The 142,472-nt window shown below is 45.2% G+C and overlaps 3 protein-coding genes and 1 long non-coding RNA gene across 13 annotated transcripts; 1 reads left to right on the plus strand and 3 right to left on the minus strand.

Moving 5' to 3' along the window:
- Positions 1–784: 784 nt before the first annotated feature.
- On the minus strand, positions 785–3,497 carry CNFN (cornifelin). 3 transcript variants are annotated; one of them, XM_072607928.1, is made up of 5 exons: positions 3,388–3,494; positions 2,413–2,519; positions 1,655–1,765; positions 1,076–1,212; positions 785–965 (listed from the first exon to the last, which is right to left on the minus strand). In XM_072607928.1, the coding sequence occupies exons 2-5, from the start codon at positions 2,447–2,449 to the stop codon at positions 876–878; spliced, it is 375 nt and encodes a 124-aa protein (XP_072464029.1). In that variant the 5' UTR covers positions 2,450–2,519; positions 3,388–3,494; the 3' UTR covers positions 785–875. The 3 variants fall into 3 exon arrangements, with proteins under 3 accessions (XP_072464029.1, XP_072464031.1, XP_072464032.1); XM_072607930.1 differs by having other exon boundaries at positions 2,413–2,594; positions 3,388–3,490; XM_072607931.1 differs by lacking the exon at positions 2,413–2,519 and having other exon boundaries at positions 3,388–3,497.
- Positions 3,498–9,436: 5,939 nt separating this feature from the next.
- On the minus strand, positions 9,437–27,829 carry LIPE (lipase E, hormone sensitive type). 7 transcript variants are annotated; one of them, XM_072607921.1, is made up of 10 exons: positions 24,893–27,829; positions 19,513–20,048; positions 15,962–16,052; positions 15,615–15,760; positions 14,681–14,866; positions 14,078–14,372; positions 12,809–13,111; positions 12,524–12,700; positions 10,952–11,355; positions 9,437–10,632 (listed from the first exon to the last, which is right to left on the minus strand). In XM_072607921.1, the coding sequence occupies exons 1-10, from the start codon at positions 26,841–26,843 to the stop codon at positions 10,261–10,263; spliced, it is 4,461 nt and encodes a 1,486-aa protein (XP_072464022.1). In that variant the 5' UTR covers positions 26,844–27,829; the 3' UTR covers positions 9,437–10,260. The 7 variants fall into 7 exon arrangements, with proteins under 7 accessions (XP_072464022.1, XP_072464023.1, XP_072464028.1 ...); XM_072607922.1 differs by having other exon boundaries at positions 12,884–13,111; positions 24,893–27,825; XM_072607927.1 differs by lacking the exon at positions 24,893–27,829 and adding an exon at positions 23,843–24,014.
- Positions 27,830–29,173: 1,344 nt separating this feature from the next.
- Positions 29,174–38,794, minus strand: CXCL17 (C-X-C motif chemokine ligand 17). The gene is made up of 5 exons (XM_072607932.1): positions 38,605–38,794; positions 34,226–34,306; positions 31,207–31,308; positions 29,444–29,552; positions 29,174–29,330 (listed from the first exon to the last, which is right to left on the minus strand). Exons 1-4 carry the CDS (start codon positions 38,678–38,680, stop codon positions 29,473–29,475), a joined length of 339 nt encoding a protein of 112 aa, XP_072464033.1. The 5' UTR covers positions 38,681–38,794; the 3' UTR covers positions 29,174–29,330; positions 29,444–29,472.
- Positions 38,795–50,234: 11,440 nt separating this feature from the next.
- Positions 50,235–101,987, plus strand: LOC140503716 (uncharacterized). Of its 2 annotated transcripts, XR_011966852.1 has the most exons (4): positions 78,570–84,076; positions 84,177–84,275; positions 95,170–95,224; positions 100,823–101,987. It is a non-coding gene; the product is annotated as an uncharacterized lncRNA (long non-coding RNA). The 2 variants fall into 2 exon arrangements; XR_011966853.1 differs by lacking the exons at positions 78,570–84,076; positions 84,177–84,275 and adding an exon at positions 50,235–56,040.
- Positions 101,988–142,472: the final 40,485 nt, after the last annotated feature.

A 142,472-nucleotide genomic window follows, 5' to 3' on the forward strand; every position in this document is an offset into this window, starting at 1 on the left:
CCCCTGATGTCCCCCTTGTATCTCAGCTTTTAGTACAGTGCTGTGTACATAGCAGGTGTTTAATGCTTTTTTGATTCATTCAGTTGGGTCTCAGCATCACAGCAATCCTGTGAGCTAATTACCCCTGAGAAAATGGCAGCTTACAGAGATTGTGGCTACCCATAAGTCTAACTTCTAAGTGTCAGAATCAGGACTTGGAACCCAGATCTCCCTGACATTTATGAACACCCTCTGAGTGTTAATTGGAAAGCAACCAGGATGGTGGAAGGGCCTTTGTCCCTGTCATACTAGCACTGGTACTGGGCACAGGAGGAGAGAGCTCAGGAGGGGCATGTTAGGTGTCTCCCAGTATTTGAAGGGCTGTGCTATGCAGGAGGGGTCAAGCATGTTCTTTTTGGTCACAAAGGGCAGAAAAAAAGCGAGTAACAAGGACTGTTCCACAGTGGAACTGGCAGCCTCAAGGGCTGAGGTGCTGAGCCCTCTCCAGAGGTTTTCAAGCCAAAGCAGACATCACCTGCTGGGCACGGAGTAGAGAGAATTCGAATTCAGGCAAAGGTTGGGCTGCCCCCAGGCTGAGGGCTCTCCCAACTCTTCAGTTCGGAGCTTTGTTCTAAAAGCCCATACCCTCTCAGGAGCTCCTGATCGGGGGAGAAGGGCAGAAATTCACCCAAGGTCACACGGCTAAGCCTTGGTGCCCTGGCTCCCTTCCAGGCTTAGCCTAGCCGTGCCGCCGCGCTTCCAAGTTCTAGCCCCCTCAGATTTCCCAGAACACTCGGACACAACATTGGGTTTCTGATTTTATTGGGGGTGGGGGTGGTGAGGGCGAAGGGAGGGGAGGGTCAGAAGGAACAAGTGGGCGGGGCTGGGGCGGGTCCTCACTGTCTGATCTTCAGCTCCCGAGCCATCTGGCAGAGCGTGCAAGGAAGGCAGAAGGTAAGCGCTGCCCAGTCGTTTCCAACAGAGCCCTGTCGGGGGAAAGGCAGAGAGGTTAGAGCGGTATTGAAGATCTGGGGACCCCAGTTATCCTGGTCTTAGGGTCCCAGCTCCCTCCCCTGGAACCTCCAAGTTTCCTCACCAAAATGTGGTAGCGCTCTCTCATGCCAGTACGGAGGGAGTGGAGACCACCAGGCAGATAGGGCGTACAGCAGCACTCCCCGAAATCATCAGCGATGCGGCAGGCCAGGCACAGGGGGGCGAAGGTGCCGCATAGACCTTCAGGGTAGGAGAGAGAGAGGTCAGGAAGACCCACAAGCCGAAGGAAGCCAAGCCTCCCCTCCCCTCCCCTCCCTTCCCCTCTCTCCTCTCCTCTCCTCCCCTCTCCTCTCCTTTCCTCTCCTCTTCCTCCTTTCTTTGTCTCTGTATCTGTGTCTCTCTCCTACCCCCCTCCTCTGGATGGGGTTAGATCTGATCATTTCTATCTGACATTCTGTTCTAGGGCTCTTTCTAGTTCTGAAATTCTGTGGTCTAGGTTCGAAGATCACACCCATCTTTGATATTCTAAGTTGTAAAGTTCTCAGTTCTAACAGCGTTCTCCGTTCTGAGATCCTTCCCAGCGTGGACACTCCCTGGTCTAGGGGCCCTCCTGGCTCTGAGTTCTAGGTGACAGAGCCTGTAGACAGAGGACGGATGCTGGGGCAGGTCGGGGCACACTCACACACGGGCATATCATTGCAGCAGTCCGTGAGTTCTGTGTGCCAGTCACTTTGCTGGGTCTGGTAGCAGGTGCTCTGGCTTTGGGGTTGACTAGTCACGGGGTAAGACATAGCTGGGGAGATCAAGGAAAGAGAAAAGGTTAAATAAGGGTGCTTCAGGTGTCTGCACTTCTTTTCTCCTCTCCCTAACCCTCTCCCTGCCTGGCACATCGGGGCAGCTCGAGAAGGTGGAGGGGGAAAGAAGGGGGAAGGTCTCTCAGGAATTTCACAGCAGCCACCGCCCTCATCTGGGAGGGGGCTCCTCATCTGCCTTTGGAGTCACATCTGGGTGGGACCTGGGGTTTCTTTGACCCATTGGGGGTTTCCCTCCCCCTCCCAGGCTCTGCCTTTCTGTAGCTGGGGAGCGTGGGTCCTCCTGCACATCTGGATATCCGGTGCCTCTTGCACATCTTGGGGAAGGGTGTCTGATGCCATTCCCTGCAGGCGTGTTCCAGGGGAACGCTCCCTCCCAGTAGACAGGATGAGAGCTCAGGGAAATGGGGGCCTCCTCTTGCACTTCTGGGGTCAAGGGGCGTCTTGCGCATCTGGGCTGAGGGCCACATCTGGGAGGAGGGAAGGAGCAGGTGGTCCTCCACATCTGGGGGTGGGGTGTTTCTGCACTTCTGGGGGCCTGGGCAGCTTCTTGGCGGTGTCCGAACGACCCCGAGGAGAAGTAGGGGAGGGGAAGCAGGCAGGGTAGGGGTCTCTCAGTCGAGCGCACCTTTGCCCTTCACGTTGTCATGCATCTCGAACTGCATCCTTGCAGAGATGGTGCGGACCGAGGTGGAGAGGAGGTGCTGAGTAGCTGGCTCCGGGGACACCTACAGACTAGGTGGGGTGGGGGGTGGGGTGGGGGCAAGAGCACTGGAGTAAGGGGAGGGACTGAGGCAGGCGAAGGGGGAGCTGGGGAGGGAGAAAGAGGCCGGGTCAGAGCCCCCCTCAGCCTTTCCCGCTTCCTTCAGTGAAGCTCTTGGTACCAAAATTCATCCATTAGGATTCTGAGGATCTCCAACCCCCAACCCCACGCCTCAGGATTGAGGTGTCATTGAGGGGAGATAGATAAGGAGGGACTGAGGCACCCACAAATGGTCAGTGCGATTCCTGTGAACACTCAGCAATAAAAAATCGGGAAAAAAAGTCCCAATGCAATCAGAGGCCGAGAAATCTGACCGAAACACAGCCTAACCAAGAGGCAAAGTTGCTCATAAGCTGCAGAATGGAGAAAGCTGCAGATATCCTCAAGTGGAGTCCAACCTTCCGAGACTCAGATATAGCCAGAGACCGAGAACTTTACCACACCCAAGGGCCCTGTGGCCCCCGCAAAGACATCGAGGCAGAGTAGCAGAAACACCCACTGAGAGAGAAAAGAGAAACAGAGATACCCAAAGATAAGGGAGAGATAGTCACCTAGAAATATAGGAGAGATAGAGTTGGAATGTAAATGAGACAGAGATGCTACGAGAAATTCAGGAAAAGAGACGATAGAAAAGTCAAGGAGGAGCCTGAGAGATCTGTGTAGAGACAGCCAAGGAGAGAAGAAAGCTGGGGGCAGAACCCCAGAATGATAAGACAGCCAGGGGTAAGCGAGAGACCCTGAGAAAGCGTCTAAAGAAATACCGAAGAAGAGACCGCTCCAGCAGACGCCGGTGGGGGGCTGTCCGGGCTGGGGGGGGAGGGGGGTAGGACGCCTTCCTACCTGGGGAGCAGTGGGCAGGGGCGCTCTGGCTGTTGGGCTGGGTAGCGCTGAAGTTGGCTCCGGCCTCGTCACTTCGTGCCTCGCTCTCTCTGGTTGTGCGTTCTCATCCCGAGCTGGTCTTATATGGGGCAGCTGGGCAGCAGGGGCGGGGCAGTACGGTGACACAAGGTGGAGGAAACACTGGGAGCCAGGCTTAGATGGGGAGTCCCCTCCCCCATCCCCTCTAGGAAATCCCTGCTGACCAGCTCATCTGGGGGAGCCCCAGGACAGATATGGGGATCACTGAGATGAGGGACAGAGACCTGGCATTGGAAGCAAGCCAAAACAGATGCAAGGAGAAGTGGGGAGACCAGGTACATTGGGACAGAGATGAGGAGACGGGGAGATAGAGGTAGAGAGGATCAGAGACACAGAGAAGCAATAGCTTCTGTATTTTACAGTCTTTTTAAGGTGTACAAAGCGTTTCCCCTACCACAACCCAGCAAAGTACATGGTGGATATAATACAAGCCCCATTTTCTAAATGAGGCCAATGGAGGTTTTTAGAACTCATAAATAGCTGCCCAGGGACTTGAATACCTGGTCTTCTGAGGTTCAGTACTCTTCCCATTGACTCTCAAGAGATAAACAAGGACAAATGCAAGGAAAGAGTGAAGACAGGCTTGAAACTGAACCCGAAATTTACTCCCTGTGTGATTGACAGCATGGCCCTTTCTCTCCTTGGTCCTCAATTTCTCCATATGAAAATGAGGGGATTGAACACAGTGATCCCCCAGGTCCCTCTAGAGCAGTATCTTATGGCCTTAAGATGCAATGAAATGTGCAGAGACTGAGATGAAGGCAGATACAGAGGAGAGAGAGAAAAGGGAGAGACAGACAGACAGACAGAAAGAGAGAAACAGAGACAGAGAAAAAAGAAAGGAAAAGTATGTAAAAAGAGAGAGAAAAAGGAGGAGGAGCAAGAAAAATAAGAAGGAGAAGAAGAAAGAGGAGGAGGAGAAGAAAGAGGAGGAGAAGAAGTAAGAGAAAGAAAAGGAGGAGAAGAAGAAAAAGGAGGACAAGAAGAAAGAGGAGAAGGAGGAGAAGGAAAAAAAGAAGAGGTACAGGAGGGGTAAGGAGAAACAGAACTGATAAAGGAATGGATGGAATAAGTATTTATTAAACCAGGCACTGTGCTAAGCACTTTTACAAACATCTCATTTGATCTTCCACAATTCTGGAAGGTAGATGGTATTATTATTCTTATTTGACAATTGAGGAAACCGAGGCAGACAGTGGTTAAATGATATGCCCAGGGTCACACAACTTGTACACGTCTGAGCTTGCATATGGCCTTGTCTTCTTGATTCAGGCCCAGAGCTCTATCCACTGCTGCACTGGAGTTGAGGCTGCCTCTGAATTTCTCTGACTATAGTCAGTAAGAGGGAGGCAGGGAGAGAGAGCAGGGTTGTGTAGGTGTGTGTGTGTGTGGGGGCATTAGGGAGCCCCTAAACTGCCTCCTGCTTCCCTTCACTCTTCCTGCTCTCCTGATCCTATCCACGATAGCAAGTCCAGTTGAGGAGTGGGGAACAGCGTGAGGCCAGAGGGGATCTGCTGTTATGGAGACCTCTCCCTGTAGTCTGTGGGGGTGATATGTCCTTCAACCCCTCAGAACCAAACCCAGAAGCTTGGTAGCTGAGGGAGCAGACACCAAGGAGCACTCTTTCTGGTGGAAAGATTGAGGGTACAGAAACCTAGGTGCTTTCATGGACCCTCCTTGAGGATTAGCCACTGACCCTAACAAGCTCTGCAGGACTTGGGGGGGGTGTGACTCAGTAAGGGAAGCAGCATCAAGGACTGGGTGAGGTCCCTAGGGTGGGTGTCACCCCCAGAAATGCTGGAGCCACCGGAAAAGTGGGGAGTCACCCATCAGGGAGAAGGTGCTGTCACTTGGCAGGGCAGGGTTGGGTAGGGATGGGGTGATGTTGCTGGCCTAGGTGGGGCAGCCACTTCCCAGAGACCCAGGCATCCAGGGCCTCCGTCCCCACCCCTTCAGGGACCCAGCATCCTGATCTCCAGATCTTTTCATAACTTTTAGCCTCCCATTTACTTCCAGGGTTGTTGTGAGCACCAAATGAGATAATTGTAAATGGCTTAGCAAAGTGCTTGGCATACAGTAGGTGCTTAATAAATACTTGCTTCATTCCTGTATTTGTCTCTTAAATCTTAGTCTAAATCTCTCTGAATCTCTGTCTCTTAGGAACAGAAAATTTAATTCAGCTTCCTCATTGTACAGAAAGGGAGGCAGGTCCAAGGAGGGGAAGCCTCTTCATTACATAGTTCTGCTCTCTGCCCCCTATTCTCAGCCTCACTGTGTGTCTGGACTCTGAATTAGGGGTCTTTGCTCCCTCACTTCCTAATGCCCTCCAAGCCCCAGCCCTGCCTTGCTGACTTCATCTTCTGGGCAGCCTGGATGGGGAAAGCAAAGGGAATGAGCTAACAGAAGCCTGGTGTATTCACATCTTCCCCCACCTCTACCCTTCACCCTGGCGGCACCAATTAGCCACAACTGGCTCAGACTAGGTGAGGAAACTGAGACTGACCAAGTGGTGAGGTGGCCAGGGGCAAGAAGGTATGAAAACTGAGGGCTAGGTGGGGTTGGGGCTCAGGCATCTGATGCCCCCTCCCAGCCCTTTTCCCTCAGTGACCCCAAACCACATTCTTCTAAGACCTAGAGGGCAATCAGTAGAGGCCAGAGGCTAGGGCCCTAGACTCCCTGGGTCCCTGATTGGGCTGGGGATGGGAGGCTGGATATCTGGAGTTACCCAATGGAGGTTACTTCAGGCTGGCTCTCCTTGGGAAACCGGTCGAGCCAAGCAGACAGGACAGGGGATAGGTGGGGTGGCTCAGTACCCCCTTCCCAAACCGGCTGCTTCTTCCTGGCTCCACCCAGGACAGGGAATGGGAGGCACCTGGGTGTGCCTACTCAAGCTGGTCCTGTGAGGCCGACTGTGTTTGGGTGTGGGATCTGTGTGTGTCGTCTGTGTGTGTCATTGTGTGTCTTTGTATCAGTATGAGTGCAAGCATGTGTGACCCACAGTGTGAGTATGGGGAAAGGTCTCCCTTCTATTCTGCTTTGTGGAGGTCTCTCCTTAGAGAACGGAAGTGCCTGAGGGCTTCTCCTGTCTCTGCCTCTCCTGTGACTGGCACACAGTAGGCGCTGGATAATTGCTTGTCCATGAATTGATTATTAAGAGCCCATCAAAGGTGATGTCCTTGAGCTGTGGGAACATCTCCCGTGAGGACCAGCGGCTTGTGTATGTCATGTAGTAGTAGAAAGAGCTTTGCTTTGCGAATCCACCATCTCAGATCCTGGCTCAACAACATATTACTGAGTGCCCTTGAACCAGTCACTTCCCTTGGGTCTTAGAGGTTGCACTAGACGGTGTCCCAGGTCCTTTCTAGCTCTGACAGTCCATGAGGCTGTGAGCATGCCTCAGGGGAGGGTGTCAGGGGGACGGGGCTGTTTGGTACACTTCATTGTGCCTTCGGGGCTGGCATTCCCAACGTTGACCCTCGTGTGTCTCTGGACAGGGGTTTCTGATCTCTGCGTATGTTGGTTTCTCTGTCTCTGGGGTGAAAGGGGCAGGGTGGTACAACTCTGAGCATGAAGTCAAAGGACCTGAAGTTGAATTCAGACTTTACTACTTACCTCAAGACCTCTTAAAGACCCTTTTAATTTGATAAAATAAGCATTTGTTAAGTGTGACATGTTCTGTGCTGACGTTCTTGCCAAGTCATTTCAGTCATGCCCGACTCCTGACCCCATTTGGGATTTTCTTGGCAAAGATATTAGAGTGGATGCCATTTTCTTCTCCAGCTCATTTTACAGATGAGGAAACTGAGGCAAACAGGGTGAAATGACTTGCCCAGGGATACATAGTTCGTAAAAAAACATCTGAAGCTGGATTTGAACTCAGGTCCTCCTGAAGGATGCTCTATCCACTAGCTTTAGCCAGGGCAGGAGCTCTATCCACTAGGTTAAGGAGCCATACAAACAAATAAAACAAAAACAAGCATCTCCCTGCCCTCAGGAAGCTAATCTTCTCTTGGTGGGGAGCTGGACTGAGGAATAGAAGGTACACAGCACTGATAACTTGTGGGGAGGGGCTAGTTAGGGAAAGCTTCTTGCAGAAGATGGTACCTGAACTGAGTCTTGAAGAAAGGCACAAGTTATGAGAGGTGGAAGTGAGAAGGAAATAGAACATTTTGGCTGTGTGGGACAGCCTCTGTTCATACTGGTGTGTGTGTGTGTGTGTGTGTGTGTGTGTGTGTGCGTGTGTGTGCGTGTGTGTGCATGTGTGTAGGGGCCAGAGGGGATCTGTGTGTGTGTGTGTGTGTGTGTGTGTGTGTGTGTGTGTGTGTGTAGGGGCCAGAAAGTCAATCCTGAAGGACTCCTCCCTTGCCCTCCAGGTGGCCCTGGCAGTCGTTCCATTCTAGCCTCAGTTTCTCCCTAATGGGGATGACTGGATGGGTGGAGCTGTGAAAGAGGGAGGCGACCAGAGAACTGAAGATGGAGTTGAAAGGGAGGACACCTGTAGGGAAGAGCGAATGGTGTGTGTGTGTGTGTGTGTCTCTTTCACACACACGGATCATATGATTTGGCAGGTGGAAGGGCCAGCTCCTCAGGCACTATCTAATCCCAACACCTTCCTTTACAGACAGGGGACCTCAAGGTCCCACAGCTAGCAAGTGGATGCTGCACTGGGTCTTCTGACTTCAGACTCAGCCCTCCCTCAACTCAGACATGATCTCTTCCCTCCTCTCCCCTACCCCCAAAACACAATTGCACACACATGGAGATGAATACACAGAATTACAATCTCTGTCTCAGGCCCAGAGAGGGAGAGAGAGATCCCAAGGTATGATGGGAAAGGGCCCAGGGTTGGCATTCAGACCACCTGCATCTGCCCCATGATGTGATGTGTGATCTCAGGCAAGTACCTCCCTCTCGTGACCTTAATTTCCCACCTGTAAAATGGGAGAGCTGAACTAGGTGACCTCGAATTCTATGACAACATAGAGATGGAGGCTGAGACAGCTACAGGAAGGGATAGGGAGGCCCCTCTTTCCCCCCTCACAACCCGTCCAGTCAGACCTCAAGCTGGGACCAGGGCAGGTGAGGTAGGGAAGATTCACTCCCAAGGTCCCATCACCCCTGTGACTCACTCCCTTATCGACTCCTCATGGGTTAATGACCTATTTCCTTCCCCCCATTTACACCCCCACAGGCCCAAATGACTATTTTCAGCTTCAGCAGGGCGAACACCTGCCCTCTGGCTCCTAGATTAACTGGAGGCAGGCTCATATTGTCCGGGTCCCAGGACCTGTCCCTCAGTGACATACACGTCCTAATCCCCTAGCTCCCACTGGTGGTGGTGACGGTGGTGGATCTATGCTGAGCGCCGCACCCAGGGCAGCCAGTTGAGGAATGAGGTGAGACCGGTCACCCTTAGTGCTTTATCTGCCCCAAGGAGGGCTAGTCTGCTCCCAACTGTGGGCCCGGCCCCTCTCAGGCTCACCTGGGCCCTACTGCTGTACATTGGGGGTCCCTCTCTGCCCTCTCCTCTAGGCCGGCACCAGCCCTGGGTGCCTTCCTCAGTTTCCCCTCAGCTCTTGTCCCTGGATCCCTTATGGTAGGGGCTGCTTTCTGGTGGCAGTTTGGCTCCTGGGGGTGGCTCTAGCCACTCAAGCTGTTGTCTCCCCTTCTCTACTCTGGACACACATGGACCCAGTTCCTCCCCTGAGGCTTTCCTGTGGTTTGGCGCCAGCTGCCCCCGCCCTATAAACAACTTCATAAAGCCTGGGGCCTGATTCCTGTGCCCTCCAGCTTGGGCATGTCTGCAGGACCCAGGAGGGCAGGCTTCTGGTCCCAGCCTCTGCCCCCGCTCAGAGCCCCACACCGGCAGCCAGCTATCTCAGGCATTAGCACCCCCTGGTGGAAAGCCTGGTTACTGAGCCTCCCTGGGGAACCCTCTCTCCCTGGGTCCAGTCACTGAGAGCCGCTGGGGTGAATTCAACACATTTATTTTAAAAAAGGGAGCAGAGCAGCAGCAGCAGCAGCAGAAGGCAGTGGCTAGGGCTGGGGGAGAGCAGCTTGGGGGCTGCCCCCACTGAGAGCAAACAGTGAATGGGAAAGCATTGAGGGGCACAGGAAATCAGAGCTCCCTCCCTCCCACCCTTCCCAATGGGCCTAAGGCACTCGGGGAAACAGAGGCCCAGAGGGGATGCAGGTGGCCAACGCCTCAGCCAGGCCCCACTTTACTCATCTGTAAAAGGGGCTCTCACAATCTGCGATTCCAGGGCCAGCCCAAGGTCCCCTGGTAAGGCTGGGGCAGAGCTGGCCCTAGAATCCTGAACTTCATGATGCCCAGAATGGGGTTGCACAGTTCTGGGACAAGGAGGCACCAGATATGGGGACTTCTGGCCCCAGACTTACCTCTTCAGTAGGACTCAGAGCTGGGAGGGCTCCCAGAGGTCATCTGACCCAACTCTCATTTTACTAAGGGGGAAAGTGAGGCCCAGCAGGGAAGGGACTTGTGTCAGGCCACATGGGTGGCCAGAATTCATTGTCCCTTCTATTGTGGAGGGTTTCCCACCTATGCAAAATGGTGATGTTGGATCTCAAAGCACCTTCTGGTGCTAACATTTTGCCTTTGACTCAACCAGGGTTTCACAGGGTGCTGGCCCAGGGGGGTTCCCCAGGGGAGTGTTAGCCCCACAGAGGGGAGGAGTGCGAGGTGGAGAAGGGGTAGAGGGGTCCCCCACCCCACTCGATCACCACGAGTCTATAGTGCAAAACAAAATCGACCAAGAGAGAGCGCAAGGCCTTTAGTCAGGAGCGGGCAGGGCCAAGGCCCGAGTGGCGGGAGGGTTGGGCCTGAGCCAGGCCTGGGCTCCGCAGGCCAGGGGTTGTGCTGGTGGCTGAGGTGGGGGTCTGAGGGGAATGTTTGTTCCGGGAACATTCAGAGCACCGAGGCTTGGTGGACGTCGGGGGTGTCTGTATCTCTGTCCCTGGTGTGAGGATGAGGCGGATGCGTTCCACGCACAGGGCAGTGGCCTGGCGAGTCTCACGGCACAGGGATGCTAAGCTCAGGAAGCCATGGGGCAGGTCGTCCACCACCCGCAGGGTAACAGGACGCCCAAGGCCCCGAAGGCGGCGGGCGAACATCACCGAGTCATCCAGCATGGGATCCAGGGCACAGGCCTGATGTGAGCACACACAGGGCCATGGGGTGCATGAGGATGGACAGGCCAGACCAGGGCCAGGATCAACAGCCAGAGGGTTGTCCATGAAAGAGAGGGAGATAGAGACAGACAGACAGACAGATATGGAGAGAGGGAGGAAGGAAGGGAGAGAGAGTCGGTGGTTAGGAGGGGCTCTGCCCCATTCCCTCTCTGGCTCTTTTACTTCCCCATAAATGATTCTCCAAGCTAGACCTCAGCCCCTCAACTCCTCCCCTATCCCCTCCCCCTATCTAAGGCCCCTTTCGCTCTGGACCTTGCCCCCCACCCCATCAGCTCACCACGATGTGCACAGGGGGCAGAGACTGGAGCATGGAGTCATGGGCCAGCAGTGGGGACATGAAGGGATTCTTGACGATGGGGGATGTCTGGAGGGACAGGTTGGCCCTGCCTTGGCTGGAGCGACGGGGCTGGAAGCCGTCAGGGAAGGTGGAGCCCAGGTGGTCGACATTCTCCTGGCTCTCCTCTTGCTCTTCCAGGACTTCGTCCTCTGTCCCCGATGGGGGCAAGAAAAAGTTCACATCCTGAGGGGCTGAGGACAGGGTCTCTTCTGATGAGGAGAGGACCGGGGGGGTGGAGCCCCCCACCAGGCTCAGGTCTTGTAAGGTCAAACTTTTAGGGGAGTCCTTGGGGAGGCTGGAGGACTCCTGCAGGGCAGCCTCAGACACGCTCCGGCGCATGGTATCTGGAAGGAGAGGGAGGTAGTGAGCTCTCCTGCCCTGCATTCTCCCCTGACCTCGGGCCCCAGGTCCCGCTGGGATGTCCAGTTCCCTGCTCCAGGGCACAGGCCTTGAGCAGGCCCCAGTTTGGCCCCTCCCCACCCTGGGCCTCACCTCCAAAGGAGGTGGTGGGAGTGGGTGACCTGTGGGCAGTTCTGGACTCTCTGAGCACTAGGACCAGCCCCTGTGTCCCACCCGATCTGCTCATTCTCTCCCCGCCACCAATCTGAGTCCCCTTCTCCTCTTGTCTCTCCCACCTTCCCAGGCTGCTAGGTCCCTATCTCCACTCCACCCTAGCTGGCTCGGGAGACCTGAGTTCAGATTCAGACTCTGATGACTTTCTCATTCTAAGTGCCTGTGCCCTTCACTTAACCTCCATATGAACCTTGCTCTCTTCACCCAAAAACCGTGAAATATTAGAAACAGGAACTTTGGGCATCACCCCCTTGCCCTGACGCCAGGGTTTCCTGTCACCATCTTGTGGGAGGAGCCATCTCCAGGTGACTCTTCCCAGGCCATGGGGAACCCCATGATCTAAGATTCACTGGGAAAGGACTTACCCTCAAGTGCCACCCCCTTCCCACCCCCACACTTGGGGCCAGCTGCTGGGCTTTTTCCTCACATCAAACCTATCTGTCCCGCTCCACCCCACTCCTCTCTTCTTGTCATCTGGAGCCAAAAACAAATCTTACTCCATGTCCACAGGGCAGGACATAGCATCTCCCTGGGGGCTGTGTCCCCCAATCCCATTTCCCAGGCTGGTCTGTACTCCCCCCTCATATTCTTGCTGGGAGGGGCCCAGCCCAGGTCTAAGAATCACAAAATGTCGGAAGCAGTGGCACCCCAGACCAGAAATATCCTCGCAGGGTAGGAGGCCAACCTACTCATGAAATGGGGGCAAAGTAAAGGCCAGGAGGGGGCGCTGTGTTCCTGAGGCCTCAAAGAACCCTGAGGCTTTCTCCAGTTCTACCCCCCCCCCCCAGTAGGAGGCTGTGGGGGTATTGGAGGCTGTTCCCTTTTGTCCATGGTGCCCCCCACCCCCAGGCAAGCCCCTTGCTTGGCACATGGGAGGATAAGGACAAACACCCGCAAAACTGAATGGTGCCCCCCTCCCCAGTCCAGCCATGGCCTCACCTGTCGTTGGCGGGGAGCGGTCAACAGGTCGCCGGCCTCCGAGCTCCAGGAAGGTGTTGAGCCAGGAGGAGGCCCCCAGCCGCAGGTCACGCAGCAGCAGGGCCGTGTCCCTCTTCACCAGCCCCATCACACCCAAGGCCTGCTGCTCTTGGTCTTCCTGGATCTCAGGCTCTACGCCTGTGATTGGTAGAGAGGAAGGAGAAGGGACCCCTTAGCATCTCCTCCTTCCCCTCCAGGTGGCCCCATCCTCAGTCCCCGGCAGTCTCAGCCTCTAGCTTCCCACACCTGTGCACTCCTTGGGGGTCTTGGCCACCAGCTCCCGCCCTTCTGGTGCCCCTGGCACCTGGACCCCAGCCTCACCAGCGTAGGCACTGAGGCACTTGGAGAGGACGCTGAGGGGGAGCAGGGGGTCCATGAGGCTCATGAGGCGTGAAGGCGAGGCTGAGGCCTGCAGCATCGTGGCTGGGTAGGCAGCCATGATGCCATCAGGAATCCTCACGCCGTAGGCTGCTGCCCGCAGGGATACAGTGAAGCAGAGGTTGCCGCCAGCGCTGTCCCCAGCCAGGCACACCCGCTCCCCTGTTGAGCCTGGGTGGAGGCAAGAAAGGAGGGGTCACTGCCCTGTCCAGGGAGCTGGGCCTGAGAGAGGAGAGCTGGGACTCAGCTGTTGGGACAAGGGGGACGAGAGGCCAAGGGGTCAGCACATCCCAGAGTAGCCGGGAAACCTGGACTCACATTCAGCCTTGTCACTAACTTGTTGGCCAAATGGCCCAGGAAAGGTCCTCCCTGAACCTCAGTTTCTTTCTCTGTAAAATGTGGGGATTTGATCTGATGTCCTCCTCTTGAGCTCCTTCCACCTTATAAGTGTCCCAGGTACCTGACCTGTCCCTTCCCCACTCAGCCAGGGCTAGCAGCAGCCAGGGTTTCTTCCCAAACTAACAGTTTGAATTTCTGCACCCAGGAGACCCTGGTGTTGGTGGCCAGGGCTCAGAGGCTAAATTCTGAGGGGTGTCAGAGTTTGGGAAGTCTGGGGAATTCAGGGCAGGCTAAGAATTCAAGAAGAAGGCTTGTGGCTCAAGAAGTTACCAAAGAACTTGGAAGGATGGAGGTCGGAGGTTGGGGAAGTGCTAGGCAGGGACACAGATTTGGAAAGTGGGGTGCTGTGCAGGCGAGGAGGCAGGGAGGCTGAGGTAAGACATTCCTAGATTCAGGATTGAGGGGACTCCAGGGGCCATTGGGCCCAGCCCTCTCATTTTAGAGAGGGGGACCCTTGCCCAGGGTCATGCCTATGGGTCATGAGTGCCTGAGGAGGGGTCTTCCTGCCCTCATGAGCAAGGCCCTATTCACACTATCATACTTGGAAGTGAGGATTCAGCTGCTGGAACCCCAACAATGTTCCATGGTGAGGGGGGAGAGAAGCAAATGGCTAAGATCAGAGGTCAGAAAAGCTGGAGCTGATGAGAGCAAGTGGGGAGGTGAGTGGCTGGGTCATGAGGGGGACTAGTGGGGGGAGGGTGGCTGGGCAGGGGCTCCCTGGGGTTGGGGAAGGCTCACCCAGGAGGCGGCAGTTTTTGAGGGCCCAACAGTAAGCGAAGAAGCACTCCTCCAGGGCCCGGGGGAAGGGAGCCTCGGGAGCCAGGGAGTAGTCAATGGAGAGGATGGGGACCCCCAGCTCCTGCGCCCAGCTCTTGAGGTAAGGCTCGTGGGACTTGGAGGTCTGTGCCACGAAGCCGCCGCCGTGAATGTGAATGACCAGGGACTTGGAACGCGGGGCGTGGTGGCTGCGAGGCCGCAGCTCCAGGCTCCGAGGGCCCTCGCACCGGGCCAGGATGTTCAGTTCCTCGCTGTCCTTGAGGGAGGGCAGACAAAAAGAAGATGTGTGTTCCTGCTCCCCATCACTGGGAGGGAGGGGAGACAGAAGATCTGCCCATTAAGGAGGTGAGGAACATGGAAATCCAGGGTTTGCTGGGAAGAGGCCAAAAGGAGACCGATGGGAAGGGGATGGGTCCTGGGGATGGAAAAGGATCCTTGGGAAAGGGGGATAATGAGGAAGGAGCAGGAGGTAGAGGGATGAGATGGGAGACCAAGGCTGGCTAGGGATGAGGGGGGCTGGGTAGGGATAAAGGGGGCAGGACAGGAAGGTGCCCTGCCCCGCACCTGGCCCTCGCGAAGGTCGTATGAGATGAGTCGAACCAGCACAGGGCCCGGGCCCGTGTGTGCCACCGGAGGCGAGATGGTGACGTTGACCTGGGGATTGTTGGCCAGGGGGATCTCGAAGGCTTGAGGGGGCAAGCTGAGGGCCCGGCACACCCGAACTGTGGCTGATACCATGTTGGCCAGAGACTGCCAGAGAGAAGGGGGAGGGCAGGTGGGGAGGGATGGTTGAGTCAGAGCTGGCCTCGAGGGTCTAGCATGTGCCCCCCAGCCCCTGCCCCCCTTAAGTCACACCTTCTGAGGCCTCTCTGAACATCTCACAGAATGAGGCGTAGGCCAGCACTACGAAGACCTGGGTTGGAACCTTCGCTCTCTAAATCACTGTCAAAGCCCCTTTGATTCTCTCAATGTTGTTTCCTCCTCAATAAGAGAGGAATAACCCCACCCACCCAAGGGATGGACAGAGGGACATGGAGCTGGGGGAGGGGAGGCCTAAGGCTTTGAGGCAACAAATAACCTCAGGACACTCCGAGGTACATCCTAATGTAGGTGGAGCTGCCACGGGGAGGCTTCTCAACACTGATGGTCTGGACAAAAAAACCCTCTTGGAAAGGTATTCAGAGATCAAAGGATATAATGGAGAGGAAAGTTCTAGACCCAGGGGGTTGTAGAACGTGAGAGTTGGGAGGGCCCCTAGAACAAGGAATGTCAGAGGTGAGAAGGACCTTAGAATAGGGGAAAACAGGACCGGGAGAGGCCTGAGAACTGAGACCTTAAAAGTCATGCAATTCAAGCCTCTCATGTTTTCATATTACAGATGGGGAAATAGAGGCTGAGAAGGGATAAATGTCTCTGCCCACAGAGTTGGTCGGGGAGAAGTGTTCTCCTTCCTCCTCCTGCTGAATTCTGAATTCTTTCACCACCCTGCTGTACTCACTGATAGGACCTCGATCTCTGTTATGTTCCAGAAGGCCTTCCAAAAATGCACATCCAAATTCTGAGTGATCCGTTCGAACTCAGCCCCTCGAAGCTCTGGGTCAATAGCAAAGCGGCCGCCGGTGAAGAGGGAGCTGGCAGCCACACCTGGGTAAGGCAGAGGGTGGGGTGCTCAAGGTGGGCCCGGGGGCTTAGGCCCCTGCCCTCCACTGCCCATGACTTACCCTGGGTAGGGACTGCTCCTCTCTGCAGCTTAGGTTGGGGGGAAGGGGAGGGGACAAGAGGGGAGAGAGTAGTGAGAGGCAGGGAGATGAGGGGGAGCCTGGGGAGTAGGGGAGGGGCACTCACCAATCCCCGACTCGTTGCGTTTGTAATGCTCCCCAAAGGAGACCAGGCCGATGGAGATGGTCTGCAGGAAAGGCCGGATGGCTGGAGTGAACTGGGGGGAGGGAGATAAAGGGAGTCACCAACAGTCCAGGGGGAGGCGCAGAGACAGGCTGATGGGGGGTGGGAGGGTGTGCAGTGAGGCAAAGGACAAGGCAGCGTGGCCCAGAGGAGACACAGCTGAGATCCAGCCCCCTAGAAATGGTGAGCCTATTAAGTGTCCCAGGCTCTCCCAGTCCTCAAGGTGCTTCCCTTTATACAAACCAGATGTGAAGTCACCTTGGTTGGGGGGGTGGGAGAATGCAGAGCCCAGGAACCACTGGGCTCAATCAGCAAACACGACTCTTTATCTGGGAACCAGGAGGAAGCAGAGGCGGGCCCACAATGGGGAGCCATGGCCATGCCAGGGAGGCTTTCCATGCCAAACAGAGGAGCTCCTATTTGGTCCTGGGGGGAATCAGGAGCCACAGAATTTATGGAGGAGAGGAGTGATGGTGGGAGTGGTGTAGAAAATGACTGAGCCAGGAGGCTGCTGAGAAAGAGGGAAGGAAAGAGACCTTCTCCCAGGGTGGGGCTGTATGATGAGAACAGGAAGAGACAGCAAGGTCTGGTGGTGTTGTGGGGGGTTGAGGATGACAGGAGGGAGCTAGCCCCAGGACACCCTGACAGAGGGGAGGAAGACTCAAATTCAGATCCTGAGTGTGACCAAAGGTCACCTAGCTTTGGGGCATCCCGGCCTTGTGTCCTCTGAGGTCTGTTGACTCAGGGCTGCTCCCCAGGCTTGCCTGAAGCTGGTGTGACAGCGGACTGGCCCATGAGAACCATCCTTAGGGGCAGGCACTGCGCCATGGCCTGCCTGATGAATTCCCCTTTATGCACACGCTGGATAGAGTGAGGGCCAGGAGCCAGGAAGCCCTGAGGTCAAGTCTGCCCTCAGACACCTCCTAGTTGTGTGACCCTGGGCAAGTCACTTCATCCTGCTTGCCTCAGTTTCTTCATATGGAAAAGGATGCACCTGCCTCCCAGGGTTGTTGTGAGCAGCAAATGAGATCCTGTTTGTAGAAAGCAGCTAGCCTGGTGCCTGGCACACAGGTGACGCTATACAAATGTCGGCTACTCCTCTTACTGTTATGACAAGACCAAAGAAGGCCCTCTTTGACTGGCCAGAACCCCCACGAAGTGACGGGGTCCATGCTGGGAACTCTGGCCCAGTCCCCAGGAAGCCCCTGGGTCACTTCTTTTCTTTCTGGCTCTTGGGTGACAGAGGACTCATGAGCCTGTGAGCTCTGGAGGGTGGGGAGAGCCAGGGATCCAGAAGTGGTGCTCATGCTGGAGAGAGTGGGGGATGCTGGGGAAGTCGGGGGCAGGTGGCTGTTGGCAGGGCTAGGTTCAGATACTGGAGTGACTTGCCATTTCCTTCTCTGGATCATTTTACAGGTAAGGAAACTGAGGCAAACAAGGTGAAGTGACAACCAGGGTCATCCAGCTACAAAGTATCTGAGGCCGTATCTGAACTGATCCATCAGGAGGGTCCTCCTGACTCCAGGATTGGCTTGCGACCCACTGAGCCACCTCGTTGTCCATCATTAGGGCTATCCAGGGACCAGGCCTTCCTCTCTGTTCAGTTTCTGGCTTCTGCTCATTTCCTGGTGGCCCAAAGTGGGTACCAAGTGCAGGTGTGACAAGCCCTCACTGGCTCCTGGAGACCGCCCTTCTTTCGGGTTGCCTGGGATGCCTAGACCTTGCTTGGTCTCCCTGGTCTTCATGCCATGGGCAGGCTCTGGTGGGTAATTAGGGATCCCATCAGCCTGCAGGGAGCATGTGTGTTGCTTGGGCACCTCTGACCTGCCTCCCTGTGCCAGAGTCTGCTTGGGGGTGGCTTCAATCCCACCAGTGTCCGGTAGGCCTGCTCCTTGCTCAAGTGTTCACAGCCCTCCTCACCTGCAAAGCTTTCCCCCTGCCTCTTGAAATCCTCCACTTCCCTGCAGGCTCAAGCACCAGGCCCTCTTCCTCCAGGCAGCCCTGCCTGGGCCCCTGACCCTCCAGTCCCCTGCTCCAAACTCCCTAGTACTTGTTTCACATAGTTTGTTTTGCCATCTGGGAACATGTTGTCTCCTGACTGAATGCCAATCTCCTGGGGCCAGGAAGCACATCTGCAACTAGAAGACGCAGCCCCCAAGCCTGCAGGAGAAGCTACACGGGTGGCTGTGGACGTGACCCACTCAGAGACCATGGCCATGGGGACAGAGCTGGGGACAAGAAGAGGAAGCCGCAGGGAGGCCCAAGGGAAGCCGGATGTCAGCGGTGAGTGTGGGGGCAGGGACGGACCCTTGGTGAGGGCCAGATCAGGCCAGGTGGCCACCGTCCCTGCCAACGCTGAAATTCCAGCTCTGGGAAGCTGAGATGGGGGTGATGGAAAGACACAGGGAAGTGAGAGATGATGAGATAGGGAGCCGAGGAGACAAAGATGAAGAGTCCTGGGAGAAGGAAGGGGAGGAGCATGGGCAGGGCCTCAGTTTACTTGCCTATAAAAGGAGAGGGGCTAGATTCGATGGGTTCTAAGGTCCAGATCTGGCACCTAGCCCTGCCATAGGGACTCCTGCAGGAGGGAACTCCTGCTACCAGTGTAGGTCTGCACCAACTCTGAATACAAAAGCTAGGGAGAGCCTCCGGGGCTGATGTGGGACAGAGTCAGATCTGAATCAGGGTCTCTTGGCTCCCCAGACATGCTACAGGCTGATGGCTCTGCCTCACCCGGTGGTCTGCATGACAGGGGCAGGGCTGCCTCTCAAGAGAGATGGAGAGACATATAGCCAAAGAGGAGGGGGGAGACGGAAGTTGAGGGCACAGGAGTGACTTGGGGGCAGAGAGATGGGGAGACGCCGAGTGGCTGCAGGCAAAGGGCCAGTGGACCACCAGGGGCCTTTCTTCTGATTGCCAAGGGGTGTGGCCCCCTGTACTGGCTGGGGTGGGTCCAACTGAGCTGCTCACTGTGAGCTTCCTGGCCCAGTGGGACAGAGGTCAGTGGGCCTGCCAGGGGATTCCTGGGGGGGGGTGTGCTGGCACTCTGAAGAAAGCCCCAGGACCCCAAGGTCAGAGCCGAGTATTTATGAGAACAGGGCACTATCCTGTACATGTGCGAGCACTTGGTAAACATCTGCTGACTTCTTTTTGGTAGAGGACAAGGACGAGCCCTAGATCCCAGGCATTTCCACCCCCACTCCGCCCCAGGCAGGTCAGATTGTGGTCATGGGTACTGGCCCCTCTGCTGGAGATTACGGTGGGGGGTGGAAGAAGGTGGTGTGAGAAATCACTTCAAGGTTCTGCCCTCTGCTTTCCTGTGTGCCCTTGGGGAGCTGGCCCCTCGCAGGCCTCCACTTCCTTTCCAGTTGTGGGCTCTAGAACCTTTCTAGGGACCCTCCCAGCTGTGGCTGTCTCTATGCTGGGCCCACAGTCCCTACTCTGCCTTGAGGGGGTACAGTGCCCACTCCCCACCCGTCCCCGTGGCACCTTACCTGGAAGCCCAAGCAGCGGCCGTAGAAGCAGCCCTTGTGCAAGGTGCCATACTCTTTGAGGAAGTCGGCACTAAGTCCCCCATCACCCTCAAAGAAGAGGCCACCTGGCCTGTTGACGGCCAGCAGGCGCTGGGCATAGTAGGCCAGGGCTCGCAGCTGGGTCAGGGCCGCCAGGTAGGCTTCCAGCTCGGCCAGGTTGTGGCCTGCTCGGAAGAAGATGCTCTTGCGGCTGGTGGTCACATAGCGGGCCTTGTGCAGCAGGTGGGCAAGGCAGCAGCGCGCTGTGTGCACCAGGCTGCGGTAGCCGTTGGCGGGGGTCTCGGCATCCAGGTCAAAGAGGTGGGCCACGCCCAGCAGCTGGCCCAGGGCTGGCTCTAGCCCCAGTGCCTGCTCCCGTATCCCTGAAAAGGCTCCTGCCAGGCGGCGGGCCGTGTCTCCGGGGCCCTGGCTGGCAAAGTAGGCGGCGTTGTCCTCTGAGAGAGCCACCAGGGACTGTGTCATGGCTCTGAGGTCCATGCCATGGGTCAGGCGGGAGGCTGTGGAGGGAGACAGGAATGGTGGCTGGGGGATGGGCATGGGTCCCCAACCTGCCCTTCCAGCCCTTGTGCCAAGACCTCTGTCTCCCTTCACCATCCTGAGGTATCCTAGGGATCCCTGAGCCAGGGGTCACTCCCTGTCTCTCCCTCCCTCATCACCATGCCGTGAGGGTCCAGGCTTCTGGTGCCCTGCTCTCCCCAGAGACCCAGGGTCCAGGAGACCCAGTTTCTGGGTCTCCCTCCAAGAGCCCAGGCATCCAGTTTCTAGGTCCTTTCCCACTTCTCCCTCTGCATGGACTCAGGCATCTGGCCCCAAGTCTTCTTCCTCCAGCGCCCCCTCTCCCCAAGACCCTTGCCCCTTCTCAGGGCATGTCTCTCCCTGTCTGTCCTCTCCCGGCAGGGTGCAGAGCCCACTCTCACCCATTTTCCTTTCCCTGTTTATGCCCAGCATCTTGCAGCCCAAGTCCTACCCGGGCTGGCTCTTACTGCAGGCCAGAAAGGAGATCTCTGGCCTATAAAAGCTGGGAGGGGAGGGGCAGACCCCACCCACTGGGGCAGGGGCACGCCCCCAGGCCCCCCTCTGCTGCAGCTTCTGGCACAAGGGGGGAAGCACGTGATGTCAACAGTTCCAAGGCTCCCAGGGCCTCCAGGGCCCCCCTGGTGAGCTCGGGCTTCTCCATCTCCAGTCAGCTAGAATTCCAGCCCCTCCCTGTCCCCCATTCTAGTGCTGCTGGCCTCCAGGGCATCTTGCTTCTGCCTAGGCACTCCCTGGGAGCAGGGGCTCAATTCTGATCCTTTTTGTAACCCCAGAGTTTAGCACATAGCAAGTTTGTTTATCTATCCCAGGGGCAGGGATCCTGCTGCCTCAAGGCCACGTGTGGCCTTCTACATCCTGAAGTGCAGCCTGTAGTTGTGGATCTGTAGGCCACATGTGGCCCCATGTATAACCCTGCCCCAGCCTTCCCTACCCTACACCCTAGGAACTCACTATGGAGAGATCAGTACCCAGCTCCAGCCCCTGGCTGCTCAGTGGTCTAGCCATAATCCTGTGAGTCCCTTGCCCCTACCCTCCAGGCACAGCCGGGGGTCATCCTTAGCCTCCTAGGAGCACCCTTATAGATCTCCTCCAAGCTCTTCTTTACTTTAACAGAAAGGGAAAGTGAGGTACCAGTGATGGCTAAGAAGTAGATGTTTGCTGGGAGACTTAGCACCATGAGCCAGAAAGATTGGTCATGTTGGGGGGGGCTGGAATGATCACCCCAACTTTCCAGAGGGACCGCTGCAGCCTGAGGGGTGACTAACAGACTGCCATTCAGGCCGAGAGTTGGGGCCTGCCCCTCACTGCCTGGCACTGGGTGATCCTGCTGGGGGTGTGTCCCATCTCTCCCCCCATCCAGCTTCAAGAACAAAAGCTGATTAGCAGCAGGCCCTTGAGAACCAGAGAAGGGGGCAGGGGAGGGAGGCACAAGGTCTGGGGGCAGGCCTGGAGGATGGACAGGGGGCAGGCTGGGCCACACGGGCTGCCGGGGACAGACAGACTGGGCTAGAGGGGAGTGAGGGCAGAGGCTGCCTGGGGTACATGCTCACTGAGAAGTGGAGCAGAGGCTGCCCAGCACAGGACAAGGGGCTGAGGCCCAGCTGGGCCAGGGGGCATGGGGAGAAGTCAGAGAACTCAATGTGTGCTGGACTGGCAGTGGGAGGGCCTGGCCCACCAGCCCTGGGCACTTAACTTGGCCTGTTTCAGGGGGCTGAACTAGATGTCCTCTCATACTCCTTCCAACTCTAAGCAGAAGCTCAGAAACTTGGGAGGGTTTGAGGGCTAACGGTGAAATCGAGGCACAGGAAGGAATGAGCCAAGGTCCAGGGAAGGACCCTTTGCCCTGGAAAGGAGTGGATGTGATCTAACCCAACGTCTCAGACTTTGTCCTTAGGAGAGCCCAGGGAGTGCATGAGTGTGGGCACAGAACCTTGATTCAGTCAGTCCCAGAGGTGGTAGAAAGGAGGACTAAAGGGGAGGCCAGCAGCCAAGAGAGTCTCCTGGGGTGTCAAGTGTGCAAGAAGTTAAAAACAAGGATTTCCTGGGAATAAATAAGGAGGGAAAAGTGAACGTGGGTCAGTGAGCTGGGGGAGGGAGCTGGCTAGGGCTTGGCTCAGGGCCTGGGCCCAGGGGGAGTCAGGCTGGGTGGGGGGCTGGAGAGCGTGACTGTGTGGTAGCCCAGGGGCTCCCGATGGGGGATGTGGGTGAGTGCAACCGTGTGGCCCTGGTGCCCACTGTCTAAGCCCCGGAGGGTGCGTGGGGGGGGCATGCAGTCTCCCCGGGGCTCAGAGCAGAGGCTCTGTGTCCCCATCCAGCCTGGATCGAGCTCAGTGTGGGTGTGGCCCTGGTGCCCCGAGTCTGGGAAGCCCTTGCTTAATAATTTCGGTGGAAAGGCAGGATGTAAGCTTGGGGGGCAGGCGGGGCTGGCTGCCTCCTACAGTCCCCACAAGGGTGGCTTCCCGGGGCTCACCCCTGCAGATGCTGCGCTCCGGGACGCCCACGGGCAGCACCCGCTCCCAGTGTCACCCCAACTTTGCCCCCAGTGAATCCAGCAGACGAGGGGAAGGGGCGCTGCGGCGGGGGCGGGGGGAGTCATCCCCTTCCTCCTCCCCATAGGTGAGCCGCCCGACCTCCCAAGGTAATGCAGGGACAAGCAGCCTCCCTAGAGTGGGGATCGCCCCATAACATCTCCCATTTACAATGCGGGGTTTCAGAAAGGTGAGTTAATAAGTGAATTGGGACAACAGGTTGAACAGAGAGCTGGATTTGGAGTCAGAGGTCCTGGGTTCAAATCCCAGCTGAGGCTCGCTCCAGCTTCCCTGGACCTCAGTTTCCCCTTCTGTAAAATGAGGTTGGACTAGAATGGTCTCTGGGGCTTCTCCCAACTCCAGGGAGTCCCTCGTTTCCTCTCTCCCATTCCCCACCGGACGCCCCACTCCTTATCCCCCGCCATGGGGCATTTCACTTTCTAGCCCCCCTCTCCCATGGTACATCCCACTCTACCATTCCCCCTCTTCCCCATCCCCCCTACGTCGCACTCTATATGGTACATCCCATCCTATCCCTATCTCCCCGCCCACATGGTACATTCCATCGCCCCCCTCCTCACATCCCGCTAGTCCACTGGGGACCGCTGGCTCTTTCCCCACCAGGGATTGAGGAACCCCGCAGGGGGTCGGGCAGGCCAGATTACAGCCCTGCTCTCCCTCCGCACTCGGACCCAGCGCCTGCTCGGCTCCCTCTCACCTTTGGCCAGGCCTCGCCGCCATCGCCGGCGGCTCCGGCTACCCGTTCCCTCCTTGGTCCTGGAGACCCCGTCTCCCCCCGCCGGCTCCATGTCCTTGGCCGTTCCCCGCCGCCAGACCAATCCCCTCCCCGCGCCCCAACCCGGCCCCTGCCGCTCGGACCAATCGGCGTTGACTCTGGGCGAATAAGGCCCCGCCCCCCAGGGCCCTTAAAGAGCCGCGGGGGCGGAAGCCAATGGGACGGCCTTCCCGCGACCCCTCCTCGCCTTTCCCACCCTCTGCGCCCTCTCCTGTCCCTGGAGGAGGGGCGGGGCCCGGACGGAGAGGCCGCTAGTCTCGCTCTCACCCCCATCCTTCCTGCCTGCTGCTGCTTCCTCAAGCCGGAGGGAGGCTGAGGACTCAGGCTGCTGCGCAGGCGCGCTTCCCTAGAGCGAGGCAGAAGGCGGGGGCGGGACAACCTCGGCTTCCTCGAGAGCCGACGGCGGGGCACGTGCCATTCTCCTCCTCCTCACCTTTCCTGCCATCCCTGGGGGTGGCGCATGCGTGGCCTATGTCTAGTGCGTACAAATGAGGGGGACCGGTATGGCGCCTGCGCGTGGGTGGCACGTAATCTCTGCTTCACAAGGGCCAGCAAAAAGTGGGAAGGGAGACGAGAGCGCGAGGCCTCTCCACCAGTCCTGAGGCCTGGGGCTCAGAACGGGGCGTGGCCTAACTGAAGGCGTGGCCTAACTGAAGGCGTGGCCTCGGGGGATATTTGTGTGCAGCCTATAGGGAGGCTGGGCCTAGACCCGCGAAGGTGGGAATGGTCGGGGGGGGGGGGGGGGGGGGGGGATGGGTGTGGCCTAGGTGTGTGGGCGTGGCTTGGGCTGTGGGGTTGGGGAGGGGAATGAGGGTCTGGAGGGTCTGTGGGGTCTGAGCACTGGGCAGGTCCCATGCCCCCCCAGCACCCCCATCCAGGGGGGCTTCATGTTCCAGAGAGGGGGTCGAGTCCTGGGCCCGCGAGAGCAGACCCCACGGGGGTCTTGGGTGGATTTTGTACGGTGTTGGCAGGAGGGCTCCCAGAGCCAATACCTTCCTGGCACCCAGTGGGGCCTTGATATAGGCTTGCTGGATTGGGGTGGGCATCCCCTAAGGGGGCCTCTGGACCCCTCACCCCAAGAAAGGGACGAGAGGAACTGAGCCCTGCATCCCAGGGTCCGAGGGCCACCAGACCTATGCAAGAGCCCACGCGTGTCTGAGAGGCAGCAGCTTTGGGAGAGCCAGGTTCAGGTCCAGCCTCTTTTAAAATGTGGTTTCCCTCTCCTCCCTCCTCCCCTTTTCCCCACAGATACAGGGTCATAGTAGAGTTAGAGGGGACAGGGGTCGCCAGCTACTGTAGCCAGGCCAGCACCTCCCAGGCCCAGTGAAATAAGTGACAGAAGTGGAAACTGAGTCCAGGCCCTCAGACTGCCGACCCAGAGCTTGTGGAGTCTGAATTTAGGATCTGGGGAGTCCACTGAGACTCCTTTCCCCTACTGCCCCATTCCAACTAAGCAGGGTCCTTTCCCCTCTTCCTCCGTTACCTGCATCCCTGTGAACACCCTGGTTGATGTGCATCTTTCCATCATGGCCCAGGGTTCCGTCTGCTGCTGACACCACCTTATGGGGGGCATAGTTCAGGTTGGAAGGAGGTTCCTGGAGGATCAGAGAGTCCTCCTTGGCTCCGCTGTCCAGGTCATTGTTTTCCTTCTCTATGATGTGCGGCTGCCCTGGTGAAGGCTGGGGTGTGGGTGGCTGCTGTGATACAGACCCCTTCTCGAAGCCAGCTTCTTGCTCGGCTATGGGCTGCTGCTGCTCCTGCTGCAGGGTAGCTTCTTGTGATGCAGATCCTTGCTGTAAGGGAGAGGCTTGCTCTGATATGAGTCCTTGCTCCAAGGTAGATTCCTGTATTGATTTGGGTTCGAAGTGTCTAGTGGGTTCCTGCTGTAATATGGGTTCTGGTCTTGGCTGTGCTGGAGGTTCACTCTCGGAGGCAGCTCCAGGCTGGGATGCTGTTATTTCTACTGCTGTAGCTCTGAGTTGGGATATGGGTCCATCCTCAAATGCTGAGCCCTGATGAAACCCCAGCTCTGAGGCTGAGTCCTTCAGGGATTTAAGTTCTAGATGCATCACTGATCTGTGTTGGGAGGTGTGGCTGTATTGTGATGTGAGAGATATGCCTCTCTCTGAGTCAGATTCTGCCTGGGATGGAGATCCTGGCAGGAATGTTGGCTTTTGTTCAGAGGCAGGTCCCAGGTGTGCTGTGGGAGTCTGCTCAGGAGCACATGGTCCCAGTTCTGGTACAGGGGTCTGCTCAGGGGCATGTGGTCCCAGCTGTGCTGTGGGGGTCTGCTCAGGAGCACATGATCCCAGCTGTGGTGCAGGGCTCTGCTCAGGGGCATGTGGTCCCAGCTGTGCTGTGGGGGTCTGCTCAGGAGCACATGGTCCCAGCTGTGGTGCAGGGCTCTGCTCAGGGGCATGTGGTCCCAGCTCTGCTGTGGGAGTCTGCTCAGGAGCACATGGTCCCAGCTGTGGTGCAGGGCTCTGCTCAGGGGCACACGGTCCCAGCTGTGCTGTGGGGGTCTGCTCAGGAGTACATGGTCCCAGTTGTGGTATAGGGGTTTGCTCAGGGGCACACGGTCCCAGCTGTGGTACAGGAGTCTGCTCAGGAGCACATGGTCCCAGCTGTGGTACAGGGATCTGCTCAGGGGCACATGGTCCCAGCTGCGGTACAGGGGTCTGCTCAGGAGCACATGATCCCAGCTGTGGTACCGGGGTCTGCTCGGGAGCACATGGTCCCAGCTGTGGTACAGGTGTCTGCTCGGGAGCACATGGTCCCAGCTGTGGTACAGGGGTCTGCTCAGGAGCACATGATCCCAGCTGTGGTACCGGGGTCTGCTCAGGAGCATATGGTCCCAGCTGTGGTATAGGGGTCTGCTCGGGAGCACATGGTCCCAGCTGTGGTACAGGTGTCTGCTCGGGAGCACATGGTCCCAGCTGTGGTGCAGGGATCTGCTCAGGAGCATATGGTCCCAGCTGTGGTACAGGGGTCTGCTCGGGAGCACACGGTCCCAGCTGTGGTACAGGGGTCTGCTCGGGAGCACACAATCCCAGCTGTGGTACAGGGGTCTGCTCAGGGGCACATGGTCCCAGCTGTGGTGCAGGGATCTGCTCAGGAGCATATGGTCCCAGCGGTGGTACAGGGGTCTGCTCAGGAGCACATGGTCCCAGCTGTGGTACAGGGGTCTGCTCAGGAGCACATGGTCCCAGGTGTGCTATAGGGATCTGCTCAGGGGCAGTTCCCAGCTGTGCTATTGGTGTCTGCTCAGATGCTGAGCTCTGCTGGTATACAGATTCATTTTCAGTGACAGTTTCCTCCTGCTCTAATGAAGTTTCCTGCCATGATACAGGTCCCTGCTTGGAGATAGGTTCCTGCTGTGATCTAGGCCCCTGCTCCTCTGTTGTTATGGGAGACATTGTCAACCCAGCCTCCATCCCTCTGACCCCCCAGGTCACCCCCTTTATAGATTTCTCACTGGCTCCTCACATATGTGCATCTCTTTGATTTCCATGCATTCCTTCATCCTGGCATTTCCGATTCCCTACACTTGATCCTGGTTGGTGTGTGTTCAATACTTGGCCCCTTCTGCTGTGCCCAGTGATGCCACTTCTGTCCTTTCCACTGGGGTGAGGAAAGGAGGAGCCTCTGCCCCTGGCCCTCCTGTGGTAGGGGAGGGGCTTAGCCTCTTGTGTCATAGACAGGGCCCCGCCCCCTCATCCATTCAGGGGACCCTATTTTTCTCCCCTGAGGTGGGTGTCCCAACTTGGTCACCTGCTTTTTATGGTCTTGCAGAAACAGAGTCCTGGACCTTGGAACAAAGGCCTTTGTTCTGGAAAAGTGTCTTCGTGTTTGAGGAAAGGGCACCTGTCACAGAGAGAGATACTCTTTCCTGCTACAGGATACTCTCTTTTGGCTTTAGAGCTTCAATTTTCTCCTGGTTCTCACCCTTCCTCTCTAGCTGCTTTTTCAGCATCTTCATCACAAACCCCTAGGAGCACAGGATTTAGAGCCAGAAGAGTCCCACTTGCTCATTGAACAAATGAGGAAACTGAGGCACAGAGAAGGTGAAGGGACTTTGCCAAGGTCCCACAGGTAAGTGGCTGAACTGGGATTTGAACAATCTTCTAACATCACACCAAGGGTCTGTCCTACCCATTTTTCACTTGCTCTCCAACCCTTGGGCAGCTTTAACCCTTTGGGGATGTCTCTAGAGGGAGGGGTGCCCTCCCTGAAGAATCCAGGGATGCCTAGACTCAATTTGGGAGCATGGCTGCTTATAACGTGGTTGGAGAGCCAGGAATTGAGAAGTGAACTCCTGGTGACTGAGCACCAGCCTTACCATCAGTCCTAAGGCTCTCTGAGCCTTGCTGTGTGCCCTGCAGCTTGGCCCTCTTTCCTAACTTCCTCTAGGCCTTATCACATGCCCCCCTGCTAGGCCCTCCTTCCTGAGGTGCTCTGGGCCTCTTCTTCCACCCTGCTGCTTGGCCCTCCAGTCCCCATCCCCCCACCACAATCCTCCGACTGGTTGATGTTCCCCAAAGACCCCTGAGTCTTGTCTTGTGTCCTTTTACTGCCCCTGTAGGACTTGGGGCCTTTCCATTTATCTCTCTATCCTGCACCTCCATGTTGTCACCCTCAAATGGAGCAAGAGCTCCTTTGGTGGGGGTGGAGGAGGGCTGTTCTTTTTTTTTTCTTTCTGTTCTCAGCCCTTAGCCTCATTCTTGGCATGTAGTTAGCATTTAATAAATCCTTCATTCATTCATTCTCTTGGCAATCTTGTGCCTGACCTCTCTGCTAGAAGGTTCTCAAATCTGGATCATCAGTCATTTCTTTCTCCTGATCTCTAGCTGCCCATGGAACTCTCTATCTGGTGCCACCAATGCCACCAACTTACCTGCCCAACGCTGATCAGGCTCATGACCTGTCCCTTTAAGCCAGCTGGTTTTCCCATTTTGGTGTGGGGCAGCTTACTTTCCCTGGTATTGCCTTGATTGGGGTTGCCTTTGAATTGCCTCTTACCTCTCACAGCTAAACCATTAGTACAGATGATCTCACCTCCACAACATCTTTGACTTCTGGGCCCGCCTCTCTGTGCCCTTGGCCATGTCCCTGATACTGCAACCTTCCTGCTTCTAGCCTTTTCCTGCCCTTTACAGTAGTGCCCCATATCAAGGCTATGCGGTCCTGAAGGTGTCATAAAAAATAGATAGTTTATTACTGGGATTTTTGGAGCAGGCCTGTGATTTTACTGGTGTCAGGAAGTCCTGATGAATAAACTCCCTGTACTAATTCAGATCAGCTCCAACTCAGTCATTTGTAGCCCTGAAGAGTTGTCTGGGACCTAAGAAAAGTAAGTGCTTTACTCCAGAGCACACAAAACCTAGGCCTGCCAGAAGAGGAACCGGGACCCAAGTCTCCTTGACTTTGAGGCAGATGGTGTCATCTCGCCTCACTGCCCATCCTTTAAATCCCATCCAGATGCCAGAGAATCAGTGACTGCTCATTGATTCTATTGTAACCTTCTCTGAAGGGGTCCGACCTCCAGAGGGTTGTGGCTTGGAGAAAACTCAGGCTACTCACTTCTCCTCTCTGGGCATAAGCTACTTTCTCTTTAAATGATAAGGTAGGGCTCCACTATTGCAGGGTCCCTCCCAGATGCCCCTGGTTTTTTCTAACATCTCCCCAGGGTCTGGAGAATTGAGCTGGCGTCTTTGGGCTAAGTGGGAGCTGCCTGGGTTTTAGGAACTGAATCCAACCGCTTCGGTGGGTGAAATGTTCTTGTATTTATTGAAGACCCCAGGGTGCTCCATATTGCTGGTGTAGTGATGAGCAGTCAGGCTGAAGGCTGGGGGAGGCGAGTTTCCGCAGTGATTAGAGACTGCAGGGACTGATGTTTCTTTTCTCTCAGCCACAGCTTGGACCTGTGAAAGCAAGGGCAGAGATAGGGAACGGATCAAGCTGAAGAGTGCCTGAAGTCCACATGACCCTGGGAATATTTTCTGAATTGTAGCAATCTGGGGAAAATGGGGATTACCTTGCTGCCCTTCAGAAGGGACTAAGCTCTTACAAAGGTCCAGCCATTTTCTGCAGCTGACATTGCTTCAGAAACCTGAGGCAGCTTTGTCTCCAGCGTTTCTGATGCCCTAAGCCCAGAAAGGTGAGAGACATGAGGTTAGTTGGGCCCAAGAACTGAATCTGAGGTTTAGAAAGAACGGGATTGGAAGCCAAGAAAGCTGGGCTGGGTTTTACAAAGAAGAAAACCAAGGCCTCTAGTGGTAAGTGACCTGCCCTAGATCACAGGGGCGCTAAGTACCAGAGCCAGCATTTGAACTCAGTGCCCTAAGTTAGGCCATGCTCTGACAATGGTCACAGACCATCACTGGGCTCTTACTCCAAGCTTTCCAGCTGGGAATGTAGGATGGGCTTGTCACAGCTTTCCACCATGACCAGTTGAGGGTCCAGGGTCACCTGATGTGTAGGGACAGGGCTTCAGTGGGGGTCCAGCATTCCTTCATTCTCTAAGTGCCTTTCAGGGCTGCCTAGAGTATCCTGTGGTGAGGTTTGGTGGGAGCAGCCCTCAGGAGAGCTGTCTTCAAAGCTTGCAGGACAATGTGGGAGAGTCTGGGAAGACCTGGGTTTGAATTCTGTCCCTCACACTTCTTGTGTCACCTGGGGTCAGGGCACCATCCTTTCTGAGCCTTGGTTTCTCCAGCTGACCAATACAGCAGTACCCCACACTTCACAGGGCTTTTATGAGGAGAAAAGCGAATTACTACAGAGATGTGTTCTGGCAGGCATCCCTGAGTCCCCCTACTCTCTCATTTAGCCCAGAGATTCTGCATAGGGGGTCCAGGAACTTGGTTGTTTTGTTTTATCTTGATATTTTGATAACTTTTAATAGAATGGGTTTCCACTGTAATCTTGTGTCTTTTATTTTATGCATTTCGTAGCATTGTTCTGAGAAGGGCCCCACCAACTTTGCCAGACTGTCGTCTGTCTGTCAGGACACACGAGATATTTAGAAGCAGCTAAATTTTAGTGACCCTCAGCATTGTGAGTGCTCAAGGTTGTCCTGTTGCTGGTTTTGAACCAGAATGCCTCAGGATCCTCGAAGCCCTGTGAAGGAGGCTAGGGCTGCTGCTTTTACGCTTCCCATTTTATGAGGAGGAAGCAGCCTCTGGGAGGTGGCCACCCAACATGGTCACACTCCTTAGGAGACCAGAGCTGGGACTTGAGCCCAGGGCATGTTGTTTCTTTGGCTCTGTAGTGCCCCTCTGACCACATCATTGTGCTCTAAAGAAGACTGCTTGCTTCCCCGGGCTCAGGGTGATTATTATCCTCACTGGCAGAGAGAAACCGAGGCTCAGAACAGTCAGATGGGAAGTCTATCCTCCTACGGTTGGGGAGTCAGAAGCTTTTGACAGAGTGATTGACATTCAGGGTGTCTCCACCTCCCCTACATGGGGAGGATACAGAGTTAGTCCAAGTGGGTGTCTTCCTTCCTTTCTGTCTTCCCTACCCTTCACCTCTTGCTTGGAGGGGTGGATGGGGCCTGGACGGTATTGGAGGAGGAAGCCTTTGGGAGTCAAAGCACCTGAGTTCCCAACACAGCCACTGTATTGACTGCAGTGTGATCTCCAACAAATTACCTCACCTTGCTGAGCCTCAGTCCTCTTGAGCTCTAAGCTCTTTGAGTCTGTGACTAAGCAGAAATACTCCGTCTTGGGCTCAGTCTTAACTTTGCTGTGTTTATTCTCCTTCCCTCCCAAATGACCCTGTTTTATTTAGACAACTTACGTGATTTTTTCCGTTTGTGTTTAAGGCGGTCACATGGGCAGTGTCTTGTAGGTGACTTGGATACCCGTACCCTCTTTCCTCCATGAGTGTTCTGGAAGATATCTGAAATATCCCCATTTCCCACCCAGGACCCTCAAATTCAGGGTAGGGATAATGGAGAAAAGGATCCTGAGAGTTACAGCTGGAAGGGACCCTCAGGGATTATCTATCCACTCCTCATATAAGGAAACTGAGGCCTGCAGAGAGAAAACTGTTTGGCTAAATTTACACTGGTAATAATTCACAGTGCACATTTGTGTGGGATCAGGGATTTTGATTAGAAGGGACATTAGCAATCATCTAGTTCTTTCCTCACAGCGATCTCCTGGCTGTTCTTCACACAAGACAATTCATCCAGACTCTGGACATCTTCACTGGCTGCCTCCCTTGCCCGGAATGCTCTCTCCTTATCTCTCTCTGCATCCCGGCTTCCCTGGCTTCTTTCAAGGTCCAACCCAAATCTCACAGACTACAAGAAGCCTCTTCAAATCCCCCTTACTTCTAAGGGTCTTCTCTCTGTTGATTCTTTCCAATTTACCCGTTTGGAGCTTGTTTGTGTGTAGCTGTTTATGTGCAGCCTCCCCACTTAGACCAGGAGCTCCTGGAGAGCCTTTCTTTGTAGCCTGAGTGCTCAGCATAATGCCCAGCACGTAGTAGCTGCTCACTACATGCTTGTTGACCTAGCGTCATCGTTTTACAGCTGAGGCACCCGAGAAGGGAAGGAAGAGCCTTACCCAGGGCTGGGCTCCTTGGACCTCTGCTAGTTCTTAAAGCATTTCAACATGGTTTAGAAGGATGTGTTGAAAGAACAAGGGGGGTATTTCCCCTGGTGCAGATACCACTGTGGGGGGGGCATGAACACTGTCTTCAGTGGCTTAAAGGATCACTAGGCAAAGACCACATTTTAGCATTAGGTTCTTTAAAATTCTTGAGTGGATTTCGTTGGTTCCTTGTGTTTCATCCAAAATGCATTGATCTAACTACAGAGAATACTAAATAAAGAATGATGTCTTGAAGAACCTGTGATAGTAGGGGAGAGAGACACATGCAGACAGATCAGATGGTGGTGGCCAGGAGAAGCTGAGATGAACTGCTCCCAGAGATGGATGAAAGAAGCCACTGGCACTGGGGTGGGGCTGGGCCCTGGAGGAAACGCAGTATTCCAGTGGACAGAGGTGGCAGGGAATGCTTTCCAGACCTCTTGAAGGAATGGGCCGCCCAGAGCCAGGGAAGCATAGGATCTGATGGAGTTAGAGCTGGTAGTCTGCTCTGGTCTAGTCTGGTCTGGTTAGAATGCAGTGTGGGAAAGAGGATAGGGGAAAGTGAGGCTGCAAGGACCAAAATACTTGGCAGTGGGCTATTGGGGGACCCTGGAAAGCTTTGGAGAAGGGGAGTAAGACATGGAGTAGGAAAATGTGGGGAGCTGTGTGAAGGCTGGGGAGCAGAGGCTGCGAGGACCTTCAGGGACTGGTCCCTGAGGAGCTGCCTCCGCCCAGCTGTGCCCTGGGCCACCCCCCCCCCCCCTTCCATGGCCTCCCTGGTCACAATAATCAAACCAACTGTCTCCTTTCTGGAAATTCTGTGTCACTGTGTTGTCCCACTGATTGCTCACTGTGCCTGGGGCTTTCCAGACCAAAACAGCCTTCCTGGCCACCACTCTCCAACAAGGACTGTATTTTCCTACTGGGGTGGGGGTGGGGGGAAGAAAGAAACTTCTCTAAAGCACCTGTTGTGCTCCAGGCCCTGTGCTAGCACTTTACAAGTATGACCTCATTTGATCCTCACAGCCCCCCCAGAGGTAGATGTTGTTATTCTCCTTACAGATGGGTTAGGTGAGGCAGACAGAGGTTAAGTCACTTGCCCACGGTCACACAAGTAAAGATCTGAGGCTGACTGACTCCAGACTCTGAGGCACTGAGCTGCCTCTTTTAGAATATAAGCTTCTCCAGGGCCTGGTCTTTGGAGAGCCTGGTAACTAACTGCTTTGTAATTGGTCTCCAGCCCTTTACTTTCTGACTTTCTGGATGCAGCCTTCACACAGCTCCCCGGTTTTCCTGAGTCTTTGGTCTCACCTTATTATCCCCTACTCAGAAGCTGGTCAGGATTCCCCGATGTGTGTGGAAGAAAGTGGAGACTCCTCAACCAAGCACTTGAGGCCACCAACCTACCTTTCCAGCCTCTGTACTTGTGTCCCCAGTGCCAAACAGGGAACCTGGCCTAGAATAAACACTTAACACGCTTTCTCACTCATTCCTTCATCCATTCACGATGTAGCCAAGAACTGGGCTCCTTCAGCCCCTAGGACAAACCTAGAAGTAATGGGGGAAGCTGCAGAGAGGACCTTTCTCCCTCCTTACTATATTAAGCTCAGAATCTGCCTGACAACCATGGCCCTCCCAAAGTGGGAGGGGAGTGTAAGGTTTAGCTGGTACTTCAGCGCTGGAGGTTCTCAAATAAAGACTGAGTGGTCACATACTGTTAGGGGCTGTTGTTAAGGGGATTCCTGTGCAGGTATTTGTGGGCCATACATTAGCCTGAGCTTTCCAGCTGAGATTCTGTGATTCTTGTACTGACAGAGATACATGGAAGAGTGGACAAGTCCCATGGATAAGTCCCTTCCTCTCTCTGGGCATCAGTTTTACCATCCATCATTTGAAGGGGTGACATTGGATTCCTTCTAGCTCTAACAGCTAGAATTTAGAATTGGGAGGATTAGTATATTAGATTGAGAATTGGAAGGAGCTTTAGAGTTCATCTAGTCTTTTGATTCTGTGATGCTCTGGGTCTTGCTCAAGTGGACCCCCAGCACTGTCTGGGACTCTGCTCCTTGGGAAACTGAAATGGTAGCACCCCAACTGTACTAGTAGGACAAAGGGGAAAGGGTGGCAATGAGATAGCTTCTTCCCCTCCCCTCCAGTGCCAAGATGGGCCCAAGGGGGTGAGCCAGGATGATGGCAGGGCTAGAAGTGACATCACTGACCTTTACACAGACACTCCTGCGTTGTGCCCTTAGGATGCCTCTCTGCAGGCAGTTTGTCATCCTTCTGGCTTTCAGCAGCCTCTGTGGGAAGGAAATAGAGGTCACTTTTCAGTGTATTTGGTGGGGAGATTACCAGAACCCTGGAAAATACACTTGATTTGGACTGTGGAGACTTGGGTTCAATAATCATGGGTAAGCTAATCCACAGTTAACAGTTTCTCTGTCCATAAAGTGGAAAAATAAAACTTGCATCCCCTATGTCGGAGCTCAAGTGTGAGGGTCAAAGAAGATAAGTAAAAGCCATCTTGTAGCTCCTAAGCTACTCTTATCAATGTCTGTTCTTATTTCACCTCCTGTCCTATTGCAGGCAGGTTGGGCTGCTCAGTTTTGGAGATGAGAAATGGAACTTTACAGTCTGAATCGAGGAGGAGATGGGGGTTATCTTTTTCTCCAGATTGGTAGACTTTAAAGATTCCAAATCTCTTCCTCTGACCATAAGTGTCTCATAGGAGATTGGTAAACCAGATCTTCCCTTTAATCTCAAGTTGAGCCACCTGGAAGCTGAGTTCAAATTGTAATACAGAGAAATAACCTTTGCATCATATCTGGAGCATTCTCTCCTTTCCACTTTGGCCTTTCTCTGATGCCTTCCTCTTACCCAGGGCTGTTCTGTTCTCTTCTTTGTGATGCCACAACTCACTCACTCTCTCTCTCTCTCTCTCTCTCTCACTCTCTCTCTCTCTCTGTGTCTCTGACAACTGGGGGTGTAAGAAGATCCTAGCTTGAAGCTGGTCCTACAGACGAGGGCTGATGTTGGGCCAAATCCCTCAACAAACCAGCAGGAAGAAAGAGAGGGCAAGAAAACCTGCCTTTCTGCCTAGCACCACAATCTCTTCAACTGCTCACTTGAAGCCCTGGGGATCCTTTTCACTGGAGCCATGACAGCAAAGGCTGGGTGACCACTTCTTGGAGGTGTAGCAGGGCTGTTCTGTCAGATGGCCTTGGGGAGAATAAGCCTTGGAGGGTCTTATCAGCTCTCTTGGCTATAAGCCCAGTTCTTTTGCTGGTACCTTTCAGATGGATAGACTACCTGATTTGATGCCTTCAGGCAAACCTGTTCCCTCTTCTGGTTCCTCTTTTGCCAGTCATATGAGAAGGTGAGGCTCAACGTCTTATCTCACATAATCTCACTGAATCTTTACTTTGGCACTATGATCCCTTTACACCTCACTGATTGCTTCATGATCCCATCCACCACAGCGGGTCTTGTAAATCTTTTCAGCCTTCTTTAAATCTTCCACAGGGGGCCTTCCCTAACCCTTTCAGATGAGAAGCTCATCTCATACTTCACTTAAAAAATAGACAAAAGTCAATTGTGAAATACTTGACTACTCTGTTCAAGACAATTCCAAAGGACCCATGATGAAAAAATGCTCTCCACCTCCCCAGCAAAAACTGATGAACTCTGAATGCATACTGAAGCATACACTTACAATTTTTCATTTTTCTTTTTATCTATATTTTCATTTGGAATATGGCTAATATGGAAATATGTTTTGTGTGATTTCACACGTGTCATTAATATCATATTGCTTGCCATCTCAAGAGGTGGAAGGGGGTAAGTGAGAGGGAGATGATTTGGAACTCGAAATTTTAAAAAGTGAATGTTAAAATTTTTAAAAATATAATTTGGAAAAATTTAATAAAATAAATATAAAATATATCAGAATTAAAAAAAAAGAAAATTGAGATCATTCTGTTACTAGCTCCTGGAAACCAAGAGCTTCCCTTACATCACTCAGATGCCTTGTACCTCTCCTACTTCACCCTTCTTTCACATGAAGACATGACCTGTCTTCTGGCCAAAGCAAACCCCTTTCCATGCTCAAGTGAGACCATTGAGTTCTGTCTTCTGCAGCAGATTGTCCACTGATCTTCAATCTCTCCCTGTCTATTGGCTTCTTCTCTGCTGCTTCCAGACATTGCCCATGTCTCCTTCATCTTCAGAAAAGCCCTTACTTGATCTGTTTATCTCCTCTATAGATCACCCTTTCTCTCCTCCCTTTTGTGGCTTAGCTTCTTGGGAAGGTTGTCCCCAGTTGGTATCTTCTTCCCTTTCACTTTCTTCTTGTGGCTTCCAATTTCATCATTCCACTGAAAGTGCTGTCTCCAGTCATCAGTTAATGTTCACCCTCACCTTTGCTGATCTCCCTGCAGCCTTTGACATTGTCAGTCACTGTTTTTGGATATTCTCTTTCCCTAGGTTTTCATAACACTTGCTTCCTCCTGGTTCTGCTCTTCCCTCTATGATTTCTCCTTTCCTTTGCTAGATCTTCATACATGTCCCAGAGGTCTGGCCCAGGACTCTGAACTGGAATCTCTTCTTTCTGTACTTCTTTGCTTGGTGATCTCATCAGTTTCCATGGATTCAATTCTCATCTCTATGCAGATGATTCAGATCTGCTTGTCCAACCCTAACATCTCCTGATCGCCAGTCTTATAACTCTGACTGCCTATTGGACATCTCAAATTGGATGCCCAATAGATGTCTTTTTCAAAAAATTAGTTTATGTAAAGGATTTTTCTTTGCATCACCATAGCTTACCTCCTCTCAGAGTAATTTTTAAATAACAAATAGTATTTTAAGACAAAAAAAGAAAATGAGGGAAAAATTAACATAACTGATTATTTAAAAAGTCTAAAAATATGTGCAATGTGCGATACTCCCATTGATGTCTTAAACTCAGCATGTCTAAAACTGATGTCATCTCTCTCTTCTCCATGTGCCTCTTCCTGACTTCCTTGTTACTATCTAGGATGCCATTATCTTCCCAGTCCTTCAGGCTGGCAATGCAGGAGTCATCCTGAACTCCTCACTATTTCTAGCCCCAGTTCTAATCACTGTCCTGTCCTGTCAGTTCTACCATTGCAACATTTCAAATATGCCCCCTTCTCTCCTGCCTACCTTGGAAACCCTCATCACCTCACACCTGGATTATTGCAATAACCTGCTGGTTGTCTCCCTGCCTCCAGTCTCCCTGCTCCAGCCCATCCTCCATTTTAGCTGCCAAAATGATTTTCCATGTCACTCCCACCCCACTCACTAATCTCCAGGATCAAATAAAAGATCCTTTGTTTGCTGTTCAAAGCCCTCACAACCTAGCCTCCTCCTTACTTTTTGGTCTCCTCATAGCTTACTCCTTTTCCACATGCTCTGTGATCCAACAACACTGGCCTCCTGGCTGTTCCTCATGCCTCTGGATTCTAGTCTCTTTACGACAACTTCTATGTGACGTTGGACAAGACATCTTGACTCTTAAGATGTGAGAGGTGGGAGAAAACTTAGACCATAGAACATGGTGTGTCTGAACTGGGAGACACCTTGAAACAGTAATATCCGAGCTGGAAGGGAGCAGAGCACACAGAATATGGGATGTCAGGTCTGGCCCTTCCATCCTTGATTTGGTAGGGCACAAGTATTTTTCCGAATGGAGTAGATCTGCTTGAAAGAGGCTCACGTTCTCTCCAATTGCTCATAAGAAGCTTCTGAGGCAGTGTGGTCAAGTTGGCAGTGCAGCCCAATCCTTGCTGACTCTCCAAAACTGGGTTATTGTACATTTAAGCCTTAGGCAGATCTGCTTAGGAGTGGAAAAGAGGGGTCCTCCTTGCCTTCTCACCCCACAGAGAGGCCATAATCAAGGGATGGGTTGCCTCCTTCTTTGAACCAAAGTAGAGGCCTTCATAGGTTTCAGATAAAGAAAGAGGCTCGGAAGAGAGATAACAAATGACTTGTCTAAGGTAACAGAGTTGAAATATAAAACGTAGATTTTAAAGCTAAAAGGGATATTAGCAATCACATCAGCACCCCACCCCCAACCATTCTCCCATGCTCATTTTGCAGGTAAGGAAAAGTAACTGGGGTGGAGGACAATTTTACACAAGATCACAGTCCTAGTTAGTGGATAAAGCATCAGGACTAGGGGCCTCTGCTGTCTTCTGCTAAATAAATACATTCCTTCTTCATGAAACATGGAGTGGCAGAGCCTCCTGGGCTGTAGAGAGTGCCTAGTCTCATACTTTAGTTTTACTTTGTTAACAGGTCCAGAAAGAGAGGAATGAAAATGACCAATTTTAAGGGGAGACTCAGGATGAAAACCTGGATCTTCTGAGTCCCAATCTAGTTCTGTCCCTGAATCAAGCTTGGACCGGGAAGGCTGGGTAGTGTACTCCGGGAAGCCGGAGCCTTTGAGAGGGGCTCAGAACCTGGCATGTGGGCACCCTGAGAAATTTAGAGCCCCCCAATCTTGACTTTGCCTTCTCTTCTAATGGGGCACCCAGAAACTTCTTTCTCTGTCACCTGGAAAACTGGTTTCATTTACCTGCTTTGCTGCTGAAGAAGGTAATGGACAGTGGCAGCAGCAGCAGCAACAGGACAGAGAAGACGGGGGCTCTCATTTTGCTGGTGGTCCTACTGGTCCTTGAATCCAGGGTGTGGGAGTTGGGTTCCAGATGAAGAGGAAGCTGGCTCAGGTGTGGGTTAATAGGTGTGGTGGCCTGCTCTTTAATCCTAGGCAAGTCTTCTCATTGGAGGAGCAGAGTGGCTTGGAGGGTGGTATGAAGCTGATATTCAGGTTACAGGTGAGACTAAGTGATTTCCTGGAATCTAGGAAGCAAAAGTGATTAAACAAAGGAAAGAAAACAATGTTAAGAGCTCAAGTAAGCAAGTGACAACTTGGCCTCAAACCCAAGTCTCCCAGAGGGTTCTCACTCCTCGACTCTTGTGAACTAGACTTTCTCCCTCCAGTCTCCATTTCCTTGTTATAGTGATAGATGCCCTTTCCCCAGTTGAATGGCCAACAGAGGAGAAATGGCAGAAGTGGAAGGCATGGCACCTCTTCTCTGCCTGTGCCTTCCTTGGGTGCCCCTTCAAATGGAAAGAATCCTTGGTTGAGAACTGGGGTTGGGGGTAATGGCCTAATGTGCTTTGCTGTTCTGTTGGTACTTCAGACCTGACATATTCAAATAGGGCACATCTTCCCCAAACCACCCTGTTTCGGCTGCGGACTCTACTATCCTCCAAGTTGCCACAACACCCTAATCATTAGAGAGAGACAGGGGCCTGGACTTGGAGGCAGGAAAATCCTGCCCCACATACTAGCCTGCTGTGTGAACTTGGGCAATCACTTAACCTCTCTGGTCCTCAGTTTCCCCATCTGTAAAAGTAAGGGGTTGAACTTATGATTTTCAAGGTCCTAAATCTATGGTCCTGAACATTCTCTCTCCCAGACTTCACTTATTCAGTCAGTTACCAAATCTTGCTGTCCCTTCCTTCATAGTATTTCTTAAAACACTCCCTTCTTTCTACACACAAGCTAATTGCCCTTGTTGGGGCCCTTATCATCTCTTGCCTTGACTGTTATAGCTATTACAGCTTCCTGCTTGGTGTCATTGCTTCAAGTTTCTTCTTCCAATCTATCTTCACAGAGGTGCCACAATCACTACTTTCAGACACAGGCTAGTCAACCTGTGCCATGTGCCACATTATTCCCTTACTGAAGAACCTTCAGTGGCTTTCTATTGTTTCTGAGATAAAATCTGAACTCTGTGGCTTGTCATTTAGAGCCATTCTCAGGCTTTCTCTAACCTGTCCCTTAGACCTTATGTCATGGAACTCTTCCTTTTCATAGACTTGATGGTGCAATTGGACTAGCTTACTAAACTGTTCTTCAGAGGTGCCATTCTATCTTCTGACGCCTTGTGTTGGCTTCTCACAATGTTGTCCCTCCACATTTCTGCTTCTCCAAGTCTTGATCTTCCTCTGGGGCTCAGCTCACCAGACATCTCTTCTAGTTTTTAGTGTTCCTGCTCCTTTCAAATTACACATCTCTGATTTAGACTTCTGGGAGCCAAGATGGTGAAGTAAACAGTAAGTACTCTCATTCTCCCTTTTTGACCTTGAAAAGCCAGAGAATATTTTTCCCAGGAAGAATCCTGGAATAGTGGAGCCAACAGAAAGGGTACAGCAGTCTTTTAGCTCAGGAGGTGAGGGAGAGAGTCCCTCTTGCTGTGGCTGATGAGAATCAGTACAGGATGGAAGGCTTCCCAGTAAGCCAGCAGCAAGCTGACCACCAGGAGATCCTGAGCCCCAGGGTCATGGAACTGGCAAGTGTTAACGTCAGGACCCTAGACATGTCTTTGCGCAGCCAGGAGAATCAGCAGATATCAGCATGGACAGGAATCCACCAGGAGCTGAGCCTGCCTGTGCTCTAGCTCAGCTCTAGGGGAGAAGGAGACCTCCAGTGGCCAGACCACCCCTTGCCTACATCTCATGCCGTGAGCTTCAGTGTAACCCTGGGGAAACACAGAAAAACTGCACCTGGCCTTGGCACACATCAGCCAGCTCCAGCTCAGCACCAGATAAGCTACAGCATTATGTAGCTTCCAGCTGCCAGAACCAGAGGCCATAGCACACAAAGCTAGTAACTAGGCCCCTAGCCCCTGGCACAAGAAGCATGGAACAGAGTCCCCTCTACCCCAGAAGCAGAGATACACTTTAAAAGCCAGGAAAAAGGCAATTACAATGAGCAAAAAGCCAATTAGAAAAGCAAAGACCACAGATTTTTTTTATTATGGGGACAGGGAAGATCAAAATATGAATTCAGAAGAGGACAGGGTTGACACTATATCTGCATCTGAAGCCTCAAAAAGGAATATGAACTGATCTCAAGTCCAAAAAGCATTATTGGAAGAACTCAAGAAGAATTTTAAAAGTCAAATTAGAGATGTAGAAGAAAATTTGATCAATTCTTTTAAAAATACAATTGACAAAATGGAAAAAAAAAATCCACTGAAGAAAGCAACTCATTAAAAAGTAAAAGTGGCCAAATGGATAGAGAAGTACAAAACCTACCTGGAGAAAATAACTCCTTAAAAAGTAAAATTGGCCAAATGGAAAAGGAGGTACAAAAAACTAACTGAAGAGAACAATTTGTTAAAAATTAGAATTGGACAAGTAGAAGCTAATAACTCTGTGAGGCATCAAGAAGCAACTAAAATCTAAAGAATGAAAAAATAGAAGAAAATGTAAAATGCCTCATTGGAAAAACAACTGACCCAGAAAATAGATCCAGGAGAGATAATCTAAAAATTATTGGTCTACCAGAAAGTCATGATGAAAAAAAAGTCTGGACAGTATCTTCTAAGAAATCACCAAGAAAAACTGTCCTGAGGTCCTAGAACCAGAGGGTAAAATAGTCATTGAAAGAATCCACCAATAACTTCCTGAAAGAAACCACAAATTGAAAGTGCCAAGGAATATTGTAGCCAAATTCCAGAATTGTCAGGTCAAGGAGAAAATACAAGGAGCTAGAAAGAAACAATTCAAATATCATGGAACTACAGTCAGGATCACATAGGACCTTGCAGCTTCTACATTAAAAGATCAGAGGCATTGAAATATGATATTCTGTAAGGTGAAGGAGGTTGGACTACAACCAAGGATTGATTACCCTGAAAAACTGAGCATAATCTTTCAGGCAAGGAGGACATTCAATGAAATAATGGACTTCCAGACCTTCCTGATGAAAAAGCTCAATGGAAAATTTGATCTTCAAATACAAGAGTCAAGAGAAGCATGAAAAGGTAAACAGGAAAAAAACCCCATGTTATTTAATAAGGGCAAACTGTTTACATCCCAATATGAGAGGATGGTACTTAAAAATCTTGAGAATTGTATCTTTATAAGACGTTTAAAAGAGATATACATAGACAAAGGGTGTGGGTATAAATTGACTGAAGTGATGATAAAAAAACCTAATTTAAGGGGTACAAAGGGATTGTAAGGGGAGAAGAGGAAAGGAGGAGGCAGAAAAGGGTAAATTACATTACATGAAAAGACACAAAAACATTATAGTAGAGGGAAAGAAGGGAGGGAGATGAGCAGTATTTGAACTTTACTGTCATTGGATTTGGTTCAAGGAGGTAATAACATACTCAGTTAAGTATAGAAATATAGCTTACTCTACAGTCAGTAGGAGGGGGAAGGGGAAAGAAAAGGGAGAGGAGCTGATAGAAGAGAGAAAAGATTAAGGAGGTGGTATTCGAAAGCAAAACTTTTGTTTTTATTGCCTTCTTTTCCCCCAATTTATTTATTTTTAGTTTTCACCATTCGTTTCCATAAATTTTAAATTTTCTCCCATTTCTTCCCCAAGACGGGGAGGGCATGCAATCTGATATGAGCTCTACACTTACATTCCTATTAAACACATTTTCACATTAGTCATGTTGCACAGAAGAATTATAACAAAGTAGAAAAACCATGAAAAAGAAAACAAAACATAAAAGAAAAGAAAATAGTCTGCTTCGCTCTGCATTTCAACTCCATAGTTCTTTCTCTGGATGTGGATGGCATTTTCCATCATGAGTCCTTTGGAATTGTTTTAGGCTCTTGCATTGCTGAGAAGGGCTAAGTTTATCAAATACCAGTCATCAGACACTGTGGCTATTTCTGTGAATAATGTTCTCCTGGTTCTACTCACTTCACTCAGCATCAGTTCGTAGAAGTCTTTCCAGGATAAGTCTTTCCACTTGTTCATCATTTCTTATAGCACAATAGTATCCCATTACATTCATATACCACCACTTGTTCAGTCATTCCCCTGTTGATGGACATCCTCTCAATTTCCAGTTCTTGGCCACCACAAAAAGAGCTGCTATAAATATTTTTGTACATGTGGGTCCTTTTCCATTTTTACGATCTCTTTGGGATACAGCCTTAGAAGCAAGTCAAAGGGTATGGACATTTTTATAGCCCTTTGGGCATAGCTTCAAATTGCTCTCCAGAATGGCTGGATCAGCTCACAGCTCCACCAACAATGAATTAGTATACCAACTCTCCCACATCCTCTCCAGCATTTATCATTTTCCTGTTGTGTCATGTTAGCCAATTTGATAGGTGTGATGTGGCGCCTCAGAGTTGTTTTGATTTGCATCTCTCTAATCAATAGTGATTTAGAGCATTTTTTCATATAACTATAGATAGCTTTAATTTCTTCCTCTGAAAATTGCCTGTTCGTATCTTTTGACCATTTATTAATTGGGGAATAATTTGTATTCTTGTAAATTTCACTCAATTCTGTATATATTTTAGAAATGAGGCCTTTTTCAGGACACTAGGTATAAAAGTTCTTTCCCAATGTTCTGCTTCCCTCCTAATCTTGGTTGCATTGGCTTTGTTTGGGCAAAAACTTTTAAATTTAATGTAATCAAAATTATCCATTTCACATTTCATGATGTTCTATATTTTTGTTTGGCCATAAATACCTCCATTCTCCATAAATCTGACAGATAAACTTCCTTGCTCCCCTAATTTGTTTATAGTATCAACCTTTATACCTAAATTGTGTACCCACTTGGACTTTATTTTGGTATACAGTGTCAGATGCAGGTCTATGCCCTGTTTCTGCCATACTATTTTCCAGTTTTCCCAGCAGTTTTTGTAAATCAAAGCAAAATTCTTTTAAGGAGGAGTAATGTTAATGCAGGGTTAATGGTGGGTTAAAGATCTTTCCCACCCATTAATTGGCCTTGATACCTTTTGTTAATTTCTATTGAGGCACTGGGTCAGAGGGTCATACTCTTCGGCTCTGGAAAGCGTATATATACTGTGAGGTGAGGTTTTACTTTGGAGCTTATTCATTAAAAGTGGTCCTTTGGCCAGATGAGACTCTGCGAAGCCACTAAGGAGCCCCCCGGCTTTGAAAAGCCAGATGTTGGTGCTTCTCTCTGTCTGATAATTATGTATGTATGTAATGATCAGGGAGTTGGATCTCTCTGTTGATCTGTGATGTATGTATCACTTACTGCCAGACAGTTGGAAGCCCTATTGGTTGGTTGATCTTTGTTTCCTTGTCTGTTTTCTTTGAAGTTCAGGGTACTGCCTTTCCCCCTGAACTAAGTAAATGATTAAAGTAGATTGTTGACCCCTTGAAAGTTTCCTTTTAGAAAAGCACATCTAAGAACCTGTACAGCAGGCCCTCCTGTGTGTGCTGGGGTTCTTACTGTTACAGGAGGGTAAAGGAGAAGGGAGAAATAAAAGCAAAAATGGGAGGGGGGGATTGGATGGAGAGAAAGATGCAAATAGTAATCATAACTGTGAATGTGAATGGGATGAACTCTCCCATAAAATGGAAGTGGATAGCATAATGGATTAAAAACCATAATCCTACAATATGTTGTTTACAAGAAACACATTTGAAGCAGGGACACACACAGGGTAAAGGTAAAAAGGCTGGAGTAGAATATATTATGCTTCAGCTGAATTAAAAAAGCAGGTGTAGCAATCTGAATCTCATACAAAACAAAAGCAAAAACAGATCCAATCAAAAGAGATAAGGAAGGAAGCTATATCCTGCTAAACGGCACCATAGTTAATGACATAATATCATTACTAAACTTATATGCACCAAGTGGTATAGTATCCAAATTTTTAGAGGAGAAGTTAAGGGAGTTACAGGAAGACAGCAAAACTATACTAGTGGGGGACCTCAGCCTCCCTCTCTCCAAACTTGATAAATGTAACCGCAAAATAAGGAAGAAAGAAGTTAAGGAGGTGAATAGAATTTTAGAAAAGGTAGATATGATAGACCTCAGGAGAAAATTGAATAGAAAGGAATATACCTTTTTCTCAGTGGTACATTGCACCTACACAAAAATTGACCATGTATTAGGGCATAAAAACCTCACAATCAGAAAGGCAGAAATATTAAATGCATCCTTTTCAGATCATGATGCAACAAAAGTTATATGTAACAAAATTACTCATCTCTGTGTAAGAGTTTGGTCGGGGGTCATCAATGGAGGATGAAGTGATTGGCCTGGGCTGCTGTGGATCAATTGGAAATGAGTTGGTTGCCTGGACTGTGGGTACCACCTCTTTGCTCTGGTTTATAAAAATTAAGATCACCTTAAGAGCTAGCCTTTTCCCCTTTCCTCCTTTTTGGGAAAACACCATAGAGCAACAGGGATGAAGATGACTGTTTACAGCCTGTGCCTGTAAACAGTCTCTGATCATCACCCTGGGTGCAGGTAATGGTTTACTTGGGGCTGTGACAAATGGCAGTTTCCAAAGCCTTTACCCTCAGCCCAAGAGGGGAGATCTTGAATTTTGGTTAGTGGTGGGGCTGGGGGGAGATTTTCTAGAGAATTTCTAATTCCTGGGCAGTACTAGTTTCCTGGCATTGTCCAAGAGAATCCAGGAATCCAGTCTCCGGGACAGAAGGGGGAGTTCTCAGGAAAGATCAGCCTATTGGGATCATACATACCCTTCTCCACCCATTGGAGGTCAATGGGGGTCATTTCCCCTGCCCAGGAATCTTCAGGGGCTCTCTCATTCCTGTTTGCCATTTAAAACTGTTCATGGTTTGCCTCCAGCCAGTCTCTTAGGCTACCTTACTTCTCATGTACTCTGGCCCAGGGGTTTGTCACCTTTTTGGGTCCTGGACCCCTCTGGCATTCAGTCTGGTGAAGTCTATGAATCCTCTCTCAGAATCATGTCTTTAAATGCAAAATAGAAAAATGCATAGAGTTCCTAAGGAAACTTAGTTCATGGAAAATACAAAACAAGTTCTCAGATCCAGACAAGATTCCTTGCTCTGCACAATCTCCAAATAAACCTGCTTGAGGCTCTCTCCATTGGACTCCACCCCATTCTGCACAAACTGTTCCATCTACTTCACAAATGCCTCTTGGAATCTCAGCTGCCCTAAACACCACACCCTTCAAGAGGCCTCTCCTGGTCCCCTTCCCTGTCCCCCAAACTGCATTTTCTAGTATATATTCTCATTCACTTCCCTGTGAATGCCCCCCTAGGAGGTATTGCACACTCCTAGGCAAGACTGGATCACTTTTGTATTTGTGTCCTGGGTCCCTGACGTGTAGAAAGCATTTAGAAATACTTGTTGACTGATTGAAGAGCTGTAAGAGATTAGGTTGCAGTCTTTGAGAATCTGGCCCCTGCTCTTACGTGAGTCATTTGGACGGTGCAGGTTTCATGGGAAGGGAGGTGCCTCTTTGGGAGCTTAGAGTAGTACTTCCTCTAAATCTGAAAGTCTTTGCCAGGTTCCTGGGGGGTAAAGTGGGGCTCACAAGCATTTGGGGAGGGTGCCTCCTTAGCAGTCTTTCAGAAGGGAGTTTGAGCAGTAGTGTGTTGCCCTGAATCTAGCAGCTTGTGATGGGCCTGGGTAGAAGACAGGACTTACTGGAGAGGGAAGAGGATTGATTTGATTGTCTATAAGCTGTGGTAGTCTTTTAGGGGTTTTTCTACATTGTTTGCGTAGGTGGGATGAAATCAAGGATAATCTTGTATCTGTCCAGAAGTGTAAGACTATTCTCTTAGCCATGTCTGTGGGGACTTAAAAGGTGTATGTCACTGTTCTAAGTTTTGGGGTTCCATATTCCATCTCTCAGTCCCACTAGCAAATCAGGTTCCCCAAGGGCACAACTGGTTGTAGACTCTGGCATCCTTATTCCATTTCCCACTGTCCTTGGTATGCCAGGTTCCCAGAACAAAGTCACATTTGAGCAAAGTTATACTCTGAGGGGTTGAAGTATCCTTCTAAGACTTTTGGCTCAGTTCCTTCTTCTGTTACATTTTCTCCCCAAATAATTGCCAATGATCAGAGATGAATTGTTTGTCCTTTAGTCTTGAAGAGGACCATGACATCAGGAAGATGGTGCCATGAAAGTTTATTCATAAACTTTGAGTGAGGGAGGGCTATGCAAAGTCATAACCTCACATTCTCCTCTGGAGCCATGTGGGTCCAGTGGCCGGATATGGATCAGGGCCACTAATCCATGGCCCAGGATGAGGTGGGAGACCTTGGCCTTTTAATGCCAAGTGATGAATTATTTAGCCAATTCCTGCCAATCAGCTTTTACAAAAGGAAACACATTCCTGTAACCCATATGAACTCTAGGAGCCTTTATTCTAAGTACAGTTTTTCTGGCAAGTTGGGTTCTTAGAACAAGGCACAATCTTGCGGGGTCCTAGAGGTTTTAGGACTTCTGAGAGATTCAGCTCTGATGCCAACTCTTTCAGTTCAGGTTCCATTTGGGGATGAAATGAGGCCCTTGTAAGTCATTGAATATTTACAAGAGGAGGTTGACTTTGCCCTAACTCAGCAGGGACCTATGCAACAAGAATATATTGGCACTGAGGTTCTTTGGATGTAGACCCTAACTTCCACCCCCTTGTCTCCTTATGGAAACATATCTGGTCAATAGATCATCAGGGAATAGAGACTCACATGATCTTACGCAGTGGCATCAAACTGAAATGGGAATGGAGGCCACTGAAACATATAGAAGGATCCCTGTGAGCCTCATATTGTCTTAGAAAACCATGTATTAATATTATCTGTTTTTTTATTTTTATTTTTAAAAAACATTTTTCAATTACATCTTTAATTTTAATGTTCAGTTCCAAATTCTTTCCCTCCCTTCATCCCCTGACCCACCCATTGAGAAGGCAAGAGACGTGATTCCCATTACACATGTGAAGTCATGCCAAACATATTTCCACATTAGCCATATGGGAAAACAGCAAGAAAAATTAAGAAAATGAAAATTACATGCTTCATTCTGCACTTGGAGTTTATTTTTCTCTCTGGAGGCAGAAAGCATTTTTCCTCAGGAGACATTTGGAACTGTCTTGGATCACTGTATCCATCAGAGTGCTAAATCTTTCACAGTTGGTCATCGTTTCAATATCGCTTTTACTGTGTACAGTGTTCTCCTGGTTCTGCTCACTTAACTTTGTGTTAGCTTAGACAATTCCCTAGTTACATTTTAATCTGGTTCAGGCTGACCCCTCTGATCTTATGCCCCCCTGCTATGACTGAAAGGTCCATGTGACTGGGATTTTCTCATGCTGCTCCCCCCCTTGATGATCAGGAGGCTATGTCAGGGAAGCTTGGGTCACCCAGGTCCCAGGCCCAGGGGCAACCTTTTCTTGTTTTAGGTGAACCCCCTTTATGTTGGGAGGGGAGAAAGGAGGTATATAAGGAAGATGCTGGACCTATCATACCAGAGGAGTTGGGGATCTCTCTAATGCTATTGACTTGGTCTCCTTTCTAGAGCATTCTCAATCATCAATGATTAGGATTATTTAACCAATGAGCCAACGAACATCAATTAGCTTATACCAAGAAATATTTGCTTAGAAGTTATAGCAAGAAGAGGTACACAAAGTTGCCACCCTTCCTACCCCCACCCTCACCCCACCACCAAGCTAGGGGCATATTCTTGGTGGTACCACCTTGGTCCCTGGACCCCACTAAGCTCATCTCTGAATGTGCTGATGGAGTAAGTTGCTCCCTTGCTGACAAAAACCAGCATTTCAGTGTTGAGCCACTGCTAGAATGGGTCCTACATATTGTTCAGGTTTTCATTTCTCCCTGGGCTCAGTTGCCTGCTGTTAGTTCCTGGACTCCCAGTCCTCTCCTGACTTTTCTAAGCTCACATGGTCACAGCTAGTCTATTACATCCTTTGCGTAAGGCAGGAAAGAATGGCCATAATATGGGATAGAGACAACAACAGGACCATGTGCTCATGGCTGTGGTCCAGGTGTGAGAGTGCTGAAGTTTCTTCCCAGCCTGGAGGCCTACAGCAGCTAGCTTCCTCGATTGATGGATGCCACCAGGCAGGAAATAAAGCAAAATCGAGTCTTTGAGGCCTTTTGTATGTATTCCTGCTTGAAAACAATCCAAAAGCCTTTCCTTACCACAGTGTAAGTAGACCACAGACAGCTATAGATTTCCAGGACCCTCTATCACATAGACCTGGAAGCAACTTCACCAGAAAGTCACCTCATTAAATCACCCTTCCCCACCTGGTGAAAGGAGGGGCATCACTGTGAGGATCCCACTGGCAATGGCCCTAATGGCCCTAATGACCCTGTGCCCTGGGTGCCCTGAAGCCTGCTCTTCTAGGTAAAGCCTGGGAGTATCACCCAGGTTCAATACATTCTGTCCACCCTGCCCCAGCAGCTGCAAACTACCCCAGCCTCAGCATGTTTGGCCGCTGTGGGGAGGGGAAAGGTAAATGGATCAGGCCATTCTCTGAGCCTTGTCACCAAGAATTATCACTACTGGGAAGGCCCTGGCATCAGCTACTTCAACCCCTATGCAAGCACTCCCAGCACCCAGCTGCTGCCTGGGAGAATCCACATGCCTTTGGAAGGCCTGAAGTGACACTATGAGGTGGGAAGCCAGACAGCCTCTACTCTTGGTAAGTACTTGGTAAGAACTTCTGTTCTGGTTGCAGAAATGTACCAGCGTTTATAATTTATGGCAAGCTATTTTATCTCTATTTGACCCATTTCCTAATTTGTAAAAGGAAAAATAATAATGGTTGTTGTCGTGGATCAAAATGATATAATGATTGTAAAGGGCTTAACCCAATGACTGGTATATGCTAGACACAACATTATTATGATCTTCTAATTTAATGTAATCACTCCATATCTGATAACTTGGAGTGGTTTTGAAACATACCAAAAGTCATAAAATCAATAATTTCCATGTGTGATCATTTGGAAATGCAATTTATGTCACCTGAAGTTTATTGTTCATGGTATTATACTATATTTCTAAATTGCATTTCTAAAATTGTCTTAAATTGTAAAATTTGAGAGATTATTGTGAGGTAGAAATGGTGTTAGACAAAGCAATTTTTAATCTGAATTTTGTTGCACATGAATTTGGTCCTTAAATAGATGTGAAATTTTTTTTGGATATTTTGAGATTGTTAACATTTAATAAGATATATTTGATTGTAAACAGGTAATAATAATGATAATAATATTATATATTACATATAATAATATAATATATAATAATATTTAACATGTTATAATATAATTATATACTATATAATTATGTAATATATAATACATATTATATAATTATATGATATAGTATATACATATATATAATATAGAATGATTATGTAATGATAATAATATTTACTATTACTATTTTCCATTTGAAAGTCTTGGCTATTATGAAAATCTACAAGGTGGTTTAGGGTTGTAGTTTCAACATATTAATGATGAAATAAATTATTTTCTGCACAAAGTGATTTAGAAATTCATTTATCTAAATTGATAGTGATTTGTTTCAAGTTTTAAATGCGTAATATTGTTTAGGGTATTGTTATGTGTAATTTGGTAAACAATTGTATCAGCTGTTGTTGAAAAAGCAATTTCTCTCATAATCTAGGAGTTAGATTAAGAACTATAAGAATAAATAGTTAGGATAAACTTCCAAGTTTTGTCTATATTTAAGAGGAACTTTCACCTTAAAGTCTTTTCAACTCTGTGCAAGAGTTTTCGGTATTATGGAATTCCTACCAAGTGAGTGGAAATCTTTGCGCAAAATAGGATTATGACTTTTAAGCCTGTTTCTTCTAAGGATGTGTGTGTGTGTGTGTATCTCTATCCATCTATCTATCTATCCATCCATCTATCTATCTATCTATCTATCTATCTATCTATCTATCTATCTATCTATCTACCTATCTGTATGTTAATTTGAAGGTTTGTGTACTACCACATTCACTGTCTGTGTGAGATTCAAGAATGTGCTTATTGTCTTAATTTCTAGTGATATATTAAAGGACAAAGAAAAGACAAGACACTGAGTAAATTTTTAAAGGTCTGATAAACTTTGTTATTGCGATAAAGCTAATTTAAATTGGGTATGTTCTTCTTGGCTTATAAAAGCTGAATATCCTCCCCATTATAAACACCTTTTTGATGAAGGAATTTTGAGATATCTAGGAATTCTTTAATAACCAGACATTTAGTTTGTTATAATACTTTGGGAATTTATTTATGTTTCTTAAGGATATTTTACACCAACTTAGTTTTAATGAATTCCAGTTTAAAGGTTTATTTTTGTTTTAAGGTAGAAAAGAGATATTTATCATTTTGGAAGTTTCCAACTAATTTTCTTCATAAAAGTTTAGTGATTATTCCTCTTAAATCAGTCTAAAAAATTTTTTTAGGAATGCTTTTATAGGAATGTTTTATAAAAAATCTCTTGCGTGATCTTTAGGTCTACTAAAATTTCATTTGCAAGATAATTTATTGCTAAGTTACTACAATGAGCTGTTAAAGCAGAAGAGATCTTGCTGTTTTGATCTTAATTTGTAGTTATCCCCAAGGAAGAGTTAAGTTAGTGTTTGAACTTGTCCCATGTATAAGATTCAATTCCTGTAACGTCCCATTCTTCCAGGGTGAAAATAATTAGAGAAGGATAAACAAGTTTGTGAAACAAGGATGTAAATCTATCAATTTGTGAGGTCAAAATCAGGAACCTCTTTGTTTCTGTTAAGGCATGGGATTCCAGTACAGAGAGTTATATTAGTGAAGAGTAGTAATTTATAAGCAGTCTTGTGTTAACTTAGTGGGAAATCTAATATTATTAGATTTAATTGGAATTAGAACATGTGCAGAAATTTATGCAAACTGCTTAAGACTCACCTTAAGATGTTCCCATTGTTTAATGGTATTCTAAGAACTGCAGTATTTTTCTGTGATCAATCTCTTGCTGTTCCCAATGTGAGATTAAATACTTAGTATCTATGATGTGTGATTCTTGAGAGCTGAACTCACCTGAAGCTCTGATTGCGGCAGCTTGCTATTCAAGACTTTACGAGGCTGCAATTTACTATTGTTTTGAGTTTTAATTACAGGGATAGTTGTCTGAATTGTCATGAAGCCAATAGTAGAATGGCACGTGCTGCAGGCTGAGAACTGCTAAAGATGGATTTCTGTGCTTGGGAAGAGATTTTAGGGCAACCTCGGACATGGGCTAGGTAAGATCCTCCTGACTCCATTTCCTAACTGTGTTATTTCTGTTCTGAAAAGGAAAATTACCCACCTGATTAATCCTGAGCTTTGCTTTTAACATCTTGTAGCTGCATGAGCGATTGTCACATATGACTTATCCCTGGAATCAAACAGAGCTAAGGAAGATTTTTCCCTTCTGTTTTGCTATATGACATTGTTGTAACTATGTCTCTCTTTTTCCTTTTATAGCAAATTTCTGTAGAAATATATAATCAAGAAGTTCTGTAAGTATAATACTAAATTTGTTAAATAATAGATGGAAATTGGAACATCCCTGAGTCACTACAATAGGGTGCAAGAATGAATAGTGTACAATTTTAACTTACATTTGTGGTCAAATTGGTTGGTTGGTTGTTGTCCTTCATTCTTGAAGAGGACCAAAATGATATCACCATGATAAACTCAAGTTTCAATATGTCTGACTGTGACTGATCAGGCCAAATGAGCTCGGAATGCTCTACCACAGATTGGGCACAGATAGTCCATGTGAACATCTGAGCATGGATACTCCAAATTTGCACATCCTACCTTTACTTTGTGCTATCTCAAATCTGCTTTGCTCATAGAGCACAGCACCCTTTCTGATGTGGGCATGCCATGCTGAGCAGTCTTGGGCCATTGTCTCCCATGTTGCACAGTCAAATACACAGTTCTTGAGAGAGACCTTGAGAGTGTTCTTGTATCGTTTCTTCTGATCACCATGTGATCGCCTGCCCCATGTGAGTTCTCCATCTTTTTGGCAAGTGTACATTTTACATTCAAACAACATGGCCAATGTCCATCAGAGTTGTGCTCTTTGAAACATAGTTTGAATGCATGGCAGTTTAGTTCGAGTAAGGACCTCAGTGTCTGGTACCTTATCCTTCCAGGTGATCTTTAAAATCTTCCTAAGACAGTTCAAATGGAAGTGATTCAGTTTCCTGGCATGGCACTGGTAGACTGTCCAGGTTTCACAGGCATACAACAATGAGGTCAGCACAATGGCTCTATAGACCTTTAGTTTGGTAGTCAGTCTAATATCTCTTCTCTCCCATACTTTTCTTTGGAGCTTCCCAAACACTGAGCTAAGTCTGGCAATGCGTGCATCATCCTCATTGTCAATGTGTACATCCCTGAAAAGTACACTACCAGGGTAAATGAACTTATCCACAGCATTCAAAACTTCTCCATTTATTGTAACCAATGGTTGCACATATGGATGGTGTGGTGGTGGCTGATGAAGCACTTGTATTTCTTGGTGTTAATTATTAGGCCAAAATTAGCACAGGCAGCAGAGAATTGATCCATACTTTGTTGTATCTCAGCTTCAGAGGCTGCATTGAGTCCACAGTCATCTGCAAACAGAAAATCATGCACCAACACTCCATCCACTTTGGTCTTGACTTGTAGCCTTTTCAAACTAAAGAATTTACCATCAGTATGGTAGTTGACCTTGATGCCTTGTTCATTCTCATTGAAAGCATTTGACAACATGGCTGAAAACATCATGCTCAAAAGCATGGGAGCAAGAACACAGCCCTGTTTCACTCCATTGGTGACTGGGAAGGCACAAGAGCTTTGTCCATTATCCAGAACTCAGACAAACATGCCGTCATAAAATTGATGTACAATATTGATGAACTTCTCTGGGCAGCCAAATAATAATGGTCAAGTGCCAATATAGGGATAACATCCTCCTAAGGAGGATGTGATTAGACCAAGTAGTAAGACAAAGATGTAATGTGATAGATTTCTAATTAAATGGAAGAGTAAATTTTGAGGGAAAGCAACAGGATTAGACTGTTTCCTCTAAGAATTATATACACGTATATATGATTGGGTTCCAAAATTTATCTATCATAGATATTCAAACTTCAACCATGTTTTGGTAATGTTTTCAAAATTGGATTTTTACACATATTATATGGATAATGGTAAAGTGGTCATGTTCCTATTATTAAAGCATATGTCTGATAATTTTAAAAGGCAGAAGAGCTCATTTTATGGTTGGACCCACAAATTTTAAAAGGTTTTTCTACCAGGTATAGAATTTAGGTAAGGACAGAAATAGCACATGATATATAAACTGAAATTCCCTGAAGTTTCAAAACTGGAGAACCACATTTAAATGATTTTACTAATTTATTCTAAGCCAGAATTATCTAGGAACTTCTAGATCTGAACCAGAGAAGCAGAACTCCATTTTAGAAATGTCCTGAGAATAAAACCTATTGTTCAAGAAAGGCTGTCTAGGGACCAGGTAGCTACATGAGACATTGAGGACTCAAAAGTTGCCGCTTAAAAAGATCTTGAGAATAGGTTATTGGGATATAAGGGGATGATTGTATTGATTTGTATGGTTCATGTTTAAGTTTTCTTGGTTATCTTGGTGATATGTAAATCTTCCTTCTCAAAACTAGTCTATAGTGAGCCCTCTAATCTATACCTGACTTAATGTAATTATGCAGTTATTGGGAACTGTGAAAAAACTTTGTTGTATTGTTTGAACCTGCATGACTGGGAAACTGAACCATTTCTATGTGCCTTCAGCCAATGAGCTATATTATGCTGTTTTCTCTCAATTGTCAACTCCTATGTCTTCTAAGGGTCCCTAGCAGGTCTTTCTGACTACTCCCACAGCTGCCAACTTGTGAATGTAGACTCCTGGATCATCTGAAGATGCCCACTTCAAGTCTCTTCCCACTCTCTGAGGAAGAGTGAAGTTTTCCCATGCCTTCCTTGGTCTGGAGGTGGCGCCTTTTGGTGCACCCTTGACCGAAAGGAGGAGAATATGAACCCTTCCCCAAACCATTTTGAACCCCTAAGACCTGAGAAAGGCCTGAAAACCTGGATTGGCCAATCAGGAGAAAGACATTTTGTCCCACTCTGAGTTTAACTTACTATAATGCCTTGCATGCACCTGCATAACAGACATGCTTGGCTTTGCTCTCTGGGTGAACCCCAAATGCCCCTTCCTGTGTCATCAGTCTGGATGAAGCCAATCAGGAGCATTCTTCTGTTTATGAATGCCCAGGGCAGGATGCCTTGAATAGGACACTATCTTGAATAATGGGACTTTTTCCTGTCTTAGTATTTTATGGGTGTGTGTTAAGCTATGCTATGTTATGCTATATACATATACACACCCATATTCATGTTGATGATAAAAGAAACACAGACATCCTGAATCTATCCATCATTTCAATCTACACCTTGACATTCTCTTATTGTATTTACAATCCATCCAATTAAGATATTCCTTTCTCATATTATGGTTAACCCATATAGAGACTATAATTTTGGCTGACACAGGCATCCTGAGCAAGGAGGAGAGGGAAATTGAGTTAAGAGGGAATTACTCTGAAAATACAAGGTCCCCTTTGTCTGTCTGTTCTTGGGCCCATTTCTACAATGAGCCCCAATGTGTATCTTTATATGCTCAATCTACCAGCTTTGACAGAAATAAACATGCACGTGCAGCCTAATCTTGTTAATCTTTCTTAGAATGAACTCAGTAATGGTTAACACATGCTGTCCCACAAAATGCTTGTTGACTGGTGTTTAAAATGTTGGTTGATATCGAAAATGTTAAATAAATGTTAATGGAATTGAAATCTGATTTTCAGAAAAGTCCATGAACTGGATTTCTTTGCTTAGATGATGAATCTGGGGGCAAAGGGGAAAAATGCACCAAGGCTTCCCAATCAGATGGAGAAAGCAGGTCTCTAGGGGCTGATAGGATTGGGAAAGAATAGAGCTGGGAGGGAAATGAAGGCCTCAGAGGTTCGAACTGAAGGGATTTTAGAACACAAAAGAGAATATGTCGCAGCTGGAAGAAGCCCTTGAAATGGAAACTTTCAGAGCTTGGGATGTCCTTAGGACTTGGAACATCGAAAGTCAGAGCTGGAAGTGACCCTCGGACAGGTATTATTGGAGCTGGGAGAGGCCCTGCAAATGTGTTGTCTGACTTGTGCACTTGATAGATTAGGAAACTGAAGCTCAGAGAGGTGGGAACTGGCCCAGGAGCTGCATTGTTGTTGAATTGTTCAGTCATCGTCTGGCTCTTTGTGACCCATGGACCCTGGCACACCATGTCCTTCTATCCTCCACTATCTCTCCAAATCTGTTGAAAAGGTTCACTTCTCCCCACAGGACTTATAAGGAATTATAGGAGAGTTAGCTAACTTTGCCCCAGGGGCTCAGGGAGAGGCTTTTAGAGAACAGAAACTGCAGGGGCAAAGGCTATTGAGAGTAGCCTTTTTCTGTAGAACGAATTGAGACGTGCAGGAGTAATCCTGCGTGTTCGAGAGCAGGAGGGAAATGGCAGAAGATGCCCTGATGGTAATATTTTATAATCATATCATTTTACAAAAGTTAAATATCAACCATTCCTCAACGTTGGGTAAGAAAGGGAGGGTCTACCCTCAGGGAATCAGAGGGATTGGCTGAGAAGGTTCTGGCTGCATTGGTGAAACTCCCCAAGTTGATCTTTCCTGGAATTAGTTCTGGGCAGAGGGGGAAAGAAGAATGTGCTCTGTTTTCTGCAGATGAAAAGACAAGGAATGAGTCACACACTTAAAAAATGTCCTTGCAGTCTTAGTTTCTAAGTAGTTCCTTCCTTGTAGAAACTTTACAATGAATTAACAAATATTTATCGAGTACTTATGAATGTGCAGACCTCTGTGCCAGATACTGTTGGAAAGAGAAAGTGCAGGTATGTCCCAGATCAAAAAGCAAAAAACCACTCCCACAAGGCTGAGGGTCAGGACACCCGCCTCTAACTTAGAACCTTCTCCTTCAGCCTCAGTTGCCTCATCTGTGTGGAAGAAATGAATACTGGTTAATACTAAAAATAAATACTAATAATGTGCTCTGTGATTAGGCTCAGTTCTCTCAGAAATAATTTTATTAATATGTATCGAAGACATTTCTAGTTTGGAGGGAGCTGTCTAAAATGTTATAGTCTCTGTTTTCCAATATGAGTGTCCCCAAGACATTTCGAAGTGACATTTATAGGAATAGTGAACAAGGCAAACATTTCAGAATAATCACCGTTCAGTTCCTTCCTGGACCATTGCCTCTTAAGAGTCCCTTCCAGGGATCAAGAGCTTAACCTTGAATTTTGAGAAAGAAGCTGATGTCCCCAACAGATGATGGAGCCACTCTCTCCAGGTTGGTGGGAAGGCAGTGATCCCATCTAGTCAAGAGTTGGGTTTGATTATCAACCTTAATTTTAGATGAGGAAGGTCTCAACTTTTGTTCTTCTTACTTTCCTAAAAGGAAAAGTCTGAGAAGTCTTAGGCTAGAAAATAGTATTTCTTTATCATTTTAGAAAAATTGAAAAGGCTTTAAACATATTTCCACACCTGTAAAATCCAAGGAGGTTTGGATTAAATGGTCTTCAAGATCCCTTCTCGTCTTACCAGTCTGTGATCTAAACAATTGCAGACAGTCTTGACAGCTGGGAAGGGGGGGGTCAGTGATGTATACTCAGTGGTATTCTGGTAAGTTTTTAGCAACTGGCTTGCTGAAAAAGGTGTATGCACTGTGCATTTTTAGTTTAACTTACAGTATTACCATTTTCTCCATCGCTTAAGTCTAGACAAATCAAAAACCATAAATCAAGCTCTGATCATCATTGTTGTTATCAGCTTATACTAATTTCTGAAGTATAAATGTTTACACTGAAAACTTAATAGTTGGTTCTCCTGAGCCAGGATATCTCCAGTACACCACTGTACATCCACATTAAAAACCAAAAGTGAACAAGAGAAGACAGTGTTTGGTAAATGTCAGGGCAGCTAGGTGGTGCAGTGGATAGAACTCTGTGCCTGGATTCAGGAAGACCTGAGTTCAAATCTGGACTAAGACACTACTGTGTGATCCATGACAAGTCACTTAACTGCATTTGCCTCAGTTTCCTCATCTGTAAAATGAGCTGGAGAAGGAAATGGCAAACCACTCTAGTATCTCTGCTAAATAAACCCCAAATGGGGTCATGAAGAGTCAGACACAACTGAAAAACAACATATGGTAAACGTCGGTTGAATGCTTTAAGTAAGAACTCATTTCTCCAGCATCATTCACCAGTACCCCCACATTTTTATTACCCTTTTATTTTATTATCCTTCATTTTACAGATGAGGAAATGGAAGATCAGAGATTTAGATGTTGGTTCTCCGTTAGATTGTTGGTTCCTTGAGAGTAGAGATTGTTTCATTCTTGTATTTGTAAATGTTTAAATTCTTATACAGTAAATGTTCAAAAGCTGCTTACTGATTGTTGATGAGGCAGAGGTAGGTGTCAGAGCTAGGAGGTGGACTCTGGTCTCCTGATTCCAAGTCCAGCACTCTGTCCATTATACTACAAACTATGTGGTATCAGGCAAGGGACTGATTGCTATGGGCTAGACTGAGAAGGGAAGGCAGTCTGAGGGAGGTAGGGATTGTCCTGGGCCTTGAAGGATGGGTATGATTCAGAGAGGACCATCTAGTAAATCTGGGGGAATTTACAGGATCGAAGGACCTCAGAGAAACCTGGGGGCAAGGGGTTATCCAGCCATGCTTGGCAAATCCTAGTAAGGAAAACCCAGTACCACTGGGATAGTTGGTTCTGCTATAATGTGTGTTTTGAATTTGTCCCAATTCTATTGATACTGTCAACCTTTAGAGAGTTCTAAGAAAGACAAAATTAGGCTGTATGCACGTTTGTTTCTCCCAAAGCGGGCAATGTGTATGAGTCAATACACGGGAGCTCATTAGAAATGAACTGAAAAAAAGGACAGTTGAAGGGGACCTTATATCCTCAGAGCAATCCCCCTTTCCCTCCCAACTCACAATGCCTGTGTCAGTCAAAATTGTAGTCTCTATATGTGTCAGCCATGAACATGGGCGTAAAATATGAATGTCATAGCAGGACATAACATAATAGTATAACTAGATAAGAGAAATGCCGTTATTCAAGATAGTGTTCAAATTCAAGGTGCGTGGTCTTTATCAGTCATTAACAGAAGAATGTTCCTGATCAACCCTGTAGTTGCTGACACAGAAAGGGGCATTTTGGGTTCACTCAGAGAGTGTGTAAAGCACTATGGTAGGTTAAGTTCAGAGCAGGCCAAAATGTCCTTTTCCTGATTGACCAATCCAGGTTTTAGGCCTTTATCTCAGGTGAGGAGGGGACTCAAGCTGGATTGTGGGGGGCGGGGGGGGTATAATGCCTTAGGGAACATTTTGAGCATAACTAGATTCTGCAAGATTTCTTCCTTGAGAGACATTGAGAATGCAGAAAATGGTTTTGTTTCAAAATAACTCATAAGCTGTAACCCTCTGGTGCCCTTGTCTACATGCAAGCTTCAGATCCTTGTTAAGGCTGTATTTACTAGATATCTTTTGGTAGTGTAGGAGCTGGAGTGAAGAAGGGTTTTTGTGCACCATCTCCACCACCTTAGAGCAATCCAAAAGCTGGCCAAGCCAAACAAGTCTAATCTCTTTTCCACATGCCACCCTATGAGCATGGGAAGGTATATATTTGTAGATAATTAAAATGGGACCTTGCCACTTTTTACCTCTGTTGTTTAATCATTTTTTAGTTGTGATCCCATTTGGGGTTTTCTTGGTGGAGTGGTTTGTCATTTCCTTCTCCAGCTCATTTGACAGATGAGGAAACTAAGGCAAACAGAATTAAGTGACCTGTCCAAGGTCACATAGCTAGTAAGTATCTGAGGCCAGATTTGAGCTTAGGAAGATGAGTCTTCCTGACTCAGGGCCAGTGCTTTATCCACTGCGCTGCCACCTAGCTGCCTCTGTAACACTGGACAAATCCTCTGTACCTTTTTCATCATCTATCAAATGAAGGGGTTGACCCAGGCAGTCCCTGAGATCCCTTTAACTCTATGATCCTATTTTTCTGTCCTATGGCTAGAAAACTTCCAACTTCTCTTGAAAACTATGATAGAATGCTCATGAGCCTGAGAGAAGCCCCCTTCCCCATCTGCTGCTTTTGATCTTCCTGTTGTCTTCTTCTCTCTCCAATCACTCAGAGAGGCGGCATCAGACCAACCCTCCATTCTTCCCTCTTCCCCATTCCTCATATTCAGTTGTTTCTACATCTGCTATGTTTATCAGCCTCATCCTGACCTCCATGTTAATTAGCCTCATCCTGTCTTCCATGTTGATCAGTCTCATCCTGGCTTCCATGTTCATTAGTCTCCTTAACTCCCATGACTTTCACCTTTCACCTCAGACATGTGTTGTTATTTCACCATCCCTCATAAACACAATTCCCTCATGACCAGAACTCTTGGATCACAGTTGCCTATATTTCAATCAATCCCCATGCCTCCCTCCTCCTAAACCTGTTCTCCATCCTCATCACAACCTTCAGACGTTCAAACCTTCTCTGTTCTTCCAGTCTTTACTTCTTTCCAAAAGCAGCAGACAGGGTATGGATGACCTTGTTAACCAAGAGGCTGAAATTTGGAAATTTTTCTCTCCTTGCCACTCCTCTTCTCTCTCCAGTATGGCATGCAATCTGATATAGGCTCTACTTATACATTCACATTCAACATATTTTCACATTAATCATGATGTGAAGAAGAATTAGAACTAATGGGAGGAACCAAGAGAAGGAAGAAATAAAACAACCAAAAAGAGAGCAAATAGTATGCTTCCATCTACATTCAGCCTCCAAAGTTCTTTCTCTGCTTGTGGACAGCATCTATCATCATGAATGTTTTGGAGTTGTCTTAGATCTTTGCACTGCTGAGAAGAGATAGGTCTATCAAAGTTAGTCATTGCACAATGTGGCTGTTACTGTGTAAAATGTTCTGGTTCTGCTCATTTCACTCAGCATCAGTTCATGTAAGTCTTTCCAGGTTTTCCCGAATTCTGCCTGCTCATCATTTCACACACACACACACACACATACACACATGCACACATACACATGTATATATATTTCTTATAGTATTCCATTACATCTACATACCATAACTTATTCAACCATTCCTCAATTGAGGGGCATCCCCTCGATTTCCAATTCTTTGCCACCACAAAAAGGGCTGCAATAAATATTTTTGTATATGTGGGTCTTTTTCCAATTTTTATGATCTTTTTGGGATATAGACCTAGAAGTGATATTTCTGGGTCAAAGGGTATGCCCAATTTTATAGCCCTTTGGGCAAAATTCCAATTGCTCTCCAGTATGGTTGGATCAGTTCACAATGTCACCAACAATACATTAGTGTTCCAATTTTCCCACATCTTTTCCAACATTGATCATTTTCCTGTTTTGTCATGTTGGCCAATGTGATAGGTGTGATGTGGTACCTCAGAGTCATTTTGATTTGCATTTCTCTAATCAATAGTGACTTAGAATATTTTTTCATTTGCCTATAGATAACTTTAATTTCTTCATCTGAAGACTTCCTGTTCATATCCTTTGAGTGTTTATCAATTGAGGAGTGACTTATATTCTTATAAATTCAATTCAGTTCTTTCTATATTTTAGAAATGAGGCCTTTATCAGAGACACTGGTTGTAAGATTTGCTTCCCAGTTTTCTGTTTCACTTCTAATCTTGGTTGCATTGACTTTGTTTGTGCAAAACCTTTATAATTTAATGTAATAGGAATCATCCATTTTGCATTTTGTAACATCCTTTATCTCTTGTTTGGTCATAAATTCTTCACTTCTCTATAGATCTGACAGGCACACTATTCCTTGCTCTTCTAGTTTGCTTATGGTGTCAGACTTTACATCTAAATCATGTGCCCATTTTGACTTTATCTTGGTATAGGGTGTAAGATATTGATCTATGCTTAGTTTCTTCCATGCTATTTTGCAGTTTTCTCAGCAGTTTTTGTTAAATAGTTAATTCTGATTCCAGAAGCTGAAGTCTTTGGATTTATCAAATTGTAGATTATTATAGTCATTGTTTTGTCTTGCATACCTAAGCTATTCCATTGATCCACCACTCTATTTCTTATCCAGTGCCAAGTAGTTTTGATGATTGTTCCTTTATAATACAATTTAAGACCTGGTACAGCTAGGCCACCTTCTCTTACATTTCTTTTCATTAATTTCCTTGATATTCTGGACCTTCTCTTCTTCCAGATGAATTTTGTTATTGTTTTTCTAGCTTTATAAGATTTTTTTTTGGTAGTTTGATTGGTATGGCATTGAATAAGTAGTTTAATTTAGGTAGAATTGTCATTTTTATTATATTAGCTCAGCCTACCCATGAGCAACTAATACTTTTTCTATTACTTAGATCTGACTCATGTGAAAAGTGTTTTGTAATTGTGTTTCATATATACTTCGTTCATTTGTTTTGCCAGGTAGATTCCAAAATATTTTGTAATGTCTGTAGTAACTTTAAATGGAATTTCTCTTTCTATCTTTTTCTGTTGGGCTTTGTTAGCTATATATAGAAATGCTGATAATTTGTGTGGGTTTATTTTATATACTTCAACTTCACTAAAGTTGCTTATTATTATTTTTTTCAAGAATTATTTTTTATTATTATTATTTGTTTTCAGTGTTCTGCAATCACTTCTGTATTAACTTAGATTTTTGTTCCCCCTCTCTCCCCCTCCTTCCCCAAGTTGGCATACAATTTTAAGTCCTTGCATTGCAGTGAAGTTCTAAGTCTACCAGAAAAAATCCTCACACACTGTGGTTGTTGCTATGTATAAAGTTCTCCTGCTTCTGCTCCTTTCACTCAGCATCCATTCATATAAGTCTTTCCAAGCCTCTCTGAAGTCATCCTGTTCATCATTTCTTACAGCGCAATAGTATTCCATTACATTCATCTACCACAATTTATTCAGCCATTCCCCAGTTGATGGGTATCCCCTTGATTTCCAGTTTTTGGCCACCACAGAATGCTACTATAAATATTTTTGTACATGTGGGACCCTTTCCCATTTTTGTCATCTCTTGGGGAGATACAGTCCTAGAAGTGGTATTGCTGGGTTGCTTATTATTTCAAGTAATTTTTTTTACTTGATTTTCTAGAATTCTCTAAATATACCATCATATCATCTGCAAACGAGTGATAGCTTTGTTTCTTCTTTGCCTACTGTAATTCCCCTAATTTCTTTTTATTCTCATTTCTAAAGCTAACATTTCTAATAACAGGTGATAATGGACATCCTTATTTCACCCCTTGATCTTATTGAAAATACCTCTAGCTTATCCTCATTACATAAAATGCTCGCTGATGGTATTAGATAGAGACTACCTATCATTTTAAGGAAGAGTCCACTTATTCCTCTGTTCTCTAGTGTTTTTAAGAGTAATGGGTGTTATATTTTCTCAAGTGCTTTTTCTGCATGTATTGAGATAATCATATGATTTCTGTTGGTTTTGTTGTTGATATGGTCAGTTATGATGATAGTTTTTCTAATATTGAACCAGCTGCATTCCTGGTATAAATCCTTCCTCGTCATAGTGTATTATCCTTAAGATAAGTTGCTGTGATCTTTTAGCTAATATTTTATTTAAAATTTTTACATCTATATTTATTAGGGAAATTGGCCTATGATTTTTTTCTCTGTTTTGGTTCTTCCTGGTTTAGGTATCAGCACCATATTTGTGTCATAAAAAGAATTTGGTAGGACTCTGCCTATTTTCCCAAATAGTTTATGTAGTATTGGAATTAGTTGTTCTATAAATGTTTGATGAAATTCACGTATAAATCCATCTGGCCCTAGAAATTTTTTTTAACGGAGTTCATTGATGACTTGTTCAGTTTCTTTTTCTGAAATGGGGTTATTTATGTGTTTTATTTTCCTTCAGTTAATCTGGGCAATTTATATTTTTGTAAATATTGATCTGTTTCACTAAGATTGTTAAATTTATTGACATACAGTTGGGCAAAATAACTCCTAATTATTGTTTTAATTTCCTCTTTATTGGTGGTGAATTCACCCTTTTTATTTTTGATGCTGGTAATGTGATTTTCTTCTTCTTTAAATCAAATTAATCAAAGATTTATCTACTTTATTGTTTTTTTTTCATAAAACCAGCTCTTAGTTTTATTTATTAGTTCAATAGTTTTCTTAATTTCAATTTTCGTAATTTCTTTTCTGGTTTTCAGAATTTCTAATTTGGTATTTAATTGGGGATTTTTAATTTGTTCTTTTTCTAGCTGTTTTAGTTGCATGCCCAATTCATTGATCTCCTCTTTCTCTATTTTATCCATGTAAGCATTTAGAGATATGAAACTTCCCCTAAGAACTGCTTTCACTGCATCCCATAAGTTTTGATATGTTATGTCATTATATTCATTCTCTTGGATAAAGTTATTGATTGTTTCTATGATTTGTTGTTGGACCTATTCATTCTTTAGGATTAGATCATTTAGTTTCCAATTAGTTTTTAGTCTATATTTCCATGACCCTTTATTGCATGTAAATTTTATTACATCAGGATCTGAAAAGGATGCATTTAATATTTCTGTCTTTCTGCATTGGATTGTGAGGTTTTTGTGCTCTAATACATGGTCAATTTTTGTGTAGGTGACATGTACCACCAAGAAAAAGGTATATTTCCTTTCTTTCCCCATTCAGTTTTCTCTGTATGTCTACCATACCTGTGATTAGATTTATCTAGTTCTGAGAGGGGGAGGTTGAGGTCCCCCACTAGTATAGTTTTGTTATCTATTTCTTCCTGTAATTCCCTTAACTTCTCCTCTGAGAATTTGGATGCTACACCATTTGGTACATATCTGTTTAGTAATGATATTACTTCATTGTCTATGGTACCTTTTACCAGGATATAGTTTCCTTCCTTATCTCTTTTAATTAGATCTATTTTTGCATTTATCTGAGATCAAGATTGCTACCCCTGCTTTTTAAAATTCAGCTGAAGCATAATACATTCTGCTCCATCCCTTTACCTTTACTCTGTGTGTATCCCTCTGCTTCAAATGTGTTTCTTATAGACAATACATTGTATTATTATAGTTCTTAATCTATTCTGCTATCCGCTTCCATTTTATGGGGAAGTTCATCCCATTTATATTCACAGTTTATGATTACTGTCTGTTTTTCTCTCCATCCTATATTCCTCTCTGTTTATGCTTTTATCTCTTCTTTTTCCCTTTCCCTTCTCACTAGAGTTTTGCTTTGGATCATCACCTCCCTCAGTCTGTCCTCTCTTCCATCATCCTCCTCTGTTTTCTTTTTCTTTATTTTTACTGCATTTTCCCTCCCTTCTCTGTACCCTTTTTCTTTTCTTTCCCTTTTTCCATCCTTCTTCCTATAGGGTAAGTTAGATTTCTATACCTAACTGATTTATGCTATTCTCTCTGAGCCAAATCTGATGAGAGTAAGGTTCAAACAATGATCATCTCCCACCCTTTTCCCCCTCTACTCTAATAGGTATTTGTGCCTTTTCATGTGATGTAATTGTTTGCCTCCTCCTTTACTCTTCTTTCAGTACAATCTCTTTTCACCACTAAGTTAAATTTTTTATCATTATATCAAAGTCAACCTATTCCCACACCCTCTGCTAGGTATATATGCCCTTTTAAATGTCATAATAACAATACAGATCTCAAGAGTTACAAATGTCATTTTCCCTTTTAGGGATATGAACAGTTTGCCCTTATTAATAACATTTTTTCTTTCCTTTTTACCTTTTTATGCCTCTCTTGTGGCTTTTATTTGAAGATCAAATTTTCTGTTGAGCTCTGGTATTTTCATCAGGAAGGTTTGAAGTTCCCTATTTTATTGAATGTCCATCTCCTTGCTTGAAAGATTATGCTCAGTTTCTCTAGGTAGTTGATTCTTGGTTGTAATCCAGACTCCTTTGCCTTACAGAATATCATATTCCACACCTTCTGATCTTTTAACGTAGAAGCTTCCAAGTTCTGTGATTTCATGATATTTAAATTGTTTCCTTCTATTTCTTTCTGCTTGCAGTATTTTCTCTTCCTTGGCATTTTCAATTTGGAATCTCTTTCAGGAAGTGATTGGTGGAGTCTTTCAACGACTATCTTACTTCCTGCTTCTAGAACCTCAGGACATTTTTCCTTGATGATATCCTGAAAGATGCTGTCCAGTCTCTTTTTTTACCATGGTTTTCAAGTATACCAATAATTTTTAAATTGTCTCTCATGAATCTATTTTCCAGGTCAGTTGTTTTACCAATGAGATATTTTACATTTTCCTCTACTTTTTCATTCTTTTGTTTCTGTTTGACTGATTCTTTATATCTCATAGAATCATTAGCTTCCACCTACCCAATTCTAACTTTTAACAAATTTATTTCTTCTGTTGGATTTTGCACCTCCTTTCCATTTGATTCATTTTACTTGTTGAGGAGTTCTCTTCAGCGAGTTCTTGTGCCTCCTTTTCCATTTGGCCAATTCTACTTTTCAAGGAGTTGTTTTCTTCAGTGTACTTTTCCCCATTTGGCCAATTGTATTTTTTAAGGACTTGTTTACTACAGTCAATTTTTGTCCTTCCTTTTCCAAGCTATTGACTCTTACATACCTCTCATTTCTTTTCCCAATTTTTCTTCTACCTTTCTTATTTGACTTTTTTTTTTTAAACATTCTTCTTGAGCTCTTCGAAGAAGGCTTTTTGGATTTGAGACCAGTTCATATTCCCCTTTGAGGTTTCAGATGTGGATATATTGATGACGTTGTCCTCTTCTGGTTTGTACCTTGATTTTCCCCGTCCCCATCATAAGAATCTATGGTCATTGTCCATTTCTGCTTTTTGCTTATGGTGTTTGCCTGCTTCCTGACTTTTAGAATTAAGCTCTTCTGTTGGAGTGCAGGGACCACTGACCCAAGCTTTTTGTGCTAGGAACCCGGGATCAGGTTACTGGCTTTATGTGCTGGTGCCTCAGGTGTGAGCATCTGGAAGCTGTAGGGGTCTGTAGCTCACCTGATGCTGAGCTGGGGTCAGCAACACTGGAACTCTCGAGGTGGGAGTAGGGAGTCTGGCCCTGGAGAACTCCTGCTTACCTGGGCCTTGCACTCATATGTTTGGCTACTGGAGGATGTCTGCCAGCCTGGAGTTGTGCCTTCTGCAATTGTGCTAAAGTACTGGTACATTTGGCTACTGGAGAATGCTGACGCATGTGGTGGTTTTCTGAGCTGATGTTTACCAGTTCCCTTGTCTGTGCTGAGGCACTTGGGGGTTCTGGTGTGGGCACTTGCCTGCTTCACTACCATGGGGCTCAGGATCTCCCCGGTTGGGATTGTCTCTGGCCTGTTGGGGTATCTCTTGTCCTGTACTGCTCCACTTCCTCCAGAGGGAGAGAGGTCTTTTCTGTTAATCCCCCAACATTCCTGGGCTACAAGACTACTATGTCCTGTTTTTCTGTTGGATCAGCTGTTCAAGGGTTTTTCTTGAGGTGATATTTTCTGAGTTTTCAGAGGTCAGTAAGGGAGAGTGAGAGGGACTTACTTCTTCCTCTGCCATCTTGGCTCTTGGAAGCAGAAATCTCATAATCTTCCTAAGGCACAAGGCTGACCATATCACTCCCTTGTTCATGAATCTTCAGTAACTCCCAGTTCAAATCAAGTCAACCAGCACTTACAACAGCTAGGTGGGACTGCAGGACCAACCCTAGAATCAGGAAGAATCATCTTCCTGAGTTCAAATCTGGCCTCAGACACTTCTTACCTGTGTGATTCCAGACAAGTCACTTCATTCATTTTATCTCAGTTTCCTCATCTGTAAAATGAGCTGGAGAAGGAAATGGCAAACCACTTTGGTTTCTTTGCCAAGAAACCTCCCCAAATGAGGTCACAGAGAGTCAGACGCAACTGAAATAACTGAACAACAAACAAGAACCATTTACTGAGATCCTATACAATGTTAGGCATTGTGCTAAACACTGGAGGCATGAGGAAAAGTTAAAAAAAACCCAATAACACAACAACCCTAAAACCAAACAAAAACTCTTGAGGAGTTTACAGTCTAATGAGGGAAATTACATGAAAATAATCATGTAGATATAAGATCTATGCAGGATAAACTGGAAATAATCAATGGAGGGAAGTTACTAGTATCAAAGAGGGTTGGGAAAGACTTCTTGATGAAGGAGGGATTTTAACTGTGACCTACAGGAAAGCCAAGGAAACCAGGAGACAGAGGAGAGGGAATTCCAGGCACTGTCTTGGAGTGTCCTGGAATGGCAAAGAAGCCAATGTCACTGCATCTCAGGGTATGTGGAGAAGAGGAGGGTGTGAGAAGACTGGAAAGGTAGGAAGGGGCCAAGTTATGCAGGTCTTTAAAAACCAAACAGAGAATTTTGATCCTGGAAATGCTTGAGAACCAGTTGAGTTCATTGAGTAGATGAATGGCATGGATAGACTTATGGAAGATCCCTTTGATGACTGAGTGGAGGATGGATGGGAATAGGGAGAGATGAGGCAGGCAGACTGCCCAGCTGCTATTGCAATAGTCCAGGCATAAGGTGATGAGGGCTTGCACCAGGGTGGGTGCAGTGACAGAGGAGAGAAGGGAGTGTATATATGAGAGATGTTACAAAGGGAGAATAATTGATAGGACTTGAAAACTGATTGGATTTGAAAGGTGAGAGAGACTGAGGAGTCGAGGATGACCCCTAGATTGGGAGTCTGAGTGCCCAGGAGATTGGCAGTACCCTTGGTAGTAAAAGCAAAGTCAGGAAGAAGGGAAGCTTTGGAGTTCAAAGATAATGAATTCAACTATGACCATGTGGAGGGTCAGGTATATATGGGACATGAAACTCATGTAGTTGGAGATGAGAGAATGGAAGTCAGCAGAGCTGTCAGATCTTGATAAATTGGTCTGAGAATGGTCTGCCCAGAGATGATCACTGAATCCATGGGAGCTGATGAGATCCCTAAGTAAAATCTAGAAAGAGAAGAAAAGAGGCCCCAGGACAAAACCTCGAGGGACAATCATGATTTGTGGCCATGATCTGGAAGAATATCTAGCAAAAAAAGACTGAGAAGGAGGGGTCAGACAGGTAAGAGATGCAGGAGAGAGGTGAAGAGAAAGGAGAAGAGGGTGCTGGACAGTATTGAAGACTCCGCAGAAGTCAAGAAGGGTGAGCATTTGAGAAAAGACTGCTGAACTTGGTGATTAAAAAGTGACTGATAGGTTTGGAGAGAGAGGTTGAGGTAGACATTACCTATGTCATATGAGGTCAGAGGACAGACTGCTGAGAGGTTAGAAAAGTCTGAGGAAAGGAAGGGGAGGCACCTCTCAGGTGTTTTTTAGCCTCGAAAGGGGATAAATGGAAACTCTTCTGTTTATCATTTAAAGTGCTTGCTGACCCTGCTCCAGCTGACCTTACCACACTTACTATATCATACTTCCCCTTCATACTCTCTCGGTTTCAGCAAAACGTACCTCCTTTCTGTTCCCATAGTCTCCCTCCTCTCTGCCTTGGCACACCCTGCTTCCCATTCATGGAATGTTATTCATTCTCACCTTGGCCTCTTGGCATCTTTGGCCTCCTTCAAGGCTCAACCCAGATACCACCCCAATTAGTCAGTCATAATAGCATTGAATTGAAGCTAGCAAAAGATCTCTGGTGTCACCTAGCACGAACTTCACAGTTTATAGATGAGGAAACAGGCCCAGAGAGGGGGAGTAACATGCCCAAGGCCATTCAGTTGTAAATGGCAGAGCCAGGAAGAGCATTTAATAAGTGCCCACCACCATCCTCAGTGCTTGGGAGACAAAGATATGAGACAGCCCCTCTCTTCATTGAACTCATGTTCTTCTGGGGAGATGCAGGATGATCTCAGATAAATATATAATAATATTTAATACTTATATAGTGCCTACCATAATACAGGCATTTACAAGAGTTGTCTCCTTTGATCCTCACAACAACCCTTTGAGGTTGATGCTATTATTATCCTTATTTTACAAATGAGGAAACTGAGGCAAATAGAGGTTTAGTGCCACAGCTACTGAGTGAGTGTCTGAGACCAGATTTGAAGTCAGGTCTTCCTGACTCCAGACTCAGCACTCTTATGACCTACGAAATGATTTGAGGAGGGGAGTAGGGAGGCATAGGGACTAACAATTGGGGAAATCATAAAAGATCAACTGAGGCAGGTAACAGCTGAACTCTGGCTTGAAATGAATTATGAGTTTCAAGAGGTAAAGGTAAAGTGGGAGCATTCCAGGCATGGGGGACAGTCTATGTAATGTTATGGAATTGGGAGCTAGAATTTCATGTACATTGAATGTAAAATAGACCAATTTGAAACACTGTGAGCAGATTTTTTAACCTTTGATGCAAATATATTCTTACCAGCCTTTGTTAGGTGCTCTCCCTCCCTTCCCAAGAATCTGGTATGCCTATATTTAAGTCATGGTTTAGGACAGTGGTGTCAAACTCCCTGTGGGTCATATTCTGTCCTAGAAAACCACAAATTAACATTACCTATGTCGTATTGTACTTTTACTTTGTAAAGCATTTCCCAATTGGATTTTAATCTAGGTCTGTTTCTGTGTGCTTGATGCCTCTAGGATTCCAAGATCCTGTCTTCTGATACCATCTTCTCAACCCCAGCTATTAATTTCTCAAATCTGCCTTTCTGTTTGGAATCCCTTGACTTTGATGGGCAGCAGTGATCATCACCTGCTTAAGATGTTAAGCCCTTAAGGTGTTGTTCCCGATTTCATAATCTTTCACAATGCTTTCTCAACCCCTTCTGGCAGTATCATTTTTGCCCATATATGTTACCAGGAATAGGTATTAGTCATAATTTGACCAGACTTAGAAGGTTGCATGCTTTAGGACCTCCCTTTTGTTATTGTAAGGTTGACAAACAGCTGCCTTGGTATCCTTGAGTTGACAGTCACCAACCATCTCCACACAACTCTTCTTCCTCTGATCCTACATGGGTGATGTGATACCTGAAAACATCTTTGGACCCACACCTTAATTCTTTGGAAGACAAAGAGCTGCTTATGCCTCAGAGGGCCCTGCTCATTCCTCTTATTGCGGTAACCTACCTTTAAGGGCTCAGTGGTCTTTTTTCCTTCTTTCCTTTCTGTTCCATTTTTCCATCATCTAGCTTTCAATTGCAGAGGACTGGACAAAGGGTTTCAACTGAGAAGAGATACTAGAAAGCATCATTATTTTACAGAGGAAGGAACTGAGACCAGGGAGGACTTGTCCAAGGTCACACAGGTTGTTAGGAACAGAGTCAGAATATAAACTCGGTAGCACTGAGTGTAAATTGAACGTCTTTTGTGTGGCATTGTGGACCTCTGACTCAGCCACTTATGCTAAAAAGCATTTATTTAAAATCCTTATCTAAAAACCTAGTTGATATTAGGTGGTTTAATGGACCTGGGGTACTGGTCACTGCCCCCCCTTAAAATGTGTGTAGGGGAAACAGAGTTTGGGGGAGCAATTTGAGCATATGGCAAAGAAAACCCTCAGGGATGATGTAGAAAACCTGGATGAGACATTGGGATAGAGTCAATCTAATGACATTTATGAAACAGGATTCTAGTAAGGAAGGTACTTTGTAATTTTTTTTTAAAGATCAGAAGAATTTTTGTTCAGTCCTTTTCCAGTTGTGTCTTACTCTTCATGACCTCATTTGGGGTTTTCTTGGCAAAGATACTAGAGTGGTTTGTCATTTCCTTCTCCAGCTCATTTTATAGATGAGGAAACCGAGGCAAACAGGGTGAAGTGACTTGTCCAGGGTCATATAGCTAGGAAGTGTTTGAGGCCAGATTTGAACTCAGGAAGATGAGTCTTCCTGATTATGAGTCTAAAGAACACTTCTAATACAATGGTATTTCCACCATATCAGGAGCCCCTAAAAAATAGACATTTTTATTTCATTGCATATATTACTTTTTTTGTAATTATCACATTTTTACAAACTTTTAAAATGTATTACATTACCTGTAAACTTTTTTTAACAACCATTTACAAATTTTTGAATTCTAAATTCTCTCATTCTCTCTTGCCCCTCCTCCCACTTTGAGAAGGCAAGCAATTTGATTTCAAGTATGCGTGAGAGATCATGCTAAATTTATTTCTGTATTAGCCATGTTGCAAAAGAAAACTAAAATAAAACAATAAAAACGAATATAGTTAAAAAAAGCATACTTCCATCTGCAATCAGAGTTCATCATTTCTCTTTCCACAAGAAGACAGCGTTTTTCATCATGGCTCCTTTGGAATTGTCTTGGACAAGTTTTTACAATTTTACAATTTGTCTTGATCAGAGTAGCTAAGTCTTCACACTTGATCATCATTGTTAAAATACTGCTATTACTGTATACAATGTTCCCTTAGCTCTATTCACTTCATTTTGCATGAGTTCATATAATTGTATCCAGGTTTTTTTTTTCTAAGAGCATCCTGTTCGTCATTTCTTATACCACAATCATATGCCACAATTTGTTTAGCCATTTTCCAGCTGATATTGTCATAATGAAGATATAGTCCCTCAGTTTCCATTTTTTTTGCCTTCCCAATAAGAGCTGCTACAAACATTTTTGTAAATACAGGTCCTTTGCCTTTTTTCTTTGATCTCTTAGGGATACAGACCTAGTTAGTGGTATTGATGGGTAAAAGGACAGGCACAGTTTTATAGTCCATTGGGCATAGTTCTAAACTGGGGTTTTCTTGGCAAAGATACTAGAGTGGTTTGTCATTTCCTTCTCCAGCTCATTTTACAGATGAGGAAACTGAGGCAAACAGGGGGAAGTGACTTGTCCAGGGTCACATAGTTAGGAAGTGTCTGAGGTCAGATTTGAACTCAGGAAGAGGAGTCTTCCTGATTATAAGTCTCTCCAGAAGGATTGGACCTGCTAACATATTCACCAACAATGCATCCGTGTCCTTATTTCTCCACATTCCCTCCAACATTGATCATTTTTCTTTTCTGTCATCTTAGCCAATCTGATGTGTGAGGGACCAGGAGTTCTTAACCTTTTTTTTTTTTATGTCATAAACCCCTTTGGCAGTCAGTCTGGTGAAACCAGTGAGCTCCTCAGAATACTGCTTTTAAATGCATAAAATTAACACACAGTGTTACAAAGGAAATCAATTATCTTGAAATAAAGATGCATATAAAATGTATATAAGGATGTAAATAAAAATGGAGGTTTTTTCTTACCCCAATTCAGACCCCTTGCAATCTCTTGCCCACCTGACCCCAAGCTTCCAGCTGCTCTATGTCTGTGTTGTCAGGTCTGTAACAAAGACCTTCCAACCTCAGCGATTTCTCTCTGCCAGGAGTGGGTGCAGCTTTGAACTTGACAGTCTTCTGGTTGGTGTGATCTAGAGAACAAAGTAGAAGCATATCCCATGTACTGCCACAAGGGGGAAGACTTGCCTCACAAGTATTTTGTGTGGCTGCCATCAGTACCAGAATCAGAAGCTTTCTTGAGATAGGAAAGTTTGCTGCTGAGACTGGTGAAGTCAAGTCAGTAAACGCCTCCCATTCTCTTCTTTGTGTTTGATTCCTACAGTGAAAAGGAGCTATTCTAGCTGATTCTGAAGCGTGTGTGTGTGTGTGTGTGTGTGTGTGTGTGTGTGTGTGTGTGTGTGTGTGTGTGTGTGGTAAGGAGTAAAGATTATAGACCAGGAAATGCCAGAGATGGATGGCTCTTAAAGCATGAAATGGCAGAACTGGGAGATACCATGGAATGAGAAATATCGGGATATCAGACCTAGAAGGAGCCATGGAAAATGGCATGCTGGAACTGGAAAGACCTTGGAATAGACAGTGTTAGAATTGAAAAGGACCTTGATTTTGTCTACCTTAAGAAACTATATAGTCTAAATAATCGGCTCCATTTTTCAAGTGGGGCATAAGACCGAAGAATGGGGGTTGGGGGGGGGGGAGGGGAGAGAAGGGACTCTCCCAAAGTCATACAGTCAGTAATAGTCTCCTGATTTTTTAGTATAAAACCAGGACTTGAACCTTGTTCTCTAAATTCATTATCGAATGTCCTTTCCATTCTTTTTATACTATCTTCTTGCAATTAGGGGCATATTTAAATTCTGAGTCCTCCAAGAACTTGGTAAGAGTTTTGCCCCCATGCATAAAAATGCCTTTGTCACCCTCCTGACATATCTGTCACATTACCTCTTTACTCAGCAAGTTGGGTCCTTTTCCTCTTTCTGTCACAAACTAGCTGAGTGACTTTGGAGGATGTGGGTTGTATTTGAGTTCTCTTTTTCCTAATTTATGAAATAAGGAGGTGGGACCAACTGAGCCCAAGGACTCTTTCTTTCTTGATATTCTTGCATCAGAAAGCAATGTAGCATTTCCCTAAGGAATATTGAGGTGAAAAAAACCTTTAAATAAAATATTAGCAAGAAGACTACAGCAATCCATCACAAAGCCCATGATTAAGTCACAAAGCCTATGATCACCAAGTCACTGGATTTATACCAGGAATATAGGACTGGTTCAGTATTGGAACAATTGTAAGCATAATGGACCATATTAATGGCAAAACCAACAAAAATAATTTTAATAAATGCAGGAAAAGCTTTTGATAAAATACACCATCCATTCCTATTAAAAACAGTAGAAAGCATAGGAATAAATGGAGTTTTCTTTAAAATGACAGATGATAAAAAATAACTAAAACTAAAAACAAGCATTACCTTTAATGGGAATGCTGTAGAAGTCTTTTCACTCAGATCAAGAGTGGAGCAAGGATGTTCATTATCACTATTACTAGTCAATATTTTTTGCCATAAATAATAGTGATAAGATGAGAAAAAGAAATGGAAAGAATAAGCTTAGGCAAAGAGGAAACAAAACTATCCCTTTTTGCCGATGTAATAGTTTGCTAGAGTCAACCAAAAAGTAATTGAAACAATGAACAAGTTCAGCAAAGTTAGCAGAATATAAAATGAATCCACACAATTCATCTGCATTTCTGTATTTAACCAAAATCTAGCAAGAAAAAGTAGAGAAATTTCATTTGAAATAACTGTGCACAGTGTAAAATATTAGGGAGCCTACCTGTCAAGAAACACACAGGAACTATATGAACACAATTACAAAATATTCTTCACACAAATAAAGAGCTTAACAATTGGAGAAATAATAATTGCTCATGGGTAGACTGAGCCAATTTAATTAAAAATGAGGATAATACTTGAATTAATTTACTTATTCAGCACCATACCAATCAAACCACCAAAGAACTACTTTATAGAGCTAGAAAAAAATAATTCATCTGGAGGAAAAAAGGTCAAGAATATCAAGGAAGTAAAAATAAAAAGGGAACGAATGGAGCTATCAACTATATTACAAAGCTCTAATGATCAATACAATTTGATGGGGATGCTCAGTTCTGTCTGACTCTGTGTGATTCCATTTGGGTTTTTTTGGCAAAGATTCTGGAGCAGTTTTTCATTTCCTTCTCTAGCTCATTTTATAGATGAGGAAACTGAGGCAAACAGGGTCACACAGCTAGTAAGTGTTGGAGGCCAGATTTGAACTCAGTCAGATGAGTCATCTTGACTTCAGGCCCAGTGTTCTATCCACTGTGCTACCTAGCTGGTCCTAAGCAGTTTAATACTGCATAAGAAAGAGAAGTTGATTGGTGGAACTTATTAAGCACATAGTAAATCCAGACATTTTAATGGGGCAAGAACTTAGCATTCAACAAAAACTGTTGGGAAAACTGCAAATTTTTGGCAGAAAGCTAGGTGTAGACTAACATCTCAAACAATATACCAAAACAAGCTCAAAATGGTTACATGATTTAGACATAAATTTGACATCATGGGCAAATAGGGGGAAGATGGAAGAAATTACCTATTAGATCTATGGATAAAGGAGGAGTTCATGACCAAACAAGAGACAGAGAGGCTCACAGGAAGTAAAATTGATAATTCTAATTACATAAAATTAAAGAGATTTTCTACAATAATAATAGCTAATATTTATACAAGTATCCTTTCCACATTGTGGGAGGTTAGGGGCATGGTGCTCCTGAGATCTGGAAAATTAGCATAAGACTTTTTGGCCCTCCCTTTGTACCAGAGAAGAAGTCTGAATTTTTCTTTTTTTAATGGGGTGTTTACAGTACCTTATTGTAAAATTTGGGTTAAGTATTTGGGCATAAGCTTTGTCTGTATCTTCTGTTGGCCGTTGTGTGTTGTTTTTGGCTTCCACAAAACTCCCCCAAAATTCCCAATTAATTTCCTGTGCCAACCCATGACATTGAAATCTTGATGGTGACAGTTGTGATATGGAAGGGATAACTGTATAGCACTGACTATGAGCCAGGCACTGTGCCAAGCCTTCTGATTATTATCTCACTTGATCACAACAACCCTGGGAAGTATGTGCTATTATTATCCTGGTTTTACCCAGGTTAAGTGACTTCCCAGGTCACATAGCTAGTAAGTGTCTGAGGTCATATTTGAACTCAGGCCTTCCTAACTGCAGGCTCAGCAGTCTACCCACTGTACCATAAAACCAATGTAGCTAAAATTAGAAGAAAAGCAGGAAAATGGGGAAAAAAGATCTTTGCAACAAGTTTCTCTTTACAAAGATCTCATTTTTAAAAGGTTTACAAGGATATGAGACAAATTTAAAAGAATAAGAGCCATCCTCCAATTTATAGTCAAGGCATATGAATAGGTGGTTTTTAGAGGAAGAAATCCAAGCTATCAATAGACATGAAAAAAATTACTCTAAATCCTTAATAAGAAAAAAAATGCTCTAAATCGCTAATAATTGTTGTTTAAGTCACATCTAACTCTTCAAGACCCCATTTGGGGTTTTCTTGGCAAAGATACTGGAGTGGTTTGTCATTTCCTTCTCCAGCTTACTTTACAGAGGGGGAACTGAGGCAAACAGGGTGAAGTGACTTGCCCAGGGTCACTCAGGTAATAAGTGTCTGAGGCTAGATTTGAACTCATTTCTTCTTGACTTTAAGCCTATATTCTACTCAGTCTGCCACCTAGCTTCCCTCACTAATAATTAGAGAAATACAAATTAAATCAACTTGCACCCATCAGATGGGCCAAGATGATTAAAAAAAGGAAAATGATAAATGCTGCAAGGGATGTGGGGAAACGAGTGCTTCAATGCACTGTTGATGGATCTGTGAACTATTTCAACCATTATGAAAAGCAATTTGGAGCAATACCCCCAAGTCAATTAAAACTTTTGACCTTTTAACCCAAAGAAAGCGGAAAAGGACCCATATGTGCAAAAATATTTATAGCAGCTCTTTTTGTGGTGGCAAGGAGTTAGAAGCTATGCAGGGAGGATGGCCATTGGTTGGAAAATGACCAGACAAGTTATGATGGATCAGTGCAATTATTGAAATTTGAGCTAATTCCATGTGAGAGATCCCATTATTTCCAGTCTTTCTCGCCTTCCTGGTACAAGTCAATTTATCTTTTGGGAGAGGCATCATGTACTTTGATCCCATCTCTTTGTCCTTTGTATTGAATGCTGCTAGTCAGCACATAGTCACATGTGCTTTCAACCCATCCCTTTATATTTAAACATTTCCCTATGATACTGCATTGGGGGATGAACTGAGATGCAATGACCTATTCCCTCTGGAAGAGTCGACTTATCAGAATTTTCTTGCTCTTACTGGGAAAAGTTGACTTCTAAATGCAGTGGATTGTTTTGAAATTGTCACCTGGCTGGATATGTTGCATTTGCCTTGTGGACTAGAATAAACTTGTCTCATTTTCCTGAGTTTGCCTGATTCTTTAAAGTAAAACCCTAACTGAGATTTTCATTCAACACAATCGTGCTGTGAGAAATGATGACGAGGATGGTTTCAGGAAAACGTAGGAAAACGTATATTATATATGTATATAAAGTATAGATAAAATATACATTTAGATAATTCATAAATATATAAAATATCTATAAAATATCTATCTATATAAAAGTAAGGAGAACCTAGAGAACAATTTATACATGAACACCAATATCGTACAGATAAGCAACTTTGAAAGACTTGGTAACTGATCAGTACAAAGACCCACCCCAATGCCAGAGGACTCATGATGAAACATGCTATCTACCTCCACATACAGAACTGATGTACGTGAGTACAGACTGAGGCATCTTTTGTTTTTTCTTTTCTTTTCCTTTCTTTTCTCCTCTTTTCTTCTCTCCTCTCCTCCCTTCCTTCCTTCCTTCCTTCCTTCCTTCCTTCCTTCCTTCCTTCCTTTCTTTCTTTCTTTCTTTCTTTCTTTCTTTCTTTCTTTCTTTTTCTTTCTTTCTTTCCTTTCCTTCCTTCCTTCCTTCCTTCCTTCCTTCCTTCCTTCCTTCCTTCCTTCCTTCCTTCCTTCCTTCCTTCCTTCCTTCCTTCCTTCTTCTTCCTTTCTTTCTTTCTTTCTTTCTTTCTTTCTTTCTTTCTTTCTTTCTTTCTTTCTTTCTTTCTTCCTTTCTTTCTTTCTTCCTTCCTTCCTTTCTTCCTTTCTCTCTCTCTCCTTCTTTCATTTTCTTTATTTTTGTTGTTGTTTAGTCATGACCCAGCTGGGGTTTTATTGACAAAGATGCTGGAGTGGTTTGCTATTTCCTTCTCCAGCTCATTTTACAGATGATGAAACTGAGGCAGACAGGGGAAAGTGACTTGCCCAGGGTCTGAGGTCAGATTTGAATTCAGGTCCTCCTGACTAAAGGGTTGGCACTCTATCTACTTTGCCACCGAGCTGCCCTGTTTGCCTCTCTTTCCTCATCTGTAAAATGAGCTGAAGCAGGAAATGGCAAACTGTTGTGGTTTCTTGGTTGGCTGTTGTCCTTTGTTCTTGGAGAGGACCAAAATGACATCACTGTGCCAGAGTCAAGTTTCAATGTATCCGACTGTGGCTGATCAGACCAATATGAGCTCAGAATGCTCTACCATAGGTTGGGCACAGATAGTCTGTGTGAACATTTGGGATGGATTCTCTAAATTTGCATATCCTTCATTTCCTTTGAGCTGTTTCAATTCTGCTTTACTAATAGAGCATAGCACCTTTTCTCATGTGGGCATGCCATGCTGGGTGGTCCTGTGCCAGTCTCTCCCATGTTGCACAATCTATTCCAAAGTTCTTTAGTGAGACCTTGAGAGTGTCCCTGTATTGCTTCTTCTGACCACCATGTGAACTCTTGCCTTGTGTGAGTTCTCCATAAAATAGTCTTTTTGGTAAGCATATGTTTTGCATTCAAACAACGTGACCAGCACATTGGAGTTGCGCTCTCTGAAGCATAGTTTGAATGCTTGACAGTTTGGTTCATGTAAGGACCTCAGTGTCTGGTACCTTATCCTGCCAGGTGATCCTTAAAAATCTTCCAAAGACAGTTCAAATGGAAGCGATTCAGTTTCTTGGCATGACCCTGGTAGACTGTCCATGTTTCCCAGGCATACGACAATAAGGTCAGCACAATGGCTCTGTAGACCTTCAGTCTGGTAGTCAGTCAGTCACACCTCTTCTCTCCCACACTTTCCTTCTTAGGTGTGTTCAGAGAAGACTAGTGCCTCTGGTATTATGGCTGCTGAGCCCTTTTTAGGGCTCTTTCCATTTCTGTTGTCCACCTGTTCCGCCCAACTCTCACCTGTAGCTCCAAGAAGCTGTAGCATGCTCAATGGCCACACCTCAGTAAACCATTTCGGCATATGGGCTAAACCAGGTTGGGGGTAACCAAGGGGTCTCAAACTCACTAGTGAGTTAGGGTGATGTCTACCCAAGACCGTGAAGATTTCTCCTGATATGGTCTAGGGTGCGTTGGGAATCCTGAAATTCAAGGGCAAATGGCAGGTCCTGCCTTGAAAGAATTTGACTGAAGCCTTTTTTCTGTCTGAGACAAGGTTTATTAAAACACTAGTTGGGGTGGGTAAGATTTTAAGAATCCACACTACTGCCCAGATTTTAAGAACCTGAGCTATTGTAATGCTTGTACTGACAAGTGGGCCAGACTCTTAAAGAATCTGAGCACCTACTAAAACCCTTTAAGACTGTGAAAGAAAACTCAAGGACCTGACGAGTTCAGAGAAGTCATCCCCCAGTATTCTATTACTAAAGCAGAGCTAGGCCCTTCCAAATGTTACTTAATTGACTTACTGATAATTTTCTTTTGAGGAGTCAGGTATAAAAAGAAGAGCACATTTCTCTTTCTTTTCTTTTATTTCTCTTTTTACCTCTATTTACCTTTTTCTGGGCCCTACCAAGAAGTTATCAGAACTGCTCAGCACCAAAGACTATACACGTCCCGTGTGGAATTGTGAGACATATGCGTCCGTTTCCTCCTGATGGTGTGTCTTGTTAACAAACTGCAGCTTCCTGGTCTGTCTCTATCCTGTGCTGGTTTATTTGGGCAGCAACTGCAAGCTAGGATCCACAGCATTCATGTTACCAGATCAAATGAGATAATGCTTGTAAAGTGCTGGAAGCCCAAGAGTTCAATAGAAATGCCAGCTCCCATTATGGTGATGTGATTCCCTGGGGCTTTCTGGAAGATATCCAGACTTGCTTGCCTGGCTCCACCCAGCCTCCATAATCTCTGAGTCCCTTCATTCTCTCCTCTGCCCTGGCCCTAGGAACCTTTTCCTGGTTCCACAAATGCGCCTGTGCTAGAGCTGCTTCCCCTCTGGGAGGGTCTTCTTAATCCTCTGTCCCCTTTTAATAATTCCTCTTTGTCGGTCGAGATAGAATTGTAGACGCTGTGCTCCCATTAATTCAGCCTACTCCTACTACCAAACTCACCTTTATATAGCACTCTAAGGTTTGCAAAGCAGTATTCTCATTTGATCCTCACAATAGTCCTGGGGGCTAGGTGCCCTTACGATCCCCATTTTATAGAGAGGTTCAGCCAGTGCTTCAGGCAGCTAGGTGGCACACTAGTGGATAGAGTGCCTGGTCTGGAGTCAGGAAGACTCATCCTCCTGAGTTCAAATCTAACTTCAGACACTAGCTGTATGACCCTGGGGCAAATCACTTAACCCTATTTGTCTCTGTTTCTCCACCCATAAAATGAGCTGGAGAAGGAAATGGCAAACTACTCCAGTATCTTTGCCAAGAAAACCCTAAATGAGGTCATGAAGAGTAGGACATGACTGAAAAAAAGATTAGCCAGCGAGCATGAAGTGATAACTAAACAAGCATCCCAGTGCTCCAAACCTGTGGGGCTTGTGGTGGGTGACTACATTTGCAGATGATAGGTAAGAATTAGGAAGAAATATAAAGAGATGGAACTAAGGATCCCTTGATTGGGGAGGGGCATTCCAACCTCTTTGTTCTTGTCTCATTTGCATGACCCATTCTAGAGGATTTGAGAGGTCAGGATGGCTCCTCAGAACCATTTACCTCTCTATTCTTTCTTGGGCAGAGTTGGTACATCCCCCTTGGGTATTGGGGGACATAGGATCCCGTTAAGGGATCAATGCAGAGTCAGAAGAATATTTTAACCCTAAATCAGAAAGAAGCTTGGGTCAGAGGGATTTCCAAGACTAAACTAAAAGCTCTAAGTCACTGGGCAGTGATCTGTGTTTTGGAGAGTTTTTAATTGTGTGGGAGGACTTTCAATCTATTTTTAAGGAGTTTGAGCTTTGCCTCTGGCTTTACTCAAAGAGAAATGAAAGTGTCTGTTCTGTTGGAAAATGGCAGGACCTTAGCTGAGGACTCTCTACTGATGTCCAGTAGGTGGCAGCAGAAGGACACTAGAGCAACTTGGGCTCAACATGACTGTTCATGTCAACCAGCACTTATAAAGTACCTCCTCTAGGCACTGTGCTCAAGGCTCCTAGGGGAGGAGGCTCAGGAGAGCATCCCGGAGAGAGGGTGTAGACCTGCAGCAGCAATAGAGTCCACACAGCCCTCTGGGCATAGATATTCCTTATGCATGTGCTTCACCTGGGATCCCTGAACATAGCTATTTCTCTCATTTAAGGGGTATATATTTGTGGTAGGTGGGCAGCTAGGAGCACCAGTGCAGGAGTCAAGAGGACCTCAGTTCAAATCTCTCCTCAGACACTTGACACTCACTAGTTGTGTGACCTTGGGCAAGTCACTTAATCTCAATTTGCCTCATCCTGGGTCATCTCCAGTCATTCTGATGAATATCTGGTCACTGGATTCAGATGGCTCTGGAGGAGAAGTGAGGCTGGTGAGCTGCACAGCCCTCCCTCAGTCAAAACAAAGTCAAGTGCAAGTCATGTCATTATTTCTCTGATAGCATGGTCTTCTTCGGCAATGAAGGACAAACACACACATTTGTGGTAGGTGGGAGCTAGGTGGCACAGTGGGTAGAGCACTGAACCTGGAGTCAGGAAGACTCATCTTCCCAAGTTCAAATCTGGCCTCAGAGTAGTTGTGGGACCCTGGGTAAGTCACTTAACCTCTATTTGCCTTAATTCACTGGAGAAGAACATGACAGACCACTCCAGTATCTTTGCCAAGAAAACCCCATGGACATTATTGGCGTGCTATGGTCCATGTGGTTATGAAGAGTCGGACATGACTGAATGAACATATTTGTGGTAGAATGTGCCCCAGGTTTAAGGGAAACAGGGAATACATCTTCTGTCTCTTTATTACACACCTTTTCTTTGAGCTTTTACTGGCCTTTGGATAATTAGCAAAAGTAGACACCTTGGTGCAGACTCCTGAGCTTTGTTGTGAGCAATGAAGCCCACCCCTCCCATGCCCAGTACCTTGAACCTGAGTACTTTGTTGATACTTCCTATGTGCAGTAGGGTGGTACTCTCAGGTTCCATAGAAGCCAATTTGATCTTGGGTATAGCCCTGAGAGATCTTAGTACGACTGCCCTGCTCAGAGCACACTTGGAGTACTGTGTTCAGTCTTGCACACCATACATTTGGAAGGGCACTTGCTGATAAGTCAACAACTTTTAGGGGAAGGGAGGGCAGCCAGGACAGTGAAGACAGACACATGAAAGGGATCAGGGCTGTTTTAGGTTAGACAAACAAAGATTTGGGAGAGATAAAATAACTGTCTAAGTATTTTTAAGGCTCTCATATGAAAGAGGAATTAGACTTTTGACTCAGAGACTAAAAAGAGGATCAGTGGGTGGAAATTGCAGAGAGCTAGATTTAGGTTTGCTGTAAGGACAAACTTCCTATCTGTGACATTGATGCCCCTCTTGGGGCCCTTGGGTTGTGTGACTCCAGTTCTGACATCTTTAGTCCTATAGAAGACAGTATGTTCCAGTAGTAGTTATCCAGCACAGGCATTTGATTAGCTGGCAGCAATATCTGATTTGCCCTCCAAGTGACACTTTACTTGAGTCAACAACTGAACCTTGTCTAGCATGTGCTTAGGGACTGCTTTCTTAAAAAAAAAACTTCTGTATTCCTGTTGGCCACCAGACGACCCTGAACCATCCAGTACCTACACACTATCCGTCAAGTGCTGCAATGTTCTCTGCCCATGAGACTACGAGCTCCTGTAGGGCAGGGGCTCTTATTTTGGAAACCTTCCTTTGCATCCCCAGTAGGTTAGCACAGTGCTTGGCACAGAGGAGTCACTTTCTACATGCTTATTGACAACCTAAGAAATGGTAAATGGGAGGGATCCAGAGAGACCTGGGGAAGGTTGTGTGGCCTGAGGCAGGAGGCCATGAGCAGAACCAGGAGGACAATTTCTACTCTGTTGACAGCACTGCCAAGGGCAACCTGTGTCTACCAGCATAAGGCTTCCTTGGCTCTCTTGGATTCCAGGTTTGCTGATGCTGGTCAGGTCTGTGGATGGACTGCACTCACCTGGGATGAGGGTCTTTGGGTGCCAGGGGCCATTCATTCCTTCTGCTCTCTCCTAGGAAAAAGCTTTGGTCACTACAAGTTGACCTGGGGAAGGAGAAGAATCTCAGAGGGAGGAGATATTGTCTTTGCCTTCTCTTTCTAGAATAAATGCTGATCTGCCAGGAATGACAGAGGGTGAGCTCCCAGAATGGTTACAAAGGCCCTGTTCTGCCCTCAAGGGAGAGATTCTGTCTCAGGAGGAGGACAGCAGAGAGGGTGAGGCTTGGAAGTGAGCTTGGTCTGAGCACAAAGAAGACTTGTCACCCTCTCTAACTCTTTCCCTTTGAGCTCATGCCCCTCCCTCATCCTCCTACAGAGACCAGAAGGCAGAAGAGGATTGGGATCCCAGATGGGATGAGATCAAGCAGAGCCTCAATGATCAGAACAAGAACTCTGCCTTCAAGTGATACTATAGGTGAGATATGTGGGTCAGGCAACTGTGACCCATTGGTAAAACTGGTGATCACACCCTAGAACATTTGGGATGTGAAATGATCAGTGGCCTGGAGAAGTAGGGCCAAGGTCTCCTATTGCATGCTGAGTCATCTCCAATTATCGTGATGAATATCTGGTCACTGGATTCAGATGGCTCTGGAGGAGAAGTGAGGCTGGTGACCTTGCACAGCTCTCCGTCACTCAAAACAAAGTCAAGCTCAAGTCATGTCATCATTTCTCTGATGGCATGGTCTTCTTGGGCAATGAAGGACAAACACAACAACAACTATCCTTCAAACCCAAGATATGGCAAGGTCTACTTTTGTGCTAAATAACTTAGATTAACCTTTGCTGATCAGATCTGTTATGAATCCAGGGAATTAAATAGGATATTGTCCAAAGCACTAAAATATGGGATCTTTTGTCCACCCATCTTTCAGTTCACAGTCCATTCCACTTATAGATTCAGAGATAGCATTCTGTGATCACATAGTTTATAGGCAATGTAGCATAAATTAAAAAAGGAACTAGACCAAATGCTTCTGTATGGAAGAATCCCCCTGCAGTCATCTCCTGGAATTGCTGACAAACCCAAATTGTCCTGCCAGGTCTTCCACTGTGGCCAGGAGAAAGCTTGACCCTGCTCACTCTTAGCTCCTGAGAATGGTGTCTGCTTCCCATCTCAGGATCATGGATTAGAAACAAGTTAAAGTGGAGAAGATGGTGAGAGAAATCAATTTCCCACATCAGTAGTCCAATGGAGTGGCATGATCAAATCCGTGCTTTAAGAAAAACCACTTTGGTAGCTATGTGTTGGATTGGCAAGGTGACCAATTAGCAAACCACTGTAATACTCTAGGTGATGAGGTCTCTCCATCAGGGTGGCTGTGTGAGTGGAGAGAAGGGGTCAAATGTGAATGGTGTTAGGGAGGTGGAAATGACAAGAACTGGTAACTAATTGGTTATGTGGGGTGAGAGAGAGTGAGCAGTCTAGGATAACCCTGAATTTAGGAAACTGGGCAACTTGGAGGAACCACTTACTAGGGAAATTTTAGGAAGAGGGGAGGGGTTTCTAGCATGGGGGTGGGGAACAGATACTGAGTTTGAGATGTCTCTGAGGCATAGGATTTGAATCGCAGGATAGGTGATCCGTGATGCAGGGTCAGGGGAGATACTGGGGCTATTTCTACAGACTTAGGAGTCATCTGCATAGTAATCAAACCTGGGAATTGATGAAGTGGCCTCATTTAGAGACAGAATAAAGAGACTAGAGGGCTCAGAACAGAAACCTGGTGAAGCTCCCAGTTTGGAGGTGGGCTAAGTATGGTGAGCCTTGCTTTCTTTGCACTGTGACTTCTCACCAGTACTGAATGAGGTCTCTCAGCCTTTCTAGGCATCGCTGTCACCTGCTACTGACTTCTCCTCCTCTTTGCCCCCCAAACTTAGAAAGGTTAGCAGATAGAAAACAGGAAGTGAACCAAGGATGTTGAGGATTGATTCCTAACCTTCCTACCTCATGGGTTTCTGCCCCAGAGTACACATGGGAGGGAGGGAAAAATCATTCATATGACTAGACCTACTATGTGCCAGGCACTGCGCTAAGGACTTTTACAAATATTGTCTCATCTGATTTTCATAACAATTTTATGAGGTAAGAACTGTTGTTGTTTGATCGTTTTTCATTTGTGTCCAACTTGTGTGGGATTTTCTTGGCAAAAATTCTAGAGCTATTTGCTATTTCCTTCTCCAGCTCATTTTACAGATGAGGAAACCAGGGTTAAGTGACTTGCCCAGGGTCACAGAGCTTGTAAGTGTCTATGGTTAGATTTGAACTCAGGAAGATGAGTCTTCCTGACTCTAGGCCCAGTTCTCTGTCTACTGTGACACTTTGCTGCCCCTTGAGTGCTGTTATCATCCCTATTTTACAGTTGAGGAAACTGAGACAAACAAAGGCTAAATTTTTTTTTTGCCTGGGGTCACATAGCTAGTAAGTATCTGAAGCTGGATTTGAATTCAGGTCCAGTAGTCTATCAACTGGACCATCAATTGCTTCATGGCACCTGAGGGAAGACATATTTTATTCACATCTTAAATAGAGTCTTGTCAGTCTCACTTCCAGGGAGTGTCTCTCAAAATATGTGGGACACTTCTTGAGCCCTAAGGTCCAAGTGATGAATTCAGAACACTAGCTATATAACAGAGATAAGGCTGCTGCTGAAGGTTGTGATGTCCCCTACTTCTGAAGTTTTCTCGGTACACAGCCTCAGTTGGTAAGGACAGGCTTTGACAGATGGACAAAGCCTTTATGAGCTATGGTCAGTGTAAGGGCACCTGGAGGAATCAATGTAAAGTCTTACACTTCTGTGAAAAAAGAGGCACCTATGTAATAAGTATGGGTTTAGGGAGAGCTGGCTAGACAAAGTTCTGGGGGTCTTAGCAGACCAAAAGCTCAGTATGAATCAGCAATGCTGCCTGGTGGCCAACAGGCTACTTGATCTAACAGAAGTCTGGTGTTGGAAACGAGAGAAGCAATAGACCTAAGGTTCTCTGCCCTTGTCAGATGCTACCTGAAAGATTCTGGATGATTCTTGCCCCAATATTTTAGAAGGACCAGGCAGGAAACATTGGAGTGGACGGAGCCCTGTAGCAGGAACATGAGAACATGGGTTTGAATACCAATTCAGTTACTTAGTGCCTATACTGATGTTGGGAATGTCACTTACCCTCCTTGTCTTCATTTGTAAAATAACAGGGTTGGGTCTATGTGACCTCTCTGGCTCCTTTCTGTTTTTTATCCCATGTACAGTAGCAGGATCATATTTTGGGAAAGGGTGAGCAGAATTGGGAGGGTGCTAGGAGAGTAGCAGCACTCAAGATCGGGGAATCCACAGACACTGATCAAGGACCTACTGTGTGAGTTACAGTGTTCAGGGTTGTTGGAAGAAATACGCATTTTAGACAAGATATGGCAGAACTTGGGGATCAATGAGAAGGACTTGATGTCTTTTTAAAAATATTCTTTAAGATTTGAAGTCTTGAAGGATGATTAAGTTGAGGGAAGGAAGGTAACCTTTCCAACAATCAGAAATGACTGAAGAGGAAGGTTTGTGGTAATAGCTCTTGCCATTTCCCTAATGTTTTAAGGTTTACAGAGCCCCTTCCCCACTGCAATCCTGTGAACAAAGACAGTAGTGCAAGAGTTACTGTCTCCATTTTCCTGATGAGGCAACTGAGGCCTGGGGAGGTGCCCACAGTTGCCTAGATAGGTTATGAGGAACAGAGCAGGGATTCCAGCCCAGGTCTCCTGACTCAAGGTCAACTCCAGGTAATAAGGTCCAGGTAATAAGGACTCCACGCAAAGTCCAGATGATCGCATGCCTTTGTGGTCAGCTTTTGGACGACCAGGGCTTCCGGAGAGAGGATTTCTGTTCAGTTCTGGGTTGGGTTAGATGACCTTTTGGGTTCCTTCTGACTCTTGGGATATCTGATTATAAGAAACATCTTTCTCAATTTGTGTGATAACACCATCAAGGAAGGAGCTGATGAAATCTGTCTGTGATAGCTGTAAAGTGACCACCCTGAGGAAGTTAGGTACCATATCATGATTGCCACAGTACGCCAGGGTTAGGTTGGGTAAACCTTCCTCTTCTACAAGTTTAGAATGTCATGGAGGTTTCTCATAAGAATGGGAGGCATGGGTCATGATGTCCTGTGTTTCAGTTCATCAGATACTTGTGAAGCACCTGTGGTAGACATACCTGTGTTAGACCTTCCTGTGGTAGACATACGTGAGACAAACAACTGAAAAATGACAATTCCTGTTGGGCTTTAAGAAGCTTACAGTTGATCTTCTTCCAGTTACCCCATGGTATCCAGAAATGAGAAGCCTGGACAAGATAGAATGTAATGAGGCAGAGGATGGTCAAGCTAAGACCCATGGGCCACTTAGAAGGAGGAGGAAGAGGACACTTACCCGCAGTGTGTGTGGCCTGTGAAAGGAAGGTTTCTGAGTTGGCCCTGAGAAAGGAGTCAATTCTAAGCCTGGGGGTGGGAGGTAGTGTGAAAAAAAAGTCAATCAATCGTTAGATCAACAACCAATTATTTTTTTTTTTTTTTGGCCCTTGACTTTTTTTTTTATTTTTATTTTTTTATTTTTTTTAATGTTTAACAATCACTGCCATACAATTGCGATTTTATCCCTCCCCACCCACCCCCCACTACCTCCCTCCCTCCCCACGACTGCATACAATTCTGTATAGATTCTACATATACTTTCCTATTGAGTATATTTTCACTATAGTCATGCTATGTAGTCAGACTAAGATAAATGAAAGAATCCGTATAACAAATCAGAACATGATACACAAACAGATACACATACACAAACATGATCTGCTACATTATGTGAGTGACTTCCATATTTCTCTCTCTGAGTGTGGAAGGCATTTTGCCTTGAGGTCCACCATTGGGATTTTTTTTTTTTTCAGAAGTTCTTGTGTTATTACAAAAATCTAAGTCTACCAGAAAAAACTCTCACACACTGTGGTTGTTGCTGTGCATAAAGTTCTCCTGGTTCTGCTCCTTTCACTCAGCATCAGGTCATATAAGTCCTTCCAGGCCTCTCTGAAGTCTTCTTGTTCATCATTTCTTATGGCACAATATTACTCCATTACATTCATATACCATAATTTATTCAGCCATTCCCCAATTGATGGACATCCCCCTGACTTCCATTTTTTGGCAACTACATAGAGTGCTGCTATAAATATTTTTGTACATGTGGGACCCTTTCCCATTTTTATGATCTCTTGGGGATATAGTCCTAGTAGCGATATTGCTGGGTCAAAGGGTATGCACATTTTTGTAGCCCTTTGGGCATAGTTCCAAATTGCTCTCCAGAATGGTTGGATGCGCTCACAGCTCCACCAACAATGAATTAGTGTTCCAAATCTCCCACATCCTCTCCAGCATTTATCATTTTCTTGTTCTGTCATGTTTGCCAATCTTATAGGTGTGATGTGGTACCTCAGAGTTGTTTTGATTTGCATCTCTCTAACCAATAGTGATTTAGAGCATTTTTTCATATGATTATAGATAGCTTTAATTTCTTCCTCTGAAAATTGCCTGTTCATATCCTTTGACCATTTATCAATTGGGGAATGACTTGTATGATTATACATTTGGGTCAGTTCTCTATATATTCTAGAAATGAGGCCTTTATCCCCGAGCTTAGCTGTAAAAATTTTTTCCCAATTTACTACATCCCTCCGGATTTTGGTTGCATTGGGTTTGGTTGTGCAAAAACTTCTCAGTTTAATGTAATCAAAGTTATCCATTTTGCATTTCATATTGCATTCTATCTCTCCTTTAGTAAAGAATTCTTCCCTTCTCCATAGATCTGATAAATACACTATTCCTTGCTTCTCCAGTTTATTCATGGTATCAATCTTTATACCTAAATCATGTACCCATTTGGACTTTATTCTTGTGTACGGTGTCAGGTATGGGTCTATGCCTAATTTCCGCCACACTGTTATCCAGTTTTCCCAGCAATTTTTATCAAACAATGAGTTCTTATCCCAGAAGCTGGGGTCCTTGGGTTTATCAAACAGAAGGTTGCTATATTCCTTGCCTACTGCATCTTGAGTGCCAAGTCTATTCCACTTGTCTACCTCTCTGTTTCTTAGCCAATACCAAGTGGTTTTGATAATTGCTGCTTTATAGTACAGTTTAAGGTCTGGTAGCGCTAGGCCACCTTCCCAGGCATTTCTTTTCATTAGTCCCTTTGATATTCTGGACCTTTTGTTTTTCCAAATGAATTTTGATATTATTTTATCCAGCTCTAGAAAGTAATTGTCTGATAGTTTAATTGGTATGGCACTAAATAAGTATATTAATTTGGGTAGAATTGTCATTTTTATTATATTAGCACGGCCTACCCATGAGCAACTAATGTTTTTCCACTTACTTAAATCTGACCTTATTTGTGCAAAAAGTGTCTTGTAATTGTGTTCATATAGTCCCTGGGTTTGTTTTGGCAGGTAGACACCTAAGTATTTTATACTGTCTACCCTAACTTTAAATGGGATTTCTCTTTCTATCTCTTGCTGTTGAACTTTGTTGCTAATATATAGGAATGCAGAAGATTTGTGTGGGTTTATTTTGTACCCTGCAACTTTGCCAAAGTTGTTTATTAATTCAAGTAATTTTTTACTTGAATCTCTGGGATTCTCTAGGTAAATCATCATATCATCTGCAAAGAGTGATAACTTAGTTTCTTCTTTGGCTATTCTAATTCCTTGAATATCTTTATCTTGTCTAATTGCTACAGCTAACATTTCTAGTACCATATTGAATAATAGTGGTGATAATGGACAACCTTGTTTCACCCCTGATCTTATTGGGAATGCATCTAGCTTATCCCCATTGCATATAATGCTTGCTGAAGGTTTTAGGTAGATACTGCTTATTATTTTATGGAAAGTTCCCTTTATTCCTACGTTCTCCAATGTTTTTAGTAGGAATGGATGTTGTATTTTGTCAAAAGCTTTTTCTGCATCTATTGAGATAATCATGTGGTTTTTGTTAGCTTTGTTGTTCAACAACCAATTATTACAGGTGCCTCCTGAATGCCAGGCACTGTCCTAGCTACTGGAGAAGCAAGGACAAAAACAGCCTTGGCTTCAGGGAGCTTCTGTTGGGACGAAATGTGTCCGCATGTGAGTAGACAGAAAATCAGTACAAAATTAGTGGAAGGCAATTTTTTTTGGAAGGAATGAACTAGTAGTGATGCGGATCAGGGGTGGACAGGGTGAGAAGGGGTAAATCCAGTTGAGCTGGAATTTCATAAAAGGGGGGGGTGAGAGGGAGGAGTAAAGACTTGAGGGAGAGGTAGGAGCTAAGCCAGATTGTGGGGCTTTCGGCTCCTCTGTTGGGGACTGAAACTTGATTTCGTAGGGTACCCAAGGGTCTTGAGGGAGGTGTGACATAATCACAGAGTATGCATTAGGGGTGCACACTCATTCTGCCAGCGGTGGGAAGGAGGGACCAGAGAGCTAATTGATTTGAGGCAGTAAGACCAGCCTGGGGAAGAGAGGAGGGCCTGATCAGGGTAGGCTCAGTGGTCATGGGGAGCAGTGATCAGAAATGAGACAGATGTCTATTTGTCATTTATGGGGAAGCCTGAGCCCCTTGCTGGGGGTCCATGGGTAGTTCTGGCCTGTGATTGCTGGTGGAAATTAAGAGCCCTTGTTATGTTTATGGGGGCAAAAATTTCTGGCCTATGTGCTTACACCCTCACAAAGTCAAGAGTGGTACCCTGTCTGTGCCTATAAGTCTGGAGAGAGAACAGCTTGGAGCAGGGCCTTGGACCAGAAGTCAGGAGGTCTGGCCTCGGTTTACCACTGTGACTTCACCCCTCTGATCTTAGTTTTCCATCTAAAAATGAAGGTGTTAAAAGATGGTTCCCAAGATCTCTTCCACCTCCAAGATCCCATGGAGGACACTGCCTTGTCCAACTCTGGATTTTCCATCAAATGGCTTTTCAACTTCCCTTCTCTCCATGGTGGATCTATGCCAAAGAGAGACATCCTAATGCTCATGTCTAAGATTACGTTCCATTTATTCTGTACACATCTTTGTACATAGTTGTTTCAACTCTGTTTGACCCATCTTTCCATTCTTAGGCTCCAGCTGAGTTCAGACTCTCATGAGCTTTTGCCTGAATTATTGGAGGAGGTTCCTTATTGGTCTCCCTATCCCCAGGCTCTCCTTTGCTTAGTCCTTCCCACCCACAGCTGTCGGAGGGATCTTCCTAGAGCCTGGCCTCCCCTATCACTTTCACATTTCCAAAGCTCCAGGGCACCCCTAATGCCTCTAGCTAGGATAAAATGCAGACTGTCTTCTGTGTAGTCTGGTTCCTGTCCATGTCTCCAGGCTCCTTATGCACTGGTTCCCATCATGCATTACAAATTGGCCCTACCCTTCCCCAAACTTGGTCTTCAGGCCTCCAGCTCTGGCTGGGCTAGGGCTTCCTCCCATACCTGTAGTGCCCTTCCTCCTATGTGTGAGACCTTCCCTGACCTCCTGGCTGCAAGAAGCCTTTCCCAAGCCTCCTGAATGTTAATGTCTTTGCTCTGAGGTCGTCTCTGTGTTCCTGTATCCATCTTGTCTGTGCATAGTGGTGAGCATGTCGTCTGGGCTCACCTCTCCCCCCCACTCCAGACCAGGAGCTCCTTGAAAGAAAATATATTTTCATTTTTCTCTGTATCTCTAGTGTCTCACACAGTGCCTGGCACTTAGTAGGTGCTTAATCAATGTTTGGTGACTGTGTACATATAGAAGTAGCTCACATGTAAGTAGTGTCTACTGTGTAGGCTTGGCACTGTGCCAAGCACCTTCACAATCATTATCTCTGACCCTCACAAGAACCCTGTGAGGCAGGTGCAGCTATGAACCCCTTTTATGGATGGGGAAACAGATAAATAGGAGTTAAGTGACTTGCCCAGGGCATACACAATCTATGTCTGAGGCTGAATTTGAACTCAGGACCTCTTGACTCTAGGCCCAGCATTTTGTTCACCGTGGTGCTTCAAAATGTATTTTTTATAACTGTTGTGTTGTCTCCTGCACTAGAATGCAGGTAAGACTGCTCCTTCCTTCCTTCCTTCCTTCCTTCCTTCCTTCCTTCCTTCCTTCCTTCCTTCCTTCCTTCCTTCCCTCTTTCCTTCCTTTCTCCTCTTCCTTTCTCTCTCTCTCCCTTCCTTCCTTTGTTCCTTTCTCTATACCTCCTTCCTGGAAATGTTACCATTCCCCAATCTCTTTAACTCTGCCTGTTGACTTCCTGCCCAGCATTCAAGTTCCAAATTCTACATCCTTGAGCTCATTCTCTTCTGACATCCTACGATGCTACTGAGTCACTCCCTTCTCTGGGACTTCTCATCCACAAAATGAGAGACTGAAGCAAGCTTTTTTTTAGCTTAAACACACTTGAGACACATCCATGTCAGAGTTATATTGTTAATATTTGTTGACTGAGAAAGGATAGGATGAGAACGGCACCAACTTATGGTTTTATTATATAAGGAACTCCTGGATAAGGAAATCCCCTCTCTCAAAACAGTCAGGTGTCTGCTCTGAATGTTTGTCTCTGTGAGTCACCTGGAATAGTGAGAAATGGAGAGAGTTCTCCAGGGTCACACAGTCATTATGTGTCAAGACACATAAGAGGTGGGCCCTCTGCACTCCAGTCCCACTTAACTCCTTAAAGCTGAATTAGATTTTACAAAGGCAGGTTTGCTTCAACAAGTATAATGATAAATATACAAATATACAAAATGGGCTTTAAATTCTCCTTTCCCCGTGAGCCATTCCAGTGCTAAGGTGGGGATGGGGAATAGTTTCACAGCTGAACTCTGTTTCTATATATCACAATCCCGTTTCCAAGTCCCAGACCTACCTTGGGCTCTGGTGTCAGGCACCCTGGCTTTTCAGGGCTTCCCTTCTGGGCTGACTGGCTTGTAACATCCCACCAGGGGTCCTGGCTCCAAGGTCACCATGGCTCAATTCTGGGTCTTGTGGAGATCACACCTGGCACCGGAAACTGAGAAGGACAAACACCAAAGAATTGAAACTAACAGCCCTGTGACCATTTCATGGGTCTCTATAAAAGAGGGAGCGGAGGAAGGAAGTCCTTCCCCTCTCGCTGGTATCAGTGTTGTGGGTGAACCTATGACCTTCATTCTCTGGACACAGCAGGAGAAAAAGAGAGACTGACCTAGTCTGGTTATTTTGAAAGATATGGTCTATTCTGGGTGACCCAGCTAATCAGAGGAGACTATGCCCAGCCACTGGTAGGGGATGCAGAGTGCCTCCATGTTAGGTGACCTGGGCATGTTCAAAGTCCCCTTACACATACATGTCTCATATGAATTGGTCTGAAGGAGGCATGTTTGTTTATTTGTGAATCATTACAGTTTAGGGGTTCTTGGTCTACAGGTTGGGGGGCCCCCTAGACTGCATGTTACAGTTTAAGTTTTCTCTTGCTGCTTTAGACTATTCTAGAGCAAACCCTTATTTGGAACCCAGAATTCTACATTCAAACCAGCTGCTTTCTGCACCCCTTGCCAGCTGCACTGTGACCCTGGATGTCTCATTTAAGCTATGCTTTAGTTTTTCTTTGTTTCTGAAGTAGAAGTGGCCATGCGTAGGATCTAGAAAGGGAAGAAAGATTAAATCCAGCTCTTCCATCGTACAGATCATGAAACCAAGTCCAGAGAAATGTGATCATTTACCCACCATCAGCAAGTAGCCAGAGCTGGGATTTGAACTCTGGCCCCAAACACACCGCTGGCCACTACACCAAGAGACTGTGTGAAGCATTTTGTGAACCTTGAAGAGGGGATTCACTCCTCTACTTGTTTCCTCTTCTGTAAAATGGGATGATAATAGCGCCTGCCTCCCAGTGTTGTGGTGAGGATGAATTGAGAGATCATATTTGCAAAGCTTTCTGTAAACCTTAAAGCTTTATCTGATATTATTATTAGCAGTTACTAAACGTAATAGTTGTTACTCGACAAATATTTGTTGAATGTGACCATACGTATGTTATTTTGCCTCCTAAGCTATTATTCCCCTGGTGAGAGGGATGCCTACTGGGAAATAAAATCCCTCCTCTGATACAGATGAACAATTCCTTTATAAATTATGTTTTTAGAGACTTCCCTGAGCCCCTGTGAGACTTGCCTAGGTTCACACAGTCTATGTGTCAGAGGTAAGCCTTGAACTCAGATTTTCCTGGCTCCAAGGCTGACCCAGTATGCCATATTAACTCTCAAAGAGAAATATAGCAAGTGTGATTATTTTTGTTATTACAGGTAAGGAAACTGAGGCTGTGCAAGATGGAGTCACTTGTCTGCGACAGCGCAGCTAGTAAGTATGGAGGCTAGTTTTGACCTCTGGCCCCTCAGTCCCATACTTTTCTCACACTTCCCCATCCTAGGTCGGTGTCATCCTAAAGAAAGCTTGAACTGCTTGGTTGTATTTTTAAGGAACTGAATCGCATTGATATTTCCTAGAAGTCGAAATTTAAACAAAAGTGTGAGCTATCTTTGGAGGAATGTGGTCAGGATGGTGAAGAACAGGTGAGGGGTGAGAGAGAGGAGGGCTGCCTGGCTTTCCGGAAAAGGAGAGCCTCTTGTATTGTCTTGTGTGACAAGAGGCTTTGTATGAAAGAGGAACAGATGTGTTTCCTCTAACCCCCGTAGCTGATCTAATCATTCCCTGCCCAGGTGAGACAGTGAGTCAGGTTGCCAGGAACATAATCCCCTCCTGCCTCCACTCTCCTCTTCCTCCACACTGAGCTCTCTTGGGTGAGAATTCACCCACCCTGGGAGGGGGCAGCTTAGGCTGGGCTCTTTTGAGCTGGGAGAGGCAGGCTGAGAGGGTCAGATGAGGCAAGGCAAGTGACGCTGGTGGGAATGGGTCCACAGGTGGGGCCAGGGTGTGTTTTATGGCCACTTTGTGACTTGGCCTGGCCCCAAGAGCTCTCCCTAACATGAGCTCAGCTGTGGCTACTCCCCCTAGTCCCTTGCCCTCTTCTTCCTCTTCCTGGCTCTTTATGGATTGGTAATGGCTATGCAAACAGTTGTAAATTTAGTAAGAGTGTCATTTTAGTCACACTCAGTGAGGGTGATTCGGCCTAGAAACCAGGTTTTCTGCTGCTTTCTGAATACACCCATGTTTGCAAAATGGAGAGAAAAGACAGTATCAAAAGAAAAAAAATCCAGACTCTGAGGATGGCAATCAGATAATGAAGAGACAGGTGAACCCAATGACTTAGGAATACAATGAATCCTGGAATGGATCTTCACCAAAGGATTCTGGAATCTCCTTGCAAGCTCTGAGAAACTGTCTGCAACTTGTTGGGATAGTGGGGTTGGGGAAGAGAGATGGAGGAGGGGAGAGCCGGAAGTAGAACATACTCAAACTGCCTGTAATCTCTGTAAGAGCAAAGCAAAGTACCTGAGGCTCCTTCAATTCAATTTGGAAAGTACCTAGTTTGTGTAGAGCTGAAAATGTCTTTAGAGTGTAGACTGCCACAGCCAGAAGGGCCCTTAGAACACAGAACATTGGATATGGAGGACCCCTTTAGTGTACAACGAGGCTTCTTAATCTTTTCCCCTTTGGAAAGCTGCTCAAGTCAATGGACCCCTTCTTAGAACTTTTTTAAATGCATGAAATAAAATAAGTGGGATTACAAAGGGAACCAGTTATATTGAAATGCAGTTGTCAAAACATTTTTTTAAATTGTGTTAACACAATTTAAATTTTAAATTTAAATAAACAATTTTAATTTCTCAAGCAACCTAGAGTAGAAATGGGATGTTGTAGTTGAGACAACTCAATGTTAGAGCTAGAATGTTAGAGCTAGAACAGTTCATAGACTATAGACTAGAGAATGTAAGAGCTGGAAAGAACCTTAGAATGTTCTAGCAGACAGAAAACTTGGAACAGAGAATGGAAGTCCTGGAAGGGACCTGGAAATGTAAGCCCAGATTTTAGAGCAGGAAGGGACCTTAGAGAATATTTAGTCCAACCCACCTGATTTTGCAGAGGACAAACTGAGGCTTGAGAGGGGAATTGATTTTCCTATGGTAATGCAGTTAGTTGAACGCCCAGGTGGTGCTTAACATTTCCATCAAATTTACCAATGAACAAAAGAGTGTGGGGTAGGGAGAGGGCATCCTGGATAACAAAGGAACCAACGCTCTTACCAGACCAGTGCCCCCAAGTATGAAACGTGTCCTCCTTTCACACTAACCCCAGACTCGACTTTGTGATCCAGCATCTTCATTATGTTCCTCAGTCTACTATGAGGTCAAGTTCAGACCATCTTCTGAAAAAGATCTATGATGGGAAGGTGCAAGGATCCTCCTTTTACCCATGAGAAGTCTGGGTTTCAGAGCAGCCAAGGGCAGTGCCTAAGGGCACTCAGTCAGAGAGTGTTAGACCTGGGACTCAGCTCAGGTCTCCTATGATCCTTCACTCATTCTGCTCTACCCCATGAAGGGAACCAAAGTCCTTGGAAAGCCTTTCTAGGGGGTTAAATTATTCAGTATCACAGAATGATCTGTACCTTACCCTTATTCAGATCTGGGTGCTATGCTTTTAAAAGCCTGGAAGAGTATGCAGAGGAGGGCAGCCAGCACTGGTGAGGGGCCTTGAATCCATATCACATGAGAATATACTGATGGATTGGGCAGAGAAGAAAAGATTAGGGGATGAGGGGGAGCTTGATAGCTGTCTTCAACATTGGAAGGGCTGTCATTTGGACAAGTCAGGAACACTAAGTTCAGATCCAGCTTTAGACACTTCCTAGCTGTGTGATCCTGGGCAAGTCACTTAACCCTATTTTGCCTCAGTTTCTTCATCTGTAAAATAAGCTGGAGGAGGAAATGGCAAACCACTCCAGTATCCTTACCAAGAAAACCCTGACAGAGACTGACATGATTGAAATGACTGAACAACAACAGTGTTTGAAGGAAGGGTTGTCCTTGTTCAGAACCTGGAGCAGTGGGTAGAAGTTACAAAGAGATTAATTTAGGCTCGAAGTCAGGACAGATCTGACAATGAGAGTTGTTGCCAACTGGACTGGGCGGCCTCCAGAGCTGGGCTTCTCCCTCTCTTCAAAGGCCAGTTCCACGACCATTCCTCCAGAGTATTATTCTCTACATTCATTTTGTGTCTTGGTCGGATTTTGGCTGCTGAGATCCCTTCCAATTCAATTCTCTAGAGTATTCTTGATATCATTTCAGTTCCCAGACAAAATTTTAGAGAGTCCTTGACAAAAGGCATCTATCTAGTCCCTAATCGTAGGAAATTCACTTTGACATGGAATTCCAATGGTTCTGGTGGGAAGAACAAAGAGACAGAAACACAGATGATGATGGGGAAGGGGTAGGAGATGCCATGGGGAATGGGGAGTCAGACCTTTCAGCATCCTTTTCCCTTTCCCACCCAGGATCTGATACCTTCAGAGCGTCTCTTTTATCTTTACTTAGCTGTTTTCAGGAATAGCTTTGAGAAACTGATCAAGAGATCAAAGATTTAGGGGACCTTAGAAGTTCTTTCATTTTACATATGAGGAAACTAAGAGTTTTAGCAACTTGTCTGGTCACAAAGGTAGCAAACTAAAGGAGCAGAATTTGAACCCAGACTTTTGACTCCAAGTTCACTGCTCTTTCTCCTGGACCACACTGAGATAGAGATTATAGAATAGTGGACTCAGTCTCAGAAGGGACCTTAGAACACAGAATGTCAGAGCTGGGTGGAGTGGGTTGGGGGAGACTTTGGACAAAGAATTTAGAATAAAATATAAGTTGTAAACATTTTTAAAGTGCCTATTGTGTGTAATAATGCACCGTGTAAGGGACAGGGCAAAACATGAAAAGAGGTTAATATTTTGCTGGTCAGTGCAACATATACCCAGATAAGTAAATACAAGACTTTGAGGATGGAGAGAGTGCTAACAATGGGGGGGATCAGGGGAGGCTTCATGGAGGAAGTCACCTCTGGACCTCCATTATAGGAAGACAGAGATTTAGGGAGGTGGATGACAGGGAGAGCCTTCCAAGCACCCAAGGGGAGGGCTGTGTAGAAGAATCACTAATGGGTCAGTGTGACCAGAGCACAGAATGTGAGAGAAAAACCGAGGCCCAAAAGGTGTATTAGAACCAGAGAAGGCCTCAGCTGCCTGGTGGAATTGAGGCACTAGAAAGTGACTAATGATTCTGAGCAGGAGATGACAGGGTTGGCCAGTGCTTTAGGAAGATTATTTCAATGACTGTATAGAGGAGAATGGATAGGGGAAGGCAGAGACCAGAAGCTGGGATATCAGTTAGAAGGGATCCAGGGGAGAGCTGGTGAGGGTCTGAACTGGTGTGGTAGCTGAAGGAAAAGAGAGGAGGTGGGTACAAGGGGCAAAATCAGCTGGACTTAGCTGCCAATCATATTTGGGACTGAAGGAGAGAAAGGAGTCAAGGATGACACTGAGGTAAGGAGCCTGAGAAAATAGTGTCAAACCTGAAGAGAACTTAAGGACTATTTAGTCCATCTAGCGAGGCCCAGAGAGAACAAGTGACTTTGGTACTCATTTTGGCAGTTTAAGTGATATGGTGATAAGAGTACTGAGTTTGAAGATAGGAGACCTGGTTTTGAATACCAGCTCTATGTGAACTCGGAAAGGTTTCTGGGCAAATAAATACATGCAGAGAAGTTAAATTCAAGGTAGTTTGGGAGAGAAACAGTTGTGGGAGAATTAGGAAAGGCTTTTTGTAGAATATGGTATTTGAAGGAGAGAGGAACCCTATGAGTTGGAGGTAAGGAGGGAGTGCATTCCAGGTGTGTGGGATGACCAGTGCAAACATGTGGAGATGGTAGATGAAATGCCCCTTGTGAAGAATACATAGAAAGCCAGTTGGGCTATGCTGAAGAACTTGGGAGGGGGAGCAATGTCCAATGAGTCTCGAAATACAGTTGTTGTTGTTCAGTCATGAACTCTTTATGATCCTGCTCGAGGTTTTCTTGGCAAAGACACTAGAGTGGTTTGCCATTTTCTTCTCCTGCTCATTTTTACAGATGAGCAAACTGAGGCATACAAGATGAAGTGACTTGCTCAGGGTCACACAGCTAGTAAATGTCTGAGGCTAAATTTGAACTCAGGTCCTCCTGACTCTAGGGCTGCCTCTCTGTCTATTATATTCCCTAGCTGCCCTTAAAATGCAGAGTAGGGTCAGATTGTATAGAACTCTAGGTATAGAAGCTAAAAGCTAAACAGAGGCCTTTATAGTTTATTCTAGGGACCAGAGGAAGTCACTGAAGTTGGCTGAATAGTGGAACTCACATGGTCAATTCTGTGTTTAAAGAACAGTTGTTTTGGCAGCAATGTGGAGGATGGATTGGGATGAAGAGAGAGAGAGAGAGAGGAGAGAGAGAGAGAGGGAGAGAGGGAGAGAGAGAGGTGAGAGAAAGGGGAGGAGGCTTGGGAGTGTGGGACTGTATCTTGTTTTCTTCTTCCTGTGTCTGACTTTGTCTCTTTCTTTTACGCACACACACATGTACACGTGCACACACACATAGACAGAATACACACACATGCACACACATACACATGCACATGAGTGCACACACACCAAAGTTCCCTCTTGGGAGGCTGCTGCAATGTTCCAGGCACCAGGTGCTGAGGGATCAGAGCTAAGGTGGGGTTCTACCCACAATACTTTTTTTATTTTTTAAATCTCTACTCAGGGACTCACATTTGTACCAACTGGGTGGATCACATCCAAATGTGACAAGTCCTCAAAGATATAGGAGGACCAGGTCATCCTACTTGCCTTTTGAGGAATTGTTCATATGTGGGTCAAGAAGCAACAGTTAGAACCAAACATGGAAAAACTGATTAATTTAAGATGGTAAAAGAAGCATCACAAGGCTTTATGTTGCTGCCTTACTTATTTAATTTATATGCAGGGTATATCCTGGGAAATGCCAGACTGGATGAATCCAAAGCTGGAATTAAGGTTACCAAGAGAAACATGAATAATCTTAGATATGCAGAAACTGATGGCAGAAACTGAAGAGGAATTAAGAAGTCTCTTAATGAGGACTAACCAGGAGAGTGTGAGAACTGGCTTGAAACTTAACATAAAAAAACTAAGATCTTGACCACTAGTTCCATCACTTCCTGTCAAATAGAAGGAGAAGAAATGGAAACAGTGTCAGATTTTATATACTTGGGCTCACAGATCATTGCAGAAAGCGATTGCAGCTATGGAATTAAAAGACGCTTGCTCCTTGGAAGAAGAGCTATAGCAAGTCTGGACGGCATACTAAAAAGCAGAGACATCACCTTTGACAAAGGTCTGTATAGTCAAATCTAGGTTTTTGTCCAATAGCAACATATGGCTGCGAGAGCAGAATTAACGCTGAGCGCTGCAGAATCAATGCTTTCGAATGGTGGGGCTGGAAATGACTTTTGACAGTCCCTTGGACAGCACAGAGATCAAATATGTCAATAAAGAAATTCAGACAATTCATTGGAAGGACAAATACTGAAGCTGGAACTTTAGTACTCTGGACACATGATGAGAAGATGGGATTCATTGGAAAAGATCCTGATGTTGGGAAAGACTGAAGGTGAAAGTAGAAGGAAATGACAGAGAATGAGATGGGCGGACAGTGTCATGAAAGCAAGGACCATGAACTTGGACAGACTTTGAGAGACTGGAGGGTAGAAGAACCTGGTGTGCTATGGTCCGTGGCATCACAAAGAGTCAGACATGTCTGAATACCAGTGCCAAAGGAATGCTTAATAGTGGATTTCTGGCATCATTAAACTCAAGGGCAAAGATAATGTTCTTTCCCTACTCCCATAATATTTATCCTGGCAATCACAGGATTTTTGGGTGGGAAAGAACTTCGGATGTGATCCAGTCTAACCCCCTCTTTTTGCAGAAGAGGATATTGAGCCACAGGGAAAGTAACTTATCCAAGGTCATAAGTGGCAGAGCTGGGATTTAATCCCAGGTCATTTGATCCCAAATCCAGAGCTCCTTCCTCTGCACCTCCAGACCTGTGTGATTAGGTCTGGTCAGGTGACAAGCATGAATGAATTAGAGAGTTTATTTTATTTTTATCACTTGACTTCAGTCTCCTTGACTCTTCTAATTCTTGAGTTTCCTGAAATTCTTGGCAGGGGGAGGTGGGTGTGGAAGAACTAAAACCTGTTCCCTTGTATTAGTGGGAAGACTGCAGTTGGTGGGGAAGGTGGTGACTTGTCTGAAATTTGTTTTCTCTCTTTGCCAATAAGAAATGAGGGAGGGAGGGAGGGAAGGAGGGAGAGAGAGAGAGAGAGAGAGAGAGAGAGAGAGAGAGAGAGAGAGAGAGAGAGAGAGAGAGAGGAGAGAGAGAGAGAGAGAGAGGGAGAGGAGAGAGAGAGAGGGAGGGAGGGAGGGAGAGGGAGAGGAAGGAGGGGGGGAGTTCTATTAACAACTTTGAAATGGGAACCAGTTAAGCCTCTTGTGTCTCCTACCCCCTGGGGAGCCGCACATGTTCCTGAACTTTGTGGACTTTGGGGATCACAGGAAACTGGGTGGTAAATGATAATAATAATAATTGAAACCATGGGTGGATGGGGGAACCCTTTCCTCATATCCTTCAGGACTGTGTTCTTTGCTTTCCCCCTCTCCTGTTGCTCATTCATTTTGTAGGACTATATTATTGTATATTGTATCTCGCTTTCCTCTGTCTCTGACACTCTCTTGTACACACACACACACACACACATACATACGTACACACACACACACACACACACACACACACACACACATACACACTCCCTCTCTTGTTTGGTTCCACCCATGAAGACAATGGATCCATTTTTATTTCCAGTCAAAGGTCCTTGTGTTTGAGTCTTCCTTGTACCCCTGGGCTAATGGCAGGGGTTTTCGCCTTCTGGCTTCAGTCATCTGAGGCTTTCCCTGATTGCCCAGGGTTGGTAATCAGGGCATCCCTTTGACTCTGGGAATAGCTGAGAATGTCAGAGGCTATCAGCCTACTGGTCCGGGAAGAGCCCACCCTGGGTTATTAGAAGGACCAAAGATCATCAAATCTGAGTCATATCCTGAAAAATCAGAGGTGATCCTGTCCCCTCAGCATCTGAGAAGGAATCCCCTTTAGTCACACAGATTAGACGGTGAGGAGCGGGAAGCTTCCCTCTCTCCCTTCTAGACTCCTGACTGTAACCGAAGGTATAACCTTATCTTACCTTATCTCACACTGTCCCCTTTCATATTTTCTGCATTCCTACAAAATTTGATGTTTCCTTGTCTCTCCTCACTGGCTTTACTCACATTGTACCCTATGCCTGGAATAGACAGCCTCCCTTCGATCCCCATTTTCCCTCTGTAGAATTCCCTTGGCTCAGGGATTATTTCAGTTTTTGGCCTTTGTAGCCCCAGAGCCCATCCCATTCATGATGGAGACAATGCACATGTAATGAACTACATCAAATCAAAACGTCCTGGAGGGCAGCACCCCCCTCCTTGATCCTTGATCCTTCCATCCCTCTCCAGAGTTTGGGCCTGGCCAGTCTATCCATCCATTCACTCTTCAGGGACTTCTGCTTCTCCTCCTTACAAGGTCTGAGGCAATGAGTGCAGATTACTACTACTGCTACTATGACTACCACTACTAATCCTAACCATACTTCTACCACAACCTGACTACTACTACTACTACTACAACTACTACTACTACTATCACTACTATTACCACTGCTACTACTACTACCACTTTCACTACTACTACCACTACTATTGCTACTACTACCATTACTACTACTACTTCTGCTACTACTACCACCACCACTTCTACTATTATTATTGTTACCATTACCACTACTACTACTACTAGCTAGCAATTACATAGTATTTTGAAGTTTGCCAAGTTCTTTACAAATATTATTTATTCCGAACTCTTTTGCAGCTTTGAATTCTATCATCCTAGATTATTAGATTTGGAAGATCATCTCAGCTCCTTCCTACATTATAGGTGAAGAAACTAAGGCTGATAATGGGGTGAATGAGTGATAACTTGTTGGTTCCTCTACTTTTTGGAAGGATGAAGTGAATATTCTTTATTCCAACCAAGGAAAACCTTATTATGGACCTGATTCTCATCAAGAGGGAGGAAAATTGGTTGATGGGGGTTAGAAATGAACCTCCCAACCACCCTGTGGTGATAGGTGGGCGATATTATTATCTATTTTACAGATGAGGAAGTTGAGTCCAAGGGTAGATGACTTGCCCAGGGTCACCTGGCCAGTGAGTGTGCCTGAGTCAGGATTCTGTTGTCCAGACTACCCCTCTAATCACTGTGTTGCCTGTGGATGTGGGTAAAGGCATAAGTGGTATGTTTTATACTCTTTTGAATAACACCAAAGCCAGGAAGGATAGCTAATATAGTGGGTGCCAGATGAAGGATCCAAAGCAAAAGACAGAAATTGAGCTGACCCTAATAAGATGAAATTTAATTTGTATATAAAGTCTTGCAGCTAGATGGCATTGTAGGAGATCGTAGGCTCCTTCAGGGCAGGGACTCTTTTTTCCTTCTTTTTTGTATTCCCAGCACTTAATGCTTGGCATATCACAGGCACTTCATAAATGTTTGTTGATTATTGAAATCGATTTAGGCTAAAAAAATGAACTGTGTAAGTCTAGGAAGGGGAAGTCCTGGTGCAACAGCAGTTTGTGAGAAAGAGATCTGTGATCTTATAGAAGATTAACATTACAACCTCTGTATGGGTCAACAGGGGCAGTGGTGGCCACCAAACAACACAGTGAGATCTTGGGTCATAAGCAGAGCTTCCAGGAATAAAGAAGGGATGGTCGCCTACTCTCTAGAGTTCTGCCCTGTCCAGATTCCATTTGGGGTCTTTTTTTTTTTTTGAGTCAATTGGGTCTAAATAACTTGTACAGAGTCACACAGCTAGTAAGTGTCTAAGGTAGAATTTGAACTCAGGTGCTCCTGACTCCAGGACCAGTACTCTTTCCACTATGGCACCACCTAACTGCCTTCGTCTGGAGTCTTGAGTTCAGTTCAAGAATGCTCCTTTCTTGGAAGTTCTCGATAACCATTGAGAGGAGGCCAGCCAGTTTGACCAAGGGCCTTGAGTTCATGCCACATGAAGACTGGCTGGAGGGGACTCTGAGAGGCCATGATGGTTATCTTTACTTGTTTGAAGACTTGCCATGCAGAGGTGGTGATTCTAAGGGCTGTACTTGGAACTTGGGGGAGTAGCAGCAAATCCCAAGATGTTAGGATATCTCATGTGATAACAAATGTCCTAACCACCAGAACTGTTTAAAAGTAGAATGAATTGCATTGGCAAGTGGGGGGTTCCTCATTGGAGAGCCTCAAGCAAAGGCTGAATGACCACCTGGGTATGTCATAGGGAGGATTCTTGTGTAGGTGTCCTCTGTGGACCCCTCTTCTTCCGTGTGCCTGAGGTTGTGAATGCAAGTGACCGAAACCATGATATTTCTATCTGTAGAAATGGGGAAGCATGAGGGAGGAGTGGGTTAGGGAGGAAGATAAATGATTCTGCTTGGGAGAACAGAGGCCAGCTCATTCAACACCCTCATTTTGCAGATAAGAAATTGAGGTCTGTAGTGAGATTTGAACCATATCCATCAGCTCTTGAGCCAGTGGTTTTTGTAGTATGGGAAAAATAGATTTACAGAGAAAATCATGGTTGTAGTTGGCTCTAGATGTCAAGGCACTCTGAGAAGGTAAAATCACTTTGTGAATGTTTACGGGGGAGGGCATGTTGAATCTCATGGCGGACTCTTGTGCTACTGTTACTAACTCTCCTCTTCTCTACTGAGACCTTCACCCTCTGCACCATCCACCACAATTTTCTTAAATCATCAATTATTAGAAAATAATTTTAGGATATTCTAAAGCAAGTCCAAATGGATCCTTTCCTACATCCCTCAACCCCTAAAGGGGGGCTGTCTCCAGTTATTCTGATCTGTATCTGACCACTAGACCCAGATGGCTCCAAAGGAGAAAGTGAAGCTGGTGACTTTGCACAGCCCTCCCTCACTTCAATCCAATTCACTTGCAAGTCATGGTATCACCTCCCTGATGTCATGGTCCTCTTCGAGAATGAAGGACAAGCAACAACCCCTAAAGAGGATGAGCAATAGTCAACTAAAGATGTCTAGTTGGCAGTTTGGATGGAACTAGGATTCAGGAGAGAGAAAGAGATTACGTTCAGATACACAGATTTGGAAGTCATCTGCTTTGAGGAGATAATTAAGCCCATAAGGATTTCTGTGATTACCATGAGACAGGATATACAGAGAAAAAAGAACGAGATTGAGGCCAGAGCTTGGGGGAACATCACTGATTAGGGGGCAGAGGAGAGATGCTGATTCAGTAACAGAAATTTTAAGAAGGATCCTAGGTAGAAGAGAAACAGAAGCCAAGGGAGGAGAGAATGTCAAGTGGAGAAGTGACTGTCAGTGTTGACAAACAAAGAGGAGACATGAAGAATGAGGACCTAGACAAGGTCATAATTTTATCAGTAATCTTGGAAGAAGAAGTTTGTATGGAGTAGCGGGTGAGAAGACACCTTAAAGAGTGGAGGCCAGGGGGTAGAGCCAAGATGACGGAGTAGAAAGACGCACATACACATAGCTCCGAACCCACAACCCATAGAACAGCTACAAAGAAGTAACTCACGGCGAATTCTGCACCCAGAGGCCATAGAACATTGGAGCGAGGGAGATTTCTGTTCCAGAGAGACCTGCAAACCTCTCGCAAAAGGTCCTTCGTGCTGCGGACTGGGCGCCGGGATTGGGAGCTGAGTACAGCCCTGCCGCGGCAGCAACACCGTGAAGAAAAGATCCAAGAGGGCTTCAGGGACGGGATCTCCAGCGGCCGCACAAGTCCCTCCACCCACAGGTGACGGGGGTCGGTGAGAGAGTCTCTTTGGCGGGTCGAGGGGGGAGTGGGGTGCCCCCATGGCTCGGGCCCTCTCGGGAGACAGAAGCTGAGGGGCGGCGGCAGACCGGGACTCCCCAAGCAGGCAGGAGCCTGGATCCACTGTTGAAGGTCTGTGCATAAACTCCCTGAGGGAACTGAGCCTGAGAGGTGGCCCTGCCCCAACCTGAGTATCTGAACTTAATCTCACACTGAATAGCAGCCCTGCCCCCGCCCAAAGCCCTGAGGCTGGAAGCAGCATTTGAATCTCAGACCCCAAACGCTGGCTGGGAGGATCAGGAGGTGAGGTGGGTGTGAGGAAAATATTCAGAGGTCAAGTCACTGGCTGGGAAAATGCCCAGAAAAGGGAAAAGAAATAAGACTATAGAAGGTTACTTTCTTGGTGAACAGGCATTTCCTCCCTTCCTTTCTGATGAGGAAGAACAATGCTTACCATCAGGCAAAGACACAGAAATCAAGGCTTCTGTGTCCCAGCCCACCCAATGGGCTCAGGCCATGGAAGAGCTCAAAAAGAATTTTGAAAATCAAGTTAGAGAGGTGGAGGAAAAGCTGGGAAGAGAAATGAGAGACATGAAGTCAAAGCATGAACAGCAGATCAGCTCCCTGCTAAAGGAGACCCAAAAAAATGTTGAAGAAAATAACACCTTGAAAACTAGGCTAACTCAATTGGCAAAAGAGGTTCAAAAAGCCAATGAGGAGAAGAATGCTTTCAAAAGCAGAATTAGCCAAATGGAAAAGGAGATTCAAAAGCTCACTGAAGAAAATAGTTCTTTCAAAATTAGAATGGCACAGATGGAGGCTAAGGACTTTATGAGAAAGCAAGAAATCACGGAACAAAGCCAGAAGAATGGAAAAATGGAAGACAATGTGAAATATCTCATTGGAAAAACAACTGACCTGGAAAATAGATCCAGGAGAGACAATTTTAAAATTATGGGACTACCTGAAAGCCATGATCAAGAAAAGAGCCTAGACATCATCTTTCATGAAATTATCAAGGAAAACTGCCCTGAGATTCTAGAACCAGAGGGCAAAATAAATATTCAAGGAATCCACAGAACACCACCTGAAAGAGATCCAAAAAGAGAAACTCATAGGAACATTGTGGCTAAATTCCAGAGTTCCCAGGTCAAGGAGAAAATATTGCAAGCAGCTAGAAAGAAGCAATTTAAGTATTGTGGAAATACAATCAGGATAACACAAGATCTAGCAGCTTCTACATTAAGGGATCGAAGGGCATGGAATAGGATATTCCAGAAGTCAAAGGAACTAGGACTAAAACCAAGAATCACCTACCCAGCAAAACTGAGTATAATACTTCAGGGGAAAAATTGGTCTTTCAATGAAATAGAGGATTTTCAGATTTTCTTGATGAAAAGACCAGAGCTGAAAAGAAAATTTGACTTCCAAACACAAGAATGAAGAGAAGCATGAAAAGGTGAACAGCAAGGAGAAGTCATAAGGGACTTACTAAAGTTGAACTGTTTACATTCCTACATGGAAAGACAATATTTGTAACTCTTGAAACATTTCAGTATCTGGGTACTGGGTGGGATTACACACACACACATGCACACACGCACACATACATAGAGACAGAGTGCACAGAGTGAATTGAAGAGGATGGGATCATATCTTAAAAAAAAAATGAAATCAAGCAGTGAGAGAGAAAGATATTGGGAGGAGAAAGGGAGAAATTGAATGGGGCAAATTATCTCTCATAAAAGAGGCAAGCAAAAGACTCATTAGTGGAGGGATAAAGAGGGGAGGTGAGAGAAAAACATGAAGTCTACTCTCATCACATTCCACTAAAGGAAAGAATAAAATGCACACTCATTTTGGTATGAAAACCTATCTTACAATACAGGAAAGTGGGGGAGAAGGGGATAAGCAGGGTGGGGGGGATGATAGAAGGGAGGGCATGGGGAGGAGAGTGCAGTTTGAGGTCGACACTCATGGGGAGGGATAGGATCAAAAGAGAATAGAAGTAATGGGGGACAGGATAGGATGGAGGGAAATATAGTTAGTCCTATACAACACAACTATTATGGAAGTCATTTGCAAAACTACACAGATATGGCCTATATTGAATTGCTTGCCTTCCAAAGGGAAGGGGTGGAGAGGGAGGGAGGTGAAGAAGTTGGAACTCAAAGTGTTAGGATCAACTGTCGAGTAATGTTCTTGCCACTAGGAAATAAGAAATACAGGTAAAGGGGTATAGAAAGCTATCTGGCCCTACAGGACAAAAGAGAAGATGGAGACAAGGGCAGAGAGGGATGATAGAAGAGAGAGCAGATTGGTCATAGGGGCAATTAGAATGCTTGGCGTTTGGGGGGGGAGGGGAGAAAAGGGGAGAAAATTTGTAACCCAAAATTTTGTGAAAATGAATGTTAAAAGTTAAATAAAGAAAAAAAAGAGTGGAGGCCACAAGAGGAGGGTCTCCACAGGAGGAGATCCCAGAAGCCTTGATTTAGCTGAGACATTAGAAGGAGGAAGAGGTATAGCCTGATAACTTGAGGAAACAGAGGGGTCAAAGGGAAGGTTTTTTACTTATCTAATTTTTAAAGTTGAACCTTGAACCTTGAACCTGTTCGAAAGTAGCGAGGGAAAGGAATTCATAGATAGAGAAAAATAAAAGAGACAGAAAAGCAAAACAGAGAAAGAAGAAAGAATATGACCTATGGTGCAAGGACCTGGAGGAGAGGCCAGCTCAGTATCGGGCTCACAGCAGCTGATTAATATATGCTTATTGCATTGGATATATAGTGCATGTAGAAGAGTTGGCCTTGGCAAGGATAGGGGCCACTTCTGCCTCAGACACTGGAATAATTAAGGAGAAGATGGGAGTGTGTGTGACATGCAGAATAGGGAATGAGGGACCTCATTCCAGATAGCCTAATTATTTAAGTAAAGTGGGAGGTGAGGGAGGGCCTCTTTTAGTCAGTCAATGAACATTTGTTACATATCTGCTGTGTTCCAGGCACTATGCTAAGTGCTGGGAATAATACAGAGAAAAGCAAAAGACAGTTTCTTCTCTCAAGGAGCTAACAATCTCAAGGACACAACTCTGTAGAAACAAGCTGTATACAGGATGAATAAGAGATGAAGTAGAGGGATGAACTAAATTTAAGGGGAGGAGGAAAGGCCTCTTGTGGAAGGTGAGATCTTAGTTGGCAGGACTTGGAGAAAGCCAGGGAAGACAGGGAGTGAAGATGAGGAAGGATGGGGGCATTCCAGGTATGGGGGACAGTGGAATGTCTTTTTGGAGGAACAGCAAAGAGGTCAATGTCACTGGGTTCAATAGTGTAGAAGGGATGTAAGGTACAAGAAGTCTAGAAAGGTGGGTGGGCAGGGAAGGGGAGTTAGTTATAAAGGGCTTTACATGGCAAACAGAAGATATTATATTTACTCTTAGAGGTAAAAAGGAGCCATTGGAGTTTACTGTGTGGAAAGATGACATGATCAAATCTGTGCTTTAGGTAGATCACTTTGAAAGTTAAGTGAAGGATGGACCTGAGTGGAGAGAGACTTGAGTCTGGCCAACCCACCAGCAGCTAGTGCAACAGGTTAGGCATGAGGTGATGAGGGTCTGCACTAGGATGGGGACAGTGTTAGAAGAGATGAGGAGGTGTATGGAAGAGATGCTTTGAAAGTAAAATTGGCAGACCTTGGCAACAGATTGGATGTATAGTGAGGGGTTGGGAGGTGAGAGAGAATGAGATGTTGAGAGTGATAACTAGGCTAAGAGCCTAGCAGACTAAAAAGAGGGTGGTGCCTTTGACAGCAATAAGGGAGTTTGGAAAGGGGGTGGCTGGGGAAAAAGACCACGAGTTTAATTTTGGACTTGTTGAGTTTAAGACGTCTATGAGACATCCACTTCAATATGTCTAACAGGTAGTTGGAGATGAGACTTGAGATCTGAACTGGGTGAGGATATTTGAGAATCATCAGCATAGGGATGATTGAATCTCTTGAAGCTGATGAGGTCACCAAGTGAGATAGTATAGAAAGAGAAATCTGGGGGACACCCACAGGTATGACCAGAGACTGAGGAGTGGTCAGACAGGTAGAAGGAGAACCCAGAGAGAAGAGAGTAGCTAGGAGAAGAAAGTGATAGACAGTGTCAGAGGCTGCAGAGAGATTAAGAGGGATGAGGGTTGAGAAAGGGCCATTAGATTTGGCAATGAAGGGATCATCGGTGACTTAGGAAAGAACAGTTTTGGTTGAATGATGAGGTTAGGATCCAGACCACAGAGATTAAGAAGAGAATGAAAGAAAAGGAAGTGGAGACACTTGTAAATGGCCTGCTCTAATCTAGCTACAGAAGAAAGAGATGGGATAATAGCTAGTGGAGATAGAGAGAGATCCAGTGAAGGTTTTTTGAGACTGGAGGAGACATAAGCATGTAGGTAGGCTGGAAGCAGCCAGTAGACAAAGAGTAATTGAAGATAAATGTGAGTAGGGGTATGTGTGATAGAGGGAGCTGCTGTTTGTCCTTTGTTTTTGAAGAGGACTAGTGACATCATTGGGTGATGTCTTGACTTGTTCATGAATGGATTTAAGTGAGGCAAAATTGCTCAGTCACCTCTCTTTCTCTTCTCTCTTCGAGTCATCAAAGTCCAGTGGCAAGACAAAAGTTGAGAAGACCAGGATGAAGTGGGTGACCTTGGCATCTTTGATGTCTGATCAAACTCTAAGGGTTCCAAAGTGCCTGCTTCAGCCTCCTTCATGGCTGTTGGAATGAAATGTTCTCATCCAGTTCTGCCAAGGGAAGTCTTCCAGTGCGTAGGATAGATACCCTTCTAGGTTTCAGGCCAATCAGTTACTCTCAACCGGGTTCAGCCTGTCTGCCTGAGACGGTTTTACTTGAGTGTGGCCACTGCACATGCTACAGCTTTTTGGAGTTGAGAATGAGAGCTGAGGGCCAGGTAGACCCCCAAAATTGGATGAGCAGCCCCGAAAAGGCAACTTGTCCTCCTTGGCACTCCAAACTACTACTATCCTATAAACTTTGTCAAAGAGTGATCCCATTTCCTCAGGAACCATATTCTGGAGTTTCACCAGATGTAGAAAAGCCTTTCAGCAGCAAAGCAGTAAGTCAAAGTGGATCAGAAAACCTGGGGCCACTCTTAACCTCTGTTTGGTTGGTTGTTTTAATTGGTTCTGGATGCCAAAATGGCATCATTATTCTAGAGTCAAGTTTCAGTATGTTCAACTGTGGCTGATCAGACCAATACGAGCATGGAATGCTGCATCCCAGGTTGGGCACAAATAGGCTGTGTGAACATTTGGGGTGGATTCTCTAAATCTGTGCATCCTGTGTTGTTGTTTTTAGCTGTTTCAATTCTGCTTTGCTCATAGAGCATAGCACCTTTTCTGATGGGGGCATGCCATGCTGAGCGGTCCTGTGCCAGTGTCTTCCATGTCAAACAATCAATTCCAAAGTTCTTCAGAGAGACCTTGAGAGTGTCCCTGTATCACTTCTTCTGACCACCATGTGAATGCTTGCCCTGTGTTAATTCTTCATAAGAAGAACTTTTTTTGGCAGACATACATTTTGCATTTGAACAACGTGGCCAGCCCATTGGAGTTGTGCTCTCTGAAACATAGTTTGAATGCTGGGCAATTCAGTTTGGGAAGGGATCTCAGTGTCTAGTACCTTATCTGACCAGATGATCTTCAGAACCTTCCTAAGACAGTTCAAATGGAAGCAATTCAGTTTCCTGGCATGGCTCTGGTAGACTGTCCATGTTTCACAAGCATACAACAATGAGGTCAGCACAACGGCTCTGTAGACCTTCAGTTTGGTAGTCAGTCTAATACTTCTTCTCTCCCATATTTTCCTTCAGAGCCTTCTAAACACTGAGCTAGCTCTGGTAATGCATACTTCAACCTCTTTACCAATGTGTACATTTCTGGAAAGCACCCTACCAAAGTAAGTGAACTTATCCACAGAATTCAAAACTTCTCCATTCGCTGTAACTGATGGTTCCACATATAGATGGTGTGGTGGTGGCTGATGGAGCACCTATGTTAATTGTTAGGCCACAACTAGCAAAATTAGCCCAGGCGGCAGACAGTTGATCCATACTTTGTTGAATTTCAGCTTCAGAGGCTGCACTGAGTGCACAATCATCTGCTAACAAAAAATCATGCGCCAATACTCCCTCCTCTGTGGTCTTGGCCTGTAGCCTTTTCAAGTTGAAGAGTTTACTGTCAGTGTGGATTAGCTCTTGATGGTCTGGATGACTCCCAGCATCTGGTCAGAGGAGTCTGGGCCCCTGGGGATGGCACTGGGGAGTGGAGTCTGTACACTCCCCTCCTCTCCCTGCCTCCAGCCCAGATATCTGCCTCTTCCCTTCTTCCGGCAGAGCCTCCAGTTTAAATCCACCTAGTGACTTGGAATCCGATCCCACCCAGGACAATTTCTGGTTCTGTCACCATAGGCCTAAGTGACCTTAGGCCAATTACTCCACTTCCACAGTCATCAGTTTCTTCCTTTGTAAAATGCAGGACTGGAGTGATGCTAAATGGCCTCTGGGGTCCCTGCCTTTTTATAGACAATATTTATCTTACTAAGCACTTAGTACAATGCCTACCACATAGTAGGGGCTTACCAAATGTTTATTGAATTAGCAGGTCATTAATAAATGCTGATTCCCTCCCCCACCTCCCTTTCCATTTCCTTTCTATATCTGTGATCCAAGAATCTGTTAGCTCCTTCCCCGAAGTCAAGATTGCGAATCAATGAAAGTGACTTCAGGGTGGGACAGAAAAAGGAGGAGGGATGATGGGATTAGAGGTTACCAGATGGATAAAGAATAGATTGAGGAAGAGTAAAACAGACATGGAGATGGAAGATCAGTGGTTATAGTAAGAAGATTTCAGAATTTTGGATTTTGAACTGAGCCCAATTGTGTGTGACGGTGAGATCAAGGGGATGACTTTCCGTGCATTGCTGAGGTAAAGACAGAAGTGATGAAAGTTGAAGCTGACAAACTGGGAGGCCAGGATGTTGGAAGAGACATCAACTTCTATTTAGCTAGATGACTGAATGGATAGAATGTGGGGCTTAGAGTCAGGAAGACCTGAGTTCAAATCTGGCCTCAGGTGCTTAATAGCACAAGTCACTTAACCCCAGTCTGTCTCAGTATCCTTCTCTGTAAAGTGGAAATAATATTAGCACCTATCTTGCAGAGTTGTTATGAGGACCAAAAAAGATAATATTTGTAAATAGTTAGCATATAGTGCCTGGTGTGTAGTAGGTACCGTATAAATACTAGCTACTACTATGCGGCTGCTGCTGCTAAAGAAGACTGAGCCCAGAGACCAAACTCCCCAAGAAAGAAGGGAATGTGATCTGGAGTCCAATAGATGACAACAACAACTACCACTCTCCAGATAAAGTACAATAGGTTAATGGAGTAAATCTCTGTTGGGAGGAAGCCCTCAGTTTCCCCATCTGTAAAGTGGGGATAATAATAGCATCCACCTCCTTGTGGAAAGGGAAGAGTGCTTTGCAAACCTTCAGGGATGAGTAATGGTGGAAGGGCAGAGTCTGGATGTCATTGAGGAGCAAAGAGGGCGCCTATTGGCAAAGGGGATGAGAAAAGCCCCACCCAGCCCTGGAAAGGGTGACCAAGGATGGATGCTGATGTATGGTTCTCCAGAGGGAATTAAGTTTTCCTAGGAACAAGAAGGAAAGAGTGTGAGAGGACGGGATCTAGGACAAAAGGAAGTTTGGTCGTAGTAGACTGGGTTATCCAGATGCACAGTAGAAAGGAAGGGCAGGGTCCATAGAGTTTGGGTGAGGGGAGGCCAAGGACTGAGGGAGTGGGGAATAGATGGCACCTGGAAATTATAGTCAGAGGAAGAGGTGGAGGCTTACTGAACTATAGAACAAGGGGTCTACAAGCTGACTGAGCTTCGGCCCACAGGGATCTTATGATCATGGAGGAGTCTGCCACTTCATTACCCTTTAAATACTTAGGAATAAGGGAGAGTGGGTTGAGTCTCTGTGGTGGTAAATACCTACTGATGAGTCCTTAGGTGCCTGACCATATTCACACTGGGCACTATCTCTTTGGCTTAGTCCATGCTCATGACCTATAGCTAGAAGACACCCTGAAAAAAGCATATGCATCTGGCTCCTGGCCTGGCCTGGGGCTTGGTGTCTGAGGTTGTAGTCTAGAGGAGGTTTGGAAGGTGAAAAGGCTGATCTTGTGTCAGTGGAATCAGGGAGGACCTGACACTTACTAACTGTGACCCTGGGCGAGTCACTGGACCTCTGTTTGTTTCCCTCAGTTTCCTCTTCTGTAAAATGAAGATAGTAATAGCTCTAACTCCTAGGCTTGTGGAAAGGGAAGAATGAGATCATATAGGAAGAGTGCTTCACAAACCTTCAGGTACAAAGGGCTAAGACATTGCTTTTCTAAGATGGTTTGATGCAGAAGGGGGAGTAATTTGTGCCTAAGCATGGGTCAGTAGTTCCAGTACTCATGGTGGTAATGAAAGCCTGCAGCTTCATTGTGGTGATGAGAGGCTGAGGAGGGACAGGCATCCTTGATACTATTTCGAGAGATTATTTTCCAAATCCTTTCCCTGAGAAGGATGAGAGTCTAGGTCTAGCTCCTGGACCAGGGATGGAAAAGGGAATGGGTGTAGGACCCTAGAGTCAGGACTTGGGGCCAGAACTAGGGAGTGAATCTGTGGTCTCATGGACGAGCTGCTGAGATGGAGAGATGAGGGGTGACTTCCTCAGGGTCATACAGGGAGTAAAGACCAGAGCCAGAGTTTACCCCAGGTATTGGGGCTCCAAAGTCAGTACTCCATCCTCTGGGCCATGTGCGGATGTCACACCAGCATCCTGACATTCTCAATGGCTTTTGAAGCCTGCGCTGGGGCTATCAAATGTTCCATTTTTCTCTTCTCTCTCCCAGATCATCCCAATTAAGAAAGGTAAACTGCTAAAGTATGGTGAGGGTGGGAAACTGAGGAGAGAGATGAGCTCCTTTCCAAAGCACCATTTCTCAACCAGCATTTATTAAGTGCTTTCTGTGTGCTGAATGTTGGAAATACAAAGAAAGGCAAAATAAGCCCCTACCTTCAAGGATCTTACAGTCTAACAGGGGAAACAACACAGAAGCCAACGAGGTACAAACAAAAAATATGCTAAAAGCTACTACTCTGAAGGGTTGGACTTGTTTTAAAAGTGATTTTCATCCATCCTTACCTAGGGTCCCACTCTGAGGCTTCACTGTAATGGTAGTTGTCCAAGGTACTGCTTGTAAAACACAAACTGGAAACCCTTTGAGTATGAGTCCAGCAATCACTGCACATCCGAGGATTGGCTTTGCTCAGCTGAGAGGGGATGCTTACCAGGTTGGTGAGAAGGTAGAAAGCCATGCTCCTTCCTCTCTGATTCTCAATCTCATCCCCAGGAGAATGAAAGCATTGAAACTGAAGACCTGGGAGGTCTCTTCTAGCTCTATGTGGGAGGAGGTGGTTGGGGCTTGACCTAGAGCTTGGCTTTTATCATCTATCGTCTTCTATCATCCATTTGTTTATCTCTCTATCCATCCATCCATCCATCCATCCATCCATCCATCCATCCTTTCACTCACTCAATAAACAAGTGACTACCATGTGTGGAATATTGTGCCACATAAAATTTAGGCTTCTAGGAATGATGGCTGGGGGATCTCTAGCCCAATAATCTAATTTTACAGATCACAAAACCCAGGGGCCCAGACAAGAGACTTGATTTCATTTGGGGCATGCAACTAGTAAGTAGAAAGGTAGACTCTGAACCCAGTCAGTGGCAAATCTAGATCTCTTGGGCAGCCTTGCAGCAGCTTATGCCCTTATTTGTCCCAGAATTAGCTCTAGGCAAGATGAAAGTGGGTGTTAAGAGGGAGGAGGGAAGGGTTGGGAGGCCTCCTGGGTTTCTATAGGTCAGAAGAAGGGAAAAGGCCACTAGTGTGGTATAAATTGGCCAGGCTCTCAGGGGAGGAGGAGCCCTCTGGACAGCTACAGTGTGGGCCTTGTTCCTCAGACTGGGAAACCAGAAACCAGGCTCTGAAGTCCTGTTTAGAGGGTGGGGCTGGGGTGGGAGGAGATTGAGAATTAATGAAATCATGCTGGTAGAATGCAGAACTGTTTCTATGCAGTGTCTTATTCATATTTTCCTTTCACCCTTCACTAATTTCTTCCTCTCCTCTCCACTCTGCTGCCCACCACCTGTCACTTGCACTTCTCTGTAGACCTCTGGACTTGCCTTCCCACCTGCATGGAGTGGAAAACATCTATGGGTCTGGCTTCTTGGGGAGTCATGAGGAAGAGGGGAGATGGGGACTGGACAGGCTGAGGGCCTGGTCTGAGTCCAGCCCTGGGCATCTGTCACCCTATAAATTCTGGATTGTAGGAGGGGCTTCCAAGTCAAAAATTTATGGTCTCTGAAGCACAGTTGCATTGCCTGGCTCCCAGCAATGAGAAGCAGTCCCATGTGAACTTTTGGCACTATACATACATGAACTTTTGTGATTACTCATCCTCCTGGATATTCCCAGGGAAATTCCAGAAAACCCAGGAGGGGGTAGGAAAGATTCATTTTGGAAAGAACAGGTTCTACTGGACTCCCTGGGGTCTGATTGAGCTGGGAGCTTCTCTGAAGCGGAAGAGTTAACCTTCCCTTAGGGCTATATGCCAGGTAACACAGATAAACAGGAGGAAATGTCAAACCCAAAGATTACAACCTGAAATAATAGAAACCCTGTCTTATTTGTTCTCCTTCTACCCTTGCCTGGTCCTCTATTAGTGGTAACTTGTTTGGAGGTGGAACTCCTGGGCTCCTGCTCGCGGGAAGTTTGTGGGGGTGCTTCTCACTGGAGCCCATTTGAGGAAGGGAACCAGAATGTACAATCAATCCTTTTTTTGGGTGGTGTTGGGTTTCTTTTGGCTACAGTTACACCAGACGGAAGCACCTTTTCTCAACTGTTTCCCTTTGGCCTCTGAAAGGCCTAACGGCTACTGGGGATAGTGTCATGAAATCGTAAAGTGTGGCAGCCAGAAGGAGCCTTAAGACTGGAATGGAAGAGCAGGAAAGGACCATGGGGACCAGCTAGTCCTGCCTCCTCTTCTCACTGACGATGAAATGGAGGCTCAAAGGAGGCCAAGAACTCCAAAGGTCACATGGATGGGAGAGGAGCCAGCTCTGGCCCCTCACATCTCTCAAACTTTATTTTCCACTGGCATGGCAAGAACAGGGAGGGTGACTCAGTAAATAGAGGGTGGGGGCTGGAGTCAGGAAGACCTGAGTTCAAATATGGCATCAGACACTTCCTAGCTCTGTGACCCTGGGCAAGTCACTTGACCCTGTTTGTCTCAGTTTGGAGAAGGAAATGGCAAACTGCTCCAGGATCTCTGCCAAGAAATGGGGTCCCAAATGGGGTCACGGAGAGTCAGGCATGATTGAAACAATGGGACAACACTGACTAGATGTGGGCTTTACTTTCCTCCTCTGAGAGATGAATGGGCTGGTAGTCTATGGTAGACCAGCTGTCCTCTCTGCCCAAAAGGCTCCCTTCCATCTTCCACATAGGACCCATCCATCACCCGTGACAGTGTGTGAGAATGATCATCCTTCACATTCATCTGCTACTTTAAAAATTTGCCTATGGGCATGTCCTCATTTGATACGACAACCCTGGGAGGTCAGAGCTGTTATGATGCAGATGCTCAGATTGAGAGAGGTGAAATACCTCATCCAGGCTCTGGAGGCAGGATTCGAATTCGTCTCCCTTCACCTAGCTGCTGTGTAATGGATGTGTTTGTGAAGGGAGGGGATGAGGAGTGCCACGATGGGGTTGTCACATGACTGGGGGATGTCCCTGTTGGCTCCCAGACTGTGAACTATTTGATCTCTTGGTGCCGAAGCATCCTTATCCCTGGGGAGAAAGATGATACCAGCCACTTGTATCACCCCACTTCCAGCCTATACCCCCATGGATTTTTTATAAGTTTGAGTATTATCAGAATTTTCCTCTTGTTTCTTCGCTGTGTCTTCCCCAACCTCCAAGTTCCCCTTAGCACCTCATGATGTTTCCGGCATTGTTAGATAACGGTTCTTGGCTTTTTCCTTTTTTTGTCGGACCCTAAGACAAATGGCAGGAAATCCTTTCTGTAGCAGGAGGCTCTCAGTCTGCTCCATGCTCTTCCTTTTCCCCAGGGGGCGCACACAAGTAGGCATGCACAAGTCAATGTACTTCTACATGTGGTAGTAGGTGGATCCACGCATGGGCAGGCCTGCAAAGACACATGCAGGGAGGTAGGTAGATACCTGTGCACACAGAGGCAGGGACACCCAGGCAGACTGGCACAGTACCCTTAGGCACATGGAAAGTCACAGATATGTAGATGCAGCTGGGGAGGGCTGTAAGTTGGCAGGGAGGGTGGAAATGGTGGTCCCAGGCATTCCTTCTCAGGGCTCAATCTATTTCCCCCCAAATCTTTCATGTGCTTTGGTCCTTATGCATTTTACACACACCTTGGCTCTCCCAATGTGAGCTGTCCCACCTGTGCCCCATGTGAAGGCAACACACTGTAGTGACTTTCAGGGCTAGTGGCAGTCACAGGGCTCTTGTCTCTCTCTATTTTTGCTTAATTCATCAGTAACTTGTTTAGTTTTAGAACTGAGTACATAAGGCATTGAAAAGCTTCCTTAATCCCTCCTGAAATCCACCTTGTTTTATTCTTGGAAGTGTGTATGTGTATGTGTGTGTGTGTGTGTGCACATGTGTGCACTGAGCCCTCCTGGATCCTTGTGGATCCTCCAGTTCTCAGAAACTAGGTGTGGCTACTGGCCTCCAGCCACCTTGAGAGTAGGGTCTAGGTCGGAGGCAGGAATGAGAAGTTTCTGTCCCAGAAGGATCACTGGGTGCCCACTGATAATGGAGTCACATATGGTCGCTTTCTTCTCTCCCAGTACAGCAAAGACAGCTCCCTTTCTATATTGTTTTAAGGTTTTCAAAACATTTTCCTCACAACCATCCTTGAGGTAGAGTGTACAAAGATCATTATACCCATTTTACAGATGAGGAAACCAAAGCTCAGGGAGGGGGAAATGACTTGCTTAAGGTTACATTGTTAATGTCACCCTTGGAGCTTGAACCCAGGCCTTCATCCAGAATACCCAGATTTTCAAACCTTGCTTCCCTTCCCTGATAGAATAATAGTGACAGCTTTTATTTATCTTGTGTTTTATGGGTTCAATCAGCACTTTCTTCCTTATAATCCGAGGGAGAGAATGCAGGTATAATTACTGTCCCCATTCTATAGAAGAAGAAACTGAGGGGGGAAATCACATACCTAAATAGTGCTGGAACTGGTACTTAAAACCAGGTCTTTGAGGCTAGTGGAAGACTTTCCTTTACAACCCATGCTGTGAAAAGGTATTCTGTTCCCTCCGCCCACTCTCTCCGTGCAGGAAACCACTGTTGTGTTCCTACCACTGGCTGAGTCAAGTCAGAGGTCACACGTGGGAGCTGAGACTCCCAGATTGTGAATCAGAAAGAAAGCTTTGGTTCAAGTCAAAGCTCTGGCTTTTACTAGGTGTGTTTAAATTTGAGCCAGTCACTTTCCCAATCTGTGACTTAGTTTCCCCACTTATGAAACAGAAAAATATTTGCACTGTCTACCTTCCAGCATGCTTGATGGTGAGACAGTAAGAAAGGGTAGTAGGAAGAGTCAGGGACTGGTTTTAGTCTGACTCTGGACAACACTAGCACCCACTTGTTCTGTGGCCTTGGAAAAGTCAATTTCCCTTTTTGGGACATTCTTTCCCTCTTCCTTCAGGTATTGGGCCAGATGAAACAGGAGGCTCCTTCCATATCTAAACTGGGACTTATTAATGACACAATGAATGCAGAGGGCTTAGTAATCTTAAAACCTTGTATAAATGCAAGTGGCTATTACTAGTAGAGCTATTCTCCTTAGCATGTCTTTGGATTGGTGATCTCAATCAATAAACATTTATTAAACACATACCATATGTTAGGATGGGTTGGGCAGCTAGGTGGCACAGTGGGTAGAGTGTTGGACTGGGAGTCAGGAAGACGTATCTTCCTGAGTTCAAATCTGGGCTCAGACACTAGCTGTGTGACTCTGGGCAAGTCACTTCTCCCTGTTTGCTTCAGTTTCCTCATCTGTAAAATGAGCTGGAGAAGGAAATGGTAAACCACTCCAGTGTCTCTGCCAAAGAAACCTCAAATGGGGTCATGGAGAGTTGGATATGACTGAATGGCAACAACACTGTATGCTAAGCACTGAGGATAGTCCTTTCCCTCAAGGAAATCTAATCTAATGAGCTTCCAAGATACAGTTCATTACTACACTCAAAGGACAACCAAACTGTGCATACCTTTTGACCCAGCTACAGTACTAGTAGGTCTATATCCCAATGAGATCATCAAAAAGGGAAAAAGACCCACGTATACAAAAAAAATTCTAGCAGCTCTTTTTGTGGTGACCAAGAATTGGAAATTGAAGGGATGCCCATCAACTGGGGAATGGCTGAACAAGTTGTGGTATATGAATGTAAAGGACTACTGTTGTGCTATAAGAAATGCCAAATAGGCGGACTTCAGAAAAACCTGGAAAGACTTAAAAGGACTGATGCAAAGTGAAGTGAGCAGATCAGCCGTGAATGATTTATGTCTTCTCAGAACACGATGATCCAAGACAATTCCAAAAGACTCACAATGAAAAATGCTGTGGAGTCGGAACGCAGATTGACACATACTATTTTCACTTTCTTTATCATTTTCATGGTTTTTCCATTTTTTCTATTTCTTCTTTCACAACATGACTAATACAGAAATACCTCATTTCACTTGTTTTATATGATTACACATGTATAACCTATTTAAAATTCTTACCTTTTTAGCAAAGGAAGAGGAGAGAAAGGGAAGGAGGAAATTTGGAACTCAAAATTTTCTTAAAATGAATCTTAAAAATTGTCTTTACTTGTGATTGAAAAAAATAAAATATTATTTAAAAAACAAACCAAAATACAGTTAATTGCCTATCCACATCTTCTCACTCTGCGTGACTCTTGCCCATGTCCTTCTAGCATCCTACAAACTCTCCTTAGCGGGCCAGGTACTCTCGTGCAGCTGGTCAGTCTGAATGACTGACCCACCTCTTTTTCCAGGAGGGTAGAGCCTGTAATGGGTCTCTGCATTGTTGTTTGGGCCACAAGATCCTAGCATCACCAGAGGAATGTTGTGGGTACAAGGGTAGGTTTTTGTGACATGATGCAGCTTGGAGTAATTGAAAGCAATACATGCTGTCTTAGCTGGATCTAGCCCTCTTCCTCTCCCACTTCTCCTTCCTCTCCATCAGTTTCGTCCTCTCTTCTGCAGTCCTTATGCAAGACCCATGTGCCTGTGATGAGCAAATATCTCCCTCTTTTATATGATCAGCTTGAAATTAATAAGGACTCTTTTAATAAGGTTAACTGGGTGATACCATCTGTATAGCTACCATATCATATTATCATATTCATCCTATGGCCTTATTATATTCATAAGAGACACTGGATCAATAAGAGAGATGCCCTCATGGCTTACATTTTGCTCTCTACCAAATTAAATGCTATATCACAATTAAAAAAAACCCCAGAAAAATATTGCACTATCTATAACCTTCCGTCATTTGTGTGACTATCTTTCACACAATCGGTTGTGAAAACCTCCCTGTTCAAGAATACCCTAAGTACATGTATAAAAATTCCTCATAAAGATTTTATAGAGAAGAGAAAGTGGGCATATGAGTTGATACTTATCAATGTTTTCTTGGTTTCCATTTTTATTTTGGTTAAAAATATTTTCTGTGACTTTGCCAATCATCTTTGAGATATCTTGAAAGTGAGATCCCTTGGTGTTTTCAAAATTGTGTCACACTTGCCCTGAGTATCCTTGGTCTGTTTTAGTCGTTCTTACTGACTTATCTTCTTAAGTCTCAAATCTGCTTTCTCATAAAACTTAAAATAACCTGAACAAAAGAAAATAGGTCGATAGAAAAACGTTAGTAACTCTGTTCCACATTTAATTGGTTGTTTCCTTGGTTTCATCTCTAAGTGTTTGGAGCATGGTCTGGTTTAGTTGAGTTTCTTGCCAAGACTCACAGACTCATTTTTTCTTTTGCCTCTTTTCACCGCTTTATGAGTTAATATTAAAAAAATTTTATTCAGGAGTTTGCAATCTAAACATTGACTCTGCTTCTCTACTTGACAGAGATAAATGTTTACTGGTTGAGAAGGTTTCCAGGTTCTTTGTGTCCTCATTATGAAAGTGAATTTATGCCAGTTTTACTTCAGTAGGGCATGTTATCATCGTGACAATATTTGCCCTTCTATTCTTTCCTCTTTTTTCAGTATCAGTAGCTTGTTTGAATAGACCACATTGGAGTTATCATTGGCCACCATATTTTCTTCTCATCTTTAGCCTCTCCTCTAGTTTCGGGTTGCTTTTGGCTTTTGTGTCAACCAATAGAAAGTCAAGCTTCATAACAACAGAAGATTTGGAAGTGACTTATATTGGCCATCAGTCATATATCAGTGATATAGTCGCTCTCTTTTCCTTCCTTCCTTCCTTCCTTCCTTCCTTCCTTCCTTCCTTCCTTCCTTCCTTCCTTCCTTCCTTCCTTCCTTCCTCCCTCCCTCCCTCCCTCCCTCCCTTCCTTCCTTCCTTCCTTCCTTCCTTCCTTCCTTCCTTCCTTCCTTCCTTCCTTTCTTCCCTCCTTCCTTCCTTTCTTTTTCTTTCTTTTCCTTATTATTCATGTTCAGCACCTCCCAGCTCTCTTTTTGAAGAGAATATTCATGATAAATGGATAGAAGACTTCTGAATGGGCTACAAGCCTCTTTCACTGCTTTTATTTCTTAATCTCAAACTGTATTTTCTAACTATATATGTTTAAACACATACATACATACATACATACTTGTGTGTATTTATTAGTATACTCGTGATCAAATTGTCACCAATGGTAAGTGTATATGTTGACTTGGGCAACTAGGTGGAGCAGTGGATAGAGCACTGGTCTTGGAATCAGGAAGACATCTTCCTGAGTTCAAATCCAGCCTCAGACACTTACTAGCTGTGGTGACCCTGGGCAAATCACTTAACCCTGTTTGCTTCAGTTTCTTCATCTGTAAAATGAGCTGGAGAAGGAAATGGCAGACCACTCCAGTATCTCTGCCAAGAAAACCCCAAACAGGGTTATGAAGAGTTAAACATGACTGCACCACATCAAAATACACTGACTCTTGTGTTCTTCATTGATCTCCCTGTGTCTTTATCACCTGTGACAGATGTTGTTGCCAAAGCTGCAGCTAACATCATAGTGGTTTTTTGGGTTTCTTTTGTTTGGCTTATGTCAATCATCCATTTCTCAGAGTGAGAGGACACATCCCGTGAGATACATGTTGTTTGTGAGGTGGGTGCATACTGAACCATCATCACCAAGTCTTTCATGGGTAATTTCCAGGGCAACCTGTGAGCCGTCTTTCCACTTAGCTCCAATTTCTCTGTAATTTTATTTATGTTCACAGCGACAATGCCAACGGTCCTACGGCTTCATCCTTCCAGTGGTATGGCTCATTGTTAGACGATGTCACATTCAGAGTACCCGCAGTTAAATAGGTCTATACAAGGTCTAGAAAGGGTGATTTCTAAGCAGCTGTTTCCCCTTTATCTGCCTCTACACCACTGTCTCTGGGAAAAGGATGGGTCTTTTTGTAAATGCACAGACTGAAAGCCTCCTTGTATGTTCTTTGTTTCATGGTTTGCTGTGGCCAAAGAATTTATCACGTAGTGATCTGCCTGGTGGTGAGGAATCTCTCTGTGATTCATGGTTGCCTAGTCGCAGGGCCAAGAATATGGTATACAGTACAGTCTGTCCCTTAAAGGCCTTCAAGCATGGCAGAACCTCCCAGGGCTTGTGCTGTGTTGGCAGAGCCTTTGAGAATCAAAGTTCACTTCCATGCCACCATGAGATTCTGGAGTAGGACTCTGGTGGAGGATTACTATTGTTATCATATTGAGAATATAGCTGCTTACATATCTATGGAACTCTACAGTTTGCAAGACACTTTCCTCACAAGAAACATGTGGGTTAAGGGCTACAAGTGTCATTGGCCCCATGTCACAAATATGGAATGTAAGGTTCATGGGTTAAGTGACTGGCTCCCAGTTACACAGCTAGTAAGAATGGGGGAGGGGAGAGAGTGGCATCTGGGGGCAGCCCTTTGCTACCTCAGCAGGGCAGAATTGTGATGGAAAGAGCCTCAGACTTGGAGTGCCTCTGATCTCTGAGTAGCTGTCGCCTCTCTTATAAAAGAGATGGAGGTGGGAATGGGAATAACATGGGCATCGCTTAACCTGAGGGGAGTGCCTGGAAAACATTCAAGTGTCCTATGGATGTTAAAGTGGGAAGACCCAGAGAAATGAGCTAATGGACCCCCCCCCCACCTTTATTTAACAGATTAAGGATCTGAGGATCTGATAGGAGAAAGGATCTGTCTGCCCAAGGTTACAAAATTGGTCAAGCTATCCTTACTATTACTGTTGTAACTGGAAGGTGGCGAGGATTGGACAGATGATACCCCTAGAGTCAGAGAGTGCTGACCAACGGGTTTCTTGGCCTAGCAATGTTCTCCTTCCTCCCCTTGCCCTCTCCCTGTTTTCCTTCTAGGCTTGGCTCCAGCTCTGGCTTCTATTTAGGTCTTTCCTGATCTACCTCTTCCACATAACCCAGGTGTATTTGTTTTATATACATGACCATAGAGATGTCAACTGGATTTCCCCAGCTGGATGATAAGTATCCTGAGGGCAGGGTACTTTTTTGGAGGGGGGCAGTTCATTGTAGGTACTTGATTAATACTTATTGATCCATTGGTTTCTTCTCGGGAAAGCTGGGAGCTGACCCTACTTTTCAGAGTCACCTCTAGGGTGGAGCAATACCCTTTTCCTCTGCTGATCTGTTAGGGGTGGAGAAGGAAATGGGGATCTTTAAAAATTCCTCCCAAGGCTGTGTGGTTAGTTGTCTGTTGTAAACTTAGAATTGCTCCCAGGACTGTGGTTAGTTGTCTGTTGTAAACTTAGAATTGAAGGACTATTACATCCACACATTCAGAGGATCATCTCTGAACCCACCCCCATACCTTTCCATGCCATTGCCAGGGCCTGGCTGGGCCTTACCTCTGGGTCCTCATCTTCTACGCATCCTTGGCTTTGGAATCTTTGCTAGCCTAGAATCCCGTCAATTCCTCTCGTCATCTCTGATTGTTGACATCCTTCACAAACTCCAAGGCCCCACTCAGATGTCATCTCCCCGTGAAATCTATCCAGATTTTTGTATAATGAGGCCAGAGAAAAATAATCTTCCTTCCTCAGACCTTAAATCTAAATGTTACTGACATTTTATGACTCCATTTGGGGTACCTCCTTTCCTAACTCCCCTAGTCCTGTGCCTTTCCTCACTCCCTACCCCAAGCCATATTACTTTGTATGTATCACACTTGCTCATATTACTTGTCCCTGATAGAATATAAGGCCCTTGAGAGCAGGGACCATTTTTGATTTTTCGGTCTTTCTGTCCTGAGACCCTAATACACTGCCTAGTGTGTATAGATACTTAATAACATGTTTGTTGATTGTTTTATTGGACTTAGAGCTGATATTGCAGGGAATCCATTGATTACCCTTCTTACCTCGTGCACGAGTGCTCTCCTCCTCCTCATTCCTTTGATAACACCTTTTGCTGCAGTCTTTCTCAGAGTTCCTTATTACCTGTATGCCATAGCTAACTCACACCCACCATGTGCATCTCAATTGCCCTCAGAGTGATACTCATTTTTAATTCTTCAGAGATTGGAGTATATTCATGAGGCATCAACAATGACACCAGTTGGATATTGCTCTAGGTCTTTGTTGCAGGAAAATGTCTGGGGTCAAAAAAGAAGCTTTGACATTTCCTGAAGGCAATCTATCCCATTCTCCTCCTCTGGTTTAATTCTGGGATTCCAACCAACTCATCCACTTTCATGCTCAGAATCTGTCCTTATACAGACATACACAAATGCACTTGTATATGACAAACTTTCTTTATATGTAAACAAACTGTAGAGATTGACCACCATGTATATATGGATATACGCATACGTACATCTATATCTAAATGGGGGCAGCTGGGTGGCGTGGTGGATACAGCATTGGACTTGGAATCAGGAAGACTTTATGAGTTCAAATCCAACCTCAGATATTGCCTAGCTGTGTGACCCCAACGCACTTCACCCTGTTTGCCTCAGTTTCCTCATCTGTAAAATGAGCTGGAGAAGGAATTGACAAATGAATCCAGCATCTCTGCCAAGAGAACCCCAAATGGGATTGCAAATGAATAGCAACAGTAATAATTTGCTTTTCATAGCCTGGGTAATATCCATTCTTCATCCAATTAGTTTCTCCTATGGTTAGAAAGGCAATACTCTTTCAAATGATTACAGATTCTATTTAGGTAGCTCTGGAATGTTCTGGGGCTTGATGCAACCAGGACAACCTTATCTTCTCCTATTCTCCAGTCTCTAATGAAGAGGTGGTCCTTTCTCCTGGCCAAGATCAACCCCCTGCATATACTCCTAATCTGATCTTCTCTAGAACATTGACTCTTCCTGGCCAGGTTCCCTACCCCCCAACCCCATCATCTTCAATTTTTTCTCCCTTCTCTGATTCCTACAAACACCCAAATATGGGTTTAAAAGACCAAACAAGTATGGTTTGAAAGGCCCTCACAAGATTCTAACCATCCTTCTTAGCCATCATCCTATAGCTCTCTTCCCTTTCTTAGCCAACCCTCCCCCCTGCCCCCATGCAAACCAACAAGCCTGTGTGTGTTCTTTTGGATACATCCATCTCTGGCTTTTCCTGACATTGCTCTCTTTTGATCTTCCTCTTATGTATCTGACTGCAGCTCTCAATTCCCTTTGCTGCATCTTCACCACTGACATACCCCAGGTTCTGTGTTTTGCCCCTTCTTTTCTCTTGATGTCCTCTCATGTAGTGATGTCATCAGCTCCTATGGGTTCAGTTATCATCTATAAAGCTAGAGTGGCAGCTAAGGTGGTCCTGTGGATAGATAGATGGGCCAGGAGTCAAGAGGACCTGAGTTCCAATCCAGCCTCACACACTTACTAGCTTTGTGACCCTTGAGAAGTCATAACCTATGTGCCTCAGTTTTCTCATCTGTAAAATGAGTTGAAGAAGGAAACGGCAAACAATTCCATTATCCTTGTCATGAAAACCCCAAATAGGGTCAAGAAGAATCAGACACAACTGAAAAATGATTGATTAATACATGTAGATAATTGCCAGATTTATAGATTCAGCTCTAGTCTTTCTCCTAAGTTCCTCTCCACTTCCAGCTGAATACTCGACTTTGCAAACTGGATGTCCCATAGATATTTCAGTCCATTATTCAACCACTATTAAGCACTAAGCCCTGGGGGTACAAATAAAGGCTAAAACAGTCTTTGCTCTCAAGGAACTCACAGTCTAATGGGAGTGATGACAGAAAACGACTAAGTAATACAAGATCAATACAGTCAACATAAGGTGATCGAAGAGGGAAGGCACTGGTCCTCTAGAGACCAAGAAAGGCTTCAGACTCAACAGGTCCAGAACAGAACTCATCTTTCTCCATAGACATGACCCTCTTCTAAATCTCCCTCTTTCTCTCCACCATTTCAGGTACCCACATTTGTAACCTTGGTGCTGTTCTCTGTGCCTCCCTTCCACTCATCCCACATACCTGATCAGCTGCAGAGTCTTGTTTCCATATCTGTAGCATCTCTCTATCCACCCCTTCTCCCACAGCACCATCTTGATTCAGGCCCTCGTTGCCTTCTGTCTAAATGGTTATAACATCCTTCTAGTTGATATCTGCACTCTCATCCATCTTCCATGCTTCTGATAAGATGAACTTCCTAAAGCACCATGTCACCCTTCCCTTCTCCATCCCACCACTCTAAAAGCTCTAATTAAAGTGCTCTAAAAGCACTATTATCCCTAGGATCAAATATAAATTCTTCAGTCTTTCCATTTCTTTTCTGTCTTTCCATTACCTACAATGTACTCTCTCCCCATCTTGACCTCTTAGAATCCTTCCTTCAAGGCTCAGCTCAACTGCCCCCTTCTTCATGAGTTCTTTTCTTATCTTACCATTTGCTAGCCTCCCAAGGTAATCTTGTATCTGCTTGATATGCATTTTTGCATATTTACTTATTCATGTTTGTTGTCTCCCATGTCCTTGATTTTTTGTCTGCCATCCCCAGTTCCTAATATTGGGCTTAGCACATAAGTGGGATAAAAACTTGGTTGGTGGATTCCAGCAATATCATCCATGTACAGGAGAGCGGGAAGGATCTCACTATCCACAGGGAATCCCTTCTGAACTTAAACTTTGCCCTGGATCTCCTCCATGCCAGTGGGGAACACCTTTGGTGAGCATATGTTTCCCAGTCTGTGTATCACTGATTATTAATGATCACACAAAACTTTATTGTTATGTCTTTCAAGGACACCTTGTCTGTCGGGAGAGAGCATTTATGGTGAAATTTTGCTCCACAAAATCTAATGTGTGGTTTTTAAAAACAGTCAATGAACAATAAACACAGTGGGTTCGCTGATTCCATATACTTTTGAGTGAATCATGTGATGGTCAAGATATGTCCTATTGAGAAATGTCACTTTGCAAAAGCTTCCCTGTTTCTTCCTTCCTTTTTATATTTTCAATACATTATTTATTTAAAACATTGTTTTCTTTTTAAATTTTGAGTTCCAGATTATCTCCCATCCCTCTACTACTCATTGAGAAGGCAGACAATATATCTATTATACATGTGAAATCATGCAAAATATATTTTCATATTAGCCATATAGCAAAGAAGGAAAAAATAAAACAAGAAATTATACTGTAATTTGTACTGAGAATTCGTCAGTTCTCTCTGTGAAGATGGATGGCAGTTTTTCGGCATGAGTCTTTTGGAAGTGTCTTGGATCACTATGCTTATTGATCAGAGTAGTTGAGTCTCTCACAGGTGATCTCATTACAAAGTTGCTTTTACTGTATACAACGATCTCTTGGTTCTCACTTCACTTTGCATCAGCTCATATAGGTTTTGCCATTTAAAAAAACCATCCCCTCATCATTTCTTATAGCATAATAGCTTCCCTTTATGACCATATGCCACAACTTTCTCAGCCATTTCTCAGTGAATGGGGATCACCCCAATTTCCAATTCTTTGCCACCAGAAAAAGAACTGCTATAAGTATTTTTGTACATATTGGTCCTTTTCCTTTGATCTCTTTTGGGGTATGAACCTAGCAGTGTATTGCTGGGTCAAAAAGCAGGCACAGTTTTCTAGCCCTTTGGGCCTAGTTCCAAACTGCTCTACAGAATGGTTGGACCAGCCCACTACTCCATGTGAGGGCCACATAGGAAGTTTGGAAGGGCCACACTTGAGGACCTAGAGGGCCATGAGTGAAGTTTAGATTCAAAGGACCACATCCAAGGATCTCAAAGGTCATGTGTGGCCTCGAGGTCACAGGTTCCCCATCCCTGATCTAGACGAAACTTTTGGTTTAACAAGGGAAAACAGTGACATCCAGAAGAGTGAAATAACTTCCAAAGTCACACAGTCAATAGGAGAATTAGGATTTGAATTCAATTCTTCTGACTATAAAGCTTGTACTCTTAAAATTTAATTTAATTCAGTAAGGATTTGCTGTGTGCTGACTCCTGTTCTAGTGGTTTGGGATAAAAAGACCAAAAATGTTTCAGTTAATTTCTTTAAAGGTTTGTACATTTCACCAGAAGGAAGCACCATGTTCACAGATAAATAAAAATATCAAATTGTTTTCATCCCATGGTCAACTGTGAGCCCTGATCCCTGCCCAGATATAATGGAGGCAGAGGAGAAGAGTGATGCATTATTACAGATGACTCCCACCCCTCACCCTTGTGTCCCCCCAACACTGGGTGCTTCTCAACTCTGGGTGTCCTTCAGAGTTGTAGTGTCACTGAGAAGTTTGGCTAGGGGAAGAGGTGGGAGGGAAGAGCAAGAGAGGTACCCTCCAGCTGACCCAGCTTTGTAGAGGTGGCAGGCAGGCTCCTTGCCCTGGCCCTGTCAGGAAGGCTTTTGTTGGACAAACTTCCGTCCCAACCTTAAAGCTGTCGAACAGGCCCCAACGGAAATCATAGGAGCTGAAGAGGACTGTGGCTGCAGGGAGGGGCTCCTGTAGCCTGGGTGGAAAGAACAGCTTTGTTTTCTCTAATCTGAGGGAGCTGCATTTCTTAGTTTCCTGGTACCTCAGCTCTGTGCTCCTCTGCATTGCAATGAGCTAGGGACCCCTATCAGCCAGCTCAGGGGACTTGGGATTTCATGCTGAGTTCCCCTTGGTTCTGGGGGAAAGGAAGCGGAGAGCCTACTGGCTTCTTCTTCCCATGTGCCTCCAGTACTTACTCTCCTGATCACAGAATTGAGGCACATCAGAAAGCCAAAAGGGACTGAGAGATCTAGAAGGTCAGAGAAAGAAGGACCTGTAGCCAACAGAGACCACTCAAGCTGGGTGAGATCTTAGAACACAGACCACAGAATGGTAGAAGTAGGAGGGATCTTAAAAAGCGTTTAGTTTGGAAGAGTCCATTCAATTCAACATTTATTAAGTACGTAACATAACAATGATGATGATACGAACCATCCTCATATCTATTGCACTTTGTGGTACTTTTCACAATATCCTAGTAAAAACTGAAGTGGAGTGTAAGTATTATTTTTTTCTTGTTTTATGAATGAGAGAAGTGAAATGATTGGTTGGTTGAAGCCATGATTAAAAAAACCAAGATGAATTTTTTAAAACTCAAAGACCAATGCCCTTGTCCTACCTCATCTTGCAGTGCCCTGTGCCTGATCAGTCAGTCAGTCAATCAATCAATCAGTCAACATGAATTCAGTACCATATGCCAGGTGGCACATTGGATGGAGTACCAGACCTGGAAGAAGGAAAGCTCATCTTCCTAAGTTCAAATCTGGCCTCAGACACTTACTAGCTGTGTGACCCTAGACAGCTCATTTAATCCTATTTGCCTCCATTTGCTCATCTGTCAAATGAGCTGGAAAAGGAAATGCAAAGCACTCCAGTGTCTTTGCCAAGAAAACCCCAAATGAGGTCATGAAGAGTCAGACATGACTGAAAAACAACTCAACAATTTCAACTATATGCCAGGTACTGTGCTTAATGTTGAAGAGATAGAAAATGACTTGGATTCTGGCCTCCAGGACCTTATCAGCTAGTTGAGATAGGGAAGGGAAGATGCAACATGTATGGACGTAGTCAAAATAAAAGTGATCCTCTGATCAGTGTTCATATGGGGTCAGACAGAGGGCTATGGAGATTCATGAAGGGAGGATGGGGTAAGGGGAAGATTCCATGGAGGAGTTAGCCCCAGAGCTGGGCCTTGAAGGAATAGTAGGATTTCACCAGGCAGGAATCCTGGGGCTGGAATGGGGAAGTCCATCCCAAGTATGACAGATGCAGAGGTTTGGAAGAGAAGAATAATGACTGTATTGGACTATAGAGGGCGGTGGACTACTTGAAGGGGAAAATTATGCTAGAAAAGTGGGGACACAATATCAGATAAGCTCCTTGAGGGCAGGGATTGTCATTTTCCATCTTGTCTCTCCAGTACCAAGCACAGGGAATCCTTAAGAACTGCTTCAATAAGCATTTATTAAGCTCCTACCCTTCCCTGGGTACCACGCTGGGTGTTGAGGATTGAACTGAACCCTCAAGCTGAATTGAAATCATTTCTTGTAGGCTAGCCTAGGAGCCCAGTTTATTCAACCATGCAAGTCTTGATCAAGTGTCTATTTCTGTGTACCAAACATGGTGCCAGTTGCTGAGGTTTTTTTTTTTTTTTAACGGTCACAGCAGATAAAGATATGAATAACTAGTGTTCTAACAGAAAGTTTGATAAGGGTTCAAGGGACATTCTGGTCAAATGCTTTGGAAAAATTGCATGGGGTGAGGGAGGGGGTACTTCAGGAGATCTTTGTGTAGGAGGTGGCATACAGTGAGGTATCTGAAAAAAGAGAGACTTTAACAGAAAGAGTTGAGGAGATGGGGTGAGGGAGAGTCCTTTCTGGGTAGTGAGGCGTAAGCAAAGGCTAGGGCTTCTTAACTGCTTCTGTGTCATGGACCCTTTTGGCAGTCTAATATTAGTGTGCTTTATTACCTACATTCCTAATAGAAGGAATTTCTAAATTTCAGTTACAGAATCAGTGAAAATTAAAATGTCATCTTGATGAATATCTGGTCACTGCATTTAGATGGCTCAGGAGGAGAAAGTGAGACTGGTGATCTTGCACAGCCCTCCCTCACTCAAAACAAAGTCAAGTGCAAGTCATGTCATCATTTCTCTGATGGCATGGCCTTCTTTGAAAATGAAGAACTAACATGGACAGATTAGTGTGCTTTATTACCTACATTCCAAATAGAAGGAATTTCTAAATTTCAGTTAGAGGTTCAGTGAAAATTAAAATATAATTTGTTTTCCCATTCCAGTTCACAGACACCCCCTGAAATATATCCATGCTTCCTTTGGGAAGGAGGAGGTCTGTGATGCCCAGGTAATCTCTAGATTTCTTGTATCTGTAACTTATTGTGTTAAAGCATTTCCCATATGTTTGTTATATGTAGCTATGAATCTGTAACTGAAATAGATTTTGCCAACTTTAATATACTTTGTTTTACAACTTTCTAATGCATGTCATGTAACATTGTGTATTGTTACAGTTATCTGTATCCCTTTGAGTTCCATGAGGTGAAGAACTATCTTATCTAAACTTTCCATTTTTCCAGTGTCTAGGACAGTATTTTGCATGCAGTAGGTGCTTAATAAATGTCTTTTAAAAAGCCTTTGGGGGGGAGGAGCTAAGATGGCAGAGTAGAAAGATACACATATGCTAGCTCCGAACCCATAGCCCATAAAATACCTGTAAAGAAGAACTCCCAACAAATTCTGGAGCAGCAGAAGCCACAGAACAACGGAGTGGAGGAGATTTCTGTTCCAGAGAGACCTGAAAAATGACATGAAAGGTCTGTTAAGCACTGGACCTGGAGCAGAGCCCAGCCCTGTCTCAGCCATGCGGCATCAAGAGGAGCAGAGCCAAGCAGGCTTCAGGGACAGAATCTCCAGCGGCCGTGCAGGTCCGTCCACCCACAGGCACTAAAAGTCAGTGAGAGGGTCTTTTCAGCTTGCCGAGAGGGGAGCAGGGTGTCTCCATAACTCAGGCCCCCTCGGGAGGCAGCAGCAGAGACAGCAGCAGACAAGGGCTCCCAAAGCAGGCAGGAGCTCAGATCCGTTGTTGAAGGTCTCTGCATAAACCTCCTGAAGGAACTAAGCCCCAAATGGCGGCCCTGCCCCGACCTGAGTACCTGAACTGAACTTAATCTCACACTGAATAGCAGCCCTGCCCCCACCGAATGCCCTGAGGCTGGGAAGCAGCATTTGAATCTCAGACCCCAAGTGCTGGCTGGGCAGAACTGGAGGAAAGGTGGGTGTGGAGAGGACACTCAGAAGTCAAGTCACTGGCTGGGAAAATGCCCAGAAAAGGGAAAAAAAATAAGACCATAGAAGGTTACTTTCTTGGTGGACAGATATCTCCTCCCATTCTTTTGGATGAGGAAGAACAACGCTTACCATCAGGGAAAGACATAGAAGTCAAGGCTTCTGTATCCCAAACATCCAGAATAAATATTCAATGGACTCAGGCCATGGAAGAGCTCAAAAAGGATTGTGAAAATCAAGTTAGAGAGGTGGAGGAAAAACTGGGAAGAGAAATGAGAGAGATGCAAGAAAAGCATGAAAAGCAGGTCAACACCTTGCTAAAGGAGACCTAAAAAAATGCTGAAGAAAATAACACCTTGAAAAATAGGCTAACTCAATTGGCAAAAGAGGTTCAAAAAGCCAATGAGGAGAAGAATGCTTTAAAAAGCAGAATTAGCCAAATGGAAAAGGAGGTTCAAAAGCTCACTGAAGAAAATAGTTCTTTCAAAATTAGAATGGAACAGATGGAGGCTAATGACTTTATGAGAAACCAAGAAATCACAAAACCAAAAGAATGAAAAAATGGAAGAGAATGTGAAATATCTCATTGGAAAAATAACTGACCTGGAAAATAGATCCAGGAGAGACAATTTAAAAATTATGGGACTACCTGAAAGCTATGATCAAAAAAAGAGTCTAGAAATTATGTTCCATGAAATTATCAAGGAAAACTGTCCTGATTTTCTAGAAGCAGAGGGCAAAATAAATATTGAAAGAATGCACCAATCACCTCCTGAAAGAGACCCAAAAAGAGAAACCCCTAGGAATATTCTGTCCAAATTTCAGAATTCCCAGGTCAAGGAGAAAATACTGTAAGCAGCTAGAAAGAAGCAATTCAAGTATTGTGGAAATACAATCAGGATAACACAAGATCTAGCAGCTTCTACATTAAGATTAAGGGGTCGAAGGGCATGGAATATGATATTCCAGAAGTCAAAGGAACTAGGACTAAAACCAAGAATCACCTACCCAGTGAAACTGAGTATAATACTTCAGGGGGAAAATGGGCTTTCAATGAAATAGAGGACTTTCAAGCATTCTTGATGAAAAGACCAGAGCTGAAAAGAAAATTTGACTTTCAAACACAAGAATCAAGAGAAGCATGAAAAGGTAAACAACAAAGAGAAGTCATAAGGGACTTACTAAAGTTGAACTGTTTACATTCCTACATGGAAAGACAATATTTGTAACTCTTGAAACTTTTCAGTATCTGGGTAGTTGTTGGGATTACACACACACACACACACACACACACACACACAGACACATACACACACACGCACATACACACAGAGACAGAGAGCACAGAATGAATTGAATAGGATGGGATGATATCTTAAAGAAATGAAATTAAGCGGTGAGAGAAAAATATATTGGGAGGAGAAAGGGAGAAATTGAATGGGGCAAATTATCTCTCATAAAAGAGGCAAGCAAAAGACTCATTAGTGGAGGGATAAAGAGGGGAGGTGAGAGAAAAACATGAAATTTACTCTCATCACATTCCACTAAAGGAAGGAATGAAATGCACACTCATTTTGGTATGAAAACCTATCTTACAATACAGGAAAGTGGGGGAGAAGGGGATAAGCAGGGTGGGGGGGGAGGATGGAAGGGAGGGCAATGGGAGGAGGGAGCAATTTGAAGTCAACACTCTTGGGGAGGGACAGGATCAAAAGAGAGAATAGAAGCAGTGGGGGGCAGGATAGGATGGAGGGAAATATAGTTAGCCTTACACAACATGACTATCAGGGAAGTCATTTGCAAAACTACACAGATATGGCCTATATTGAATTGCTTGCCTTCCCAAAGGGATGGATGGGGAGGGAGGGAGGAAGAGAAGTTGGAACTCAAAGTTTTAGGAACAACTGTTGAGTACTGTTCTTGCTACTAGGAAATAAGAAATACAGGTAATGGGGTATAGAAAGTTATCTGGCCCTACAGGACAAAAGAGAAGATGGGGACAAGGGAAGGGAGGGATGATAGAAGAGAGGGCAGATTGGTGATAGGGGCAATCAGAATGCTCGGTGTTTTGGGGTGGGGGGAGGGGACAAATGGGGAGAAAATTTGGAACCCAAAATTTTGTGAAAATGAATGTTAAAAGTTAAATAAATAAATTTTTTAAAAATGCCTTTGTACTAGGTAGAGAAAAATGAGAATGGGTAACAGAGAGACACTTAGTTTGGTCAAAATCTAAAATAATTATGGGAAGTAGCATGAAGATAAGGCTGGAGAGAGTAGGACTGGATCCGGATTTCTAATAGAAGATCATATGTTATTTGGTAGGTAGTAAGGAGCAACTGAAGGTTTTTGATGAGAGGAGAAGTACTCTCTGAGTGTTCTACTAGGAAAATTATAACGCAGGAAGTCCGAAAGGGGAAGACAGTTGGAAGCAGAGAGATAGTTTGCCATTTTCCTTCTCTGGGCTCTGTGAAACAAAATGGGGTGAACTTCAAAGTCTCAACTCTGTGATCTTAGACAGGTGGTATGTAAGAGTGTCTGTGTAACTGTATTCTCTGGACTTCCAAACTGTTGACCTTCCTTTGAACTTTGGGAACACAGTCCATGCAGAGGTCAACATAATCTTTAAAACAGACGGTACTTATCTGGATATAGAAGCTGTAAAAATTTTTATTATAAAATGACCCTTGTGACTTCTAGGCACACCCATTTGTGTTTCCTGGAACCTGTCACATTCCTTGTGTCCTTAGATCTTATAGCACGAATATTTTATAAAAAATTAAAAACCTGTGCTTAAACATGAAAAAGAACATTTCTATAAATATAGCAGAATATTAAAAAGAGGATCTTTTTGAAATGATTGTTTCCATTTTCATCTTGCTTATTTTTTTTTTTTTGGAAATGTAGGTGTTTTTTTTTTTTAAATTTTGTAATGTTTAACAATCACTGCCATACAATTGTGATTTTATCCCCCCCACCTACCCCCCCCTCCCCCCCCCTCCCCACGACTGCATACAATTCTGTATAGATTCTACATATACTTTCCTATTGAGTATATTTTCACTATAGTCATGCTATGTAGTCAGACTAAGATAAATGAAAGAAATCGTATAACAAATCAGAGCATGATACACAAACACATACACATACACAAACATGATCTGCTACAATATGTGAGTGACTTCCATATTTCTCTCTCTGAGTGTGGCAGGCATTTTGCCTTGAGATCCTCCACTGGGATTTTTTTTTTTTTTTTTTTGGTAAGAAGTTCTTGTGTTATTACAAAAATCTAAGTCTACCAGAAAAAACTCTCACACACTGTGGTTGTTGCTGTGCATAAAGTTCTCCTGGTTCTGCTCCTTTCACTCAGCATCAGGTCATATAAGTCCTTCCAGGCCTCTCTGAAGTCTTCTTGTTCATCATTTCTTATGGCACAATAGTACTCCATTACATTCATATACCATAATTTATTCAGCCATTCCCCAATTGATGGACATCCCCTTGACTTCCAGTTTTTGGCAACTACATAGAGTGCTGCTATAAATATTTTTGTACATGTGGGACCCTTTCCCATTTTTATGATCTCTTGGGGATATAGTCCTAGTAGTGATATTGCTGGGTCAAAGGGTATGCACATTTTTGTAGCCCTTTGGGCATAGTTCCAAATTGCTCTCCAGAATGGTTGGATGTGCTCACAGCTCCACCAACAATGAATTAGTGTTCCAACTTTCCCACATCCTCTCCAGCATTTATCATTTTCTTGTTCTGTCATGTTTGCCAATCTTATAGGTGTGATGTGGTACCTCAGAGTTGTTTTGATTTGCATCTCTCTAACCAATAGTGATTTAGAGCATTTTTTCATATGATTATAGATAGCTTTAATTTCTTCCTCTGAAAATTGCCTGTTCATATCCTTTGACCATTTATCAATTGGGGAATTGCTTATTTTTTTAAAAAAGAAAATAATATATTCTATGCATTACTTTCAAAACTGTCTTACTTCTCAGTTCTTCCTTTGGTTGTCTTGAGGGCATAAAAAAATTCTTTTTCTCCATTGACCCTCTTTTTTTATTTTTGGTATCACTATTAATAATGCTTCTTCTTTTTTTTTAACTTGTTCCACCCTTAAAAAATGGAGGGATAGAAGAAAAAACTCAGACTTTTTAACAACTATGCACAATTAAGCAAAATGAATTCACCCAGTGGCCACTTGTAAAAATGTGTCTCTTTCTGTACCATCTCTGTGGGTACAATGCTTTACTCTAGGTCCTCTTGGAGACATGGTTGGCCATTGTTTTGACTGGAGTGCTTAAAATTTTCAGAGTTCTTTTTCTTTGTAAAGCTTCTGCTCTTGCATTAACTGTTCTCCTGGTTTGTCTACTCACATCGCTACAGCAGTTCATGCTACCCAGGATTCTCTGCAATTGCTTCTTTGGTCCTTTCTTGTGATGCACTAATTTTCCATTCCATTTGCGTAACATACTTTGTCCAGCTAGCTATTCCCCAAGCGAAGGGCTGTCCCTTAGTTTCCAGTTCTTTTCCTTTTATTTCAATACCTGCTTCAAGATTTGAATTTTTTTTGTTTGCAATTACTCCTTTTCTAGGATCATTCTTCCTATTAATGCTTTCTCCTCCTCCCCTCTCCCATCTGTGCTTGAGTATGATATATTTATAGACCAAATTGTCTTTGTGTTCAACAACTCCTTTGTTTCAGGTAAGTTCAGAGCAAGGTCCATCTTAGGCTTGCTTCTCTCACCCCTTCCTCCATTCTTCTCATCAACTCCAATTATTGATCTTTTAATATCTGTTATTTCTGTATGATTTTTTTGTTGGCATTACTGGGTCATTTTTCAGTAATGTCCAACTCTCTGTGATCCCATTTGGGGTTTCCTTAACAGAGATACTGGAGTTTGCTGTTTCCTTCTCCAACTCATTTTACAGATGAGGAAACTGTGGCAAACAGGGTTAAGTGACTTGCCCAGGATCACACAGCTAGGAAGATTCTGAGGCAGGATTTAAACTCATGAAGATGAGTCTTCCTGATTCCAAACCCAATGTTCTATCCACTGTGTTACCTATAAGGTAGCACCATTTTTTTTTCTAAGTTCTTGATTCTCCTTCCAATTTTTTCTTTCAGAACTTTAATTTTTTATTGTCTTGCTTCATTTCTTCCAGATATATGTGTAGTCCTTGTGGTAAGACAATTTTTTTCTTGGAGCCTCTGTAGTTGTTTTGGGGTTATTCTCTCCTCTTTGTGGGGGTGCGAATCTCTAGATCTACATTTACTCTAAAAATATTGATCATTGTCTCCTTTGGTTTAGTCACCTTTTCAGCTTTAATTCCTAAATTGTGGCTTTATGTCAGGACCAGGATCCACCCCCGATGCTGTTTTTTCAGTCAGGTGGTTGATCCTGATTGATCTTCCTCTGGCTCACCTGGGTTCCTGCATTGACCACCTCCTCCACCTCTAGAGGTATTCCCCCACCTCCATCTCTGGGTTTCAAAGCCCTGGCTTTAGACCTTTTATCATCATAGCGCCCCTCTTGCCCCATCAAAGAAAGAAAAACTGAATTTTTTCTCAGTCTCTCCTGATATTTCTTTACCATAAAAAATGTAGAATTCTGAGTTTAAGGGACCTTGGTAGGAACCATTCTTTCAGAGCTGAATGGAAGGAACTTAGAAGGCCTGTCTTCTAAACTGGACCTTTTATAACACCCACAGTAACTGGGGTAGTGTGGTGGAGGAAGATGAACACTGAATATGAAGGCAGAGAACCTGACTTTGAATCTCAACTTTGCTGCTGCTAGCTGTGTGACCTTGGACAAGTTACTTTACTCCTCTAGGCCTCAGTTTCCTTATCTGTAAACTGAAAAGTCTAGATCAGAGGTTCTTAATCTTGTGTGTGTGCGTGTGTGTGTGTGTGTGTGTGTGTGTGTGTGTGTGAAATGCTTGCCTCTCTGGTGGTCAGTGTGTGCGCCTCTTCTCAGAATCATGTTGGATTTTAAAGAATTCATAATTGAAGGAAAATGATAAATTTCAATTTGAAGTTAATGAAAATAAAGATGTAATTTTTTTCCACCTGAAATCTACCCACAGACCCCTGGATTAGATGATTTCTTTATAATTCTTTGAATTGTTAATGACACAATATCTGTTTTACTAGTTCCCAAGGCACTAATCTGGATTATGTCCTCAAGGGCCAAGCAAAAGCCAAGAGTACTGATTTCAGCTAACAGATATTAAAGTAACTAATACATGTCAGGCAGTGAGTTAGGTACAAATCACTCCTTATTCTCAAGGAAAGTATTTTTCTTGCACCAAATATAATTTGAAGGAGAGAGTATGGACAAGTGGGTATATGAGCATTTCTCTCTGTGTGTAATCAGGAAAAGCTTCCTGGAGGAGACAATCATTGAGCTGAGCCTAAGAGGAAGAGAAATATTTTGGGGAGACAGAAATGAGGAGGGAGTGCCTTCCAGCAATGATGAACAACTTATATCCATTAAGAAAGATGAAATGATGAAATGGCTGTTTATGCCTTGATCGAAAGGTAGAGTGAAAAGGATAGAGTAGAATATGGTAGAAAGGTAGGTTGTAACCAAATTGAGGAGGGCCTTAAATTCTAAGCTAAAACTTAGAGGAGAGAGAGAGAGAGAGAGGGGGAGAGAGAGAGAGAGAGAGAGAGAGAGAGAGAGAGAGAGAGAGAGAGAGAGAGAGAGAGAGAGAGAGAGCCAGAGGGGAGACACAGAGATAAAGAGAACCTTTTTTTAACCCTGAGGCAATAGAGAGCCTCTGAGGACTTTGGAGGAAGGGAGGAAATACAAAGTAATTTCAGGGGATGCTAACAGTTGACCAAATCAGGAGAGTGACATTTGTGCTGGATTTTGAAGGGAATTAGCAAATCTAAGAGGTGAAGGGAGGAGGGAGGGGATTCTAGGAATGGGGGCAGGGAAGGGTAGTGACTATGTAGGAGACACACTAAGAAGGTCAACTTGGCTGGAACATAGATCGGGTGAGAGGAGGTGACATACAATAAAGCAAAGCTGGTCCTAGCCCAGCTGTAAGAGGCTGTAAATGCTACACAAGACAAACTCATGTGAGGACATCTCAGATGCAGTAGAGCAATTGTGGTGGGAAATGGTTGTGAATTTCAATAGAGTGGGGGAAGGGAGTGATTTTGTAATTGAAATTACCATAGACTCTGGCCTGAAAGAGGAAGCAGATGAGGAGTTTGGGTGACATCACAAGTCTGGTGTGAAGATTCATGTATGAGCTAAGGGGGACCTTAAATTAACCTTGGTATCTATGGCAGCCTCCCCTACTCTTCCCTCTTTGTCTGTGTCGTTCTCTTTGTCTCTGTGTCTCCCCTCTGGCTCTCTCTCTCTCTCTCTCTCTCTCTGTCTCCTCCCTCTCTTTCTCTGTTCTCTCCCTCCATCCCTCTCTCTCTCCCTCTCTTTCTCCCTCCCTCACTCTCTCTCCTCTCTCTCTCTCTCCTCTCTCTCTCTCCACCTGTCTCCCAAGAAGTAGAACAACTAATAATTTCTTGATTTTTCTTAATGACAGTTTCGTTCTTCAAAAGATGGAGGAACCAACAAAGGGAACTGCTATTTTGGTTTTGACATTCACCGACAAGGAGGAACTGGTTTCAAACATGATGGAAGCTTTGTAGTCTTGCTTAGTGGGAAAGGGAGAAGGGAAGTAACCACTACATCTTAGAGTTTCTAATAAAGTAGAAAAGAAAAGTTGCCTGTACTTTGACATATACCTCTATTTTTCTCAGAGTAGATCTCAGAGCATTCTGAGGAAAGATAGGTAAGGCCCATGACCTAACCTTCTACAAGGTAAGTCATCTCAGTAAAGATGAGAAACTTTCAAGGCTTCAATTCCAAAGGCACCAGCAGAAACAACTCCCACGAAGAAAAAAAAGGA

Source organism: Notamacropus eugenii, chromosome 5 (assembly GCF_028372415.1).
Source record: "Notamacropus eugenii isolate mMacEug1 chromosome 5, mMacEug1.pri_v2, whole genome shotgun sequence".
NCBI lineage: Eukaryota > Metazoa > Chordata > Mammalia > Diprotodontia > Macropodidae > Notamacropus > Notamacropus eugenii.

Excerpts from the sequence above, each read along its gene's own strand:
- CNFN (XM_072607928.1), bottom strand. The coding sequence starts at position 2,449 with ATGCAGTTCGAGATGCATGACAACGTGAAGGGCAAAG. Across the intron at positions 1,766-2,412 it reads TGACAACGTGAAGGGCAAAG|CTATGTCTTACCCCGTGACT; the intron begins GTGCGCTCGACT and ends TGATCTCCCCAG. Across the intron at positions 1,213-1,654 it reads CTGCAATGATATGCCCGTGT|GTCTATGCGGCACCTTCGCC; the intron begins GTGAGTGTGCCC and ends CCTACCCTGAAG.
- LIPE (XM_072607921.1), bottom strand. The coding sequence starts at position 26,843 with ATGGAGGCTGGGTTGACAATGTCTCCCATAACAACAGAGGAGCAGGGG. Across the intron at positions 20,049-24,892 it reads GGGTGTTCACAGGGATGCAG|CCTCCCGCCTGACCCATGGC; the intron begins GTAACGGAGGAA and ends CTCCCTCCACAG. Across the intron at positions 12,701-12,808 it reads GACCCCCAAGGAGTGCACAG|GCGTAGAGCCTGAGATCCAG; the intron begins GTGTGGGAAGCT and ends TACCAATCACAG.
- CXCL17 (XM_072607932.1), bottom strand. The coding sequence starts at position 38,680 with ATGAGAGCCCCCGTCTTCTCTGTCCTGTTGCTGCTGCTGCTGCCACTG. Across the intron at positions 34,307-38,604 it reads CTTCTTCAGCAGCAAAGCAG|AGGCTGCTGAAAGCCAGAAG; the intron begins GTAAATGAAACC and ends TCCTTCCCACAG. Across the intron at positions 29,553-31,206 it reads ACACAAACGGAAAAAATCAC|GGCATCAGAAACGCTGGAGA; the intron begins GTAAGTTGTCTA and ends TTCTGGGCTTAG.